The 144179-nt window shown below is 38.7% G+C and overlaps 1 protein-coding gene across 1 annotated transcript; it reads right to left on the reverse strand.

Moving 5' to 3' along the window:
* Positions 1 to 7205: 7205 nt before the first annotated feature.
* Positions 7206 to 101082, reverse strand: MME (membrane metalloendopeptidase). The gene is made up of 22 exons (XM_044915127.1): positions 100926 to 101082; positions 99938 to 99973; positions 72013 to 72174; positions 70974 to 71054; positions 70792 to 70887; positions 70554 to 70672; positions 68799 to 68864; positions 58604 to 58738; positions 56315 to 56416; positions 54363 to 54499; positions 54160 to 54253; positions 52872 to 53000; positions 51809 to 51907; positions 49349 to 49429; positions 47953 to 48056; positions 27969 to 28027; positions 21841 to 21960; positions 20234 to 20367; positions 19358 to 19423; positions 16450 to 16545; positions 16043 to 16119; positions 7206 to 8213 (listed from the first exon to the last, which is right to left on the reverse strand). The coding sequence occupies exons 1-22, from the start codon at positions 101080 to 101082 to the stop codon at positions 8114 to 8116; spliced, it is 2250 nt and encodes a 749-aa protein (XP_044771062.1). The 3' UTR covers positions 7206 to 8113.
* Between the last annotated feature and the right edge of the window lie 43097 nt (positions 101083 to 144179).

Consider the following 144179-nt stretch of genomic DNA (forward strand, 5'->3'; position numbering starts at 1 on the left):
CCTGGATGACCCAGGATAATCTCACCCTCTGAAGGTCAGGTGAGCAACAACCTTAATTCCTCTTGCAACCTTTAATTCCCCTTTGCCCCATACCCTAACATATTCACAGGTTCTGGGAATTAGAATGTGACATCTTTGGGGACAAGAATGCATTTATATTTTTACATTTACTTTGGAGCAAAAAAGTTTCAAAGGAGTTAAATAGCTTCCCCCAAATCTCTGGGCCAATGCCATTTTCTGAGCAAAGTGAAGGTGATTTGCTTAAATTGTTTTCCCCCAAATTATTGTCTCACTCAAATCTTCAATTTTGTTTCGAGTGTGTTCTTTCTTTTGCTCTTTACTTTTGAAGAAATCCTCTGCTATTGAAAGTTTGCAGGTTTGGGCGCCTGGGTGGCTCAGTTGGTTGAGCGACTACCTTCGGCTCAGGTCATGGTCCCGGAGTCCTGGGATCGAGTCCCACATCGGGCTCCCGGCTCAGCGGGGAGCCTGCTTCTCCCTCTGACCCTCTCCCCTCTCATGCTGTTTCTCTCTCTCTCTCTCTCAAATAAATAAATAAACAAAATCTTTAAAAAAAAATAATAAAATAAAGTTTGCAGGTTTTGTGCCTTTTCTGTTTCAAGAATGTCTAGTGAGGAAAATGATTTAAAAGGAATCAAGTAAACGACTCACCTAGAGCAACATGAAAGACAACATGGTAAAAAAGAAAAAACAAAATTTTAGTCTTTTAGCTAAAAACCCTCATGTTTTTAAAGACCTACAGGCTTCATTAGTGTCAAGGAGAAGTCAGAGGTAACCATCAAGGTGTTAAATTTCAGTGCTGCATTTGCTGGCGACCAGTATAGTGACCTTCCCTGAGAGGTGCATGTGGTTATGGCCATTTTGAAGAGGAGGAAATTGAGGCATAGAGGAGCCAAATGCTTGCCATGTAGTCATTTGGCTGGTCTTTGCTTTGACCTTGTGTGTCCCTGGGTCTATCTGACTCTCTCTGGATTCAGATTTTTCCATAACACTGTGCCCTAGTTCCTCTGCATGATGCTATCTTTCATCATCTCCAAGGAGTTCGTTTTGCAAAATATTCCATCTGCCTGCCTTCTGGTTTTGAAAAGGCTTTGATCTTAACTCTGATTTTAACTCTAAGACAATGGAAATGCAGAGAAATCGTTATTTGCTAAATGTAGTGATTTAGTAACAAGATTGGAATAAGAGTAGAATTCCAAGCTTCCAGGAGTGGGAGTAATATCCTTATCACACAAGTTCTAGCAAATGCAAGAAATGCACAGGACTTCGTTCAAAGTGGAGTGATAATGAAGAAACTTTGAAAATAGCATAAGATCTCTGAATAAATAAGGCAAGCTTTTCTTTCAAGAAATGCTTACAAGACATGTCAAAAAGCCAACGGCGAACAATGGATAGCTGTGTCAAAATTCTCAGAGCGAATAGTCCCCTTAGCAAGGGTCTGTCCTTGCTAGTGTTAATGTGGACTTCTTACTCATTTGTTGGCTAATTTTCTATAGGAGATACACTTAGCCAATACACTTCCTTGCCTCCTTCTCCAACTGTCAAAATCCCATCCATATTACCAACTGCAATGTAGGTGTTACTGCTTCTGGAATGCCTGGCATGCTAGGAAAGAAGATTTTTCTGAATTCTCAAAGTTTGTTTTCTTGGATCTCTTGGCACATCACACATTCAGCTGCATTTATTTGTGTACATTTTTGATGTCTCTACTATATTAAAAGGCCAGCTGTCTTCATTTATTTTTCTTTCCTAGTGGCCCAGTAAAAGATAATCTCATAGGCCTTTTTATGTGCGTAAAGGTGCCTGATGTTTCTTTCATCAAGGAAGAAGTGAATGGATGTAGTAAATAAGTGGAGTGCCAGCCAAAGACTATTACTTTGTCTTATTCTTTTCTAATTATTATTTTTGTTTCTAATACAGTACCTTGAAGAGCAGATGTTCTAGAAGTATCTATTGGTATAACTTCAAAATACTTAATGTTCTTTTAAAAATCACAGTGGCTTCTGTAAAGCCATAGAAGTATTGGAGAATACAATATTTTTCATTAGTTTTTCTTAAAGAATGTGTTTTGGGAGTTATTAGCCACAAATGAGTTTATTTTGATGGGCTGAAATGCATTTTATAGTGATACAGAGAGCTTTGATGGTAAATTTATGTAGATTTTGGACTTCAACACACCCTGGTTTGGTCTCTGGCCTTATCGTTTACTACCTGTGTGAAATTGGGCAAATTAGTTAACCTCTATGAAACTCAAATTCACCATCTATAAAACAGGGGTACCAACATTACCTCACAGGTTAGTTATATTAAGTGGAAACTCTATACAAACAACCTATATTATGTGTCTTGCTCACAATAAATATTATTTCTCTTCCTTTTTACCCTTTTATTGACTTTCAGTCTGCTTTTCTAACTAAAATGCATATCTTCATTTTGATTACACAAAATTAAAGTTGACACTTATTCAAAATTTAGTATGTACAATGTAATCCAAACTGAGATATCTTGCAAAGCATTTAAGAAGTATCTAGTGTTACCAGTGTTTTGGATATCTGTTTCTTTTGCTTTCTCTCTTAGGAATGGTGATTTCTTTTCTTTTGGAAAGCTACCCTTCTCTGAGGACATGATAAGGGGATCAATGATCATAGTTTGTACAACCTCACCACTTCCCCATGCCCTTTCCACTGAGGTAGAATGTTTCCAAAATGGGCTTTTTCTCTAGGATTTTCATTGGGTTTTCTCTAGGATATTAAAAGTGGACTGGGGCGCCTGGGTGGCTCAGACGGTTGAGCATCTGCCTTCGGCTCAGGTCATGATCCCAGAGTCCTGGGATCGAGCCCCGCGTCGGGCTCCTGGCTCGGCGGGGAGCCTGCTTCTCCTTCTCCCTCTGCCTCTCTCCCTGCTCATGCTGTCTCTCTCTCTCTGTATCTCTGTGTCTCAAATGAATAAATAAAATCTTAAAAAAAAAAAAAAGTAAAAGTGGACTGTAGTTAGATCCTGTCCTTCCCCTGTGAAGGAAGCAGAGAATCTTTGAGCCTGGGCATGGGTGACCATCATGGCTTTCTTTTGGAGAAAGGCAGTCTGCAACAATAAGGTAGGCACATGGAAAGAAGGACCGATCACTCAGACATACCCCACATTTGGTATCGTGGATCAAGAAAATCTCTAGTTTTGGCTAAACTAGCATGAGTGTGATCTTCATTTATGACCAAAGTAAAAAAGAAACACACATAAGCAGGGAGTTACCTGGGATTCACTGTATCGTGCTGTTTCCTCCCTGTTCAGCCTCTAAATTTTAGCATCTGACCCCCAGGTAAATCATGGTGCCTCCCAGGTAGAGCATTTCGGCCAATCACTGTATAATTTACTGGCTACTGTTTTAGTTATAGGCTGTAACCTTAACCACGGCCAGGATTTGGTAAATGCTAGGGTGTTGTGTGTGGGGAGACCTGGTGGGAGAGAGTGGCAAGATTAGTATCTTCAGGGGGAATAAAGAACAAACGACCTCTGGAGCACAGGGTTTGTTCTCAGCGAGCCACTTTGAGCACAGTCAATGGAAGGTCTGAAAATTCCCCTGCTCTGTGTCAAGCAGTGTGTGTCAAAGCCACCTTGGGAAACAGATCTGGCCTGTTGTGGGGCAAGGGGGTTCCTGACCAAAATCTCCTTCGCTGGATTCCTTGGGTCTAAGTTGCCTGAGCTTGTGAAACTGAATAGCTTCTTAAATAAATGAAAACATCTTAAATTCAAAGGAATTAGGGTTTTTTGGGGGGGCTCAATTTCCCCCATTCCTCTCCCTTCCATCTTCTCTCCCTTATTTCCTACTTTCTTCCAAGTAACATTTTTAGATGACTTTTAAGGTGTAATGTTTTCACCTCATAGAAATATTTAAAATGCAGAGGAAAAAATGAAATAAGAATCACCTATAATACTACCACTCAGAGATATTCCCTACTAATTTCTGGCATATATTCTTCCAACTCTTTTTCTATGCAACAATATTTTAACATAATCATAACGCATATCTATCATTGCAGCCTCTTGATATTTTCTTTGAACAAATCTAAACAGTTTCTCCTATTTCGTTTTTTCCTTCCTATTGCTTTGATATTAAAGGTAGAGCTGCCACGAACATCTTAGCATCGCATCTTTGATGCCATATTTCGGGAGACATAGAGCATCGATAGCATGTGTTTTGAAAGATTTGCACCAAGGTAAACAGATAATCCAAATACTGTACTTGACCCCATTTTTGTCTGATACTTGAAAAAATTATTGTTAGTTTCTGGGTGGAAAGGAAATTCAGAAATATAAAACTTAGTCACAATTGCTAGATTTCTGGTCTTCCCGCACTGTTCAAGCTGAGAGCCCATCATTATTTCTGGCAAGAGTCTATGCTCATTTTTCTGTCAGGTTTTTTTTGCACAACCTAGAGGATCTGCTTTGTTGAACAACAAAATAGAAGCACAGGAGTTTGGCTACAAAGTGGAAAATAACAGTAGTATTTCTCACTGTTTTAGAGGAAATGCAACATTGTTAAAGAAGAGATTAGAATGCAATATACATGTGCCACTTTGACAACAGTCACAGGTGGGTCCTCTCTTCACCTGATTAATCAAGTCAAATCCTTCAGCCCAGGGATGGTGCACAAAGACAACTTTTGTTTCTGCCTAAGCCGTCATCTGGTTATACCTGTGACTCTCTATAACACTTGGCAACCTTTTCACTGAACTTTTGCAAAGAAATCGGATCAGAAAACCATGGTATCTTTGGAAGAATGGGGTGGCATACCCAAGAAAACATTGGTGAAATAGTTTATATCATTCATTTTTAAAAGACCCAATTTGAGGCCAGCAGGAAGTGTAAGACGGCAGGGACGAAAGCTCCATTTGGCCATAACATTTTTCAAGACATAGGGGAGCCTGGAATAGGCAGAAAAGCAGTACTATGAAAAATGTTTGTTTTTATTTTGTATTTTTGAGACTGGAACTGATAAAACTTTCTGATTTTCTATCTTTGACAGGGCAAGTCTCATTTCCAAACTAACAGTTATCTTCTACTTTGAGAATTCCCTCTGAGACAACAGGAATAATAAAGGCTTTAGAGAAAACTAGTAAGAGCAGCATGGACCCTAAGGAGATCAAACTTTAGTCCTTGTCTTTGAACTACAATGTGGTCTAACTGGACTCAGGTATTTACATGAGTTCTGAAATTATCTTATGCAGTGGTTCTTCACTGGGGGACAGATTACAAGCAAAGAAGTATTGGACACATTCTCCTTCTCTTGTTGAGAATACTGATAGAATCTAATTTCTTTTATTTCAGGTGGGAAAAGCAAAGGCCCAAGAGAATGGATCAAAGGCCCAAGGTCACCTTGTCATTAATGGCAGACTAGGACTAGAATAGAGTCTTCTCCCAAGATAGCATTCTTTCCACCTCATGCCCAGAATCCACATGGACTTTGCAGCATGGAGGCAGACTCCTTACCAATGAGAACTTCTTTCTAGTCTCATCCCTGAGTTATATTAGCTCCCAACCCTTAGTGTCTCAGCTTCTAAAGTCTTTCCTTGACCAGGATTCAGCCATAGTGAAATCGGATTTATGCGTGAGATTACAGATAGGCCTTACCTGATGAAACAACTCCAAATGATTGGGACTGGTTGAGAGAGACCCATACAACTCAACAACGATACCATATACAATTAATAATATCCTCACGTGTGAGAGAGGGGGAGGTACTGGTCTTCTCACTTGGGTGTATCCCTCACTCCCAGGAAATCTCATATTTCTAGACACAGGAGATCCAGGCATTAGAAAGGCTTTCCCCCCCACCCCGAAAATGTCACTCAAGTCCTTCCATAAAGATGGGAGTCTGATGTTTTAAAGAGTGGGGAATCTAGTGTCTTTTTGTAATTTGTACTAGTTGCTCTTCAGCTGCTCTGACAGGATGGAAATTAAATGATTCAAAGGTAGTTGTTCTCTTCAGAACTGGGCGCTCCTAATGTTCCAACCACGAATCTTACTTGTAAGTGTTTTCAGTTTATTTAAGGAAATATATCCACAAGTATACTTTGAATTACCTATAATAATGGTGGTAGTGATATAAGAAGAAGAAGAGGAGGATATCCATGGCTAGTTGAAAACTATATTTTCAATATTTATAATAACTTGACGAAATGTTTGTGGAAATGAGCTCATTAAAATCTCAAGTTAAAAAAGATGGGTAATATGCAAGTATGTATACTCATAATTGCACCATTTGTAATAGCCCCAAACTGGAAGCTTCTTCTCACATGCCTATCAACAATGGAATGGATGAATTGTAGTATAATCACACAATAGGATATTATTGAGTAATGACAATGAGAGATCCACAATCGAATGCAACAATATAGATGAATCTCAAAATGTAACATGAGAGAAAGAAGCCAGACACAAAAGAATACATGCTAATCGATTAAAACTAATGTGTGATATTAGGAGTCAGGACAGTGGTCGTCCTTGGAGGAAGGAAGTGGTAGTTGGAAGAAGGGGTTTCTAAGGCACTAGTAATGTTTTGTTTCTTAAAGGTGCTGGTTACAGGGCTGTGTTCAGTTGGAGAAAGTTCACTGAGCTGTACACTTACGTTTAATGAAACTTTTGGGTATACGCTGCATTTTCATAACTTTAAAAAAAAGGTAAATAAATGCATTTTTCAAGAAGCAAGAAAACCAACACTCATATTTTGAATAGAAATTCCCTCATTTTCATTTTGTTAGGAAAAATAAGGAAAACGCCTCTTTTGTAAAATACTAATCAAGTAATGAAGTTAACCAAACTAGCCAAAATGACAGGGAAAGAGAAGAAGATAGAGCCTCAAGAGATGAGTTCCTCGCAGGGACTAGACAGGCCCCTCCCAGAACTCTAGGCGAGTTCGGATTTCAGACGCAGGTCTGTCTGAGGTGGGCAAGCCTCTCATTTATATTCAGAAATGCACTCTCCAGAGCTAGACTGCCGCCACAGCAGGCTCAGTGAGTAACGGGCTCACAATTCCAATTTAGGATCAAAATATTTCCATCAGATGACAAACCTGAAAAGAGAAGGAGATGCAGAGCTACACAGATGCAGTTTTGTCCTTTTCTCATAGCCACCTCAGGGACAGAGTTTATTTTGAAAATTCTGCTTCAGACAACTGTCCAATGGCAATTTTTAACCCAGAGTTTGTGCTTCAAGCTTTTTATCAATATGATTGATAAGCTTAAAAAGTCTCAAATCTTCATCTGTACATCACTTTACAGATCTTGGTCCGTAACTATTTATCTCTGTCGGAAATGTCAATATTCAATGATTACCTATAATAATAATTACTTAGCCATAAATGTAGTTAATAATTAAATATAAAAATTATTATTTATACATTACTACAAATCTCTTAAAAAGATCAAGTTTTGAGAGAGAGAGAGAACAAGAAATTGGTTAGAAAATTGCAGGGACCCTCAAGAATTTCAGTATTGGTGAAAGCAGGTACAATGAAAAACAGTTTCAGACATTCATTTTAGCCCTAAGAGTAGCTTAAAATAAAATGATCTCAGAATGAATAAACTGATGATTGGCAAAATCGGTTTAAAATTACATGAAGTCCCAAGGCCCCAGTATGTATAAGAATTCTTTGGAAGAGTTCTGTAGGAGTGAAAATGTTACAAATAAAAGTAAAAATAAGTAGTTAGGCAATGTGTTTTTAACCCTCATGCCACTGCTGTGCTTTTGGAGCCAACTGTATGCTTCAATCTCTTTAATTTCCCTTTGATTAGCAATCCCAGTCTACATCAAGGGGTTAACATTGTTTTCAAGAGACGACATCAACTGGCAGATCATATGAGGAACAGAAATGAATGGTAATATCTTTAGAGATCAAGCATTATTTACACAGTGAGAAGTGATTGATTTGATAGACACCAGAGACCCCCTCCTCTCTCCACACCTTTTCCAGAATAACCTAACTTCATTTCTAATATGATGCTCTGTCATCCTAGTAATTACAATGACTTCTGTGGACAGAGTTCCCCATTTCTGTGGTGTTGGCAAGTCTAGCCAAGGGCCACATCGCTTTCTCCGAAGATCACCACACTTGGCATTTCTTTTCTGGATTCATGTATGAATTCTTGCGGCAGTAAAAGGCCTCTGAAAACTCAGGGGAGTTCTGCAAAGTCCCAATAATCCTGTGAAACAAACAAAAGTCACATCAGCATTTGATACTTAGGCCCATGCCATGTAGGAGGTTTACAGAATTTCTCGATGTAGGCCTATTGACGGAATTTGGAATTTACAGCCTGAGAGGAAAAAAAAAGTTCTACTCATTAACAGAATTTTTAAATGGACAAGTAACAAAGTATCGGAGCACAGATTTTGAAGACTGTGTGACTTGAATACCGCGTATGAGTTGTATTTATTTCGCTGTCTGTGCTTCAGTTTCCTTTTCTGTAAAATGCATATAATAATAGTACCTGCATCTTATGGTTGTCACGGGGAGTTAACTTATAAACACCCTATGCGTGTTGTAAAATAAATGAATAGTTCATATTCAGAATTGCAGTTATTATAAGAAGAGCTTGGTCAAAAATAAAATCACGATTTTTCATTACATCTTGGAAGGGCTCACACAATTACTTACATATAATAGACTTTAAATAGGTATTTGTTGATTTGATCTAATAAGGAAGATCATTATTTTCGTTTTTCCAAAAGAACTTCATAGATATCAGAAACTGGATTCAGCCTGAGTAACTGGAAAGGGCTGGCAAAAAGTCAATGTCTTCTTATCTCTGACCCCAGTGGGCAAAAACAACACTGTCCGACCCACTGGCGGCACCAAGCAGCATTTGAAGGGAGAGAGAGGTCAGTACAATGATGCAGAGGTGATGCTTTCACACCAACCCCAAACCAGCTCCTTCCTTTCTCTTCCTACTGGGACCATGCCACCACACCCACCTTGGGCTGGGAGGAAGGGCAGGGAGGCAAACAGACGAGGGTGGTGGGAAGATCTCAGGCAAGTGACAGGAGAGTGTGTCCTAATTACTGAGATCTCCATACATGGCAGGTGTGCTGAGTATAAATCTTTGCAGTCTTATCTCCTCTGACCCATTCTCCACACAGCAGAATGACCTTTAAAGTTTAAGTCAAATCCCCTAATTCCCTTCCTTAAAATCTTCCAGGGGCTTGAATGAAATTCAACTCCTCTCCATGGCCTCCAATGTTCTGAGGGCTCCAGCTGACCTTCCCAGCCTCCTCATAGTACGTTTCTCTTCCTGTTTCTCATCAGGTTCAAACTACACAGACCGACTTTCCATTCATCAAACCAGCCAATTTCTTTCCCTCTTTAGGGCCTTCTGCTCCTATGGACCCCACTCGCTTGAAAGTTACTGCCCAGTGACTCCATGATTTACTCCTTCTCAGCTTTCATGCCTCTACTTAAATACCCCTCCTCAGAGTCTTTCTTTAAAGAATGTCCAGATTAGTTCCTCCCACCTGTAGTAGCCCTATTGGTTCACAATGATTTGTTCTTCTTTACTTCGTGACATCACCACTACACTGTAATCTGAGGGCAAAATACTGTGTATCTCTTGCTCCCTGTTGCCCTCCCCACTGCCCTCCCTGCAAAGCCTACCACAGTGCTTTGTACACTGTAGGAGTCAGTACATACTAACTGAATAAATGACCCTGTCAGCTGGTCATGGTGATTACATGTACAGGAGGAATAGGTCATTATAAAGAAAAACACTACTTAGCATTTTTGTGTTTATTTGCAACTATGGACCAACTATGAGAAAAAGCAAGCATTTCTTTTCCTTATCCCCATTCCAGGAAAGACAGATCCATACCTAATTTCTAAAAGTCTGACTTCCTAATGTGTCAACCATTACCACATCAACTATCTCTCCAGCCCCAACATCACAACTCCCCTATCCTTCAGGGAGAATGTAAACTTTTTTGGTTGTGTGTTTTTTCTTAGTACTCCTAGAGGAGTCCTAAAGATTAACAGGAATCTTCCTGGTATGGGGGTGTTGAGGTGGGGTGGGGGCCAGAGCTGGGGAATTTATATCCATTAGTCCACTTGAGATGGAGAAGACTGGCCTCCCCAGTGCTGAGGAGGGGCCCAGTAATTGTGGGTTGTGTGAATGACAAAGACATTCCTCCCGTTGTGAGCAGGGCCCTGAGAGGCCTCTGATAGGATGGCATGTAATGTGGGGGAGCCTGAACATCAAGAGCAGTGGTTCCTGAGGCTGTTGCCCATGACCACCAGAAGGAAATGGAGCCACCTGACTTCAGACGGAGACTCTGAACTGCAGAGATATCAGCAGTGACCATGGCAGGCTGGAGGTGGAGACTAATTCCCTAATTTCTGGGTCTTTGGATTCCTGTACAACCCTAAAAAGGAGTACACTGAAAACTACTGAAATTAAGTTTCTTACCTCCCTGCTTAGGGTGGGAGTTTGGAGATTGAATTAATTTGCTATAATGATGATGATGATGATGTGTCATTTCTTATATCTGAAAGTCCAGGAACAAATTCGCCTGATACTTGGTCAAAAGTGGTCATATATGTAGGAATAAAAAGATTTTATTTTATTTTTAGTAATCTCTATGCCCAACATGGGGCTCAAACTCACAACCCCAAGATCAAGAGTCCCATGCACTACTGAGCCAGTCAGGCGCCCCAAGGAATAAAAAGATTTTAGACATGGAATTTGTATCGGTCTTTAGTCTTTTAAGTTTCTAGGCTCATGAACTCTGAGACAGAGAGAAACTTTGATTCATTTAATTCAATTCCCTTTCCACTTTAGGAAGCCCTATGCGCTAGCTGAGTGGCAGTCATCATGGTGACCTGATTGTTCCTCAAATTGAGCAGCAAGCTCCCTGATGGACAGGGAAAGCATCTGGGATCCTGTGACTAGAAGAGCTGCTCTTTTTTGTTTTCATTTTATTAAACTTTTTTTTTTTTTAAAGGGCTGTATCTTAGATATAATCACATGGGCACAAGTACTTCAGTAAAATGTCCAAACCCATGACTTAATTCTACATTTGTCATAAAAACATGAGGGAAATGAAAAAAAAAAAACACAACAAAAAACCCACACACCTCAAAGAAGGGAAGTCTTCACAAAGCACCAATGGCAGTTAGCCATGTAGCAACACTCAACCTAATGCGCCCTCAGCTCTCCATTTCCATTCCAGCTCTTCTCTTTCCATCCAAAAGCTTCACTTAGATCATTTGGTTCTGAATAATTAGGTCAACCATGTACCAGGACTTCACTTACCTTCCCATGACTCTGATTAATGTCTTATTGTTTATATTAATTCTTTGGATAGATGACATAAATAATCTATTTCAGAAAGTAGATACATTATTAATCAAATGACTCCCTTCTCTTAAGAGTGGGGTCATCTTTCATTAATATTACATAAAGGACTTACATGAATTTCATGCTATATTAAAACTGTGAAATGTTTGTGTTTATGATAACAGAAGATAAATGGCTTTTATTGATTATGTCTTAAAGTGATTTACTTGAAATTTTGACTTTATTATATAAAATGTTTTATTATACTGTTGTTGTTTATTCCCTTGGCAAATAATCACTTGTTTTAAAAACATCTAAGGGATACGGAGTTGAACATCAGGTGACCAAGAAGACTACTCCTGCCTGTGCCTAACTGGATTTTTTAATTACTGAATGAGATTTTTGCAATTAATTGGTCTTCTGACAACCTTTTGTTACTTCTTTTATTATTTATTTATTTAGTAAAAAGACTTTATTTATTTAATTGACACAGAGAGAGAGAGAGAGACAGCGAGAGAGGGAACACAAGCAGGGGGAGTGGGAGAGGGAGAAGCAGGCCTCCGCAGAGCAGGGAGCCGGATGCAGGGCTCGATCCCAGGACCCTGGGATCATGACCTGAGCCGAAGGCAGACGCTTAACCGACTGAGCCACCCAGGCATCCCTTGGTAATTCTTTTAAATGAATGACTTGTTTACAAGATTAACTAGCTTCATTTATAAATAAACTATCCAATCTTTATCGTTAACTGTTGTTCATGGTTTTGTTAAAGGAAGGTCACATTGATCAGCTTATGTTCCACTATAAATTCACAAAGAAATAAATGCCTGAATAGATTCCCAGATGTGGTTTGAAGATTAACAAGTGCTACAAGGTTCACCAAAATCCAAACTGACATTTACAAATTATCAGAAACCAGTGCTAATATTTAAGGCAAATAGAAGAAACATTAGTATTTCAAACAGGATTTAGCATACATATACTAACTCATGGAATAATAGGGAAAAAAATCGCCATATTACCTAAAAATGTCTACATACAATGCTAGAAAGAATATCTTACAAAAAGTACTAGAAATTAAGCTGTGGAAAAAATGTCTTGCTTTATTAGTGGTGTTAGTTCTGTAAAGTGCCCTTTTATTCTGACTGGAAGATAATATCGAGCAATTTAAGCATCTAATGAGCACCTTTACTATTTAGGTAGTATATACATTTGTATCACTTTGTGCCTTTGAACTTGCTTTAAAAAACTTATCAGACCCTTATATATTGTTTAGAAGTATTACATCTGAATAACTTTAGAGACACATCTGTAGATTATATGGCAAATATTAGCATAACAACCATTCCAAGTGATGGGGATGGCTAACAGAAACTGAATTTCCAAAAAGAAGTCATTTAAATTGTGAGTTCAATTTCTAGAACATCAAGGGGAAATGTTTTTATTTTAAATACTAAAGTTTTGGGGGTGCCTGGGTGGCTCAGTCGGTTAAACTTCTGCCTTCTGCTCAGGTCATGATCCCAGGGTCCTGGGATCAAGCCCCACATCAGGCTTCCTGCTCAGCTGGGAGTCTGCTTCTCCCTCTGCCTCTGACACTCCTCCTGTTCATGCTCTCTCTCTCTCTCAAACGAATAAATAAATAAAAAAATTTCTCTCTAAATACTAAAGTTTTAGAAGTTTATAGGGGCACCTGGGTGGCTCAGTCGTTAAGTGTCTGCCTTCGGCTCAGGTCATGATCCCAGTGTCCTGGGATCAAGCCCTTCATCTGGCTCCCTGCTCTGCGGGCAGCCTGCTTCTCCCTCTCCCACTCCCCCTGCTTGGGTTCCCTCTCTCACTGTCTCTCACTCTCTGTGAAAAAAATATAAAATCTTTAAAAAAAAGAAAAGAAAAGAAAAAAAAAGTTTATCTAAAGTACATAAGACTTTAGTTAGGAAGACTAAAACAATTACAGTTCAAACCTAACAAATGGTTTTATAGATGCAGCTTTATATCAAGTATATTTTGCCTTCTGTTTTAATATTGCCGTATTTAAGCATAAGGTTACAAAATCTCTCTCTATTTCAGAAATGTTTCTACACAAACCACTATGCACAATTTCTCAATAACAATTCAATGTCTATTAGTTTTTAAGGCTTTTAAAAAAATATGTTTTACTTTGTACAGCCAGGAAGCAGCCTGTTTCCAAAACTAAATGTAACCTCAACCTTTTGCCGAGGAAATCCCTTTACCTCCAGAGAAAATAATAACTTCCTTGACAAAAGGTTGGCATGCCATTTACCCTTTTTAAAAAACAACACATACTTTTCTTACTAGAAATGAAAAATAGTCAAAGAGGCATCTTTTGCACCAGAACAAAGAAAGTTACAAATAAAGTTGTGAATAATTTACATATTTTATAAAAAAATAATATGTATTTTTACAGATAGCAAATTTTACATGTTTATAATAAAATTGTTTTCAGTTTAAAATTGAGGGTAGAAAACAGTTATGTATTTACCTATATATCATTTAATCAGTGATCAGTTATTGACATTCTGAACTATCCAGACATAAGAAATGAGCAACAAAAAGCCCTTGACTCTCAGGTAATAAAAATGTTGCAAAGTCCATATATTTACCCCTGGGGATTCTTATTTTGTTCACACCTTTCTTATCTAAAAATAATCCTAGCACTAATTTTCAAACACATATATGTAATAGACACTTCTATATTAACATTAATCCTCTTAACAACTCTCAGGATAATTTAATCCTAATTTAAAATATCTAGAAACTGAGACACAAAGGTTAAGTAACAGCTTATAAATGACAGAGCCATGGGTGGAACTCAAGTGTTTCTTCCTTCAAAGCTTACATTCATTTTTTTCACCAATTATAAGGATCTGCTTTCTGAGCTAATCAGAATGAAGGAATGGGATGGCAAAAGGCAGGCAATGTAGTAACAGCCAAGAGAACTAGGGAAGAAAAAAACAGGAAAACCCTAATAAAAAGCCAAAATGAAAAGTCAAAAAAGCATCACCATATCCCCATTGGTGGCTCTTTAGTGTAGGAATAAATAGCTCCCCATACTCTAGCTTTTGAGGATTTCACTAAACTAATAAACACTAAAATGCCAACTAATAGTCATAACAATAGTCTGTGTCATTAAAAAAAAAAAAAAAGCTAGGTTTTGTTCAGGATACTGTGTTTATAAGGCAATAAGGTAGAAAATGTATTTTAAACAGAAATTTTAATCCAGTGGTTAAGATGAAAATGTTAATACTCAAGCGACAAATTTTAGCTATCAAAATCTTTCAATTTGCAAGCCCCATTCTCTGAGGGTATGCCAGATGTACCAGGTACTACAATAATATTACTTAAATTCATTAGGTTTTTATGCACATATGCTTTAGTTCATGGGGATATGGAAGGAAGAGCTTTGACCAATTAGATTGTTATCATGGTTTATGTGAGCTTATAATAATTGCCCTCTATTGTCTTCAGAATTAAATTCTTGTATTTTCACTTCTGAAGACTTCAGTAAGGAAAAAGACAACTTCTAAAAATGAAAACAAAAAGTTACTTGGGTAAACTACAATGGGAATTGATCCAGTGACTTTTGCTGCTCATTATCTAAAAAGAAGTTAATTTGATTATTCTAGCAAGACTGAATTTACCTTGGATTACACACTTAATGGGTATACAATAAACAGTTGCTGAGCAAATGAATTTTGAAAGAACAGTTAAGGCAAATACCAAATGATGGTGATTACGATGATGATACTAGAACAAGCTGAGTAAACTCTTTAATCTGTAAATATGTTATTTCATTGTTTCATAATTGAATGTGGTTTTTCCCCAGGAGTGAATGATCCAGGCAGTATGTTTATATCTATTTTAGGAAGGGCTTTTAAAACTCAGCCCATTAATTCTCTTTTGTTCTCAAGCTGTTTTCCAACCACTCTATGAAATTTTAAGTTTGTTTTTCAGAGTTCCTGCCTGAGAAGTGTTGTTGATCAGTAAATCAGTGATGAAGTGTTATAGTATGTGGGAAGGGGAAGCATTAATAATTTAGTCCTAAACTGGATACATGAGGATCCAGGATTTAACATTGAAACGCTGGTTAGAGTGATTCTTTTTCAATACAATGCTCTCTTAGATTTTCTGATCTCAGAAGGACTTTAGATTTCTTCTAACTCAACCTTCCACTCTACAGAGCATTTCTCTCCAGCATCCTTGATGGGTTGTCCTCTGACCTCTGCTTCAAGGTACTCTCTCCTGGAGTTCTGGGGATAACTATTTTACGTTGGACAACCTCTAATTAAACCACGTTTCTCTTTATGTTGAATGGAAATCTTTCTTTGGAATGGCGACTCATTGGTGCTAGGCCTAAACTTTTCATAGCCTCTTAAAAATGTCTTTGTGCTAGCTTTAAATAGGGACATGATTCTCAGGCAACATCTTTGTTGGAATCCATCAAGCACTAAACACAGGTCACATAAATTCTGAGGATAAGAGCAGTCAAGGCTATGCTTACATAAACATGACATTTATCCTGTTGTGTTCTGTTGATTCTATCCATGACCCTCAAAAGAAAAAACAAAACAAAACAAAACAAAACAAAACAGTGGATTTCCAAATTTTATAGTCAGAGTTAGAAAAGGCCAATTTCCAAATGTGGAAGTAATGGAGTCAATATTGGAGCACCTTGACTGCTGTTCAAACCCACGCACCTGAAATTCCCTGGACTGTGAACATCTGTTTTAATGGAATTGACAGCATACTCTGGCCTGTACGTGCCACACCACACCTAGGGATAGGAAGATAAAGGAAAGTAGTGTGCTTAGGTTCAATCAAAGATTATTTGTATGGGCAGGTCCACTTTCTACTGAAAAATTTAAATTGGAATTCTGCATTTCTCAACCATTTACTCTTCAAATAATGTTCAGTGATAGGCAACCAGGAACATAATTACCATTAATATGAGCTAATAGTCTGTTACAAACAGTGAAAGTCAGTCAAGTCAAATGCTCTGCCACAACTGATTAAAACAAGAAAACTCAGCATGCAATATCTCATTAACTATGAAATTATAACTCAAAATGATTTTCATATCTATCAATCAAGAAAAATACAATACCTGGGCAAAGTTCAAGAAGAATAGTTGTTTGTGATTTAGGTCAAGTCCAGGAAGTAATTTTTCTTCACCATTCTTTTTAACATAATTTTGATAGGCCTAGGCAGTTAATGAGATAGAAACATGATGTTTATAATTTTCTAAATTTATGTATAAATCTGTGCAAAAGACCATGTAATCCAGTAATTAACCTTTTATATCGGGATCACCATAATAATCTATTTACATATGGCAACCTACAACTATTTCATGGATTAGAAAGAAAACCAGAATTCATTTACAAATGTTCTGAAAATGTCATTGGTCAATAAATGTCAGTTGAATGAATGGATGACTTATATAAATGATAAAAAACTTATCTAAATGTTGTTCTATAGATAAATGGATAAGTCTTGCCAGTTGGAAGAATGGATTGCCAAGGGAGTCAGTCTGTAATTGCCATATTTAGCTCAGCTACCACTCTTAGCAAAAAAGATTTACACCAGACTTTGAATGATTCATGCCAAAAGTCAAGGGATTCCTTAAGATCTCTTAAAAACTAGTACCCTACGATTCTAAGAATAAAGATGAGCAATTATTGTGGTACCCAGAAGACAGGGCAAAATAGACTGAACCTCAGTTACATTAGGAAGAAGGAATTTAGGTTACTAGAATGTCAGAAAATGTCCTTAATTCTTAAAATTCTATGAATACCATTGAAAAATGTAGTTTTCCTCTACTAAACATATTTAAGGAATTTACAACAAACTTTCTGAGATGTGTTACTTCCAGCTTAATACAAAGGAAAGTGATCAATTAGATAAGCAGAAGATATATTTCATTTCCTCCTCCTTGCCATTAACACATATTTATTGAGTCTCTATTATGTAAAGATGCTAGGAACATGGGGAAGACTGCTCCCTCCTAGGGAGCTCACAATCTAGTAATAGGACAGAGTATTAGATGCTATGATTCCATGTATCACAAATTATAATCTGCTTCATTATAGTAAGTCTGTACTTGTTTTAGGTGAAGGTCTTCATGGAAGTACCATCAACCCAGATTTTGGTTGCATTTTTACAGCAATGATTTTTAATCTCTCTGAATATTAGAAATAACTGTGGGAGTATTAATGGTGCCAACGCCTTCCACTTCCAGGCAAGATGGAGTCAGAGGGACTGGATTTACCTTCCTGCTGAAACAAACAAATGATGGACAAAATATATGAAACAATGGTGTGCATAACACTGGACATCTGGCAAAAAAGAGAGTGATCCCTCTGAGACGGTAAACAAATAAGGTAAGCCCTATAATTGCCCCAGCTTACTGTCTTAAGCATTTCCAGGTGACAATGTAAAGAAGAGAAACTCAACTGGAGCCCAAGGGACTGCCTTAGTTGAGGAGAAGGACCTGAGAGTTCAAAGACACCAATGACAGGGTCCTAAAGAGGAGAAAGCTATATAGGAGAGGATCTCTAGAAATCAGATGGGCCTTTCAAGATTCACACAGTAGGGTCTTGCCTCAGCAGGGGAGAATAATTGTCCCTAGACTGAGCACTACCTTAGTCCCATCTAAAAAGTTGTAAAAGCAAGGTCCAAAAGGATCAAACCATTTCTGAGGAATTTAATCGTGTCCAAGTATAAAGCTCAAAATATTTGTGGGAAAAAAAAATATCTAGCACCCTCAAGGTAAAATGCACATTGCCTGGCATCTAGTCAAAATATTACCAAGCATTCAAAGGAGCATCAATCTACCATCCCCCAGGATTCTGCTGGGACTCATTCTTTTGTAAACTTTGCAGGCAGCTTAATCTCCCAAACCACACACTTGGATCATCCATGGTCACTGCCAAGACACAGGCCCTCCCAGTCATCTCTCCTACACTGTTCTGAAGCTTCCCCTTTCCTGGCCCAATCACTGAGGCCCTCCCCCTCCCCTCTAACGCATACATTTCTATGGTGGACAAATAATCTTACATCCTCATCCATTGCATAGAATATTACATACATCTTTGTCTTAGAGAAATCTGGTTTTTCCTGGGGCACTTTGTCCCCTGTACCTTCTCAAGCAGTTGCTGCTCATTGTCCCAAATGTCAGCTACCTCAGGGTTGGAAGAAACACTCAAAACTACCCTCACTCCTTTTTGTTGCTTCTAAGACCATCATTCTTCTACTCTTTTGTGAAAAATCTCTACTTTTTTTTTGTGCACATGGCATCAAATAGACCATTCTTTAATCCCTGCTCTAATCATTAAATAATGACACATTTTATGGAGGATTCACAGGTGTGTCTCCAACACTGAGAATAGTGCCAAACACACAGTAAAGTCCTCAACAAGTATTTGTTGAAAGCAAGAATGAATGGAAGGCTAAATGAGATTCTAAGGGATGTTCCATCAATATACTCCTCTGGGTATAATAGTTTGGATGACTACAAGGCCATGTGTTGGAGCTATATCACTTCAGTCTCTCACTGGGGCATTGTAACTGGACTGTGGTTTATGCTGATTATAGTTCCCAAATATTGCTTCACCTGCTGTGAAACTGAGGGTCTTATTTAGTACATTGATCAATGACTAAAATAATCCTTTTGATGACGCACCTTTTCTAAAACATTTATTTCAGAACTTATTTTTTGAAAAATGTTGCTTCCTCTGTGAAACTTGCATGTCTCCTCATTTTTGTTGATATAACATTCCAGGTTTCCTCTTCTCAGCCTCTCAGAAACCTAGACTGTTCAGCTCAATCATAACCATACTGCCCTTTCTGGTTAGGATACTTACCATCCCCTTTTCCCCCATGTATTTTTTACTTTCTATTCATTGTTCGCTGCCTACATTATATGTGCCTTTTGCAAAAGGCTTTAAATGAATGATTAAATATGATAAATATACACTCCAATCACTACGATGGGAAAAAATATTATTACTCACTCTGTATGCTTGGCCAATACCTCCATTATCAGCAATATTTTCGCCCAGTGTATTAATTCCATTGAGCTGTTAAAAAACAAAAGATGCTTAAAGATCCTTACCTGTATTTGGATTGTTAAGAAGGCATCGATAATGCACTTAAGATTGGATATATCTATTCTTCAAAAAGTTAAAAATAGAAATACCATATGATCCAGTAATTTCACTACTGGGTATTTACCCAGGGGAAATGAAAACACTAACTTGAAAAGATATATTTACTTACATTAGCCAAGTCATGTAAGCAACCTAAGTGTCTATGGATAGACGAATGGATAAGGAAGAAGTGAAACATGGCAACACATATACACAATGGAATATTATACAGTCATAAATAAAGAATGAGATAACATGGATGGACCTAGAGGGTATTATGCTAAGTGAAATAAGTCAGACTGAGAAAGACAAATACCATATGGCTCCACTCATAAATGGAATCTAAAAAAAAGTGAATAAACAAACAAAAAGCAGAATCAAAACTATAAATACAGAGAACAAACTGATGGGTGCCAGAGGGGAGAGGGTGGGGGTTTGGGCAAAATGGGTGAAGAGGAGAGGGAGATACAGGTCTCCAGTTATGGAACGTGTAAGTCACAGGAATAAAAGCAGAGCATAAGGAATACAGTCAATGATACTGTAATGGCTGTAATGGGACAGATAGTAACTATACTTGTGAACATAGCACAGTGTATAAACTTGTCAAATCATTAAGTTGTACACCTGAAACTAAGGTAACATTGTGTGTCATCTATACTCAAATAAAATAAAGGCAACAATAAAAACAACAACAACAAAGATTGAATATATCTAAAACCTTTCAAGAGAATGTGAACATACATGCTGTCCACCTGCTAGGTCCCAGGAGAAGTTTCCATACTGGTACACCATGCATTGGGATTGGTCTTTAAAATTATTTGCCGACTGTTGAGTCCACCAGTCAACAAGGTCTCCATCCTTGTTGAAATTTCTGCCTGTAATATAATGATTTAAATAAAAGGGGAACTCATTACATCAAGAATTACAATAAGATATCTTTAATTCAAAAAGCAAGGACTGAAATACCACTGTGTGAGAGAACACTCAATTGGACAGGTAATGAGAGGAATTGCTCCCCTTTCTCATCCCGTGTTGATGAAACATGGACTGTGAGGGCCTGCTTTGCTGATGGGCCTTAGTATTGATCCAGGCTTTGTACCCACGTGGTTCCTGATATCTCAGCCAAGGCCACCAGCTAAGCCACTCCTGAAATCATGCCTTGTTTCTCTTGGATGGTTTTCATATGGATCAAGTCTGTTTAGTTTGATATTTTGAGATTGAAAAACACTATTTTTATTCTGCGTTCATTTCGTATCTCAAAGCCCTCATGAGACACTGAGGACTCAGAGTTTCCCTCTACTTCAAGCACAAAGAAAGAGTCATCCTTCCTCCTGGAGCTTTCCTGCTAAACCTAAGTACCTCGATCTTTCCCTTTTTTGAGCTGTAGTGGCATTTGTTAGATGCCGTGTTTTAACACTTCATTTTATCATCCTTTTAAGTAGTTACTTTATGATGTAGTGAATGAGAAGAGGGCTACAAAGATAAACTACTTGAACTCACATCCTGATTCCACTAATTCCTAGCTTTGTAACTTCGAGCAAGTCTTTCATGTGCCTCTACTTTTTTCTATTAAAAAAAAATGGAAGTGGTATTAGTACCCACCTGAGAAAATTATTATATACTTGAATTGAGTTAATAAACATGTAGTAAGTCCTTTCCAAAACTGTACCCTTTTTTTTGTCACCTTTTCTTTATATTCTAGTTAAGGCTTAATTATTTTCTCCCTATTATTTTCTTCCTATCTTCTCTCCACTTGCAAACCAATTTTTGTCATAGCTTCAACTATCACTTCTCTATGTATCTCATGTCTTTACTTCTATGCCTCTCAAATGTCATCGAAACTCTAAATCTCTTTTTGCCATTTGAGGCAGCATATAAACATTTAAGTGTCCATTATTTGCAAGGTCCTGAATCAGGTAAAGGGTGCCAAAAAAAAAAAAAAAAAGTCCTGTCCATTAGCAGTTTAAAAGTCTTACAGGCACCTTACTTTTTGATTTTACATCTGATTTTAAGACATGAATCCCGTCCTCTAGAAGTCCAGATAGATAATACGTAAACAATCACGAAATAAGACCAAACATTATCATTGGTGTTGACAAACATCACAGTGTTTTCTCAATGTGAATATTTGTGTTATTCTGTCAGAGTGCAAAGCACACATTGCTCATCTTACAACTAGACATTTCTAATCTTCCTAAGCAACAATTTAAAGGGAACGTTAAAAGTATGATTATTAGCCAATGATACCCTGATGATTAAATGTGTTCTTGTATCGATCAAGTATAATAACTCTATTCAGGTTTATTAGGATGTGTCTCAGCCAAAGGAAAGTGTCCGGTGAACTTTACCATTGTCATCGAAGCCATGGGTGATTTCATGTCCTATGACCATGCCGATACCCCCGTAGTTCAATGAGTTAGACTGCTGGGCACTGAAGAAGGGGGGCTGCAGAATGCCAGCTGGGAAGACTACAAGGAAAGAAGATGGTTAAAGGTGATTTGTGGCATTCTTCTTTGATGGCAGGCCTGGGCTGGGCTTTCTGCCTGTTGAGCTACTTTCCAGTTTTGTCAGTTTCACTCACTTGTATACAAAAATCTTCTGTGACGAAACAAATGTAGGTCTTTTATAATTGATGACAACAAAGAGTTCATCCCAAAGCGGCACCATGATCTATGATTTATAATCACAATTCACTTTACAAACTCTGCTAAGATTGTTTTTCTCTATGAGGAGTTTAGAGCTAGGGGAAATTATCATCTTCACTCAGAAGGACTTTTCCCCACTGCAAATATTTGGGAGAAACAGTTACTTAATAACACAAATACTACTTTTTTAAAAAAAATAACACAAGTATCACTTTTAATGTCATCTCTAACATTTTATCCATCTACAATAGCTTGTTAAATAAACAGAACTACTCGATCGGAGGCATCCCCCAACCACATTGCCCTGTGTTATTTTCAACAAGGCATCTATGGCTATTTATTTCCTCATTTTTGGTTGTTTTCGTTCTTATCATCCTCACTTACTCCAGCGCTTCAAATATCAGTCCTTTGAGAGCAGACATTTGTGTGTCTATAGGTATATTTGTTTGTTTATTTGTTGAGTCCATTTGTTTTTTTACTCATTATCTCCAGCACCTAAAACTAGAATGGTGCCTGGAACATAATAGATGCTTAGGAAATATGTTGATAGGTGAATAATCAACGATAAATGAGTGAGCAAATAAATTTACCAGGGTGTCCCAGAGACTACTAAATAAATAAATCACCTATTTTTTATGTCTACCCTGACATCTGCATTAACTTGGCTAGCTTTCTACACTTCGATGTCTCACAAACTTTAAATTTCATGTGTCAAACATCAAACTCATCATTTTCTCTTCTAAGCCATCACTCTCTTGACTTTATGTCTACTAGTGGCATTTGAAGGGTCTCAATCACCTGACATGAACATTTTCTACTTCTCTTACATACCCATTTTTTAATTTTTTAGGCATTTTATTTATTTGTTTTTTACCAGGTCTTACACAGTCTACTTAGGAAAAGACCAGGTCATGTACCTTCCTTCCAGGAGCATCTCTTCTGTTTATTTCCTCCTATCAGTCTTATTGTCATCATCCCACTTCCTATGATCATTCTTTGTCTTAAGAATTACTTGATTTCCTACATGATCCTTCCATTTCCTGTCTCACCCAACTATAACCTATCCTAAATCTAATACACCCTGCAGCCAGATTAAAGTGTAACTTTGGTCATTATCACTCCCCTGCTAAAAAGCCTTCCAAAGAATGGCTTTGATGCTTTCCAACTAAATACAGCATCTTCTTCCTGGCCTTTGGCTCCATGGTCCTCTTCTACTTCATCTCCCTCATGCTCTCTCCTCCCCTCATAATGCTCATAACTTAGCAATTTCATCTTTCATGTTTTAAAATTCTAGTATCTATTGAATTATGTTCTGTAATAAAAAAAAAAAAATCTTTAGCATCAACACCTATTGCATATAAAGCCCTAAGGGATCACTATGTGGGACTCCAAGAACACAAGAGAAGAGCCCTGACCTTAAGAAATCTAAGATCTAGTTCACATAGTAGCAAATGTTGTTTCTTTATCTTTCAGGTGGGGAGAATATGGCTGAGCCTTGCATGGATTTCAAAGATAAATATTAGAGGTTTACAGAAGAGACTTTAAAAATATGCTGGACAATTTAAGTGCTCTTCAGAACTTAAAAAAAAATCTGGGAAGTTGCCATAACATCCAAATGACAAAATAATTAGAAAATAAATACTGCTGTCCTTGGAGGATTCTGATGAAAGTTATACCTCACATGTAGCTGCCTGAGTTATCAACAGTGCCAAGAAATTATTTTTAGCTTAAAGTATTAAAATTATGTGCAGTACTTTATTAACTTAAAGTGAATACTATCTCCCACACTATGTACTTTGATTAAAATCCACTCTTTATATAAAATGTTCTTGTGAAACATGCTATCAGGACTAAACATTAACTGTAAAGATCCTGCAGCTTTAATCATATCCTGATATGTCATTCTTCAGGCAAGTGATAAGACTTTTTTGGCTCATATTAAACACTAGTCTTCAAGTTCAGCTTTGCAAATTATGATTTCTCCTTTTACACTGTCAGCTAAATCTCAGTGATGAGGATTTTCCCCATTAGCCTATTGCCGTTACTAGTAGACTTCATAACTGTTGATAACAACCAACTGCTTAGTTGTACATTTTTTATGTTCACGATTGTCAACAAGTTAGTTAATTAAATAAGTCATTGGTCCATGAAACAAAAAATTATGTTTCTTCCTATCTCCCATGCCCTCACTTCCCTGGTTTAGTTTTTTAAGGCTGCAAACAATTCAATTTTAGAATCTTTGATATAAAGTTAGATGACATCAGGTAAAATCAATTTTGGGTGGAAAAAGTTAAATATTATTTTTTACATTAAATGGATATCAATATGTTTGGAAACATTTGCTCTTGATTTTCAAGTCTGAAAATAAGATTCCTAAGAACAAGTAAAGTAATTTTACAAAATTTAATTATTTCAAGGTAGTCATACACCACCCAGGCTGAATACACTAAATAATCCATAGAAGGTTTCTGAAGCTCTATGGAGCAAATGTATGGGGAATAAGAGACAGTGAATTAAACACTTTCGGTATGCCTTCCTGTCTGGGAAATTGATTTTTTTTTTTTAAATTGATGTGAAGTGGCAGGGGTGCATAAAATTTAGAATATAGTCTATCTGTGTGAGTTATAACAAAAAATGGTTGGAATTGAATTAAAAAGAAGAAATTATTAATATGATTAACTCCTTATATGATAATAAAACAAGTTCTTTTTTGCCAAAACATAGAAAGGCCAATCCCATGAGAAATTGCATGTGATCTAATTTAAGGTATTTGTGTGAGGATGGAAGGGTCACTTGTGAGACATATGTTATTGTTTTTTTAAAGATTTTATTTATTTATTTGAGAGAGAGAGCACAAGCTGGGGGAGAGGCAGAGGGAGAAGTACACTCCTCACCAAGCAGGGAGCCTGATTCGGGGCTCGATCCCTGGACTCCGGGATCACGATCCAAGCCAAAGGCAGATGCTTAACCGACCGAGCCACCCAGGCATCCCGAGACATATGCTATTCTATACCAATTCTAATTCTATAATGCATGATATCAAAATTAAAAGTTGTATGTATGTAAACAGACACACACACACACACACACACACGCACAGCCACAAATTCACTTTTTTTTTTTGAAGGATTTCCTTCTTTTCTAAATTAAAAAAAATTTTTTTAATTGACATATAATGTATTATTTGTTTCAGGGGTACAGGTCTGTGATTCATCAGTCTTACACAATTCACAGCGCTCACCATAGCACACACACTCCCCAATGTCTATCACCCAGACACCCCATCCCTCCCACCCCCCACCACTCCAGCAACCCTCAGTTTGTTTCCTGAGATTAAGAAGAAAGATGGAGGTCTGGATCTTCAATTATTTTTAGTTAAGACAATCTCCACTTTGAAGATTTAAAAGAATTATCAAAGAGAAAATGTACACATGTCAAAGATTTCTCCTCTTGCATGACACTTTCCCTTCTTCTGAACTGCTGTTATTAGCAGATAAGCATATGAAAAGACATTAACAATTTTTCAGATTTCGAATTTCTATCTAATGAATTTATTTGAGAATTTAATGAATTTATTTGAGAGTCTTTAAAAGGTCTTTCTTATTAAGAACGCTTATTGCAGCCAATTCTTGATTATTCAGAGGATAACTATCTATTTTGTGAAATGTTGGGCCACTTTTACCTTCTTTTTCCTTTTGCCATGTGCTTCTTTGGTTTGAGGGTATTAAGTTCAAACTGAGAACATTCCCTGGTCTTCTCTAATCAGGCAATCTCTGAGGTGAACCAATTTTGAGCTGGCTCTTGGGATATGGGGTAATTCAGAGCCAAGCAAGGTACTGTCTTGATCTAAACTGTGTGGATCTGCTCTACAGAGGGGCTGAAGAGATGAACATGCCAGGGTGGTCCTACTGAGGGTCTGTATGGGTCTTCTTGTTGGAATGAATCAGCGTCAGGTCTTATAGGATCCAGGGTCCTTCCTGAGCTGGATTAAAATGAAGCTATATCCCTTAGTCTATCCTAATACAGAACAAAGGCCAGGCTGTCTCACTTTGCCTTGAAATTCCATTAAAAGGTCATTATCCTGTTTAAGTTCAAGTCCAGAATGAACTAGATCTTACACTGACAGAACTACTGAATATCAAAAAGAAGTCTTCAAAGTGGGGGCACCTAGGTGGCTCGGTCGTTTAAGCCTCAGACTCTTGATTTCGGCTCAGGTCATGATCTCAGGGTCATGAGATCAAGCCCCGCTGTGCTGGGTGTGGAGCCTGCTTAAGATTCTTTCTGTCCCTGCCCCCCACTCTCTGCCTCCCACCCCCATACACATGTGTGAACATGCATGCTCTCTCTCTCTTTCTCAAAGAACAAAACAAAAAACAAAGGTAAGCCTCTGCAGAGAGAAAGATGCTTCTAAGAAAGGGTCTGAATGGTTTCTGGGAATACATTGCAAAAGAGACTGCATGGGTTCTGAGTTGATCATTAAACAGGTGCTGGTCTGAGTTTAGGTAATCATTGCACTAGCTAGGAAATGTATTGGCCTAGACTTTGAGCTAATTGGTTTTGACAGGTGCACATGCCTTCCTTATTATTTATACGTTATATAAATAAACTTTTCTGATTATTTTATATAATTCATTTTCATGTCACGAACCAAAATAAATTCCAGATGGATTAAAGATTTACTCCAAAAATAAAGACCATAAAAATACTAGAAGAAAATGTAGGTAGTTTCTTACTTTAACTCTTCCTAGGTTTAAAAGCAATGGGGAAAGCTATAATCAAACTTTAAAATAAAATAAAGGTCATAATTTCTTTTAAAATTTGTATGAAAAATCTAGCAGGATTTTTCATCATTTCTAATCTAATCTAATTAGTAACAGAATTCATGAAAAATGAGGTTCAGGGCAGACTCTGAGATGTTTGTTTTAGAATAATGCTGAAATTATCTTCCCTTTTGATTCCTGACTGCACTTAGAAATGAAGGGCTGAACTAGGTGCACCTGGAGAAGCTGACTGTAGTGTTTTTAGTATACCCTCGGTAGTACTGAATCTGTTGGGTGCCTTTCCACATATTTAAAATCCTTGGGAAAAAATGGGTCTAGCTATGTAATACTTAAGAAAGAATTTAAAGATCTCAAGGTCTTCCCAGGAAGAGAATCAATATATCTTTGTTATAGTAAGCCATTTAGTTATTCATTATATCATTCACTCATGTATTAATTTCTACAGATTCCTATAGTATTACTATTAGTGAGCATTTATTTATTTATTTATTTTGATTAAAAGTAGTTAAGTAAATGCAATCTCACACGGTTCAACCTAATATAACCAACTTTTCAACTTTCTGAGACCTTCTGGAGTTGTCTAGAAAAATGGGTGATACAGATCAGGACCATCTCCACCAGAGCCAGCTTACAGAATTGGCAGGAGAACTGGATCTCTGCAAAGCTGGTTCTTGGAACCTTAAACCCCTTTAAGATTCTGATGCTTAGGGAGTCCTAAAGTCAATATAACTTAATGGAATTATAAGAGATGTTTAAAAAGTATTTAGAAATAAAATAAAAGCACTTAGACATAAGATAAACCACTTAGCCACAAATGAGAACATTGCAAAAGAAAGAAAATCACTTAATGTAATTTATACTAACTTAAAATTTGCTATTATAGTGAAAAGAGGTACATGGATGCATTTACTTTCAAGGAGTATATTCAATAAATCAATAACTCAGCCTCAGCTGTGCTTTTATGGGGAGTGCTATAAATTGGACATGCAATGCACTACCAGTTGGTAACAACAGAGGCATATTAAAGAATTATTTACGAATAGGCCTTACCTATCTGATTTCTGCCTGAAGAATAAAATGCATTGACTACAGCTGCTCCGCTTATCCACCTATGGAAAACATAAGAACTTGTTACAAATTATACTATTAGTGTCTGATTCAATCTGCTCACCACAATAAAAGCATTATTGCTATTCCAAGATGAATCTTAACTTTGTTTTTGAAATAGGATCAACAAATTAATACTAGCTCACTAGGTGAGACATCTCATTTGAAAGTATTTCTACTTCTTGAAAAATCAGAATATATCCAGGTCTGCAATCCGTTACCTCACTTGTAGGAATTTTTGTGGAGGCATCTCATAGTACAAAACCCATTCAGATGTATCTTTTTGGAAATTGCAAATGGATTGACATTATATTGAAATATCTTTACCCTTATGTTCCTAATACTAGGTAAGTATACCAACAATTCTGGAGCAGTTGACAGAATATTGAAATTCAAGCTGTTAAAACTTCAGATTCAAGTATAAATTTTTCTTAATTTCCTAGTTTATTTTGACACTGAGATATCCCCTTGTCAGGTAGTTAGTTTCAGGTAATCTGCCTCTGATTACTGCCATCTTAAATTATTTTTTTTAAATGCAGCATTCCAGCTAATTGAGCAAAGGTATACACTTGTATGATAACTGCAAAATGAAATCCAGGTGGTTCATAAGTAGATTTGTCTGTCTGTCTGGGGGTGCCAACATTCCCATATCTTTCTGCTCAGATGTTGTGACGATGGCATAACAATAGGCATTGTCAGAATATTACTCAGCCTTACAGAAGAATGAGATCATACCACTTGTGACAACATGGATGAACCTAGAGAGTATTATGCTAAGTGAAAGATGTCAAGCAGAGAAAAGCAAATACCACATGATTTCACTTATATGTGGAATCTAAAAAACAAAACAAATGAACAAACAAAAAGCAAAAACAGACCCATAAATACAGAGAACCAACTGGCGATTGCCAGAGAGGAGGGGTGTGGGGGCATGAGCAAAATGGGGGAAGGGGAGTGGGAGGTACAGACTTCCAGTTACGGAATGAATAAGTCACAGGGATGAAACGTACAGCATAGGGAATACAGTCAGTGGTATTGTAATAGGGTTGTATGATGACAGATGGTAGCTACACTTGCAGTGAGCATAGCATAATGCATAGAGTTGCAGAATCATTGTGTTGTACATCTGAAATTAATGTAACATAGTATGTCAACCACACTTCAATAAAATAAAAAACAAAATCATTGTTAAGCACCTTTTTGCAACAGGAGTAATATCCCCATCTTAATAGACCATTACATATATCTCTATACAGTCAATGAAAAATGGACAATTCTTGACTTCAGATAACCTCTTAAATGTCAGCACACATGCATACACTTAAGACAATCTTATATTATTAGCTAATGGGTTCTTTGTAGTTATACCACTTTCAGGACAACAATTAATGGGCAATTATTATCCTACTCATGGAAGGAGTTTACAGTAATCAGTACAATGAGATTAAATCAGAACTGTTTCCAGACCCTGCTTTGCAAGGTAAGCAGTACAAAGTCAGCTGCCCATGTCAGCATTTTAGCTACAATTTCAGTAACTATTGTGGGATGTCAGATGGGAGTCTTATTTTGATCTCTCAAAAAGAACTGAGAGAGGGCCATATATAACAACTGTCTGATAAATTCTAATTAAGTATGGGCTTTATCTCCAATAACATGATGAAGACATTCATATAAAAAATTGGGGAATTAAAAAAAATCCAGATAACATTTCTGTGAATTTTTCTTCAGAAAGAAAATAAGTTTGAAGACAGAGGGGAGATGGTTGATCAATGTGTTTCTTTAGTTTGACGTCACTGTCATTTTAAAAAGAGAAAAATGTTTTCAAACAGGATGGTGTGACTGATACATCAGTTTGTCCCAACTTCATCACAGCTGAGTCATCCGTATCTTAATTTCTTGCAGGTTGAGGATTACAAGCATATAATTGTATTTATTTTAATTCAACTGTACTCGATTTCCACATGATTTGTGACGACTCACAACAAAAACATGCAAACCCGGGGATGGTAAGACTAAAATCAAGAGATCAGGAACTATACAGAACAAGTAGATTTTGTTTGCGTGACCAAAAAGCATTACAAAAGGAAATACTTATATAAGTAAAAATCCTGATCAGGAAAAATGATTTATCAGGACTATGTCTACCTATATTCACATAGTTATTATGACTTAGGTTCAAGTATGGTTCTAAGTTGTCTGGCAGGAGGGACAAAATGGAATATGTGCTCATGCTCTCTGTGAGGAGAAACAGCATTCCTTACAGTGACTCTTTAGAAAGGTATTTCTGATGTGTCCTCAACATTTTGATAGCAAATATGGCAGCAGATTTTATGCATAAATAGCTTAAAATTATTAATTTTAATTGTTATAAAATTGATTTAACATGTTTCCAGATCTCAGTTGTTTTAAGGTTCAGTTTCTCAATTATGAACTGATTTAGTAACAGTATACTCTGCATGGACTTTTACAGCTAATCACAAATAATAGGCAAACTGGTTCTGAACTCAGGCACATGCTAAAAAGGAAAGACAGTGCACCAATCCAAAATGTTTTCTTAAAATAGAGTACAGAGGGAAGGAGTTAGATTTATGAAACTAATGTTTCACACAACAACAGCACTCAAAAGCAGGGCATAGATGAAGTTTATACACCCTTCTCATGTTTATTCCTTTTGTAAAAATAAATGTCATACCTTTGTTTTAGTGCTTTTCTGCTCTTCTCCTATATTACTGTGAGGGGTTTAAGATTGCATTTTGATTCATGTTTATAACTTTCCAGGACGGAGTGTTTTACATATTAAAATGTCCACGGTGAATTATACTTTCAAGAAAATACGAAGCTATTTATGACCACAGAACTCTCAAATAAAATTAGAATTATGGTGGTTAGTTCACGGAGCACTGGTGTGTAGTGTTTGCCTTTTCTTCCTTGAGAACTTTCATGATGCATCATCAGACCACCCCTGGGTGATTACCTGGATTCAAAAGCACAGAGCATACTGTTCCTGGGAATGACAGGAACCTACAGTACTGTGATCGGACCATTACATCTTTTTTTTTTTTAAGATTTATTTATTTATTTGAGAGAGAGAGAGAGAGAGTGCGCATGTGTGTGAGTGAGGGGCGGGGCAGAGGGACAGGGAGAGAATCCTTAAGCAGACTCCCTGCTGATCGGGGAGCCAGGACGCGGGGCTCCATCCCAGGACCCTGAGATCATGACCTGAGCTAAAACCAAGAGTCAGCCACTTAACAGACTGATCCACCCAGGCACCCCTGGATCATTACATCTTAAATAAAATGATAACAGCTCGAGGTTCAATGTCTAATACGTCTGGCCAGTCACGAAATATCTCATTATGTTAAAGTAAAAGCTAAATTAGGGCAAAGAAAATATTTTTCAAGTTAAATCGTGATGTAACAGAAACTATAAGTTATTCTAATTTGGATGTAGCCTCAAAGTTTCGGGAAAAGCTTCCATTTATGGGACACATAAATTTGATGCTGAATAGCAGCACAGAAAAGAGAAAATGCACAACAGAAGAGAAATGGAGGTGATTCTCGCCCTAAAATACTGGAGAGTGCAAGTTACCTGAGAATACCTTTCAAGTCCAGACTGGAGGCCAGACACTAGCAGCCTCCTGGAGTAGGTATTAGACCCAAGAGATGAAGTAGGACCCTGTTCTTTGATTTTTCTTCCAGCCTCCCATGGTCTCTGTGTGTAGGGGTTTGGGTGTGTGTGGTATTCAGTGAGGAATCGGAAAGCAAGAAAGAGGAAAACTTTATTTTTAATTTTGGAGCCATAATTTTGTCAGGTGAACTGATTCTTGTTTGGGGGCATTCAACAGAACAAAGAAGGGCCCCTATAAGTAGCATGGCCCTCAAAGCTGAGCTAACAGTGTGGATGGGAAATACAACTGAAATACACTTGAGAGGGGGACCAGGTGTTTCTCTTCTATCTCTTATTACCCTGAAGAAGCCAGGCGGTGAGGAAATGAAAGCACAAAGACATCATTTTTATAGCAAGGAAGAAAGGCAGAAGTCGACAGCCTGATCCTGCAGCCTTTTGGATGTAATAAACCCACTGGATTGCAAAAGCACCTAGAGTAAAACGCCTCTTTCACCCACTCATGTGTAACTTTCAAACTTAAAACAACAAAATTGTTAATGCCCCTTTCCCTGAAAGTGTTCAGTTTCCCAGCATCTAGTGGTCCCAGAGCAACTCCTTTAAAATCAGCAGAACAAAACAATGGTTTTCTCTATTTTCCTCAAGTACTGGTGGAAAGGAGAATTCTCATTTTGCAACTGCAATAACCACTGTAACCCTTTACATTTATTCATATTCTCTCACCAAGCCTTCAGAGTTTCCTAGATACCATCCATCTTTCAAACCAGTCATGGAAGACAGATGACACCTCCAGTTTTCAGGTATAGAAACTAAGGCACAGCATGCTTTTCTGTCTTTTTCCTCATACACTTACACACGAAGTGATACAATTCAGAAAGGCATATGTAAACTAAGGGGAAAGGGGAGCCTCTCATCTTCCATTCCAGCTCAGTACGATGATGAATGCCATTTCCTTGCCAAACTCTTTAAAAATATAAGTGCTCATTTTTGTTTACTTATCTTCAATATACAAAACTCACTTTTATTTATATACACTGGCAATGAACAATCCAAAAAGGAATTAAGAAAACAATTCCATCTACAGTACTACCAAGAAGAATAAAACATTTAGGCATAAATTTAACAAAAGAAGTGTAAGATGTGTATGCTGAAAAGCTACAAAACACCATTGAAAGAAATTCAGACTTGGATCAGAAAAGTTAATTTTTTTTAAATTGAGGTGTAATTAACATATAACATTATATTAGTTTCAGGTATATAATATAATGCTTCGATATTTGTATACACTGCAAAATGACCATCACAATAGATCCAGTTGCCAGTCATTATACAAAGTTATGAACATTTTTTTTTCCTTTTTCTTGTAATGACTTTTACTCTCTTGGCAACTTTCAAATATACACTACACATCATTGACTATAATCAGCATGCTGTACATTACATCCCTATGACTAATTATTTTATAACTAGAAGTCTGTACCTCTTGATCCCCTTTACCTCTAGTACCCACCCCCAAGCCACCCTCTGCCACCCTGGCAAGCACCATTCTGTTTTATGTATCTATGAGTTTTGTTTGTTCATTTGTTTTTTAGGTTCCACGTATAAGGGAAATCATACAGTATTTGTTTTTCTCTGTCTGCCTCATTTCCCTTAGCATAATACCATCAAATTCCATCCACATTGTCAGAAATGGCAAGATCTCGCTTTTTTATGGCTGAGTAGTATTCCATTGTGTATATGCATGTGTGTGTGTGTGTATGATGTATATGTATAAATATATATATATATATATGCACATATATATATATCACATCTTCTGTATCCATTCATCCATCAGTGGACACTTAGGTTGTTTCCATATCTTAGCTATTGTAAATAATGCTGCAATAGATATAAGGAGAGCATATATCTTTCTAAATTAGTGTTATTATTTTCTTTGAATAAATACCAAGAGTTGGAATTGCTGGATCATATGGTAGAGTTCCATGTGTACTTTTAGGAAATGCTATACTGTTTTCCATAGTGGCTGCACAAATTTATATTTTCACTAATAGTGCACAAGAGTTCTCGTGACAACACTTATTTTTTCTTTTTGGCAATCGTCATTCTAATAGGTGGAGGTAGTATCTCATTGTGATTGATTTGCATTTCCCTGATTAGTAACATTAAGCATCACTTCATGTGCCTGTTAGCCATCTTGTAGGTCTTCTTTGGAAAAATGTTTATTCAGATCCTCTGCCCATTTTTTAATTGGATTGTGGTATATACATACACACACACACACACGTGTGTGTGTGTGTGTGTGTATGTATTTTGGATATTAACCTCTTATTGTATATATGATTTGCAAATATAGTCCCCCATTCAGTAGGTGACTTTTTGTTGAGTTAATGGTTTCCTTTGCAGAAGCTTTTAATTTGATGTAGTCCCACTGTTTATTTTTGCTTTTGTTGTCTTTGCTTTTGGAGTCAGATCCAAGAAAATCATTCCCAAGACCAATGGCAAGGAGCTTACTGCCTAGGTTTTCTTCTAGGAATTTTAAGTGTTTCAGGTCCTACATTCAAGTCTTTAATCTATTTTGAGGTAATTTTTGTGTATGGTATATTTCTCTAGTTTTATTCTTTTGCATGTGGCCATTCAGTTTTCCCAACACAATTTATTGAAGAGATTATCCTTCCCAGTATATTCTTGCCTCTTCTGTCATATATTAACTACCATATATGTGTGGATTTATTTCTGGGCTCCCTGTTGTTCCATTGATCTATGTATCTGTTCTTGGGCCAATACCATACTTTTTTTTTTTATTACTATACCTTTGTAATATAGTTAGATATTAGGGAGCATGATGCCTCCAGCTTTTATCTTCTCTCTCAAGATTGCTTTGGTGATTTGGGATCTTTTGTGTTTTCTATACCAACTTTAGGATCTTGTTCTGTTTCTGTGAAAAATAGCTTTGGAATTTTGATAAGGATTGCATTGAACCTGTAGATTGCTTTGGTAATATGGACATCTTAACATTATTAATTCTTCCAATCCAGGAGTATGGAATATCCTTCCATTTATTTGTGTCTTCTTCAACTTCTGTCATCCATGTTTTTTTGGTGTACAGGTCTTTCACCTCCATTTCTCTCCTGAGTTTGGTGACATCTTTAAGACCATTACTTTTAACTCCTTATCAGATAAGTTAGTTATCTCCATTTCACTATAATTTTTTTCCTGAGGTTTTAACTTGTTCTTTCATTTGGAACATATTCCTCTGATTTCTCACTTTGTTTGACTCTTGCTTGTTTCTATGTATTAGGCAAAAAACTGTTGAAGGAGTGGTCTTGTGTAGGAGAGGAACCTTATCTTTCAACTTTGCCCTAGGTCTTTGTTGCCTCTCAAGCTTTGCGATTGTCAAAGCAACTTGATTTGTTTGTCATAGGTCCCAGTTGTTGATGGTGTGCCAAGACTTGTCAGTGCTCCAAAGGGCAGAATCTCATTTAGTACACAGTTTCAGGTTGATTGGAAGGCCCTCAGGCAGCAATATCTGAAGCGTGCAAGTATATACAGTTTTGAGGGACTACAATCATAAACGCTGCTGGCCTCCAGATCAAGTGATCTGCAAGTGTCTCTGGGTTATAGTTATAAAAATTGGTACTTCAGAAGAGTGTATAAGCTCCTTTTTGGGAGGTACTGGGGAGATGTAGTGAGGCCGAGGGAGAGCACACAGATGGTGTCCCCCAGCCTACATTCTCTGAGAGCACCTCCATAGTCTCTAGATTTGTGGCAAACTTGAAATCTGCCCCTCAGACTGAAGCTCCATGACAAGTAAATAGGTCTTTTTACAGAAATACTGGAGGTGTGTTTCAATCTGCTGTCTGTGTAGTGCCCTGGGGGTGCCTGCCTGCCAAAAACCATCTCTCAAATTGTTACAGTCCTATGGAATCCAGGAACACAAGCCCCTTGGCCACCAGAGCCAGTTAATTAAGGAACACCTCTGTGTTTCCTGCGTGCACTCACTGGTTTCAGCAAGGCAGCAGAATAGCACAGAGTGAGGCACTCTTGCATATGCTATCAAGGTAGAGAGAGCAAAACTAGTACCCACCCCCACCTCTGTCCCCACAGAGTCCCAACAGGCCAATGCCCTCTGACAGATGTGTTAAGATTAGCAAATGAATTTCCTTCACATATAGTCTAGGCCCTTTTCAAACTGCTACTTTTGTACTGGTCTCTGGAGTGAATTGAGTCTGCAGGTGAGCCCTTTAAGAGAGTTATCTCCATTCCCTCCACCCCTTTGCATCTCTTGGATTTGAATCCCATTAGTTTTCACAGGCAACATCTCTCCATTGCAGGTCTCATGGGTTGGGGTGCCTGAGGTGGGGAACAAACTCCTCACTCCTCAGGAGGAAGCTCTGAATTTATGAAATCCCTCCTGATTGTGGGTCACCGTACCAGGGATGGGTTTCTGGCAAGACCACCTATCTGCCTCTCCACCCATCTCAATTTGGGCCTTTTACTGTTTGTCATGAAGAAACTATCCAGCTAGTTTCCAGGTCTTCATCAGAGGGAATTGTTCTATATATAGCTGTAGATTCAGTGTGTCCATGAAAGGAGGTGAGTTCAGGATCTTCCTATGCCTCCATCTTGGACTGCCCCTTTGAAAGTGCTCCTTTTAAAATTGCCTCACAAAAGAGCCTAGATGTCCATCAACAGATGAATGGATAAAGAAAATGTGGTATATGTACACAATGGAATATTATGCAACCATCAAAAATGAAATCTTGCCATTTGCAATGACATGGATGGAACTAGAGGGTATTATGCTAAGCGAAATAAGTCAATCAGAGAAAGACAATTATCATATGATCTCACTGATATGAGGAATTTGAGAAACAAGAGAAAGGACCATAGGGGAAGGGAGGGAAAAATGAAACAAGACAAAACCAGAGAGGGAGACAAACCATAAGAGACTCTTAATCTCAGGAAACAAACTGAGGGTTGCTGAAGTACAGGGGGGTGGGAGGGTTGGGGTGGCTGGGTGACGGACACTGGGGAGGGTATGTACTATGGTGAGCGCTGTTAATTGTGTAAGACTGATGAATCAAAGACCTGTACCCCTGAAACAAATAATACATTATATGTTAATAAATAAATAAATAATAAAATTGCCTCACACTTACGTTTCCCCCTTACCCTAATACGCTTCAGTATGCAATGCCTACACTACATGAAGTCTTTCTAGAAGACCCATCATGACCAGACTAAAACAACAGCTACTATTTAATGAGCACCTAAGTTATATGACAAGCACATTATATGATATATAATACAACAACCCGATAAGGCAAAAATAGACGTTATTTTCCTCAGTTTATAAAGGAATCACTGATGCTCAGAGATATTATGCAGGTTGTCGAAATTTACACAGTAAGTGTCAGAGCAAGAATCTTAACCCAGGGCCACCCACTCTAATTCCCACGTTCCACCATCCTCCCATCCCTAACCTGACTGCAAAGCACAATCTCTTTCCACTGTTCTGTAAAAGGGCAGTATTTTTTACCCAAAGGTAAAAGCACAGTAGGACCAAAGAGTCCCATTAAACTATTCATTGTTGTTGCATAACAGTTGTTAACATAACTGAAGTACTCTGACTCCTATTCTGACATGACAATGGGAGAATCCACTTCTCTTTCAACCAAACGCAACAAAAATCACTAACCTGGTTTTCTTCCTAGAAGTCAACCAATTGCATATGGTTCTAAGTTTGGCAACAAGGCACAATCTTGTACATTTATATGCACGGATGTATGGCACCTTCACTTGTGTGATATACCAAATTCAGAGAAATTCCCAAACTTGGAAATATATGAGTGGGTGGATCACTTCTGTCAGAATTTTCTTTTTTTTTTTTTAAAGATTTTATTTATTTATTTGACAGAGAGAGACACAGCGAGAGAAGGAACACAAGCAGGGAGAGTGGGAGAGGGAGAAGCAGGCTTCCCACTGCGCAGGGAGAGCGATGCAGTGCTCGATCCCAGGACCATGTGACAACGACCCGAGCCGAAGGCAGATGCTTAACGACTGAGCCACCCAGGCACCCCTGTCAGAATTTTCTTTTGGTGACTTTTTTCCTGATTTAGAATAATCTTGGGATCTTTCAGGAAAGAACTGAAACTTCTTCCATCCCATATAACCCTTAGCAATGATATAACTTGACATTATTGTCTGTCTAGCTCATTAGACAGTAAGTTCATGAAGGCAGTGATGTTCTTTTTTTTAAAATTATAGTAAGAACACGTACCAGAAGGTCTATCTTTTTAACACATCTTACCACACTGAAGTATACATTATTGTAAACTGTAGATACAATGCTGTACAGAAGGTCTCTAGAGGTTATTGATCTTGCTTCACTTAAACTTTATACCTGCTGATTAGTAACTGCTCTCTCCTCCAGTCCCTGGTAATCACAATTCCATTCTTTTATTTTATGAATTTGGCTATTTTAGATACCTCATATAAGTGGAATCATGCAGTATTTGTTTTTCTCTGTCTGGCTTATTTCACTTGGCATAATGTCCTCATGTTCATCCATGTTGTTGTATATTGCAGAATCTCCTTCTCTTTAAAAGCTAAATGGTATCCCATTGTTCGCATATACCACCTTTTCTTTATTCATTCATCTGTCAATGGAAACAAGTTGTTTCCACATCTTAGCTGTTATGAATGGTGTAATAAACATAGGAGGGCAAATATCCCTTAGAGATCCTGATTTCAATTCTTTTGGATATATATTTAGAAGGGGGCTTGCTGGGTCATACAGTAGTTCTATTCTAATTTTTTGAGGAAACTCCATACTGTTTTCCATAGCCACTGCACCATTTTGCATTCTTACCAACGGTGTGCAAGGGCTCCAATTTCTCCACATCCTTTACCAATACTTGTCTCTTTTGTTTGTTTTATCATGATCATACTGACAGCAGTGATGTGTTAGCTCACTGTGATTTTGACCTGCCTTTCCCTGATGAGTAGTGATGTTGAGCATCTTTTCATGTGTCTGTTGGCCATTTGTATGTCTTCTCTGGAGAAATGTCTATTCAAGGCCTTAGCCCATTTTTAAATTGGCTTATTGCTTTTTTCGTTATTGAGTTTTAGAAGTTCCCTATATGTTTTGGAGATTAACATCTTACCAGAAATATGATTTGCCCTATTTTCTCCCACTTCATAGGTTGCTTTTTCATTCTGTTCATTATTTCCTTTGCTGTGCAGAAACGCTTTGGTTTGATATAGTCTCACTTGTTTATTTCATGCTGTGTTCTCAATTGTATCTCTAGGGCTTAGAACAGTGTTGGGAACATGAGAGGCACTCAGTGGGTCCTCCAAGAGAGATGACCCTCTCATCCTGGGAAGGCACTAGGCCGAGGTGAAGCACTGCTGCTATGCAGGCTGTAGAGAGCCATGGCCACCAAGAACCATGCACCAACTGAACATCATCCCCTCAAGATGGTGCCCTAGTGTAAAGGTTCCAGAATTCTTTTGCAAAATTCTCCTAGTTTAAAACTTCAATGTTTAAATTATTTAATTGCCCTATTTCCCCTTCCCCTATAAAAACAAAACCAAACCAAACGTTCCTTGGATGCTAATTTAAAAAGCAGAAATGGGGGCACCTGGGTGGCTCAGTTGGTTAAGCGTCTGCCTTCGGCTCAGGTCATGATCCCAGAGTCCTGGGATTGAGACCCGCATCGGGCTCCCTGCTCAGTGGGGAGTCTCCTTTTCCCTCTCCCCCAGCTCATGCTCTCTTTCTCTCTCAAATAAATAAATAAATAAATAAATAAAATCTTTACAAAAAAAAAAGCAGAAATGTTTTACCCCTATCACGATGATCACTATGTACAGAATGGTTGAATCACTATATTGTACAACCTGAAACGAATATAACACTATATGTTAACTATACTGGAATTAAAACAAAAAAACCTAATTTAAAAAAAAAAGCAGGATTGTTTTTACTGCTAAAATGTGTTTTGCTTATGGTCCCAAAACACACTGTAAAAGCACAAAGCCCGTCAGTTTAATGGGAGCATAAAAGATTGGAAATCTAAAATTTTAATCTATTACAACATGTGTAGAACATGAGCATTCCAGGGCTGATACTGCCATGGGGAAGTAGAATGATTTGTCCAAGTTTGCTCTAGCTGTTATTCTGTCTTTCTGGCTCAGTAATACTTGATGAGCCAAATAATCTTTTTTGTAAATCTTCCCCACATATCTATGCTCATGGAGATTCATTTGTGTCTCAAGTCTCCAGCACTCTGCATACCCACCCTGGACAGTTCCTATCAACGCCACCTCTGTACCACCTCATTTACCCAGATATAATTTCCATAATATATATAATGCCCACATACATAATATAATAGCCCTCCATACTGTTTTTCTTTGGATAACCAAGTTCACTGATACAGGACTTCATGAGAAAGAAGACTGACTCTAGAAATAATACAGTGAAGGGGAAGCATCAGAAGGGATATTTTTTTGGTATTATTTATTTATTTATTTGTTTATTTTTTTAAAGATTTTATTTATTTGTGAGAGAGAGAGAGAGCACAAGCAGGGGGAGTGGCAGGCAGAGGGAGAAGAAACAGGCTCTGCATTGAGCAGGGAGTCTGACGTGGGACTCGATCCCAGGACCCCGGGATCATGACCTGAGCCGAAGGCAGACGCTTAACTGACTGAGCCACCCAGGCGCCCCCAGAAGGGATATTTTATAAAGAAGTGAGGTACTTCTCTACCTCTGGAAGGTATGTTCCTTTTCTCTCGAGTCACTTGATGTGTAGAAGCCAAGGAGGAAAACTGTTTGGCTCTTATCAACCTTCACAGTTAGGGCCATAAAATTTTAATGCTGGAAAGAACCTTTGAGATGTTATACAGTCTAAATCAACCCGCTCATGTTATAAATAAGGAAACTACATGACTTTTAAAAGGCCACAGGTAGTAAATGGCAGCACCAGGACACTGAGTGGCAAAACTACAGTGTCACTTCACCGGGTGCCAACCTCCTTGTCGCTTTTGGTGGTGTCGGCCTTTCAGGAAAAACCACGGAGAGCCCCCGCTGTTGGGCTGCCAGCCTCGGGGGGCAGCTGCTTGTTTGGGGGACTGCTGCCACCCAATTAGCTCAGATCAGAAAAACCAGCAGGCTTGAAGAAATAAAGGGGAAGACAAATGAACCAACCATTCTGTTTTGTTTTAATTCTAGAGGCTCCTCTGGTCTCATCCATATTAATTTAAATGTTGACATGTTGGGGCGCCTGGGTGGCTCAGTCGGTTAAGCATCTGCCTTCGGCTCAGGTCCTTGCTCAGCGGGGAGTCTGCTTCTCTCTCTCCCTGTACCCCCTCCCCCTCAGCTCCTGCTCTGTCTCTCGCTTTCTCACTCTCTCAAATAAATAAATAAAATCTTAAAAATAAATAAATAAATAAATGCTGACATGTCGCTTCCAGAGAATGTTTCACTAGTAAGTAAAGGTTTAACTGTCGTTTTAAAAAATGTGCTGTCCTAGGGATGCCTGGGTGGCTCAGTCAGTTAAGCGTCTGCCTTTGGCTCAGGTCATGATCCCAGGGTCCTGGGACCGAGTCCCCCATTGGGCTCCTTGCTCAGCCAGGAGTCTGCTTCTCCCTCTGCTTGTGCTCTCTCTCTGTCTCAAATAAAGATAAAATCTTAAAAAAAAAAAAAAAAAGATGCTGTCCTAGCACTTTGTTTCTTTGTTAATAGCACCAACCAAATTCTGCCTTTTATCAGATTTAATTGTTACTTGCTTCTTGCCCTAGATGGTGAGCTCCTGGATGTAGGGCCACATTTTATTCCTCTGCATCCTTTACAGTGCTTAGCATAGCCGCTCAATAAAATGCTTATTGAACTGGTTCCTGTCAATGTCTCTTTTTATTTTGATGCATAACAGTGGGAAAGATAGAGCAATGAAATAAGTCTTTGTAGTTTACGGTAAGTAACTCCGTGGCTCAGTGGTCATGATTTACAAACACTGCCACATCACAATGATATCACAGAAAGTTCTGTCCCAGAAAACGAACAGAATAACATCAAGTCCAAAAAACAAGAGGGGCGCCTGGGTGGCTCAGCCGTTAAGCGTCTGCCTTCGGCTCAGGTCATGCTCCCAGGGTCCTGGGATCGAGCCCCGCATCGGGCTCCCTGCTCAGCGGGAAGCCTGCTTCTCCCTCTCCCACTCCCCCTCCTTGTGTTCCCTCTCTCGCTGTATCTCTCTCTGTCAAATAAATAAAAATCTTAAAAAAATAATAATAATAAAATAAAAAACAAGAAAAGGAATTCTTTTTTTGTTATTATTCTTGTGCATTTTTTTCTTTTTAGAGTTTTGTTTATTCTATTGACTCTAAGTGAATAATCATGTTACTGGAAGTAAATCATTATAGATCATATCTAAGTAATTTTGCCAATGGATATTATATTCTCAATTTAGCACTATTATTATCTGATAATATGACATATTTGAAATTCTTTACAAACTGGCACCAAAAACCCAGAGAACATAATGTTTGAGATAACTGTGGAAACACTAGGCACTCAGAAACCGCAAGAACCAAGCTTTTTAAATTTAAATCCCTGCCCTTTGCAGTTGTCAGCTGCTCAAATGGGCAGGAGGCCGTTTTAGTGAAATGATTAAATCAGGTATATCACATACAGACTTCCTGACTTTCTTAATTTTTTGAATCTCTTAAACAAGGAGAATAGCAGAGAGCTGTTGCATAACTTCACCAACCATGATGGCGAGATGGCGGGAGGTGATAATCTTTACCTTAGCAGCCAAGTCAACTTCATTAGCATGATCACAAACTGGCTATTGTAACATTTTTGAACCCCGTGAACACTGAGGAAGGGTCTACATTCCGTTCATCAGTGTTCAAGCTCTGGTGACACAAATACATGGTTTTCTGCTTTTAACAAGGGCTAGCGCAGGCACAAGGTGAAGAGAAAAATGCAATGGGGTGTCATGAATGAGGAAGTAACATTCCAGTTGAGTCCAACAATGTATAGGTTTCTGTTAGATGAACAAGAGCAGAAAGGGTGGTCTGAGGGAAGGGACAAGGAGGAAGAACAGATGGAGCAATCACTTAAAATAATTCCTATGGCTGGAGCTTTGGGTAACGGTGGGGGTGGGGATAGGGTGAAGCTAAGGGAATTCTGGAGAGCTCGTGGGAGGAATGCAGAGCTTTGTACCTATTTCATGGGGCAGGCAACATGGATATCCTGAAAGGTTTTCATCAGGATATAACAAGACTCAATCTGTGTCTTTAAAACAAATCTCTAGGCTTGACACAGGACCAGAGCATGTGAACACATCTAGATCTCAGGATGTCAGGCGCAGGGGACCTTCCTAAAGGAAAGCACCAGAAGCATTCCCAAAGGAAACGAACAATGTTCACTGAGTAATAACTGGCAGATCTGGAATTCTTGTTCAGCAAGAACCCCTGCCCCGCTCCCAGCCTTCAGAAAGATCTGAAGTTACATCCCACGGCACCGCAGGTTTGGTTCAAGACTCATAGAGCAAAACTCAAGAAAGTCAAACAACAGCGATTAGCTGGGGTGGAAGTCAAGACCAGCTCTTCCAAGAGAAACATGGATGCACCTCCAGCACCCCCTGATGGTGCCTACCCTGCTTCCCTGGTTTATACAGATCACCCGATACCTTCCTTCCAACTCAGCACATGCTCCAATTTTAAGGCTCTCCCAGACCATTCTGTTGGCCACACAATAGTCCATTTTGGCTACTGCCAAGATCCTAACATTTACTCCCTTTGTCCATTATGGAATCTCAAATTCTTTCCATAAGCATCACTGCTAATTCTTTTGGTTCTTCATCTCCACAAAGAACTTAACAAGAGAAGCTAGACACAAAAGGTCAGATATTATAACGATTTGCAATGATTCCCATACAAGAGACAGATACAAGATCTGCACAACATGGATGCATTTCAAAAATATCTCCGTGGAAGAAAAAAGACACAGAAGTGCCCATGTGGTGAAATTGAGTGGAAAGAGGTGCTAAACAAACATTGGGATGGGGATGTTTCATGTTGTAATTAGGATGGCAGTAACCTGGATGTATAAATTCATCCAAAGACACAGAACTGTAACTCTATTATTATGCACACCACAAAAAACAATCATGTGACAGGATGGAGGTGTTAGCTAATGTCACGGCAGTAATCATTTTGCAATATATAAATGTATCAAATCAACACATTGTACACCTTAAACTTGCACAGTGTTGTGTGACAGCTGTATCTCATTAAAGCTGGAGAAAAAAATTTTAAATTATATCTCAATAAATATATATAATGGGACTACTAAAAAAATAAATAAAAATAAAAAATAAAAAAATCTCTAGGGCCATAGTATAGAGAATAAGCTGAAGGAAAGATGACTGGTGATAAGATTAGGAAAAAATTTGTAATAACTCTGGTGAACAATGAGACATGTCTAAATTTAGTCAGTGACCATGGAGATGATAAGCTGCAGATCCCCTCACAATACCTATATAATATTTAATTAGCAGCTGGTGGGCATAAACTTTTTTTTGTGAATGGGGATTTGAAGTAGATATCACTGTCAAATGTCAGAGATGAGAGAGAGGGATCAGTCTAGAATGATGAGTTCCTGATTTCGGTCTTGATAGCAATAAGATGAAAGTTGATGAAAATATGGGGAAATATGAGGATATAGGGAGAAAGATGATCAATTTTTGCCCAAAATGGCAAATGCTGTGTTTGTAGCGTCAATGGAACACCTACATAGAGGTGTTTCATAGGTAGCTAGACATTTGGGTTTGAAGCTCTGCAAAGAATCTGGGCCAGGTGCAAATATTCAGTGGTCATAACGATGGTAGAAGATGCCAAGAAGCACACGAGTTTGCTCAGTGAGGAAAAAAAAAGGTCCAGAAGTTTATTATTTGGATAATTGACTGAATTAAATTAAATTAATTGCTGTCTTGAAAATTTAATACATCATTTCTCTACAATACCCTACAGTGCAAGCCCTACATAATCAATAGTTTTTCTCATCTCTGTCCCCTCAGTTGTGGGTATGGACACCTCTTTCTCCTGCAAGACCGTGGCAGTGAGGACCTGAGCATCTGAAAATGTAATTCTCTGAGAGGTAACTACAAACAACGAGAACAAAGTAGACATAGTAGATGTTTTCTGCCTGGACAGACACAGTGAGGATTTGAACTTGGTGCTACATAAAAAAGTAAGGAAAACATAGTGACTTTCTTACTATTAACCAGGTACAAAATGGGTCCAAAACCATCAATCACTACAAGAAACCTCAAAAAATACAAGGAACTGTACAGTCCTAATGATTTGATGTGGTAATTGTCAAAAGTGCTTGCAACATTTGGGAAAACAAAAAATAAATTTTAGGGGTGCCTGGGTGGCTCAGTCAGTTAAGCCTCTGCCTTTGGCTCAGGTCATGATCCCAGAGTCCTGGGATCGAGTCCCGCATTGGGCTTCTTGCTCAGTAGGGAGCCTGCTTCTCCCTCTGCCTGCCATTCCCCCTGTTTGTGCTCGCTCTCTCTGTCAAATAAATAAATAAAATCTTTAAAATAATAATAAATAAATTTTAAACCTAAATTGCCAAATTAAAGCTTCACCCTGTAAAAAAAATTTCACAAAATTAACAACGGACAGTATCATTAACAAAAAGGAGCTAACACTAACTCAGGGGTTCTCACCTGAAGTTGGGGGGGTGGTACTGAAAAAGATACCAGTGTCTGGGTCCCCATCCACAGGCAAGTACATCACAAGTGAAGGTGGTGAAGTTGAGGCCTCAGTACTATTTCTATTGCCCCCCAGGTGACTCTGATGTGCAGCCAGAGTTTAGAACCGTTGTACTCAGTACACAGGCAGAAGAGGGAGAAGAAAAAGAAACTAGGCTGGCATGGCACAGAAGACCTTAGAAGACATACTGCACTTGTGATTGACTATCAAGAACCTCATGGGAAGGTCCCAAAAGGTTCTAGTGAGCTATGCATGCTACCGATGAAACATTCATTAAAATATTGTAAGGGCACCTGGGTGGCTCACTTGGTTAAACATCTGCCTTAGGCTCAGGTCATGATCTCCAGGTCCTAGGATCAAGCCCCACATCGGGCTCCCTGCTCAGTGGGGAATCTGCTTCTCCCTCTCCCTCTCCTGCTCCCCCTGCTCGTGCTCTATCTCTCTCTCAAATAAATAAATAAAATCTTTAAAAAAATATTGTACACAGCTTTCACTTGTATTATTATAAGGGAAGAGGACTCAGGAGAAAATCAACACATATGATGAAAGGGAATGAAAAGTGCAAACTGTATTACAAAATGATTACAGAACTTTGGGCTGCATTAACTTCAAAAGAAAACATCAAGTAATAATTCAACAACTATTTTTAAAATTATGAAACAGTCTTCTGGTGTCATATGGGTGCAGGTTATATTAGCTATTTTCAGAAACACCACCTGACAATATTTCTCTGTAGATATTTTACACGGTACTGACAATTATGAATTGTGAGCATATGTATTTTTAAAGAAATGAAAATCTTCAGACTTGTAAGAAACTTCTCAGATTATAAATTTACCCACTGCATATTCTTTTTGGTGACTTTTTGTGGGTTTCTAGAAATAGGTTTTCACAACTGATTATAACACAAACCATATGCACCCATTCTTCTTCCTTCTTTGCTAGCTAGGGTACAACATTCTCCAGCCTTTGCAGCCCTGTTTCTAGCACCAGACAATACAACATTTGCTGCAGTATAAACCGTGAGGTGAGCAAAAGAAATCAGTCTCTCTTTCAGGGTACCTGACGGATTCAAATGTTCTATAGGGATTAAAATGTATTGGCATTGTCATTTAGGAATTTTGTCCAACCTGTACTTGGTTTAACTGGGAACAGAACAGCCTGCCATCAAACAGTCCACTATCACTTTATACCTTTCCTGACACAACATTTCCTTTCTGGTGGTAGAGTTTATTATATCATGTCTTTCTTACCCTCTGATCTTATAATATAATATAATATTACCAAGGTCCACCTTCGATTCTCCTAGTTCCCAGTGACACCTGGACTTAGTGTTCTAGAATAGTAGTTTAGTAAATGAATAAGTGAAAGAATAAATGAGCGCATGAGCGCATTGGTTTCAAGCACCTCACTGGCATTATTTTGTCTGTTACCATGCAAATCAAGGTAGTATGTTTATTTTTCATTTGCTTATTCATTCGTTCATTCATTCGGTTTTAACTGAAAAACCTTCTAGGTGTTCAGCACTGTGCTGAACAGTCAAAAGGAAGGATAGCCCCTGTTCTCCAGGAGTTAAGAGCCTAGCAAGAAAAAGTCAACATAAGCAGCTCTAGGGATCTAAGTGCACAAACGCACGTTGATAAATATATTAGCCACACCCATTTAGTTGAAAACTCAAGACTAAACTAATGTTAATGTTAATATGAAGTACGAATGCTACTAATAAGCAGAGAGGAAGAGCATTTGAAGGCGACTCCCATGATCTATTTGGCTGCCACAAGGTTGACGGTGTTACAAGGAGCAGTCTAGGAAGGGGATGGGGCTGTGGGATGACTGGCCCATGGAAAACAGGTGGGGCTGGGGGTGCAAGACCATTCTCAGTATTGCAGGTGCGGCCTCACAGAAGGCTTGCAGGAGCTCTGGGTTACTTAGGCTAAGGTGTTTTTTTTTTAAGATTTTATTTATTTGACACACAGAGAGAGATCGACAGCCAGAGAGGGAACACAAGCAGGGGGAGTGGGAGAGGGAGAAACAGGCTTCCCACCGAGCAGGGAGCCTGACGCAGAGCTCGACCCTAGGACCCAGGGATCATGACCTGAGCCGAAGGCAGATGCTTAATGACTGAGCCACCCAGGCACCCCAGGCTAGGGTGTTCTTGAGAAACTTGTCCACAAACAGGTAACAGTCTCACAGAAGGCTTGAAAGAGCTCTGGGTTACCTAGGCTAAGGGGTTCTTGAGAAACTTGTCCACAGAGTAGAGGAAATAGGCAGTAAATGAGAGGAAACCAAAGAAATGGGGGTAACCTGAGGACACCTTAATAAAAAAATTTTTAATTTTCTTAAATCTTTGACCCATTTCTACTATGATAGTCTTAGATGCTCTTGGAGGTACTCACTCCATTGACAGACATTGTACTTTTTAAACATTATTTTAAATCGACTTCTTTTTCTTAACCCAACTATGAGGGACAAAGCCCCTTTTCTGAATGAACATATAAGAAACGAATATACATACTCATCCTTGTCCACCTTTTCTCGGAGCTTCTTTAGCTGTTTATTTTGGCTGAACTTCAAGTTTTGAATTATGTTCTCAAAGTATTCATCTTCCTTGTAGTTCAACTATATTACATAAAAGATTTTGGGAAAATTAGGCAAAATTTTTGCTAAAAGCATAGGGGATATGTTCTTAAATTGTATCAGTTAATAAAGTTAACAGAGAGCATTAAAACTTACCAAAGAAGGATTTAATTCTCATTAGCCTAGTTCCATACTACATGTCACTGCTGCTTTAACTGAATCACTACTTTAGCCTATTCTTCTGTAACTAATCAAATGAAACCAAGTGTCAGACAAGCTTTCCTATATTGACATTAACCCTTACATGACAGATGAAACAAGAGTCCATTCTTAATTTAGCACTTACTCTGTACCGGGCACTGTTCTCAGCACTTCATATATTACATGTTTTTAATCCTTATAATATAATATAATCTTATGAAGATGGGCTGTTACCACCATTTTAAAGCTGAAGAAACCACGCAGACAATTAAGTCACTTGCCCAAGTTAGTGAGCGGTGAAGCTGGAATTTGAACCCAAGTACCTGTCTGTGAGTCTTTGCTCTTAGCCACTGGACTCCTGAGACAAGGGCCCCCGGGACTGACATGCTGCAGCCTGTTCATTTACAAGAAATAGTCAAGCTTTTCTACAAATTGGAAGAGAGGAGAGGACACTGTGGTTTGCAAACCCCCACGTGATGCTAGTAATCAATGGATTAGGAATCACTGTCATCCCCAGGTCTGGGCAAGGATCACCTTATTGTCACCAGAGTTTCAAAGTAGTTGCGGGGACCACAAGGTTAGCAACAGGACCCTCAGCTGGGTCTGAAATCAATAGCATAGTGACTTGAATCGATTCTGTTCTCTTTTCATTGTTTCATTACCAGAGGGGAATAAAATCGCTTCTGGTTTTCAAACAGTAGGTTTTTGTTTTGTTTTATTTTTTAAATACAGAGGCATGACCTGGTTTTTATCCAGTGGAGGAATAATTGGAAAGTGGAGGAAAACTGAAGACTTGACTTTTCAGGCCTGTACAAGGTGAGATAAGGAGCCTGAGGGCCGCCTGTTGCTCATCACTCTGATGTCTACCCCTTGATGCACTTTAAAGGACACCAGATTTTCCCACTACTGTTCAATGGACTATATGGAAACCAAAATAACAAAACCCAAATATGAACCAGGCCGGTGAAACAAAAGGCTAAAACTAAAGAGAAGTTTTGGCTTCAGTGTAAAAGGCTTTATATAACGAGATCTTTGGCTTTAGGCTACTTCACATAACTTCTGGCACCCCACAGCTAGAAATGACAATACCACCAGTCCCAGGTATCATTAGCACAGTCTTCATAGAGACTTACCTCGAGGTATTCATTATTCAGTTTATTATCATTTGAAATAATGTCATCAGGATAGCCAATTCTTTCTTTAATGGCTAAGGCCTAGGAAAATTAAAACATTGAATGTAAGGGCAATTACATAACTTCCAAATGCAAACATTATAATTTGCCATGACTAGCAATTGAATAACTTGATCCATATTGCTTACAAAAATAGTATTTGACAACACTTAAATAGAGATCTTTGAAATGGCTTCTCCCTAGGGTTCAAAATAAACAAAAAACAGCTCTGAAATTTTGCTTCTAATACCCTATTCTCATAGGCTCCAGCTTTCCCAAGAAAATCAAAATGAAAACTGACAAGTCATCGTTCCACATGTATTGTACTTCTATGAACTTTTTCTCTGAAAGGCTTTTTTCTTCAATTTTATAGGAGGGGTAATATTTAGAGCTTCCATTCTAGCAGCTTATAATAATTATCTTTCCACTTCACTGAGTTGGCTGAGAAAACAGATATGGGCTTCTAGGTTTAGTGCTAATATTCTTTCTGAATATTGAGTCCTGGAGTTTGTATGTTCTCTTTTGGTCCCCAAAGCCAATGTACCTACCTGCCCACAGTTAAATGAGTGGCATTATTTAAAAAAGTAGAGAACAGGATTTTCCTTGCTATACCAGCTCATATTGACCGCTTGCTTACTATCATTTCTAATTTTTATTTTTATTATTTTAGAATTGTTTACTTTTATTATTTCATTATTACTACTTGTTTCCTATTATGATCTCTATTTCTATTTTTTTATTTCTCTCATTTTTCTCAAAGATATTTGACTTTTGATTCTATCATATTACATTGTTCTTAAATAATTTAATTATGTTACAAATCTGTTTCATAAGCACAGGATTTCCGCAGCGGATCAGACAGGATATGTGTCAATAAGCCAGTTTGGCCCAAGTCTGTTTTCTTGTAGATTTCCACACCATTGCCCATTACAATAGCCTCCTCTTGAAGGTTTTTTATTTTCTAGAAGACACTTCCCCAAAGAGTGTCCTAAGAGGCACAGACTCTATAGAAATGGGTCTACATAAAAAGGATTTATTGTCCAATACTTTGGGTAAATACTGTGACAGAAACATTAAGCAGGCTTCTTTACTGCAGTCTAAAATGTAATGAGTATTAGATATGGTGCCTTAAGCTCATACCCTAGGAGCATGTAACCTAGGGTAAGGTGGGAGCAGGGAAGGCTTCCTACAGGAACCAGTTTCCTAAATTCTTTGAGCAAGGGACCCTTTTTTCATGGAACACTACTTATGGGTCCATTGGCTTGTGATACCACCTTGGGAAATGATGATCAAGCACAATCCAGTTGGCTACATCAAATAGAACCATGTCACAGATAGCTAGAAGAACATGAAAGGAATAAATCCAGCCTGAACTTCTGAGGACCTAGTCAGTGATGGAAAGATAGGTATATTGTAGTGCCTAAATTCTAGACCTAACCTAGCCACAGCTTTGGGATAGCTGAAAAAGATAGTCCTTTCACATGCTTTAATCCTGGAAAAGAACTAGACTACCACTTGGTTTTTGTATTATAATAGGTTCATAAAATCTTTCTGTTTCAGTTTGAAGAATGGTCTGTTCTTGCCACCTTGACTACAGTGGAATTATCAGATTGTATGTGAATACTACTCCCAAAGCATATACAATTTCCACTGGAAATGTTCCTTCTAGTTTTATATAGTTTTCAAGACAAATGATCATAGTGAGTTTAAACCTAAGATCTCCTTAGACATCTGACACCTTTGTTCTTAGGCAAGATATTAGAAGTCCCAATAACAGGTGCACAGAGTGGGGGTAGGTAGGAATAGTTATAAAAAGGCACCCTCAACATCTCTTTAACTGTAAATCACCATGTAATACTTAAGTAATACATCACCTTAACCTTTGCTTGACAGAAATTTAGTATTTTTCTCCCTGGGTCATATAAAAATTTAAATAAGGCATGTTTTAAAATTTGAGCTGGAAATCTGCGGTAAAAATTGAAAGGATATTTTTAGGCTTTGGTAGAGTCCTTTTGGATATGTTTTATAAAAAGAGGAAAAATATGAACCACTGATAGTATCTTTCAAATCTTTATTGTTCATATAGGATTTTCTTCTTATTTTCTGAAGAGTCCTTTAAAAAAAAAAAAAGGAAAATCGGGGATCTTTCAAAATTTTGAATTGAACATGGAGAGTAGGAGTTTTTATTATCTCTTTGTAAAGAGATAATAAAAGGTGAAAATCGTAGAAACAAATCTTTATTCATGAAAACTGTTCCTGGAAACATGACATCTTGAAGGAGATTGCTTTCATTTTATGCAATCCCTGAATTTTTTTTCTGAACTTCTTTTAAAAGTTGATCTTTTCTTGTAAAGAAATTGTTTAATAGTTAGCTCTGCCTTTATTTGTTTGTTTGTTTGTTTGTTTGTTTGTTTATTTTACCTTTTCCTCAGCTTTCTTTTTCGTTTCAGCATCCATCCAAGTGAGGTCATCTAAAGTCTGAATAAACACCTCACGGATTTGAGTAATCAAATCCTCAACCTAAAACCAAAGGAACAGAAGACAAATTTAGGAGATGAATTAATTTTTGGTAACACAGATTTTAAAAAATAGGGCTATAAGCTGTCTTTATAGGCACCCAGGACTCAATAATATGTTAATACATGCAAATTTATAGATAAACTGTGACATAAACAAATGGATATATGTGGATAATTATATTTTTAAAGGAATTTTGCTACCACCAACACTAATGATTAAATAGGTCTTATACATGCGTTAATTAAAAAATCATCTTTAGGGGCGCCTGGGTGGCTCAGTTGGTTAAGCGACTGCCTTCGGCTCAGGTCATGATCCTGGAGTCCCGGGATCGAGTCCCGCATCAGGCTCCCTGCTCGGCGGGGAGTCTGCTTCTCCCTCTGACCCTCCCCACTCTCATGTGCTCTCTTTCATTCTCTCTCTCTCAAATAAATAAATAAAATCTTTAAAAAAAAATCATCTTTAGAATGTAATAGTTTCCACGATTATAAAAGAATTCACATGAAATAGTAACTGTCATCACTGTTAGTAGTTCAATTAAGAAGTAGTATTTTAATTTCACTTTAAGTTCCATTGTCTTCATTTCAATAACAATGAAAAATGGAGTACATTTTTTAAATATTTCAAATAAACTCTGGTTTACTTTCAAAGTTTTTCAGAAAACACTGATTCTTGGTCAAATTGCTAACAGGAGACTTTACAAATGTCTCTATCATCAGAACACATGAGTGGATACTCTGAATACACTGCTTTTGGAAAATGGACAATTGGTTTTGGACTAGACAATCTTAAGATTAGAAACATAACCAGACCCTTGGGGGAAGGAGGGGGAGATTCACTGAGAAATAACAACAAATTATGATTCCAAGATTCTCTGCCAAATAATAAAACTAGCCAAATTATGAACTATTGTAATTGCTAATCGATGCAAACAACTACTGATATAGTATCATGCTGAAAACATTACCACATGTTTACTCTCTCCAGCAAATGCTGCTTCCACGTACAGCCTTCCCACAGCATTTTCCATATTTCCATTGACATAGTTTGCACAACGTCTCCATGTTGCTGTTTCTGATGTTGTGCCATAAAGGGCCTATGGGTAAGAGAAAGGAAAGGGCATCTAAACACAAGTAGATGGCCACAGCAAAGGAGAACACACATTCCACAGAACTCTGTTCTTTATGTCCCTTAAGTTCTTGCAAATGTTCATTGCTTCTCCTCACAAGGCATGTTGTCCTTGCCCGTGACAAAATGTAATCTAATTGGACAGTTTACTTATAAATAGTCTGAAAACAAGGTATATTTTCGGTAGCATGTCCCAATAGAACTTTAGGCTATTACAGGTGAATATCCTTCTAGACAGCTTCAGAAAACAACAACAACAAAATGCCCCCCCATCCAAAACCAAACAAAAAAATAATAGTTCCAACTGCATAAACATAAACATGAAGTAATGTTCAATTTATGTAACCGGGGAGAAATCTGGTATACAAGAAAACACATTCCTGTTTTTTAATGTTTTGGCTGAACTTTGAGTACTTAGAAGAACTGTACGTATATAAATTTAAGTACTAATGAGGGGATTAACTGAAATAAGGGAAATTGAGCAAGATACCATTTTTACATTCTTTAATTTTAAAAATTTGTCTACATTTTCTTTCAAAGGGTACATGCTAAGAATTTCAATTAAACAGTTATTTCCTTTCCATAACACCAACCAGTACATTTGCCAAAATGTCTCCTTCTTCTATCCCTCCTGCCCTCTCCCCTCACCACAGGACTATTGGATGATTGTTTAAATAGTGAAGGTACAGCCTAACAAAAGGCCTTATGGTTGTCCCCAGGTAGGTGTGCTCTCAGTGGATCGTCTATATCAATGCAGTCCATCTGGCTGTGTGTCTAGTGTGCTACAAGCACCTGGAAGTCAAGTTAATTGAGATATATACCCTCGCAATTACTTTCAACACAACAAAAAACCAAGCCAGTACTCTTTCACAAACTGCTCCAATAACCAAATGCATCTCCTCCCAGAGCAATTCAATCATGGTGCCAGAGTAGACAATCACAGGACGGCAAAGCCCATGAAAGCTGGCTTTCCTAGGCAACATAGCCTAAATATGGGCGAAATAACCAATACTTGGCATGTTGACTCTTGGCAAAGTTCACCACATTCTAGCACTGTACATGGCAAGCCTTCATAACCATGTATCTCTTTATGCGTTAAGTCTTAAGAAAAGAGATTTTTTCTTCACCTTGCGGAAAGCATTTCTGGACTCCTTGTAGGTTCGGCTGAGGCTGCTTACAAGATCCATTATGAACCGCCAGGACATTAAATTTTGAAGATCTCTGTATAAAAAAACCCACCACCCAGCAACAGAAAAGATGAGGCTGCAAAGCTTCTAAAGAGTGATATTAAATGTAAATTTTGAGGACATAGACACTCTGACATACCTACCTGGCAGAATATTTGGTAAGAGTGAGCTTAAGTTTGGTTAAATATTCTGGAGCATAAACAACCACATCTTCCTCATTTGGAATACTAATATTCACAGTTGACATGATTTCATTTGTGAAATTTGACCAGCTGAATGGCTGGAAAAAAGCAGGCAGAAAACATTCAGTAATTTTGGATTTCTCTTCTTGGTTCTAAGACTCAATTATGGTTATGGAGTCAGACATGGTTAGGGTGTCATTTGCATCACTATATAATTATCACGATGGTCAGTGTGACATTTGTTTGGAATTTCTCCTCCATTGTTCCAATCAGTTTTTGAATAAAAATTAGTTCTGTAGCATGATTATTCACATAGCAGCATTAAGCCAACCATTTAAGAGCAAAAGCAAAGCTTCTAAGGATAGAGGATATACAGCTAGAAATTTAGCTCAGTGTCATCCATCTTGGTCTAACTCACACACACAAAAAAGAAATCTAGCTTTAAAAATAAAACTTCCTTGGTTTATGCAAAAATTAAAATGGGTATAAAGTGTCTATCTTTTAAAAGTAGATATAACAGGGCGCCTGGGTGGCTCAGTTGGTTAAGCAACTGCCTTCGGCTCAGGTCATGATCCCAGGGTCCTGGGATCGAGTCCCACATCGGGCTCCCAGCTCAGCAGGAAGCCTGCTTCTCCCTCTCCCACTCCCCCTGCTTGTGTTCCTGCTCTCGCTGTCTCTGTCTCTGTCAAATAAATAAATAAAATCTTTAAAAAAAAAAAGTAGATATAACAATCCATTCAAACACCGTAATACACCTCAGTGGAGATCCTGCTATAAATGAAAGCATACTGTTGTCATAGGAGAGGTACAGTAATGTTATAGATACAACACGAATGGTCCAATGAAGCCAAACAACACATTTGAAACTATCAATATTGGGTCTATAGGCGTGCAATTTTTACATTTTGGAGCTGCTAAAAGATGAAATCTTATCTTTTATTCTCTAAAAGGGAATTGTGGTTATTCAACCACCAGTAGATATAAGAAAAAACCCATAGACATGGAGATTATGCAAATCTTGCAGCCATATTTCAGTGTTTGAGAAGTTTATACATTTGTAAGTATATAAATATACTGATCACTTATTAAGTATTAAGTGCTATATGCTTTTCTTGATTCTCTTTGGTAGTTTGGACCATTCTTTCAAAATGGATTTATGAAGCCCTTATTATATTAAACAGTTCTATGTGACAAATTCCGAACAATAGGTCATGCCTTTACAAAGCCCTTTTTTTTTTTTTAACTGTAATTAGGGCCAAAGAGAATTCTATCACTGAATGTGATAGTTTGTAGATTTTCCTATCTTGCTTCACTTCCCGATCATGTGCATCAACTAATACACGAGGATACATACATAGTCCCCAAAAGAGATTACTGCATCCTAGCTAATGAATTACTACTACTTATAATGGAATTTAGGAGACAAATTTTTCTTATTTCTTGTGTTCTATTTCTCCATCATGGCTCTGAACATCTCGATAGATGGCCTTGATGAGAATATGGCAAGTTCTATAAATAAATTATCCTTTTTAGGAGTTAAAAAGAAATCTAGTGATTTTATTATTTGACTGTCCAAATCCAGTGGCTATATAATGGTCTCTCAGAAGGATTTTCCATTTTAATGTTTTCCAAACCCTTTGCTACAACAGTTCCTAGTATCATTGCACAGCTGCTTTGAAAGGAGTTTTACCTTTGAAATTCACTTTAACTAAAGCAAATACAGTGATTTCACATAGGTCTGTGTTTTTTTTTCCAGTCTTATCATGAAGTCAAATGGTTGGTGTCATCTAAATTCATTTTGAAGTTCAATTTATTTCAATAAATAAGTAATCACTGAATTTTACCAAACTGTATTTCATTGGTATAATTTTAGAAACAGCACAATAACAGAGAACACGAAACTTGCTACTTACCTTCCCATCGATCTCTAGTGAAAAGTTATTTTGGATCTGGGCTAATGTCATTTTGTTGTAAAGAAGCATGGGGTCATTTCGATCTTCAGGTTTAGTTGTAGCCTATGGATTTAATTTTTGATCATTATTTTAGAACTAAGAATACTTCAGAAAAATGTAACTCTCTATGAGGGGAAAAAAAATATGGAATAGGCACAATATAATTTAAGTTCTGTTTTGTATACTTGTTTATGGTTAAAATAAATTCATATCAAAAAGAAAATTCAGGAGATTTTAAGTATATTCAGTAACAATCATCAAGATTTGGCTACTGTGTCAAGTATAAGATTCTTCAAAAATCTTCTTATGCTTTGACAACCGCTGAACCCCCTAGGCAGTGTCCACAGTCCTCTTTCCTTCTAAGGGTCATGGTCAGTTCAGTTGTTCTGTGATTGTTTTATATGATAACTTTCTCAAATACAGTCATCTGCAATGTATCTCTCAAATACTCGCTCCCACTTCCTCATTGCCACCATTCAGTATCCCAGTTAAAATCCAGACAAGAAAAAGAAAGAGCCACAATGACTTCTGCAAGAATTTAAAGCAAGAGAAAAAATTCCTAGTAAACAGCACAGTTAATCTGAGGAGAGTGCTAGTACCTTCTACTTTTGTGCTGTCCTCCTATCCTGCCTAACCAGTTTAGTATACTCTATACTCAACAGCATCCAGTTTTTTATTTATTTATTTATTTATTTATTTATTTATTTATTTATTTTTCACGGAATCAAAAAAGAAATGCAGTAACAACTCCCCAACTAGTGGCTGAAATAGGAAAAAGCAAGAGAGATGAAAGGTGGAAATTTAACATGGGAATTATTTCTCAGAGACAATGGCTCCAGTTTCCCCTTTAGGTCACTTATTTATTCACTATTTAAAAAATCATTTATTGAACATCTGAACGGGATAATAAGCTGGATAACGCCAGAGATTCACAGGTGATTCAAAGAAGACTAAGACCTTACCCCAGCCTGAGTCTAAGAGAGGAGAAAAAACATAGACACAAATCATTTTGAGGTAAGATACGATTATCAGAGAGCTAAGGCTGATCAAAGGAGAACATGGTCTGGGAAGGTGCAATGGCAGAAACCCAAGGCAATACACTGTTCTCCTCTAACAATTCCGTTTTCAGCACAGAACCACATGTAACCCATCCAACTGCCATTCATTCAGCTACAGCTCCAAGCAAAGTCTGGTTCTGATTGGCGATTTTGGGTGTCACGTAGCTCCAGGAAACCTAAAATTGCCCTCAAAGATCTTTAGTCTTCAAGATTCTGATGGCAGTGGCAAGCACCTGGGGATTCAGGAGCACAGACTGTTGTTTACAATGTCAGGGAGAGCCCTGTAGATTCTAGACTGAAACTGACAATGGGTTTAATCAGTAACCTTGATGCTGCTTAGACAGAGTTCACTCCTTGAGACTGCAGACTCTGTCAGAGGAATGTCAGACAAGAAAGTGCCAATTCAGACTCTAAGCGTTCATCTGAAACTAGAGGAAACTCAGGAAAACATCCTATGACTTTGCTGATCCCGTCAGATCCTCTGAGCCAGGCTGACAGTCGGAACTCGGTCACACTGAGCCGTCACGTGGCAATGTTCAGGGACTAATATTAAGCAGAGGGATAGTCAATCTCTGTGATCACCTTAAACTTAAAATAAAACAAAGTAAAACTACACACATCAAAACTAAAACAACTTTGCTCAATAGTTAGCAATCACATGTGCCCTGAGTCTCAAGGACATCTCAACAACTGTTTGACTGCAAATAGTTAGGCTTTTGGTATAATCCACTTATAATTGGTAATTAAGTGTATCTGCTTTAATATTTGTCAAACTTAGTTATGTCTCCTTGATGTCAGGAACCCAGTTTACTACAAAATTCTACAGTTTCAAAGGTCTTCTTAAAGTCAATGATTCATTACTGAGCGAGGCATTTTTACCAGTTGTTTAAAAAGTTGCACCTTTTACCTTTGTAATATGATAGAGGAGAAAGAAAGAAAAGAGTGATACACTGGGGCGCTTGGGTGGCTCAGTCAGTTGAGCATCTGCCTTCGGCTCAGGCCATGATCCCAGAGTCCTGGGATCCAGCCCCACGGGGTTCCTGGCTCAGCGGGGAGTCTGCTTCTCCCTCAGCCTCACCCCGCCTCCAGCTTGTGCACTCTCTCACTCACTCTCTCTCTCTCAAGTAAAAAATAAATTCTTAAAAAAAAAAGTGATAACATTATTCAATGAATTAGAGAAAATGTGTTTTACATTGGCAATTTCTTTTTCCAATTCCATAACTCTCTTCATTTCCAAAGAAAGTTGGTTTTCATCGATGGGCAGTCCTCTCTCCTTACGAATCAACCTGGCCACAGAAATCATAAAATCCACATATGCTGTACAAGCCTGGAAGAAAGAAATAGCAATGAATTGCTGGAGAACGTTCTAAATATTTATCATGGTAATTTAACTTAAAATTTATTTATTAATTTTTGGTAACACATAAAGCACAATAAAATAGAAGGCCTTTTCTAAATCCTGAAAGAAAGGCCCTGCACAAATCCTTAGAAAGTCATCAGGTGTTTGAATTAGAGCAGAACAAAAAAGTATCACTTTGAAAGTACTAAGTAATTTATAACCATTTGGTTTGGGAGCTCTGTAATTTTCCATTTTTAATCATTATTTTAAATTGCCTTGCTAAGAATACAGTTGCAAAAACACTTGATAAGCAATAACCTAGTATTTTTTCTTAAATATCATAAATTCCTTTCCCGAATTCCATTTCTCAAGTTTTCTCTGTTTATATATATATCTTATATATCTTTTTAAACTGTTCATGAAGAGATGGCCACAGACTCACATAATATCATCAGGACATCTTTACATCTCTTCTGGCCAAGCAGTTGTTTTTTGTTTGTTTGTGTTTGGGGTTGTTGTGGAATTTTTTGTTTTGTTTTGTTTTATTTTTTGTTTTTTCTGTAAATGAGAGTGTGTTCTCATGAGGTCCACAAACCTGGGGGTTTTAGTTAATTCTACAGCTGGCTCACGTTAATACGCTAATGTAAAATTTCTAGATTTGGATATTGGCTCTTTCCTAAGGACCTAAATTCTTTCCGTTTTATCTTCACATGCATTTTAACTTTGTGAGGTAAGCCATAAACTGGTTACATTATCAACCTTTTACAGAATATATAAGTGCCTTATTCAAATTCAGAGTGGCATCAACAGCAGGAAATTGAATACCACTTCCGTAAATCTCAACCATTGCTAATTATCCATCAGCAATTAAAATAAGTTATGGTCTCACCTTGTTAAAATTTACTCAAAATTCAAGTTCCCAGCACTAGCTTAATGACAGACAGACAACCATGATTGGGGAAATCATGCCACACAAGGGTGGGATTAATGGGCATTTCTATGCTTCTAATACTCATTCCCAGGGCAAATACGAAGGAAGGTTATATAGTGCTTAACACTTTGTAATTTCAAGAGGGTTTTATACCCCCTACTCATTCATTATCAGTGAAAGGGGCACACTTATATTCACTGTGAGTATGAAAGGTACATCTGAATTTACAGCAACTCATCAAGAGGATCAAACATAAAACTTACAGGGAAATAAATATTTTATCAAGCAAGATGTATAGGTATTATCAATTTGAAAATCAAGAGGACAGCTTAAGGTAAGGTTTAGATACTGGCATTCCATGACCTTCAGTAAATGCTAAGTAAACTGTTCCCCGGGGAGAGGGTTTCCCTTTTTACAGATACCCTGTAATGCTAGGGTATCTAGCAAACATCTCCATACATGGATCTGCTACTCAGTTGAACAAACTATTTTCAGCTGTGGGCCTGTATTAAAACCTAATCACTAAGGTAACAGGGATAAAAGGATGTTTGTATGTGTATTCTCACCAAGTCCACTCTTTTCCTATTAAAAGGCAATCAGAATTCTTGTTTCACTTGGAAGTAAACAAATACGTCTGAATTCATATCTCACAGGACCAACTATTCCAAACTATAAGCATGCAGTGTTTTGAATTAACTGTATTTCAAATAATATGAATTCATCTGCATTCAGCAGGGAATTACTACTATGAAGGGAACGGTAATTTGAATTTTCCAATATCAGCCTGCTCAGATTTTTGTTTTTTTATTCTGTGGGACGCTTTTTTTGTTAATGAGGTAAGAAAGCAATAACAAGAATGCTCTCCTGCACTTCCTTGACTCTGCAAACTGGTCCTACTCCAGTATCTTTATCTTTACAGATGCATTTAAAGACTATAGAGCTTGGCAAAAGGCAAGCACAAGAACTTTGGATGGTGCTTCTAGTCTGCCAAGCAGGTGAAGTTTCCCAGAAAACTGGAAGCATAGGATATCAGCAGCGTCTGGGATGCTGGACTCTTTAATACAGCTACATGGAATACGTTACTTCCTCTAATGAGCTCCATTACCTGGCAACTATTCCAATGTGACTGATTAAAACATGTGTCTTAGTATCTTGATTATCTTTCCTGGCTTCCAAATTTATCTAGTAGCTGTCAGAACCCAGGCTTACTCCTGCTGTTAAATCCTTTTTACAAGATATGATTCTCTACCCTGAGGTTTTAATTTTCTTCCTTAAGATATTTTGTAGATATGTAATATGCCAAATGATAGTAATTGTCATGATTTGGGGAGAAAGTAATCAACATATATTTTAGCATTTAAATAGTAGGTTGGCTAGGATATTTTTAAAATTGAAATTTAATTTTTCTATTTTGTCACTGAGAGAGCAATTAGTTACCAGGACAAGGTCAGAGCCAACTATCTTGACAATCATTAGGTAGTTTTTGTTGAAGCCTTCATATGGCAAATCCTTTATGTGAAAAAGAATCCACCTAAATACCTACATAGCCCTTCTTTTAAAAATAAGACATTGTAAATCCCAACTCCTGCAATAGCAGGTTCAAAGATGATCATTGGTTTTACATGGTTTTATGGTAAAATCCATAATAGCAGTTTTGTGAGTTTTTAAATTACACACTATCAACGAGATGATATTTACTAACACCCAAGACCGTGAATTGTCACTCTAAGTAGAACAATCTTCATTTTGCAGGACCAAGCAATGGTATTTATAAATTGGCTCTGTTCAGAAATTGGGCTTCTCCTGCTTAGAAAAAAGCTGGTATTCGTTGGTTGCCAAAGAGAAAGACAGCAATGACATTTGACTATTGTCCTTTAAACTTTAGTATCTTTGTCTATGAATAACAGCAAGACCCAGGGATGAACAGATAGCTTTCCAGTTAGATTGGCTGATATTTGGGTACTTTGGTATGACAACCACCTAAGGATCAGGAGTTTCACTTCCAAAGATTCTGTTCTGGGACACCTAGCTCTTACCAATTTTCTGCCTTCCCTTTCTAGGGAAGGCATATGGAGCATGAAGTGACTGAAAAGTCACAGAACTGTGCTCTTCTTAGCTACCGATGCCCGGGGATTTTTAATAATGTTACACAGAAAGTTTCCTCAAGGAACACACAGGGGACATCAAGCAGGAAAGATAGGTTTCCCATCAAAAAGATCCCCCTCCCCCCCGCAGTTTAAACATCACTGTCAGGGAGCATGCAGCTGCCAGCACATGGAGACTTGCTTCCCAAAAAGGGATGGCAGTTATCAGAATCACACAGCCATTCCTGGGGACCAGAATACAGAAAGAACCCCTGATCTGAGCAGGAGAAACACAGGAACAAGAGGATCCACTGTGGACCAGCATTGGGACTCTTTGGAGCTTTCATCAGATTATTAATGAGGAGAACCTTATTGTGTAACTTCTAAGGTTTATTGCACATTTTGGGGAAGACGCATGTAGTTCCTTTTATAAGCCAGATTCAATCCATCTCAAAAAATTCTCTTGTCAATGTCACACAGCCCAAACGAGTCTTGTCATATTCACTAGGTCTCAAGTTTAAAAGCTCCTTTATGTCTCAGCTTCCTGTGGCAATGATGAAGTAGTGGGCATTCTCTGAGGAGGGGTGCCCTGACTCAGAGATGCTGGGAATCAGGAATTATTGTCTTTCCTCACTCAAATCTGGGATAGAAATCCTTTCCATGCACTCGTGTAACATCTCATCTCTACTGTTGTTCCAGGTAGCTATTGCAGAAAAATGAAATCACTCCAAAACTCAGTGACTTAAAACAAAAATACTTTTTTCTAAACACAATCATTATGAAAAATTAATGAGTATGAACTTATAATTTAATAAATTATATTAAAATATAAAAAAATAAAAGCTCCTTTATGTTTTGTTAAATACAGATACCTGGGCTGGCTAAAACCTCTTATTAGTCACCTGGTGCCCAGAGGGGACAAAATGAGGTCAGCAGGTTCCTTTGTAGGATCTGTGCTATCAAGTCAGCCAAGGAGCAGCCAGAGTGATCTTTTTAAAAACCAAATCAAATTACATCGAAATTATCCACCCACCCCTATCCCTAGTCACTCACCTTATATCATATCACCTTGTTTTGTTTCCTTTATAACACTACTGTCTGCATTCATCTTATTTCCTTAAATTATTTACTTGTTTCTTTGTTTTCTATCTCCTCCCATCAGAACATGAGTTCCAGGTGAACAAGGACTTTTTTTCTGTCTTGTTTCCTCAGTATCTCTACTGCCTAGAAAACTATCTGTCACATAGTAGAAGCTCAATAAATACCTACTGATTAAAAAAATGAAGTTAAATTTTAAGTATATTAAGAAGTAAGTTTCCCTCACTTCCTGTGACATCAGATTCTCAGTCCAAGTCTGGAACAGTTTCTCTCAGCTTGTATTTTGGATAAGTGGGCAAACAAAATCCTCTCTAGGTTTAACACAGTTCCAGCTTGCACCTGCTCATCTAAAGGACTGCAAAGCTCAGCCTGTGCTCCTTCCTTCTTTCCTGCTCTGCATTTTCTCTTATTCAGACATGCAGACTCTGGATCATCTCTTTCTGGCTTCCAACCATCCTGGCCATGTTCCAAGTCCTCTATCCTTAACCCTCAAACACCTCCATTTTTTATAAACCCCCAGTTTTTCCAAGAGGATTCAATTTCTTCCTGACTCTGAACTCCTTCTTCCCTGCCATGCCTCATAACGCTATCTCCTATAGTTCTCATTTCCCATTCCTGTCCCACCTCCTTGGGCTCTCATCCACTAGACCCAGTGGTTCCCTCACTTTTCTTTTAGCCCTGAAATGCTCTGTTCAAATAATTATCTTGTTCGTGTACAAGCAAGTAACATAAATCATGATGGATTGTCTTGGAGTATGTAGACGTAAAGGTGTGGCTCCACGGAGCCCTGCCATTGACACGCAGAGGTCTTAAGTTTGGAAACTGATACTCTGGCTGATTCTACCCTCTCAGGCAAACACAGAGCATATACATATCTATAACCCGGTTACGCTCAAATATTTAGGGTTGCTAACCTACAGATTTCTTTACAAAAGAGGACAAGGTAAGAATTAATCTAGATAATCTAAAGAGAGAAAGAAAGGGAAGCTTTGAAAACAATTCCAATTTATCTCCAAATACAGAGTTCAGAGACTCTTCTGAAAGTAAGTGATTCCTTAAGAAAATTCAGGTTGTCATTTCTTTCAGTGAATCAATCAATATACAAGAGCTTCCTCACATAAGGCTGGGTGCATTGAAAAATTCCGTGGATGGGATGATTATTTTTTACGGGTAGTGTGTATCTTTCATATTGTTTTCCTTGCATGAAATTTATACCCTTGGAAGGGATCGAATTGTTTCAAATCTCACTACTTCTGTCCTTTGACGTAGTAGCGTGTCATTCAAGTTAATCAGAGTAGATTTCTATTGTTTACAATTAATGTTCTTAACTGACACCTGGATCTTTTAATCTGTGAGTTTAAGCAAGTCATTTTACTTCTTTGGGTCTCTGTTTCCTCATTTGTAAGGTAAGGGTTTGGATCAAATCCTCTAATGTCCCATTTAGCTCTTTAAGTCTGTGCATGAGTAACCCTAATTATTAAGAAAATATAGGATCCTGGGGTGCCTGGGTGGTGCAGTCGGTTAAGCATCTGACTCTTGGTTTCGGCTCAGGTCATGATCTCGGGGTCATGAGATCGAGCTCTGTGTCAAGCTCTGTGCTCAGTGTAGTCTGCTTGAGTTTCTCTCTCCCTCTGTTCCTCCCCACTGCTTTCTCTTTCTTTCTCTCGCAAATAAATAAATAAATCTAAAAAAAAAAAAAAAAAGAAAACACACAATCCTGTCATGTAAAAAAAATATAAGAATATATATCTCTGGTTTCTATTGCCCTAGAGCATGTTCCCTCTTTAAGTGAGAGGAAAAGTACAGAAAATGAAAAGGAAAAGAAGTGTTTCAGTTTAGAACAATAACCAGAGAAATACAACATGCATTTTTCAAAATATAACATTTAAAACTGCCAGAATAAAAGCACATAATAAGTTTGAAAGGCAGGAAGGTCTTTTAACAAGAGAAAAACAGGTTTTGTCTTTGAGGAAGAAGGTGAGAAATAGTTCTTGGAAAAAAATGCATCATCTATTTTCATTACTTAGTTATCTAACAGCACAAGGCATTTTACTGTTTTGAATGCCACATAATTATCACAACACAAAAATTCCATTTGGAGGGTATCAAAAGCAAAAAAAAAAAAAACCTAACAAAAAAACCAAAAAACAAAACCCACGCTTCCATGAAGCAGAATGGGCTTAGGAGGTCAAGGAGGACCTGGGGAAATGGGCTTAGGTAATGATTTGATCAACATCTATGATTAGGGTCCTTTTGATCAGAGAGGGTGTGACCCTCCCCCATCCCCAGCCCCTGAAGCATATCTGCAGAACCAGACTCCGCAGTAGAGTTTGAAAATCACTGGCTAGTGTGACAGGCAAAGAAGCCAGGCTTCTCTAGTCAAAGATGGAACACCTTTCGTGGTAAAAAGTTGGTGACCTCACGTTAATCCTCAAAACTTCTCTTGGTTATTTCCAATAAAATAATGTGGAATGCAAAAGTATGGGACCCACTGAATGTGTGAATACATCTCAGGCAAACTGAATGTAGCAGAGAAAGAACTGGAGATTAAAAAGAGGAAAAGGGAGGCACATTTTGTGAGATGTGTGTAAGATGCTTAGGAAATACAGCCTGTCAGCTACTGAGGTTCTAGATCTCACACTTGCCCCAACATCAAGATGAGGAACTAGGAAGGACCTCGAAGGATTGGGTGCTTCTACCTTCCCTTTTCTTTCCTCTCTTCTCTGCCATCTTCCCCTTCAACTATTCATCCACTGATTTATCCCCTGATTCATTTAGTATTCATCTGATAATTCATAAGGGTCAGAATCTGACCTGGATACTGGAAATAAAGCAAAGAATCAGTGAGACATGCCATTGTTCTCACTAATTTTACAGTTTCCTGGGGGGGGGGGGGGGGGGAATGACCTTAAATAAAAAAGTATCCAGAAACCCATGTAATATGGGAACATAAAGGTATCTTCATCTAGTTAAAAGTTCCAGGGAAGGCCGTCATGAGGAAGTACAATTTAAATGTCAATTTAAAAGGTGAGGAGAAAGGAAGGGAGCTGGGCAGGCGGCAGGTGTGTATGGAATGTTCCAGACAAAGGGAACAGCATATATAAAAGCCTATAAGGGAGAAAAATCAATGCAGACCAGTCATACACAGATACAATGATATTAAGACTTCTTCCAGCTTTATGACTTTCCCACTAGCTGTCATTTCGTTAGTTTATCCTTTTCACCATTTTTTTTCATGAAGCAATACAACGCTGAGGAAAAAGTATTTAAGGGGGTTAACTTTTTTCAGAGATAGCAAGGTAGTGGGAAAACTAGAACTTTTACCTGATAGCTGGCTAGGGATGCAGAAGAGAAACTAAGTGAGGGATTACAGGTGGAAGTGCCCATCATCGAAGGGCACCTAACTTGAACCGATGATTTCCAAGCTGTAAATGCCAGTGCTGCTGGGTTTTATCTATCACTTGCTCATTTAAAGAACCCTACTAGTATAAATTAGTATTCTTACGAAGTTGGAATGATGGAATGGAAGGAGCGATGGACAGGGACAAAAGTTCTAGCTCTGGTTCTACTATTGCTTTTCTGAGTGTTCTAGGGCAAACCTCAGAGCCTCAGATTTCTCTCCCATGAACTTTATAAATATATTACTCATTCCAGATTTGATCACCAATGTGTCGTTTGACTATAAATATAGCATTTCCCAGACCAGGAGATGCAAACTGTGGCAGGACTGCTGAATGCCTTTAGTGTCCAAGATCCCCTTCTTCCTTTTAGTAACAGAACTTTCCTCCCCGTCAACCAAATTTTAAAGAGGCACATACGTGACCACCGAGCTGAAGGCTACATTTTCCAGCCTCCTCAATACTTAGTTGTAGCCACATGACAACGTGCTAAGCAATGGAATGCATGCAACTTCTGCATCCCCACTTACATAGAGAGAAATCTCTTCTTTTTCCTGTGGCATGAAATGTGAACAGAGCATTGGTGAACCAAACCTGCCCAAACAGACTAATAACAAACATGAGAAGAGGTTGATGTTCAAGCAATAAGGTGGTCAAGGAAGCTTCCTTCCTCACCTGGACTGCCTGCCTCCTTCTGTACTATCACGGGAGATAGAAATAAGCTTCTCTCTGGTTGGAGCTTCACTATTTTTAGGTCTTTCTGTTACTGTAGCTTCACCAGGATCCAACTAACTTACAAACTCAGGGGCATACAGGGACCAGGAAGTCAATATAAATTAATAGTCATCTAAATAAGGACTGCTCAAACCTAGAGAACAAATGCCCAGTGGAAAGAAGCAAACAGCTCTGTCCATCCGTCGCCACATGGGAATGCAGGCCTAGGGTTTCCAATCCTACTAATTTGTCAAGAAATCTGGATTCTCAAGTAAAATCTTACAAGTTTTAAAAATATTGGCAACTAAAAACTTGGAAAATAAAATGTTTTCTTAACATTTGGTGGCAAAAAAATAAAAAAATAATAAATAAATAAAAATAAAAATAAAAATATTGGCAACTAGTCCCAAATTTAAAAACACGACAAAACTGCAGGTTAAACAAAAATGCCTCTATACAGACTTAAGCCTATGACGGCCAGTGTGTGACCTGTTGTAGATGATGAGATAGCACTGAATATAAAATGCACAAATACACCCTCATCTTAACACACCTTTTTGGGGGGGAAAAATAAACTTTATCACATTAAATGTATACACTGACTGCCAGGTCAGCCTTGATATCAGAGATGTTAAAGTACAAAAAAACCACATATTTTGAGGATTGGAAAAATCTGATGTTTTTAGGGCACAATCTTAAATATGAAAAACAACCCAGTTGATGATGATGACAATGTAATATAATGAGTCAAAAATTCCTCAATCACCCTCAGCTCTGCAATAGGAAGTAGCTCGAAAAGCCTATAATAGCTGCAACCCACACAGTAACTAGATTATCATGAACTCAAATACCCCACCTCCATTTGACTGTCTGTGCTACTGATTGTCGCCTTTTATAATACATCTTTTTCTTCATTTCAATGTTGGGTAGCCACTCAAAAAGATACTGTACAGTGAATTTAGTCCATGTCATTTAAACTTAATAATAAGGCAAAATAAATTTTGGCATAAACATATTTAGCTAATCATTTTCGCTAAGTGTAAGTTCAGCCATAACCAGTACATTGTAACTCATCAGGATCATCAAATGTAAACTTAACTTACTTCTGAGTTACAAAATAATGACGAGGAAAACATTTATAGAACTAACGTCTTTCACGAGTATCTGATAATCCATCCCATGGCTGAGTTTATCTTCTGTTGTTTTTTTTATATCAATAAGCCTAGGCACACGGACATAGTGTGAGCGCAGTAAGGCTCTGAGACAATACGAAACACCCCAGGATGTCCAGCAGTTTTCTGTGGTGTAGGATGCCCCTTGGCTCACTGACCAGTGTTAGAGTCAGGAGGTGGCTGCAAAGGTTTGTCTGAACCCGAAGCTCCTACCTAGGTAGTTCCCTAAGTGTCACATCCAAAAGCTCTGAAAGGGTCCACAGAGTAGGCTGTGTCTTACCACAGACCACTCCCCGATCCTCACGGGCCCCACCCTAGACCATGATTCGTCTGTTCAGTTTTTAAATGACTCAATTTATAGAGGAAATGAAACACTTAAAATTCACTTTTCAAAATGGGTCATCTGACTTCAATAGTAAGAATCGAGACACAAATCAGGACTTCCAAGTTTTCTTATTTCTCAGGAGACTTTCATTCATTCTGCTGAAAATACTCATTCAGTCAAAGGAAGCTCACGATTATGTATAATATTAAGTATCTGTTCTGAGTGAAGAACACAGAGGGTTAAGTTTAAATCTGGCCTTAAGTCTTTTTCATTATTTATAAGTTTACACCAATTGTTCCTGTAGTTTTGTGTTTTTGTTTGTTTACCTCTTCATATACTCCAGTGCATTCATAATAGTCTCTGGAAGGGAGGCCAAGTCGAGGCTGGTCAATCTATAAAAAATATACAAGGAAGAAAATAAACCGTTCAGTTGATGTGGGACAGTTGGACAACATATAAGCATGTTTATCTATGTATGAACAAGATCCTAGTGTTCTTGCTGTTTATAAGGGTGACAATCAGACAATGAGTGAATACAAATTAGGCAATGGTTTCCACACCACTTGGAAGTGTTACACTGTTGGGTAGTTAGGCAATCTGGAAGATTATGCTGCAGGTATTTGAGGAAAACCAAAGAAAACTTGAATGAAAATACACTGGGAAGGATTTTTTAATGCAAAATGGAAGGGGCAGGTGGACAAAAACATGTTAGAATCTAGGACTTGGAAGTTTCTAAATTATACATTTACAGGACATTTGGCTTCCTGAGATCCTAATATGCTCTCCTGGGGGACATTCTCTTCTACTCTCACCCTTAATTGGGATGGAAAAAAACAAAAATTGGAAACCTCTATGGTAACTCTAGAACTGTTTGGCTAGGGGAAATCTTGCCAGAGATTTTTTTTACATCCCCTACCCTAGGGGGATAGAGGAGACTTCTCCTCAGTTCTCTCCCGCTCTGCTCAAATCCTGGCAGCTGGGTGTGTGAAAGAGTAAACAAGGCTCTGCTCTGGTGTGTCTTGTCCACTGTCTTCCAGTGAGAGCCACCTGGACACACTCCGAGCTCTGTGAGATTGCTTCCTATGCACTGCAGGGTTAGATGGGTCCGGGGCAAGTGAGAGCACGGATGGATTAGAGTGAGAAAGCCAGCAGCTGTAAAGAGCCCATGACAATACGAAAGAAACAGAACCCAGAGTACTGGTATGGAAAGAGCCAGAAGGTGTCACCACAGGTAGGGTTCAGCCCCTTTCCAACCTTCCAATTCCCCCTAGGAAATCTCTCCATGGTGATCATGGGGGATGCTGGCACTTAAGAGCCAAAGGAGTGAATTCTGGAAGGAGAAAGGGGTCCACTGTAGAAAAGAGCTGGGTTCAATTTCTTTTATGATTTGATAAAAATGGCCATAAAGATTTATGCAATAGTGACATAAATATGAATCTGTGACTTGCAGCTTTTGGGGTACTTTCTTTTACAGGAAACCAAATAAAAGTTCTGTAAATGTTTTAGTCCATTCCAAACATACTCATTAAGTATTAATCTCATCTTAGGTGGCACCTTAAGTAAACCTAAATGAATGGCTTACATGAGAAAAAAAATCTAATAAATCCATTTTAAAAGAATATTTTATTTACTTTCACCAAAAAAAAAAGTTCAGATATTCTTTAGTAACAACCAAAATTGTATTCAAAAACCCTTTTCTATGTTCTTTTTGGAAGCAATTAGAAATTTTGGTTTCTAGACTTGCATTACTTATGTAAACCAAACCATGCTCTTTTCATGAACACACAGAGAAATTGGGCACTTTTTCTAAATAGGAGGCCCTTTCATTTCTTTATTTTATGAAGAAAGCAGTATCTAGACCAACGGTAGCAGAAGGGAGAGATGAATGTCTAAAATACAGCATTAAGAAAATACTTCCAAAATTGGAAATCCAGGTATTGGGGACAGAGCACAAATTTATTACTATCTTGCTCATGCAATTCAAATGAGAATATGCATTATTTCTAAATACCAATAACAATGTATGTAGACATTTTATCACAATTTAAAGATAACTTTGGCTGTCAGCCACACAAACTTACATGAATTATATGGTTCACAGAGTTCTTATCATCAGTGCCAACAAAAAAATTAAGAATGACCTTTTTCCCATATTTAGAATTCAGTCGTGCAATAGATTTCTCAGCCGTCCAAGAAGTACCTAAAGCAACGAAAGGTGAAGTATACTTTTAGAAGGTTTAGTGCATTAATATGATACTATAATAACACAGATTTTACGTGGAAATTATTTTTTTAAAAAAGAAGAAAAAATTGCCTTACCATATGTTCGCTCCCAGTTTTCTGTTGCTACTGGCCAATCATATATATTTGGTAACAGACTGAGTAGAGGTTTTCCGCCTCTGCTATCAATGGCAGCTTTTGAAAACAATGAAAATAAATTCATTATGAAGTCTTTGCATATTTGGGCACACTGTTAATGAGATAAAATGGAGAGCACTTACATTCATTTATACAAGATCTGTACAATGTTTTTGCTTTCTGCACTGCTACTATATCTTCAGTTTTGGGTTCTTGAAGAACATCTGAAATAGAGCATTTAATAAAACACATCAATAAAATTGCTCTTTTGCAGCTGTAATTAACATTTGCAATGTGGGTTCAGAAAAAAAGCTTGTTTTTGTGTATGTAGGTTCACTCCGTCCTCATTCTAAACTCTATAGGAAAAGCTAAACCCCTTACCTTATTCCTAGTGCAGAACTGGGAGTTGATTTCATTAGCCAAGTTAGATGAAAGTCTTTTCGACGAGATCTTTTTTGTGAACAGTGAGGTGTACTGCTCTGCCATACATAAGTTACTGTTTTTGAAATTGAAATTAAAAAGAAATAATAATGCAGAGGAATATGGAATTTAATATGATAGCCTTCTATCTATGGCTGGAAATAATTATCTTTGTGTGATTGTACTATTCATGATCCAAATAAACTGACTGACTTATTCTACTTGTTTGGAGTTTGAAAATAGCAAAAATTGTGTTTCTACAAAGTAACTTCTAGAAGAGGGGAACAGAAGATGGAGGATAGCAGAAGACTAGACAAGACTTCCTCAGCTTCCCAAGGAGAATGTCTTAGATGGGTTAGAATAAATATACCTGTTCTGGGATGCAAATGTCAGTAACATCTTCAACACAATAACGACTCAATACTGACTTCGACCCAGGACCAGAGTGGAAAAACAATGGAGGTAGTGTTTAGTGGCAATCAATGAATTTCTTCTTATGTGAAATGGCATAAAGATGCCATCTGTAGGAATAACAGCTTTATCGTACGTGTACCCACACATGAAAGCAGGAATGCTGAGATGCCAACATATCCATTTCAGTGTTACCACCCTCAGAGTGACTTAGTGGTGAGCCACAAAACTTGGAGGGATTATCGACTTTAATCTTCTGTGACATTCTCCACAATGGCTAAGAGTTGTATCTTTAAAAAATGGATATATTAAGAGAGAAATCTTTGATGCATAGACACAAACTCCACTAACCTTTCAAAATGACTTCTAGTTCATCTCTTAAAATGTCAAAGTTACTGTAACGGGAGCTGGTCTCAGGAATGACGTTGCGTTTCAACCAGCCTCCACAGGCATATTTAAAAAAGTCTGTACAAGGCTCAGCAGTAGCATCCATGTTCTGGATCAGTCGAGCGGCTGAAAGACCAGAGAAAGAACAAGATAAAACGAAGGGTGTATTTCTTAAGTAGTTTGGAAGGGGGAACAAGAGCCTTGTTGTTTCTCTTTTATGATCAAGTCAACTGGACTGAGGCTCCTTTTTCTTTCTTACGTTACTGTCAATTGAAGAGGAATGATGACTATCTATGTATAGTCCTCCTCTCCTTTATTATAGTTGGTTTGGTGTATTTCTGAGAGGTCTTGGTCCTCCCATCCTACATCTCACCCCCACCTCCAAATAACTGAAGTTCTTGCTAGTTCCTATCTCAGATGAAAAAAAGAATACCAGTCTGCCTTAGCCAGCCTGAGCCTGGGGCTGACACAAGGTGTCTCTTTACTCTAATAACTTTAGCTGCTGACTTTACTCTTCAAGGTGCTGTGACTTTTGAATGTCTCTGAGACTCCAAGGGATGTGGGATTGTTTTTTGCTTTTTGTTTGTTTTTTGTTTTTAAGTAATCCTTACACCCAACGTGTGGCTTGAACTCACAACCCCGAGATCAAAGAGTCGACAGCTCCACCGACTGAGCCAGCTAGGTGCCCCTGTGGGACTGTTCATGGATTTTATCATTTTAGTAAAGATCTGAAGCTGCCGTTATTACTTCTTGGACCTTGCTTACAATATTTTTGCAATTCAAATTGGACATCTGATTTGCATTTGTTTTTGTAGAGTCTGTCATTATAAAATTGGCTGTAAGCTTGTTAGCTTTTCTTATGTCCACTCTTTTATCTTTGAGAACCACGATGAAAATGCAAATGAGCCAACAGGGAGTATTTACAGTGTGCAAAACACTGTGCTAGGTACCGCAGTTGATAGAAGGATGCATAAAATAGGAATTACTGCCTGAGGAGGATATTACGTCCAGGAGGCCCAACGCCCACAGTTTCTAACACCTGGAATAGTTAGAAAACCTTCCCACTGACCTCCCCACGTTCCTTCTCCTACAAGTTGAACTGTTCTGCAGTGAAAACAAAAGAGCAATTGAGAATGCAGCTGTATCGCGAGAGGGTAAGTTCTCAAACAAGCTTTTGAAAATACTTCTCTTTCTGAAAAAATTAATTCATTAATTAAAAACTTCAAACAATTGCTAAGGTGTGCGGACTTTTTTCAACTGGGAATGATGGTTCAGTCTATATTCCAGCTGAATGTCAAGTCCCCGCTTCTCATCACCTTCTGGGTGTGTTTGCTTGGCTGCCCCCTCAAGCTCCATGTCTCTGACGCTTAACTACGGGTCATCTCCAGACCAGTCCTCTTTGGGCTTGTGCACAATGGTGTAGAGCACGGCCCGTATCACGGCCTCCCAGGTTTGAGCCTTGGGTAAAACTCTGTATTTCCCCCTGCCCTTTAGGCTTCTTGGTAACTCTTTTGCCTCTTTTCTGTACTCTTGCCTTGATCAGTTTTTATTCTCACTCCCTTTTAACTAGCAGTCCCCCATCTACTCATCATGCTAGCACCCTCTCCTTCCTTGGATATATCCCACACATCTTTCACAGATGAAACTTCCCCAGATACACTTTTGCTAGTCACTCTCTCACTGGAAAATGTCAGTGGCTTGACACTGCCCAGGTTAAATTACAAAACTCTTTAAGTTGGCCTCTAAATCTTTCCGAGACTAGTCAAAAGTCTCCCTCTGCCTTTTCTCTTTATATCCCGCCTCTGTGTTTTTATACAAACCCTCTGCTCCAACCCGATAGGCTTGCTCCATGTGCCACAAACACTCCTGTGTTTCTCTACCCGGTACTATTTCCTCTCTCTCCCTCACCCCACCCTTCTAACTTCTCTTCCCTTTCTTCCCAAATGCTACCCACTATTCATTGTTCAGCATATGTCCCATCTTTTCCCTGAAGTTCCCATGACTCCACACTTCAGGGACTCTTTCTTTCTCTGAACTCCTGAGAGCTCATGGCCTCACTCGGTCTTGAATGCTCAGATGAGGTTTCTGATTGTGGACACCTACGGTGTCTTCCTGACCATTCTGTTGATGAACTTAGCCTCTTTGTATTCCCATCATCTAGCACCTCATAAAAGGCATATGCACAAATGGTTATGTGTGACCACCGCACTGAGTCATCTGTGAGTCCTACTCTCTCCTCCCACACACCCCCTCCTCTGCTCCTGCAGGTCAGACCAGTTCTCATCTCATGGCCTCCAGTCCATCCCATCCTTGCAATGCCCACTGTTTCTGCTCTGTTTTGGGCCCTCCTTCTCTTAGGCTCTATCTAGGCCCTTTCGCCCAGGTTATGGCCCCAGGCCTCTCCCTACTCCAATCCATCCTGTGTGCCAGCCCGATTATTGCCATAACATTTTCGCATGCCATTTCCACTCTGAGGTTTTCAATATGCTCCGTCTGCATTTATAATAAAATCCAGAAAAATATATAAATAATACAAATATAATAATAAAATCCACACCTGACACTAATATAACACTGCATGTTAATTATACATGAATAAAAAGAAAACAAATAAAATCATGGATGGAATAAATGACTCTAGGAGAAATTTTAAAAAAGAAGAAAAATCCAGATCCCACAGCATATTCTCACTCTGATTTTATCCCGTAAAGCTTCTCTCTCCCCACTTCCTCACATGTGCCATCGGCCCCAGTTTAAATGACTGTGCTCAGTTTCTGCTGTGAATGCCTATAGTTTTCTGCTTTTGTAACTTTGACCATGGTGCATCAACCCCTGTTAAAATATCCTTTTTAATTTTTTCATGTTTAGAGATTTCAGGCATTTCCAAGGCTCAGTTCAAATCCTCCTTCTTTAAGGACTATCCTCACAAAATCCGTATCAGCTGCCATCGTATTCATTTTTGTTGTTGTTGGAAAAACCATGATCTCCTCACCTAGACTGTGTGGTTCCAGTAAAGAAGGGAATGCGCTTTCCAGGTCTCTTACAGAGCCTCATGTTGCACTCAATCAAGATTTGTCAGTAAAAACTCTAACTTGAAACATCAGGTAGAGATGAGGAAATTGATTTCAAAAAGGTAGAAAAAGTAATTCCCTTAAACGTCGAAGGAAATGAAGAGATGATGACAGGGGAAGTGAAAATAAAGACCCTCAACACTTGGAGAATTATCATATAAAAAGTGAGAAACCAGAAAATTGGAGCCTGAAAGAAGTGCTAACCAAAGACGTTCTAAGCATACATTTTTAGCAATTTTATGTAACTCTTGTCTTTTAAAATACTTTTAAGTATTTAAACTGAACGTTGTAGAGGCAACTGCCATTTTCGGAGCACTTCCATTTTCTTCCCCTCCCTGGGGAAATGGATGGTTTATGTCCTAACACCACAAGGAGCAATAAACTCCAAGGAGGGGAGAGCAGTGAACGAGTAATGAGTGAGTAGAATGAACAAGGACACTAATGAGCAAGTCTTACTGCCAGTTTGGAAATATCTTATGCTCTTTTTAACACCTTGAAGAAAAAGGAGGAGCAGTGGAGCAGCTCCATGCTTGTGAGCACAAGTCCGCTGCCATGTGAAATGCCTCTACACTTCTCACATCTCCCACAAAGGAAACAAGTGATCTTTCCCCGATCAGGTTGAATTCGTCCTTGACACCCAGTTAAACGACTTCTATCTGGAAAACAAACCAAAGAAGCAGCGTTCAAACAATTTGTGAGGGCTGTGCAGGCCAGAGATAGGAAGAGGCAACTTTGCCAACTCCTTCCTGTGCCACTTTTTAAAACTTCCCTTTGACCAGAGAGCTCATCTGAGCATGGGCGCTTCCAATCACTTCAAAGAGTGCTCTCTGTTCTGGTGAATATTTTGGGGCCGTGGGCCAAGGCAAGTCATGAGCTAGCACTTTTATGCTGGGTCTTTGATCAAGCTTCCTTTAATCTCTTATCGTGGGTTTGATTCTCGGTTTGCACCTTATCCTCCGGACCTCCTCTGTGCTGACTTTTCTTTGAAGTCAGCGGTAGACCTGTGGGTAGAAGGGCTGTAGGAAACAGACACACAACTGTCAAACTGGTTGTAATTGTTTTTATATTTTGCACTTTGTTTTGAATTACTCAACCTCTCCACAGAGCCACACCTGGGCTCTTCAGATGTTTCCTTATCTGTGTGTTTCTGACTTCTGAGTAAACAAGTGTGGTTTAAAAGCAAATAAAAGTATTCACCTTCATCAGCAGACATAAAAAATGATGTAGGAAAGGCAAACGTATTGACACGGAATGTTGCTGACCAGATATTTGTGAAGTGAAAGAAACAGCACTTACACTTTTTAAAAATCTATATAAAAGCACAGAAAGTCTAAAAGACATTTACAGCAGTTATATCTAGGTTGGTGGATTATGAGTGTGTTTAATTTTGTATTAGTTGCTTATCTTTATTTTCCAATTTGTATTAGATGAACATGCATTGCTTTTGCAATAAAGAAAAAAAAGCATTTTTAATTTAAGAAAATAGTCACATAAAGACAAGAAAAGTAATCTTCTATTAATAATGAGCTTATTTCTTATGAATGACAATTCCAAATGTTCTAGGCTGATAATATATGACACACAATTTTTTCCCTAACTAATCTTCTTGTAACATTCTCCCAAATTCCTTGACTATAGGAATTTGAAAACGAGCTCAACTACCATCTGGGAAGTTACTAATTACTGTATTCATTACCAAGGGTCCATTGTGTGGGTATGGATTAGAAGGTGCTGTATAAGCTGGGAAAATGTTTGGGTTCCTTAAATCAGGCAGACCTGTTTTGAATCCCTGAGCTTCACCACTTGTCAGTTGTACAAGATTAGGTAATTTCCCCAAGATCAAGCAGCTAGTAAATGATGGAGCCCCAGGCCTTGCACTTAGGCTCCCATGGGGGCTCCAAGTTCACCACCCTCTTCCCTCCATATTTTGGGTAGACCAGATGGGGCTGTGTGAGAAGCAGTGATCTGCATTCTCTCTCCTTTTCCACTTCTTCTCAGCTGCCTTTATTTCCCCCTTGCCCTCTACTTCCTCCCCTGCCTGCCACTATGTAAGCGCGGCTGCCCTCCTTCCCTAATGTCAACCTTATCACCAGCAACTAGCCCTGGGTCAAAGGCAGTCTCGAGAAAGCATCAGGACTTGGAAGGTCTGTAGTATCCAGGAAGAAGGAAGAGGTTAAAACAACAACAGATGTTGTTTTAATGATGAATTCTTCACAGCAGGGCAAGCAGGGAGGTGAGTGGCAATGGAGCCGATCTGTACTCAAAGGCACATCCAGAAGTGCACCTTCTTGAAGTGGGCATGTAGCAGGATTCCTGCCTAATCAATCTTTGGATATAATCCACTGGGTTCTGGAGAGTGAAAATTCTCAGGGATATGTTTCAGAGCAGTACTTTTCAACCCTGGTTAACCATGTGAATTACCTTAGAAGCCTTTTAAGCATCCAGACACCCAGAATTCGCCCCGATCAATTAAAGCAGAATCTTCGAGATGGTCCAGGCATTTTTTTAAGGCTTCCCTAGTGGTTCTAATAAGCAGCCAGGGGAAAACCATCAGATTAGAGAACAGAGAACATGGACAATGAGGACAAGAGAATCCAATACCATACTCATACTTAGATGAATCAGGCATATTTCTTCTTGCTTTTCCAGTCTGTGTCAATGGGCTCCCATCATGACAACCTATATTTCTAACTGCATTTCAGTCCCTTATAAATCCCTGGCACAGTATTGCAGGAAGCCACACATGTGTCTCCTGTCTACAAGCCCACTCCCCACCCTGCAGGCCTCCACTCTATTCTATTGCCTTTGGCCTCCACAACCTCTCACCCCAGACCCCACCCATGACCCAGCTCCTGGTGTAGGAACTGTGTGAAACTGCCTTTCTGTCATCTGTCATTGTCCTAGAGGAGTCCCAAAGAGACTCCTGGTGCCTCCAGGTAAATAGCTGACTTACATTTTACCTCCATGCCTCCCTCTCCCAAGAACCACAAGGACAAATAGGCCTGGTTTGGGGGAGACTATAATAACAAAACCTGCACTCCATTCAGAACTATTTCTCTTCTCCGATGGGCAAGGCTTTGTTCAAGGGTCATTTTTGTTAAGCCTGACTTTCTACTCCTCTACGATGAGCTCTCTCTAATCTCAGGAGGCTTCTGGGCCACTCAGGGGACAGACCTGAGGCACAACCACTCCACCAGTGGCCAGACATAATTAGACATGATGAAACGCCAGTTACACTAGAATTCCTCTGCCTGTCAGCTCAAGAAGGGGAGATCCTTGGTCTGTCTTTGAATGCCAATGGCTTCCATGCCACATGATCCCCCTTTCCTACCTGTATACCCTGCTTTTTATAATTTTATTTTATTTATTTATTTATTTATTTATTTGAGAGAGAGAGTGCGCCCGTTCACACAAGAGTGGGGGGGGGGCAGGAAGGGGCAGAGGGAGATGGAGAAACAGGCTCCCCCACTGAACAGGGAACCCAATGTGGGGCTAGATCCCAGGACCCCAGGATCATGACCTGAGCTGAAGGCAGACATTTAACTGACTGAGCCACCCAGGTGCCCCTATACCCTGCTTTCCAACAACATCAATGGTTTGCTAGCTGAAAACAGGATTTTTGGCACCATGCACAAGAAATATTTCAATGTTTATACATGTACATTCCCTAGAGGCTAGTTTTCTGGTCTTGTGTGTGTGTGTGTGTTTAAAGAAATTTCTGCATGTGTCAAGTGCTCCTGGGGAAACTGTCAGTAAAATAAGGGAAATCGGAAATAAATATGATTGCCACAAGCAGCAAATAAATAAACAGGATAACATAAAGCTTTGTGTTGTGGCACTTTATTGTGGACTTAACCTTATTTAAAGTTGGTTCCTACTTAGTAGATCACTGATGCTTTTCCATGAGAATGAATTCATGGGAATTATGAATATGGTCAACTCTTTTTATTTGATGGAGTTTGTTGTAAAGTCACAACTAACACTGAATTAGCAAGTACAGAGTCATCGACCCTTGGGAAAATACAGGGTTAGGTTCTTATGAGCCTCTGATTACACAGCATTTTCATCAACTGATCAATACATAATCTTGTTTTATGTGCGTTTTTATTTAATTGAAAGACATTTTATTTAATATATATCATTGACTCATTAATACTGAACTCACGGCCAATAATGCTATAACTCATGATGGAACAAAGCTTACTAACAGGTTTTTTTCTTTGTAAGGCACAACACAGCTTTCTGGTGCTTAGAAACACTAACAGCCCTTCAGCACTATGTCTGGGAGCCATTTTAAACCAGGAAATAACCAATAAAAAGCACAAAAAATATGAAAAATACGGCATTAAATAGACCAAGAGAAGGACCCTTGCTTACAGTCCTTGCTGGACCTCAGCCGGGGACACAAGTGGAGGGCGACTCACATCTTTCACCAATCTGCTCAGGTCTGCAAATGACCTAAGAGCACCACAAGTATTGATTCTGGGGTTACAAATAAATTTTAGCCAGTAGGTGAGTTAGCACATAGGGAATTCGCAAATAATTAGAATTGACTATACTTTTTCCTTCATTCCTTTGAGGCTTTTGAACTATCCAGGAAATGTACAAAACGGGCAACAATATTAAGGGGGAATGGATTCAAAAAATTTCATCCTCAATTATTACAATTATATGTTAGTGTCAAACATTTTAAATAGGTTAGGCATCTATTTACAATATAAGTGCCACACATCTGATTCTATGAAAAAATTTCTTTTCTGACCCTCTTACTCTGCATGGAGCTAAGGTTTAGGGAATGGTATATGAGCAAAACTGTTTTCAGCTTGTTCTCTCCAAATCAGCCCAAGCCCTTGGCTTTTTGACTCCAGGCCACACATTTTCATTTCATTTCCTTAAAATCACTATAATCAACCTGGCTTATGACTGTTCTGGAAGTGTCTAGAAGAGGTCAGAGAAACGCTGGGGTACCCAGGAACAAATGCTCTTGTAAAGACCTTAGGACACCCATTTCTGACCCAACCTTCTCTTATTAATAGACACTGAGCCTGATATTAGTTACTAGGCAAATTTGACAAGTTAAAAGTCTTCTTTGACAACATTCTGAAAGTATTGTCGACCTCATTCCCCTGCTGCTACCCTCCTCCCACCATCCCCCAGCCAAAACTAAGGCAAAGTCAGAACGTTTTGAAAGAACACAAGGAAAATGCAATGTAATCACAACGGGTCACAAAGGACTCCATTCAAAAGGCAGTAATGTGGAAACTAGAATCTAGGGGGCCATTCCTGAAGGGAAAATGACTGAAAATTAGCAAGCCCACAGACTAATGCTAATAAAAACCAAATGGTTTTCGTGACAAACATTCTGGATTCTTCCACGGTCCACTCCTCACTTTTAAATGAAATTCTTGTCCCCAGATGGCTTTTGTGATACCTTGGTTAGAGAAAGGTTGGGTTTGGGTGGGGGGAGTACCTCATGCTGAATGTAATCTAGGCTGTTAGTTTATCATTTAATCAACCACTGCCTGTCAACCACTAGTTAGGTTCCAGCTAAGCCAAGGTCAAGTCTTACATTAGTCTAAATGATCAGCACCAAGAAAAGCCATCACTATACATTTGTTCAGAAACTGCCTGTGGATTTACACAAGCAGATCTGAGGGAAGCATAGGGAATTGTTCTGTAGAACAACTCTCAAGAAAGGAGACCAACTGGGGCACCTGGCTGGCTCAGCTGATAGAGCACGCAACTCTTGATCTCAGGGTTGTGAATTCAAGCCCCATGTTGGTTGTAGAGATTACTTAAAAAAAATTAAAAAAAAAAAGGAGACCTTTTATTTTGTGTTTTAGCTTGAGCAGTAATTAGTTTCTAACTATTTTATATAAGCATGTGACCCATTTACCTTAAATGTATAGACAAAAACACACACATGCACATGCACACACTTCTAAACGCTTAACCTGGAATCCATCTGCTATCAGATTTACAGATAAACTCAATATCAGGTTCACATATAGAGTGTCAAATATAGGACCTTTTTTCGGGTTCAGCCAAAGATGCTCATGTAATACTACTACTACTATTACTAATAATATTCAGTGGTTGACATGTGTTAGGCACCGAGCACTTACTGCTCGAGAGGCACGTTTCTAAATTCTTTAAAATTTGTTTTTATTAAACTGTATATGGTAACTCTACTTTTGTCCCCAATTCTAGAGCTGTAGAAATTGAGGATGGTTGTTGAGCAACAAGACCAAGGTTTGACCTCAAGCACTGGTGGCCAGAGTCTGAGTTCTTCTGTGATGTTAAATTGCCTCTCTGGCTTTAAACTTTTTTTCCTTATTAATTGCTCCACACAGTAAGACATATTACCTCTATTTTAAGGAAATCTAGGCACAGAGTGGTTACATGTCCAAGATCACCAATATGACTTTAGGTAGAACGTAGGTCTAATTTTAAGTTGACGTTTTTAATACAGTATCATTCTTCCATATCCAAATAACATTAAAGAAATTTCAGAAGCTACACAGAGAGGGTAAGAGATTCCAAATTAAATTATATGGCAACCAGTTTTTTTGGGGGGGGGTAAGGGTTTGATGCCCAATTAAGGTTTTAATTGCTCTATAACATGAATATAGCTACATGAATTCTTTTCACCTCATTTGGCATTGAATTTTAGAATTTGTTGAGATAATCACAGAAATCTCAAGTCTAATGGACCCACAATAATAATCCTTTTTTGGCTCTCCCCAAATTCTTCAGCCTTATCTTACAGCCCATTTAAATGAATGGCTCACAGCAAAGAGAGGACAGTCAATAATTTTCCAATAGGGATTCCTCCAAAATTCACAACCCAAAACATATTCTGTTAATAATTGAAAGCCCTGAAACTGTGTTACTGTTAAGTTAAAGTGCCATATGTCTAAAAATAATTTTTCTTTTCCAGATCCAATTTGCATTTTGAATCCTAAAAGATTCTTTGCTAGCAAAAAGCTATTAGAGATTCTCCTGCAATTTAAATACAATATATCACTTAAAATAAGTTACCGGGGCTGCACGTTGATTATAATGTTAATGAATAAAAATGCTCCTTTTTGAGGAAAGATATTGAAAGTGATGAAAAAGGCTATGATGTTCCCTCAGTCACTCCCGTCAGGTAGACCCCAAGCTCCCCGGATACTGGCAGGTGTGTCTGAAGAGGAAGCAGGGAGCTTACATACCCATGTTTCTCCCATGTAAGCATTTTGTTATTTCAGGTCATGTTATTGAAATAGAGTGATGAGAGCAACTTCAGTAATAGGTAATTACTGAGAATAACTCAAGACATTCTGCCTTTGCATCAATTTTGGTTAGAGAGTGGTGCAAAAAAGATCGCAGCAGGAGGATAAGCTGGGTCATCAATGCTTTTAGAACACTGAAGTCAAAATCAGTTAAGAAGGCTCTTCTCTAGTGAGCACTATTCAATTCAGTACGTATAACAAACTAAGCGCTGAGTTGACATAAGGTTGTGTTTGGCTCCACATGTTTATATTCTGTAATGAATAAATAGCTCTTTTATATTATCGAAAACACAGAGGATTAGGCTCAATCATTTGCCTTCTCCAAAAAATTTTTCTCCTTGCGGAGCATGAAAAGACTTGGAAAATTTTCATTTCATCTTGGCAAATATTTTTGAGTCCCCCTATATATCGAACACCATTCAGAACTAAATACACCACGGTGAATAAACAGGTATAATCTCTGCCCTCAGAGCTTGCAGATTTTCCTCTGAAACAAGACTGCTTCCTTCATAATGTACATGAACTCCTCTAATGTAATTGTATCTAGCCATGCTCAATTCTCACTTTCAAATTGCTAAGCTTACCCAGTATTCAGCAGACGGGTAAAGCTCTTATTTTATATGTAACCTAAGGCAAGGAGTCATGTGCAGTGTGTCTGTGTGCCTGTGGTCGCATCTGTGAGCTGACCGGGAATCTGAATGAGCATGCTGTGAATGAAGCAACCAGGGATAGGGAAAAACAGCAATGCTCAGCTAATTCAGGGCACCCAGGAGAAGGAATGCACAGGGGCTTCATGAGACAAGAGTGGAAATGGGTTATGGAGAAGGGCGGGAGCTCCGAGAGAACTAGAGGCAGACAAGAAGAGCCAGACTAGTGGTAATGTGGGTCCTAGAGAGCCGGAAATGCTTACCTGAGTAGGAAATGAGTTGCAAATTCTCCCTGAAACAGGAAAATAGAGGGAAAGAGAAATACCTCCAGAAATTGTTTCCTTGCCGACCTGATTCGAGCTTAGGAGCGTAGAATTAGCAAGGTAAATGAAACAACTGGGAAGAGAGTGACTGACTTCCCTGCCAGCAGAGGAGACAGATGAGACAGAGGGCTGAACTCAGGACCCTCGACAGAGAAACACAGAGCCAAGAAGTCTGACTTCTGTAAGCAGGACAAAGCCTGAATGAGGACACTTCTTTGTGGCCATATTTGTGTATTGGGTGCCCTGACAAATCACTTTGCCTAGACAGCAGTGGTTCTGTGACCTCAAGATAAGGAACCCAAGAATAAATATAAGAAAATAAATAAATAATTTATTTATTCAACCAGTATGTATGGACAACTTACTCTGGGCCCTGCACCATGCTAGGCCCTGTAAACAGAATGACAAGTAAGATAGAAAAGCCAAAGCTTTTATTGCAGTTGGCAAAACTAGACATTGGACAACTAACTACAAGTGAGATGTGAGTTATGGGTGTACAAGGAGCTCTGGGAGTGAAGGAAGAATTAGCTGGGCAAAGGTGGAGAGGAGCATTTCATTCATTCATTCATTGGTCATTCAACGAATATTTGAGTAAGGTACCAAGCTGTTTTCCAGGTTGAGAAGGTGGGTGATGGCCTTGACATATGAGGACTGCAGTGTAAGAGGCTATGGGTGTGGAAAGGTAGGCCCACCTCTGAAGGAAGGATGCAGGATGGATAAAGGATGAAGAGCTACATTCCCAAAGATTCAGCACCCCGGAAGGAGCCCTACCTCTCTGTGACTAGTGGAAACAGACAGGTGGGAACTAATAAGCAGGGGTTTGGCCTTTGTCACCTTGTCCAGTGAAGGGGAGGGATTTGATCATGGGAAAGAGCATTTACTCTTGTGGAGGCTGCAGGAAACAGCCAGCCTTGTCCTGTAAGTCCTCATCATGGGCATGCCATGGAGACAGCTTTTCTTTTATTTTCTGTCTCCATGGCTGGTCACGAGGTTCTAAAGCATCTCTTGGACACATGCCCTGCCAAATCGGCTTATGATTTTCTGAGCCCTCGCTTGGATGGATCTTCTCCATGAATCCAGAGATCTGGTGGACCACAGACGTTAAGCTGCCGGCTGACCTCCTCTATGTTTCACACATCACGGCACCATTTGTATGACCACATGGTGAGGTGAAAGGTGGAGCCTCAGATCATCAACGATGACAAGAGTTACCAGTATGAGATGTGCAATTCCTGAGAGATAACTCAAAGTATATTCCACAGAATATAAAAGCAATAATAATTGTAGGTACACTCCCCACCCAGAGCAAGGAATCTAATCCCAATACTTTGCACAACTAGTCGATAATGGACATTCCAAAAGAATCCTTCCTTCTCAGTTAACTCAAGTCTTTTCATAGTAAATTATAACCATCTGTTATTTAAAAGCTTTGAAAAGCACACATGTACTCTATCAGCATCTTAAAACATTTTGATATGACTTCTTTTTTCTGTTACTAAGCTTGAAGTAAAAATGACTTTTATTGTTCATTTAAAGTCAGATAGGCAATATCTGAAAAAATTTTAACTTTCCACACATAAATTAGATTTTTTTGTATTAAATAAAACAAGACAAAAACCTGATTCTTCCAAGATTTTAAAATTAATAGGTGTGGTAGTTGATGGCTTAGGGAAAAGCAGGATCCTTGGCTTTCTGTGTTGACATACAAGATTAGTGAGCTGTTCCTCCCTCAGTAAATGAAGAAACATTTGGGCTCAGGTGGAAGTAGTCTGAGCCAGTCCAGTGAGACTGAATCCTATTTTAGATAGACTATAAGGGTCAGCAACAGAAGAAGTTCCCAGCTAAGAGCAATGGAGGGATGAAAACCCACAACCAGTTGTGACAAAGGAGCTGTAACCAGCAGTGTGCTGATCCAAGGAAGTTCTGCAAGTTCTGGCAAAAGGCAATGAGGTTAAGAGCTAAGCTACATTTCAGGCCCAGAAGACAGGGAAGGAAAAACTGAAACTGTTTCCAAAGGTGGGGAATGAACCAGAAGTGAGGTCCCAAGGGACAAGGTAAGAACCCCCGTAACTGGAGCTGGGGGTCTGCGGCAGCTCAGGAGGCATGAGACTGAGCAAATTTGGAGTCAGAGCCACTGACCGTGGTCTGAGTGAGTGCCTGGGCCAGAAATGGGTCTGACCCTGCCCCACGGGCCCTGCATGGAACCCAACCAATTTGTAAACTTTGCAAATCTTCTCACTTCTTTTCTTGGTTTTAAGTTTACTACCATAGTTAAAATACATCATGTCAAGTTTCATAGTGTCTATTTCTACTATCTTATAATCCCTTTGCAAAGATTCATATTTGCATGGATATGAGTTTATGGGGGCTTTCAAGGTATCACTCGTGCCATTTCTTCTAGACATATTGTTATATCCTTGCTACTGGATAATATAGATAGTGCTATGAGAAATTTTCAGTTCGGTTAATGACTTTTTATATATTGCTTCCTTTACTTGATCCACTCAAATATAATTAAATTATTTCTCTGAACAAACACAATAAATATTTTGCTTCTTGGCTTATAAGTTAGTGAAATCATTAATTGCTATATACATATGCTTGGGGATAATGAATTCATCTGGTCTCAGACTAGCAGAGGTATCAAAACATCCTAATTTCACTCAGGTAATTTCATTATACCAGAAAATTAAGCCCATGGATTTAACAAAAGCTTTCTTTTCTGGAAGTATTTTTAAGTAACTACTGGATCCTCAAGCACATCTTATTATAAGCCTTTAATGATTTGGGAGTTCTTTAAATAAGAATTTCTTTGAAGTTCAGGAAAGCCTTGATTAACCAAAAAAACTATTTAAAGATATGGCTTGGGCCGTATCCATCATTTTTTAGTTGACTTGCTTGTTTCTGCTTTAAGCATCAAGCACAGAGAAACAGACGCAGGGCTGGCTATTGGTTGCTTGTTAATTGATTCCAATTTGACTGCCCAATGATCTAGTCTGTGCGGTGGACTGAACCCCCTTTTTTAGCTTCACAGCTAAGGTCCTACTACTGTTAGACTCCTCTGGACTGAAGGTTTTTAAAAAGATATTTTGGGGTGCTTGGCTGGCTCATTTGGTAGCGAATGTGACTCTTGATCTTGGGGTTGTAAGTCTAAGCCCCACGTTGGGTGTAGAGATTACTTAAATATGAAATATTTAAATAAATACATACATACATACATACATAAATTAGGGGCACTTGGGTGGCTCAGTCAGTTAAGGGTCTGCCTTTGGCTCAGGTCATGATCTCAGGGTCCTGGGATGGAGCTCAGCATGGGACTCCCTGCTCAGCAGGGAGTCTGCTTCTCCTTCTTCCTCTGCCCCTCCCCCTGCTTGTGCTCTCTCTCTCAAATACATAAATAAAATCTTGAAAAACAAAATAAAATTAAATGAATAAATAAAAATTTTAAAAGATATTTGGATTTCTAAAATGTAACAAATCTGTTTTGGGTTGTTTTCTTTTTTTTTTTAATTTTGAAGGAAGATTGTGCCTCTGAGAAACGTTTAAACAAACATTTTGTTTTAAGATAAGAACTCACGGATTCACTTTGAGTGAAAAGATAAGTAAAAATGAATTCATTAGTAATTCTCTCAAGTGGAGCTCAACAACAGTATGCCAGACAGGTGGCCCTCCACCATTTCCCCTCGCTGGTTGCTATTTACCCACTTGAATTATATTCGGTTACATATGACAATGCGTGAGCCAAAAGCCCTAACCTGTGTGAACTCATTTCTAGATCAGGTGGCACATCCTAAGACTCTAGAATCTTAACTCTTGTCAGCAAACATTTACCTCCATTCAGAAGGAAATCTCCTGCAAACTTTTCTCTGGAGTAGGAAAGATATGGGTCTGGGATGTGAGAGGAAACAGGATTAAAGGAGCATTTTAAGTGTTTAAGTAATAAATAAGTATTAAATTAAGTATTTACGTATTAAGCGCTCAGCCTGCTCACTCAGTGCTGCCATCAGCTCTCTGCTTTAACCAAAACCCCTCCTCATGAAGCTCCCGGGCCCTCTAGCATTTCAAGACACTGAAAGGCACAACTAGCCTTCTATTATCACTCCAAGTAGCATCCAAATCATCACTCGCCACAGGGCCTATTTAGGCTTCTGCCAGTCGACCATTCCAGCCTCCACTACCTTATTTCTTTAACTTTCTAGACATTCATCGCTGTTTATTAGAGACGGACACCTCACTCAGTCATCCCCTCCATGAAAGTTCCGCCACCTTCCCAGGTAATATCAGGGACTGTGGAGACCACCTCTGCTCCTCTTCAGCTATAGAATTTCTTAACCTTCTGACCTGTCATGACCTTCCCCTCCACTGCACATCAGTACATGCATTTTTTATGGTAACATCCTGATGTTGCCATAACCCAGAATAGTTCTACCTTTGAAATCTTCAACTTGAGTAACCTATCCTCTGACCTTCTGATCCTTAGAAGTGTTTCTCTTTCTTTATTCCCTCTATACCTGCCCTTGAACTTCACTGGGAACTCTCACCCTACGCCCACTCTGTTTTCCCTTTGCCTTTATCTTCTATCCAGACTACAACCTGTAGTGCCATCATTTAAACCATCACCTCATCAAAGTATTTCCTTCCCTTGCCCCCTGCAAGTAAGCCTACCCTGAATCTATCCAGCTGCCCTCCTTTCTCCTCCAACTCTAGGCTGAGATATTTAATATGCATTTTATATATTGATTGATTGACTGTCTCCTTTTTTATTGTGAGCTTCTTGCGAACAGGGACTTTGTGTTATTCGCTTCTCCATCCTCAGCAACTAGAGCAGTGCTCAATAAATATCTGTAGAAGATACTATCAGTGATGCTGGGAAAACCCTGTAACTGCCTGGTTTAATGCCATTTCAAATAATGGCCTTCAGCTTCAACAGGATTATCAATCCTGTGCACAGCCTTCCTACATACTTGGCCCTGTTTAGCCTTCCCTTCCCCTCTATACACTGCCCCTTTCCAGCCTTCGATACTCCTGCTTTCTTTGCCAGGTTTTGCTTCTTACTTCACAGCGAAAAGTGAAGTAACTGGATGATGAGTGACACACCTTCTTATCCTTCCCAGCCTCCAAACGTATTTGCATTCAGACCACCATTGCCTCTTTCCTCCTGGTAAGAGAGGAAGAGGGGGCCCTCCTCTGTCAAAGAGGAGTCCTGCCATCTTTCCCCTGGATATATTCTCTTATGTCCCCAGGAACAAGACTTAGCAATTTTCCCACCTTCCTCCTGAAACTTCAACTTCTTCCTTTCTGCTTTCATTTCTCATCAACCTCTCGGCTGCACTTAACTCCAGCGATCTAATTTTTAACATACTATCTTCTTTTTGCTTTGGTGATTTTACACTTCACTCCTTTTTCTTCTACCTCCCCAACTCCTCCTCCTTCGTCCCTTTTGGAAATCTTCATTTCTTTCCTGGTAAATCTCAATCACATCATGCATATGCTGATGGTTCCTGAATCCTTATACCCAACCCTAACTTTGCCACATGGAAGACTTACTAGTATCTCAAGTCTATACTGTCTCAAAAGGAGGGACCTTTTACTGCATGTTAAAATCTGTCCATTCTCTCCACCCTGTTACCATTCAAACCCAGGCAACCATTAGTTCTCATCCAGATAAGTGGGCAGGGGCCTAATTTCCTGCCCACAGACATTCCTTAGTTATAGTCAGTAATCCTTCCCAACAGTTCTGATCAAGTCACGCTTCATTTAAAACCCTTCCTTCTGTAATTTCTCAGTGCTATTAGTAGAAGGTCCAAACACTTTAACATGCACTACAAAATCCGACACCTGCTTATCTCCGTGCCAACGTTCAACACTTCCCTGGCTCTTCCCCACTTTCACATCCTCATACACACCCTCTATGACTTAGCCCTACAGCTATCCCTTCAGTTCCCCAATCTTGCCAGGCTCCCCCTCACACTTGGGACACAGAAATGCTATTCCCTTGTATGGGTAAGTCTTTGCCTCCACTTTACCAGGTGTGAGCTAGACAGCAGGCAAGCTTGATATCCCTGTAAGATATTTCTTTATTTTCTATAGACTTTGGGAGGAATTACAAGCTATGCAGTACATGATCAAGCCCCCATTTACTTTTCCAGTACCATAACTTGCTAGCCTGGAGCATCCTTCCAGCCATCATGAACCATATGCAGGTCCTAAGCTCACCAAGCCTTCACTGGCACGTTGCATCTAGCGCCATGTACGTGCTGCTCTCTGCTCCACTAGCCGGGCAATCTCTGACTATCCTTCAGAACTTAGTGGGTGACGTTTCCTCTTGAGAATGCTTTCCCGGCCCATTACAATCACTCTAGCTGCCCACCCCCATGACTGATCTGGTTCAGCTGCTCCTTTCTCAGAGGGCCTAGAGCACATTCTGCTTGTCTCTGTCATAGCACTTATCCAAACCATGTGGTCATTTTGTTTCTTGGTCTGTTATGCTGACTGGACTACCACTTTCCTAAGGTCAAGGGGTTATCTGGGTTCATGTTCCTGGGTGTCTAGAAAAGTATCCAACATTTAGAAGGTGCTCGCTTAATGTTTTTAGAAAAAAAAAAACCATTAAATGAATGGAGAGATGAAGGAATAAATGAATGAACGGATGAGGAAAGAAGTGGTTCTGAAGTCTCTATGAAAACATTCCTGCCCACATTATTCCAGGGACATTCAAGAGGATGTGCCAGGTTGAACTTCTCCACTACTAGCAGACAAACTGGCCCAGTGCCTCACCCACTCTAACTTACTTTACACAGGTAGCACAGCCTGAAATTGCACCTGTTAAAGCAATTCATTGGTTAACATACACTTTCTTTTAAAAATGCAAATATCCGCATAATTCTTACGTACCTTAATGTCAGTTGATTTAGTTAAAATGTTTTTCTTCCTGACACCTAACAGAGACCACTCCATTGAAGGAACACGAACTTTTGTGTGTCAGAGATGGTTTGGCATGGGTATATTTTAAAAGCTTCCCCAATTATCCTAATAAGCACCCGGAGTTGAGAATCACTATTCTTCAGCACTTTTCAGACTTTATTGTGCACACTATTCTCCTGGGGACTATACTAAAATTGCAGCTGCAGATTCAGTAGGTCTGAGGTGGGGCCCGAGAATGCACACTTTTGCAAGTTTCCCAGCTGATGCCGATGCTGACGCTGTTGTCCTATGGACCAGACTTTGAACAGCAAGGATCCGGTTATTCTCTTATTGCAGCAGGTCTCTGGCTTATTTACTTTCAAGGGGCCAATCAGTGGCAAGGGAAGGGCTAACGGTGAGAGTGTGCAAGGGTGAGCATAGGGTAATTACGCATTCAAATCAGTGTGCCTGTGGGTAGGTTTTCCTTTATAGGAAACATAGATCTAAGCGCCTGTTCCTGAATCCGCTCATTTTAACTTCTTCACAGGCTGACCTCTCATCCCCTGTGCTAAGATAGAGCACAGAAGTCAAGGAAAATGTTAATAAGGGATGACAAATTTCACCCGAGAATATATAGAATGTACTACTTTCTCTCCGTCCCCCTCCCCTTCCCTCTCTTTTTTTTTTTTTGAGATTTTATTTATTTATTTGACAGAGAGAGAGACAGCGAGAGAGGGAACACAAGCAGGGGGAGTGGGAGAGGGAGAAGCAGGCTTCCCGCCGAGCAGGGAGCCCGATGCGGGGCTCGATCCCAGGACCCTGGGATCATGACCTGAGCCGAAGGCAGACAACGACTGAGCCACCCACGCGCCCCTTTCCCTCTCTCTTTTGACCACGCTTTCGTCTTTAAAAATATATTGACTGCTTTTTGATTCTCCATAAGTAGCTTTAAACAGTGCATCTGTAACTTGCATGAAAAAAACACATAAAATGGAATATATCTGTGCATTATACCTACGGGGCACCTCCCTGAAGGATGTGAAATGTGAAATGGGCTGTCATTAGTCTTCAGTGTTTCTCTGTAAAATGAGATACTATAAATCCAATTTTGTAGATAAGGAAAATAAAACACAGAAAGCTAAGCCGACTTAATTAAGATCACATGCTAACAACACAGGATGTGGCCAAAACTTGCATCCTACTTCCCCCATGCTACGTTGGCTTAGTGGGAAAAGAAGCCACAATCTTTCAAAAGACTGTGCCTTAATTATTCATAATACTTCTATCTCTTTGAAATAAAGCTTACTATTTAACAGCCTTTCTTCTACCCATATCTACTGCTGGAATTTGTCTATATCCTATTCATCCAATGATTAACCTATTGAAATGAATCCAAAGTGGCCTTACAAGGCAACATAAACTAACTCCTATACAACGGATGAGAAAGAAAAAGGAGGATAAGAATAATGCTAATGGGGCGCCTGGGTGGCTCAGTCAGTTAAGCATCTGCCTTTGGCTCAGGTCATGATCCCAGGGTCCTGGGATCCAGCCCTGCATTGGGCCCCCTGCTCCGCAGGAAGCCTGCTTCTCCCTCTCCCACTCCCCCTGCTTGTGTTCCCTCTCTCGCTGTGTCTCTCTCTGTCAAATAAATAAAATCTTTAAAAAAAATAAGAATAATGCAAATGAATCAAATGGCATACAAAGAGGTCCTACGATTACAGGGTAAAACAAATTTGACTCTTACTAGCAGTCCAGGTGAAAATGGAAATATTTCACCGAACCCATATATGAAACCAACACATTTTTCCCAAAGCAGGACTATCCATGGTAACTGCTCTGCGGTAGACCCCGTATTCTGACCTTTTTTCAGAAATGGCTGGTTCACCTAGCCTTCCGATACCACACGCATCTCTGACTCCCTCTGAAAGTGAAACCCCAGCTCATGCAAACAATGCGTCCCATGTCCGATTCTGATGTAATTTTAACTTCCTACTTGATTTTCTGTTTTCAGAGACTTTCGTCAACATTACCCTCATAAAATCCAAGAATAGATACTAGCTCAAATGGAGAAGCTTGAGTTAGGTTATTTAGTGAAGATTTGGTAGGCACTGAAAACAACACATACTCATTTTGAATTGCAGAAATGGGACTCAACATATAATAGCAATCAGAGGATCAAAATATAATTATTTACAGATGGACATTGGGGAGATGAAAGAAAGGGATGAGGGTGGTTTTGTTTTGTTTCTTAATGGTTGTATTGAGTTACAGTTTGCATACCATAAACTTCAACCAAGACTTTTTAGTAAATTTATACAGTTGTACAAAACCATCACCACAATCCAACTTTAGAACACTTCCACCACCCAAAAGGCTCCCTTGTACCCATTTGCAACAACCCTGCCCCACTCCCAGCTCCAGGCAATAGCTGTCCTGCCTTGTGCTTCTTTTGTAATTTTACCTTCTCTGGAAATTTAATGGAATTGTATAATAGGCCAGTTTCTGTGTCTGACTTATTTCACTTAACATAATGTCTCTGAGGTTCACACATACTGTTGTATGTGTCAACTTTTTATCATTGTGTGGTATTCCCATTTATGGCTATACCATATTTTGTTTATTCACCTGTTGATAGACATTTCCATGTTTCCATGTTTGGGCTATTATGAATAATGCCATAATGAGCAATCACATAAAAGTTCTTGTGAGGACATGTGTTTTCATTTCTCTTAAGTAAACACCTAGGTGTGGAATTGCTGGGTCGTATGCAAAGAGTGTGTTTAACTTTTTATGAAAATCGCCAAATGTTTTCCAAAATGATTTTTACATATTCAGCTGGGATGTACTGAGGTGTTTTCCATTCCAACAATGTATGATGGCTCCAGTCTCCACATCCTCACTAACACTTAGTACTTTTTTTTTTTATTACAGCCTTTCTAGTGGGTATGAGGTGTGGTTGTGTTGAATAGAGAGAATATATTCTAGTTTTCAGTCAGTCAGAAATAGGATCAAAAGTAGTCTCCCCCACTCCACCACTACACTGTTGTTATCTCCTTTCCTAAATGATTGGAGGGAATGAAATCTTTCAGGATTCAAGGGCTTGGGAATTTCCCCCTTATGATTTTTTAATTCTCTATTTTTAAATTTCCCTTAAATAATCTATTAATATTATCAACTTGATCTTCATATTATATCAGAGGGTTACTGGAAAGCACCTTGCTAGCCCACGGATTTGGTGATGAACAGAACAAAGCAAGACCCTTGAGCCACAGAGGCGTCTTCCCCATACCTCTCATTCTACAATGGTAAGTGTAAAGCTAGGGTCCTCATCCCAGCCTAAGCTACAGTTTATAGCCACTCTCCTTCCTATACAGGTAATTTTCACAGCTGTAAAACAAACCTTAGGATTCCAAATAAGCTTACCAGGCATTGCTAATTTTCTTCCCCTGTAGTCATTTCATTCAACTTATCTATGTTTTCCATGCCTTGGCCATGCATTTAGGGGGAAAAAAATGACAGTGCACTACTGCTTAAATTCTACCCAGCAGGTAAGAAAAATATGTTACATATGTTTGTATTTATCACATAATTGATTCCCTTCTTGGAAAGGATTTGATTGACAGATGCTAATTTTAACTGGAGAATTTTTAAAGCAAGGATTGCTCCACAATTGTCAGGAGAATGGCACCAGGAAAGCTGCCCAAAGCAAACTGTCACATGCCACATTTAAATTAACAAAGGTGTGCTTCAGCCGGCTTCCACTAAGATACCTGCTGTGGATACCTGCTGCGTTCTTATTGCCTGGAGGATTTTTTCCATCTTAATTACATAATGAAATAGCCTCATCTCCTACTCTGAAAGGCTGGCCCGTGCCTGGTAGCCCTCCAGAGTCGTCTGCAGTCATTCCTGGACTGATCTAGTTGTGCCATTTTTCTTCATGGAGACTTCTGGGCTGTTAACAGGCAAGAAAGGAGAGACCAGGGCCAATAGTGAGCCAGAGAGTCCTTGCTGCTTCCAGGAAAAGGCCAGCTGGTGCCAAGATACCTCACCTAGGGCATTACCAGAATCTGACCCTTGCAAAAATGATCAGGAATTTGTAGGTTCATATTCAGAATATGAATACATTATCTCACCATGCTGAATCTATCCTTCAAGTGAACAGAATGTCTCTTTTCTTTCTATTAATAATTAAATACTCATCAAAAGTTTGCTTGGTAGAAAAAAAAAGTTTGCCTTGGTGAGTAGAAAATTAAAGAGGAAAGGAAATGAACAGTTCTGAGAGGTTTCATCCAGGTCTCGATGCTCCGTGAACCAGTCTCTCGGGGCTACCATAATTATGCAATATATAACCTGCACAATTATACAGGCAGTCTTTCTCTCTCTCTTGTGCATTGTATTGCTCATGTATCTAAACTTGGCTTCTCTATCCCCTGGACAGTCTAAGACAACACTGCTAATATTTGCTTCTTTAGACCCCTCAATTCCAGGTTGTATCTGATGTACTAAAATCACTGATGAAGATGCTCAATGTTCTCAGTAAAATAGCTGGTTTTTGGATTGAAGAGAGATTTATTTATTCTCCTCCTTCTCAGTGTAGATTTAATTATTTCAACTCTCAGAGAGTCTTCTTATGCCTCTGAGCATTAGGTTCTAGCAGGAGGGGAGGCAATCTGCTTTCATATGTACAGACATAGGGTACTAAAAGTTGGATAGACTCTAGTCTCCTTTGAGGCAACATGGAGAAGTGGTCATGAGTATAAGTTCCAGAACCAGACTGCCTGGGTTGGAATCCTAGCCCAAGTTTGATCATCTGTAAAAATAAGATATAAAGGTACCTACCTCACAGGGTCATTATAAGAATCAAATGTGTTAATACATATAAACTTTTTACAGTAGTGCTGGACACATAAATATTCACTGTTAGCTATTATTATTTTATTGTATTATATTCTATTATTATTCACCTGTATTCTATTATTATACTCCTCTACAAATCTATTTAACATTCCTTCCCTATATCTCTGTATTACACCCCTCAATTTAGTAATGAAGGGGCAGCTTGATGGGAAACACGTGTGTGTATGTGTGTGCATGTTTGAATTCTTCAGAGAGAGCCTTAAAATAAGTAAGTATGGAGGGTGTCTTAGGTCCCTCTCACTGCTCTAACAAATTACTACAAACTTACTGGCTTAAAACAGCAGAAATTTACTATCATAGAGCTCTAAAAAAGTTATCAATGCTGCATTCGTTCTGGATGCTACAATGGAGAACCATTCCTTCCCCTTTCCAGCTTCTCGAGGCTGCACACATCCCTTGGCTTGTGGCTGCCTCACTCCAACCTCTGCTTCCTGCTCTTCTGTGGTTGTATTTCCTTCTCTGTTTCTAACCCTCCTGCTCCCTTCCCCTTAAAAGAATGCTTGTGATTACATAAGGCCGCCCAAATAATTCAGGATGATCTCCCCATTTCAAGATCCTAAATCAGATTTGCAAAGTCCCCTTTTTCCAAATAAGGTAACATATTCACAGGATCTGGGGATAGGAAGTGGGTATCTTTAGGGAGGCATTATTCCACTACAACAATGGGAAAGGCACTGGATGTTCTCTTGAGATCATTCAAGCCAGTGGTACCTAGTTGGAGGTGATTCTACTGTCCCAAGGGGACCATAGCAATGTCCGGAGACATTTTTTGGTTGTCTTGAGTTGGGAGGGGAATGGTACTAGACATCTAGTGGGTAAAAGGCCAGGGATGCCACTAAACATCCTATAATGCACGGGACAGCCCCCTCCCCCAACAAAGAATTATCCGGGCCAAAATGTCAACAGTGATGAAGTTGAGAAGCCCTGATTTAAAGCATGTGATTCCTTGAAATCTTCTGAGTTAGTAAGGTTGCAATGCACAGGAAGCCAGTTTCAGGATTTAGATTTACATGGAGAAGTTTGAGGAATCACAAGCAAGCTCTATAACTCCATATTTTTGACAATCTTGTAGGGTAAATAAGAGATGAATAATATTACTCATGCTTTAATAGTAGGGTTTTGAAGCCTTAACTTGTTATTTGTTAAGTAGTGTTTGTTTTATTTTAGGTTTGGTGTAATCTTTCAAACTGATACATTTCATACACAGGCAAATTAAGTATGTATTGTAAACATCATTTGTGTATATTATAAATATTTAAATTTACAGATGCTCAGATTTAAAGTACCTAACACCAAATACATTTCAAGATGCTCCACAGCCTTCTACAACATTTCATTTTTGCTTCAGTATGACTTGACTTCTATCACTTGACTTCAAAGAATCAAAGAGTTTTTGGTTTTGTTTTCCCCTGGCTTGTAATTTATTTATTTATTTATTAAGCTAACTCTACCCCCAATGTGGAGCTCTAACTCACAACCCCAAGATCAAGAGTCACATGCTCTACCGACTGAGCCAGCCAGGCAGCCCCTCGTTTGTAATTTAAATGTGTCCGGTGATCCTTCTGAGTGGCCCAGAGAGCAGGAGGCACATAGACTGTCTATATGTGAGCTCTTGTGGTGATTTCCCATCAGGTCATTCATATTCAGTTTACAGGGCTGGTTAGGCTGCTAGGAATCTTGTAAGCAAGGTATCAGGCTGTTTTTTCAAGAGCTTTATTGGCTCCATAAAGTCAACTTTAGCTCCTTACAGATGTATGGTCATACCTGAGTCTATGCATGTTTCTCTCAAATGTGACATTTCAGTCAAAACCTGGGTGTCATGACCAATGTTTCCAATTATGTCCACGTCAGCCCTTTGCGGGCAGCTGGGTCTCTAGGAGCCTGTGCAGCTCAATGATCACTTGCCATGACATCCTTATCCACCCAGAGAAAGATTTAAGTTAGAACCAACTTTCACTGAAAATAAGCACCTTGTCTAGCAATACCTATTTTCCAATTCTCAAGGATTTCTGTGCTTAGATTTGAATTCCCCCAGTCTTTTAAAGTCATCTAGAATTGTCAGTAGGAGACTTCATATTCTTTTCAACATCCTTTTTTCCCGTCTTTCTCTTCCTTTCCATCTACTGGACTCTGCTCATTCCCTTTCTTTCATACTTTCTTCTGCCCAACAATTCCCCTAGAATTTTGTTAATTTGCAGCAACTTCTAAAAACAGTAGTTGTATCTTTTATAGCAGAAAAAGTTTACTAACCAGCAGGGGACTGTGGGTGTGTGAACAGGCACGAGTGTGAATACTGTATCCATGAGAGTGAGTTTCATCTTTATTTTTTCTCCCAGGAAGAGTAGTAAACATGAAAGTATTCTAGCAGCTTGTAAACAAACAGAGCTGAATAAAAACAGAGTTATTCAGCAACTTTGTTTACCACTGACACTATTTCTATAGTATACATTTCTCTGCCAAGAAAGAGTTTTTCAAGTGTTTTACATTTGGTATGATTTCTAACCTACAATTAAAGGATACATGTCAAACATGTCTTAATGAATTGAGATTTGCCAAACACTATTAAAAAAGGCCAGAGCCCCACCCCTAAGCAGTAAGTCACATCTGAGACTCCAGATTCCAGATATCACATTGCTAATTGGGGTAGCTACCACTAGAGGAACCTACCTAGATCTCTATGCCTAACTAGGGAAAGGATTCCGTTTCTTCAAAAACAAAATAAAAAAGAAAGAGAAGAACGGAGTGAGAAAGAAAGTGCGAGAGAGAATCTATAGACTAAGAGACTTAAAAAACATGTTAAGTGTATTAAGGACAGAGAAACTTGGAGACAATTAGAGGTTGATATGTAAGCAGGAGTTTCTTGAAACAGGATAGGTCATGAGCATATAATAAGAGCAGCAGGTAGAGAGAAAAGTGGGGCAGGGTTTGGGGGAGGAGCAAATGGTAACTGACAACTTGGGCCTATACCGATTCTGGCACAGTGACCCTGGACATCTCCCAGCCAGGATATCTGTGCAGCCATTTCCTGGGGAATAAAGAAACTGCTCTTGTTCTGGGAAAGCCGTTGGATGGGCAAGTCCCTGTTAGTATGTTGAGCAGCCAATGGCTGATGTCCCAATCAGGCCTCCCTTCAGCCACCCATATCATGTCTTAGGTGTCCTGCCAGTGCATGAGATCCAGAATGACTATAGCAATGAAAATATCAAAAAACAATACAGAAAAACAAAGGGCAAACATTCAGATCATGAATATCACCTAAAATCCCGAGATATTTTCTTATCATTATTTTGCAAAGGTCAATGAATAGCAAAAGCCCAGATAAAACCATCTAAATGGTTCAAATGGGTCAAAATCATTTGGGACAGGTTATTTCTTGGAAGAAATGTAAACATTAGGAAGGAGGTTTAGAATCTCCTGCCAAAGGAGACAAGATATAAATACCGTATTCATATCCCAGGGTGTTGTGCTCAGCTGCGAACTTTCTTCTTGTCAAAATGTTCTCTTTTGCACCACACTCTAATTGATGTGACATCTTATAACTCCACACACTTTCTCTGTTCCTTTCTCTGACTTTTCTTTTCCTTCCACTCTAATTCTCAGTGTCTTCTTAAGTTTGGCCCTTATAGCTCATCTCCATTTTGGGAACTCAAATACCCCCAAGGCTTCACCTATCACCCCTGGACAGATCCTAAATGCACTGCATGAGAGATCTTCTTACACTCCATCTCTACTTTTCTGCTGTCTCTCCCCACTTGCATGTAACCCCTGGCTCAGACCCCACATGTCCAAATCCATATTAATCACATCTCTCCCTAAAACAAACTTACCTCCTAACTTCTCTATTTCTGTGCACATTGCCACCATTCTCCTGAGTCCTTAGGTTTTCAAATTTGGCTTCATTTTCAAATCCTTCATGTCCTTCATTGAGTAAGTCCATTCCACTGAGCCATCCCATTCTCTCTTCATGTTGTCACATAGCTCTCTCATCCCACCGCAGGCTGGCTCTTCAATGCACATCTGCATTACAGCGGCCCCCACCGGCCCACCCTCTCTGGCTCACGGCTTCGCACTCAACCCACCCAACCCCGCAGTCCTGGAATCATTGTTCAGCTTTTGCCTTAGTGAGTGATCTGTTCTGTAAAATAGCCATTTCTCCTTCACTACAACATCAAGGCTAACACATGGATATTCAAAGCTCTCCACAATGTGTCCCTATTTATCAAGCCTACACATTCACTGCTTCTCAACAACATGACTTACTCCTGTTGTTCTTTCTCGCTGTATGGCATCCCCTCTTCTGTACCTCCACTTGCAAACCCTAGCCCTGTTTCAAGGCCTCTCCCAAATCTTCACTTCTCCATCTAGCTTTGCAGACTACATTTCACTCCCTCCTTAGTTCTTACCCCTCTCATGACCTGCATCGAGAAAGTAACATAATGATACGATGCTCACCATTTCAGTGTGTTGATTTTCTTTCTCCAACTATATGGCAAGCTCCATAAAGCTAGAGATATAGTTCTCTATCACCCTACTAAACACTCCAGGTATGAAAAGACTGAATTCTTTTTTAGAATAAACTAGCTAATTAATCTACTACTTTAATACATTTAGATTTTCCTCTACTGTAAATAAATGAGGTATAAGGAATAAAAGTATAAACAAAGAAAATGTAGGGATGGTTGCCTATTAGCATTTGATTTTTAAATGTTATGCATTACTTGTAAAACTATTAAATTTAAAAACCATCTTCTTACCTGATTTTATGCAGTCTGACGACTTACAAATACCATCTAGAAAAAGAAGGGTATATGTGTAAATATTTGCAGTACAGTCTTCTAATTTCTCCCTATCTTTTGTTCTTTTAAAAACTGCCAAGTAGGGGCGCCTGGGTGGCTCAGTTGGTTGAGCGACTGCCTTCGGCTCAGGTCATGATCCTGGAGTCCCGGGATCGAGTCCCGCATCGGGGTCCCTGCTCGGTGGGGAGTCTGCTTCTCCCTCTGACCCTCCTCCCTCTCATGCTCTCTGTCTCTCATTCTCTCTGTCTCAAATAAATAAATAAAATAAAATAAAATAAAAAAAAAAAGAAGATAAAAACTGCCAAGTAAATAATCAATTCCTTAAAGGAAGAGCTAAAATCTGAGTATTTTATATCATTGTCAATAGCTAGAAAAAAAATACAGAAATAAAATAGGCAAATCCTAAATTTAAATTTTTTCTTACGAAGAAAGCAGTGCATTCAGCAGTATCATTTCTACACACTAAGGTCTATTAAATTGAAATAATCAGTCATTTTAGTCTGGTAATCTTTTTTTTCCTGTTAAGGAACCAATCTTTTCTAATCCTTATTGTGAAAAACTTCCAAGACTTAAATTAGACCTCTTAGATTCCTGTGAAGCCTTTTAGAATTTCAATGACACAACAAATTTCACGAATTGAGGTTGGCCATAAAATTGTGTACACTTTAATCAAATAAAATTATACATTAGAATCCTAATAAAATAAGCATGAGTGCACTAAATACGCTTGGCAATTAATAACTTAGCTGAAACATAAAAGACATTGTACTTTAGTCAGAGTTAATTGTTTCGACATATTGATGTTACATTTTATAAAGGAATCTTTATGCCACCATCCTTAAGTGTCCCTCTCCTTAACACATTCGTTTGGCAGATGAAAAAAGCATAAGATGAAGATTCCACTCTCTTGTGCATGGATGTGTGCACAGGTGTGGGAGTAACTCACCATCATAGGTTGCATAGAGTGCGATCATCGTCACAGCGATGATGGTAAGGAGCAGGACAAGGACGGAGAGACTGATCTCCAGTGGGGTCCATCGTTGTTTCTTTGGCCTTGGAGTGCTGATATCAGTTATATCCATCTGACTTTCTGATCTGCCCATTACCTAAAATCTGTAAAAAAAAATTTTTTTAAATCTTTAAATACTAATAATAACAAATTAATAAATAGAGGAAAAAGAAGAGGAAAAGTATGTACAATTTTCCAAATGCTTAATGCAGCTAAATAAAAGTAACAGGTTAATTCATTTTAAATAGAAATAAATTGTAGTTGTTGTTGTTGAAAGTCGGAATTTTGATTCTGAAAACAAAGAGTATAGAGCCACTGAATCTGACATGACAAGTCACAACCTTTATTTCTTCCTCCTTTTCTTTCTTTGTCTCTCTCTCTCTTTCTTCCTTTCTTTCTTCCCTTCTTTTTTGATATATCACTGAAGACCCAAACAAAATTAGACAAGAAGACTCGGGTAATACTCACATAGGATTCCTTCGGCAGTTCATAAGCAAATAATTGCTGCACCATCATACAGCAAAGTTTTAAACTCACCCTTCTGAACTTTGGACAACGTCAAAGGTGAATTTTATATCTTGTACCAGTGGCTTCCTTTATAAGCATGGAAATCAATGACTAATGCTTTGAGGTTTTGACTAAGCGATAATTTGAAACACGAATACAGATAAAAACAAAAAGGAACAAACACTTGTGATAGTTAATTTTTAGTCTTAAAAACAACTTTTATTTTTACAGTTCAAAATTACAGCTACTGCTGATGTGGGTATATATTAACTGGTTAGACAACATTCTGAAAATGGTCACTCACTAAGTCAAAAGTCAGTGGTTTACACCCAGGGACGAAAGATATTAACCTTAATCAATGTTTCTTGTGCAACTGAAGAAGGAAAAAAACATATGATTAAAAAAAATTCTACCTTGCAGGTCAGGGTAACTATTGTTAAGATACTTATTTAATTTGTATTTAAATTAATATTAATACTTCTACTAATACTAGCTGATATTTATTGAGTACGTCCCATGTGTTAGTCACTAGTTCTTAGTGCTTTACACGTACTAATTGATTTAATCTTTGTAAGGTGGGCATTAATATTCCAATTCTGTACTTTAGGAAACTGGAGCACAGAAAATTCAGGTAATTTGCCCAACTACACAACTAGTAAATGTCCTTTAAAAAGAACACATTTGGTCACTGCTAGAAATAAAAATATATCATCACACAATAAAAGCTATTTTAGATCTTATTGCAAAAGTTTTGGGGAGGGGAAGGGAAATCGAGGGGATGTAAGCTTAAATATTAAATTTCATTATGTTTCTTTTAGAGGCCTCATGATTTTTTATCGACCATCCACCAAAACTCAGACTTCAATTTTTCTGCTTGACTGTAGAAAAGAGCATCGTAAACTAACAGACTAGCTGTTTATAGCTTGATACAAATTAAGCGTATAATTTAGTTCCTAGATGAAGCGACCACTCAGAAATACTCTTAAAGATCTTTGTTGAATACCCACAATTCCCTGAGAGTGTGTTTTGTGGAAACTGAGGCACAGGATAAAGTCGAAATAGAGTCTATATTTGAAGTGTGGCCTGATCCCGCTGATAACTAGGAATTTAATCTCCCCAGTGAGTTATTAATAAGTGAACAACAACTGGACTTTAGAGTTCTGGATACAAAATCTTAAGCATGCTGTTCTCTTGATTACACGAGGCTATAACCAAGGACAGACTATCAAATAAAAATATTTTATTAGACCATGAAAACTGTGTCCGCTCAATAAAAGTGGAATGTAATGTACCTGAATGTTAAAATGTCTTACTTAATGGTTATGTAACTCATGTTGGCTTAGTCTCACAGCCCCTGAGGTTATGATATAGAATTGCATTGATCGTGGTCCTTGGAGTTTTAATAGGGATGGTGATTGGGGAAAGAAAAGATGGAACCGAATTTAGTACTTGGACACTGTATTTTCCCAGTTTCCCCAGAAGAATTCAAGAGTGACCTAAAGAGCATCTGAATATTAATCACATTTCCCTTTCTGGAGCATTTGTCCTCCTGCTCTAATGTTTCAGAAGACAATCTAGAGAAAAGCATTTCTGAAATAATATGACCCACTTCTCTTTTTAGTTCTTAGAAACAACAATCATTTTGTCTAGAGCTAGGAATCAGGGCAGCCACAGGGTTAAATTAAAGGTGCTCTTTGGCACCACCAGGCTTCCAACTAGCAAGAAAACTAGTAGGCAGGCATGTCTTTCTTTCTCCCTGCTGGGTGACTTTTTCCTCACTTCTCTTCCTTGCCCTTGAGATGGGGGTACAGAGGCAGCTGGGCTCTCAATAGCTGTGCACCTAAGCCTGCAGAAACTGTTATAGGGAAATAAAGGCAGCGACTAAAGCTGTTAGTTCTTGTACTGGCATCAAAAGGATATCATCTTTGAATCACCTGCAAACTCCCCATCTGCCCCTCTTGTAAATGCTCTGCAAAATTTTAGTCTTTTGCTCCTAAGTAGCACTTTTGAACCACACTGAGCAAAAACAGAAATGATGCCAGTGTAACTTCCTAGTTAACTTTGTCACTCATGTCCAGATACCTGTGGTAGATTCACTGTTTTCTTGTAAGAAAACAGGGGTCAGAATCTCGAACATCAGGATGGAACATATCACCAACTCCCAGCCACTGGAATATCCACTTCAACCACACCCAAACCCATTTTAGGGAAGGCAGGGAAGGGAGAAATTACACAAAAGAATACAAAATAAATTATGAAGTTGGTACTTACAGTTCCATATAAGGTAAAACGCCATTAAAAAAATGCCTAACACGTTTAAAATACTGCATCTCAATTTAGAGATATGGTCAGAAAAGCTTAAACCAAAAAGTAGACACTTCCACAGGAGAGGACAGAGTTCTAGAAGCTCTAACCCAACAAGAAATCTGTGAACTTCAGCTTAACAACATCACCAAAAGAATAAATGATTATTTTGCTTAAGTAGAAACTGCATTTCAAAGCAATATAACGCAGCAATTCTTACACCAGTTGAGAATAGGCATCACTTCACGATAGAGTCAAATCAAAGACCCTACAGGATAACCGTTTTGTTACAGGGAAGTCTATAAACCAAAGCGATTTTCATCTTCGCAGCACTTGACCACTTTAGCATTTCTGCAAGCTCCTGAGGGTACACTACTGAAACAGTTTGTATTAGGGAAACTGAGGCACAGGAAGCAGGAGAAACAGGTTCCATATTTAGGCTGTGGCTGCAGAAGCTGAGGAGGCAGGTATTCAAGAGAAATCATCTCCCTTTTTTTGCCAGGACATTCATTTGTAGGTGTTCCCCGGGCCTGGGATACGGAGTTCTGGACACAAACTACCAAGCACATTACTCCCATAGGCAGTGTAGCTATTCAATAAAAGTCACAGCATCGAGTTCAAGAAAGTATCGGACAAATTTCTGTATGTGCTGGAACCCAGAAATAATGCAAGAGAGTGAAGACGCTGCAAGCCTTCAAAGCCGATCTGCCGATTAGCAGGTTCTAAATGCTGACATTGCAAGTCAGGTACTACTTTTCAGTTTAATAAAATTACCGTCTGCATCACCTATGGGGGAGGAACAGACTCAATCAAGTGGCTAAAGAGGAATGTTTGGTTGCAATTACCCTTGTTTCCAAATAATACAAATAGAATGAGACCGATTAGGTAAGGAAACTCATCTACAAAGGAACTCCCCTCTACTCCCGCCAACCAACCCTCCGTGATTCAAGCACGCTCTCAGCATAAATTATATAATAGGAAACTAAGGTTAAGGCAAGATGAAGAGGTGGGATAACGAAAGGATCTTCAGGTTAGGAAAAGTAAAAATAGAAAAGTGAGTTACAAATGAGGAGAGAATCCGATAGAGACCAAAATGAAAACAAACCTTGCTTTAAAGAGGAAAAAAAAAATCAGTGTCTGTGCAGCGGATTGGCAAATTCCCAGCCCCCAAATCAGTCCCCCTGCAATCCGGTAGCGCTGATGTCGGCAACCAAACCTAACTCCCCGAGGCAGAGGCTGCAGGGAGCTGTGGCAAGGAACCTGAGGAGTCGACCCGACATCACTCGCAGAGCCCTCCTCCCAGGTCACCCTCTTTGCCCCTTTCCCTCACTCTTCAGGTTCTAGTTGCGCCTCCTTCCTAGGGCACGCCTCCCTCGCCCACGGCCGCAGGGTCCCGGGCGCTCGGTCGCGCAGGACCCGCGCCGCCGTCCCTGCTCCGCGCGCCTCCCGGGCAGCCGCTCCCCTCGGTCGGCTGTGCCCGCCCCGTGCCCGTCCCATCGGCTCCCACAGCCCGCGCTCTCGCGCTCTCGCGCTCTCGCGCCCTTCGGACCCTTCTCCCCAGCTCCCAGGTGCTGGCTCGCTCTCCCAGGACTCACCAGTGGGATTCGGGAGAAGTTGGAGGCTGCTGAGCAGACACATCCCGACCAATGAGCGTGCGGGGCCGGGCGTGGGGAGCCCCGCCGAGCGCCGGTCGGTCCGTGCGTCCGCCCCAGCGCGCCCCGAGCGGCGCGGGCTCCGGGCTGCGGGCGGCGGCGCCGAGCCAAGGCGGGACTCCGGGGACGTTCCGGGCCCCGCGGCGGCCGGGGCCCGGCGGGGAGCGAGGGGGACCCGGGCATCCCTCGGACCCGCACCCGGAGAGACTCACCGTGGCCTCTCAGCAGATCCCGCTCCGGTAGTTGGGCGGCTGCTCCCGCCTGCGCTCGGTCAAGCTTCGCCACTTGCACATCTCCGCGCCCCGCGCGTCTCGGCGCCCTCACCCCCCCCCCCCCCCCCCCCCCCGCCCCCCCCGCCCGCCCCCGCCGGCCCCCCCCCCCGCGCCTCACCGCCGCAGGACGAGCGAGAGGAGCAGTTCCCCGGGTGACCTGAAGGTTTCCTCTAGGTCTCCCGAACCCTGTCACATCTTGTGTGGGGGCCGGGTGTGCGAGTGTGCGAGAAGGCACCCACCCCCCCTCTCCACCTCACCCTTCCCAAAAGGGCTTTGCCAAATATTCTTGGAATTGCTTAGCTTCGGGGCTTTCAAGAAAACAGTACATTGCCTCTACGAGATTGTATAGTGCTGATGAAGGTTCCGTTGTTCTCCCTAGTCAACCTGAGACAAAAATGATTCTCTTCTCACATTCTTCTTTCGCTCTCTTTCTCGCTCCTTTTCCTCCCTCCCTCCAAGCTTCCTTCCTTTCTCATTGTTTAGGTTCTCTCCCTTCCCCTTTTTTGTTTTCTTTCTGTCTTTCTTTTCCTTCATTACCCCCTCTCCCCCTTTTCGTTCTTCCTGTCTTTCTCCTCCTCTCTTTGCTTTCCCTCTCTTCCTTTCTTTTTCTTGGTCAGACCACAATGATGTCAAGAGCTATATTCTGTACTGAAACTCCCCACTCCCACCTCTTGACTCTTGGGAATCTAGTGATGTGTATATCTGAAGGCTTGGGGATGGGGAGTGAGAGAGTCACAGGAAAAATAGGCTAAGGTGTGTCTGCTCTACCTACTAAATAAAATTAGTGATGTGTCTGGACCCTTGTCATTTTAATGGAGCCAAGCAGCACACCATTTTCATATAAGACGTGCGATTCCTTCTCAAGGAAGTTTTAAGAAAAAGAAAATACTTTTTGTACAGAGGCGATTCCTTTATAAAAGCTGCCTTTGGCAGCTGTAAGTGTCAAGGAGCTCAGAAGAACTAGACCTTCCCTATTGGTTTTGTTGTTGTTGTTTTGCTTACATGATTTTTAGTTCAGTTATTCGATGCCAAGCACATATGAGTAGCTTTAACAGTGATCCCTTTCCTTTTTCGAATCATGTCTAATTGCAAACACAGAGACACGCACACACACCCCCTGGGGAAGTCATATTGAAATACAAGTGACTTTTCCTGAACTTGTAATTACCTGTTTTTAACATCAAGCGACTGACAGATTTTACATTCTTTACATGGTAGAGCTGAAAGGCAAGGAGAAAAAGTGATACTTGCTAATGAAATAGTAAATGGAATACAATGGAGAGACGTTTTTTAAAAGTTAAAGCAATCATTAAATAACTGGATTAATATAGATAAATCTAATATAAAGCCTTCAAGAGTACTCTCTCCATATCCCTATGCTTTACTCTTTCTTGGTGCATGTGGTAGACGCCACTTAATCCTCACGCAACCCTAAAATACAGACATAATTGCCCTACAAATGAGCATAAGGAGCTTGGCTAAGTTAAAACCATCCGGAACTGTTTCAACTGGTATGTGAACTGTTGAACCCAGTTCATTCTCTCTCTTTTTTTAAGATTTTATTTTTAAGTAATCTCTATACCCAACGTGGGGCTTGAACTTACAAACCCCAAGATCAAGAGTCCTGTGCTCTACCGACTGAGCCAGCCAGGTGCCCCTGAACCTTGTTTATTTTGATTCAAATGCTGAGTTACTGGTATCCTCATTTTACAGAAAGGACTGAAGCATACATAGGTGATCTAAAATTCATTGTGTGAAAAACCTAGATCTTCTAACACTCCAGTGCTGAATTTTTATTACTGTTCAGCTAAATTACCAAAATGTTATTTCAACCTTACACAATCAACAGTGAACTAAAAGGAATTAGAAAAGTCCTTTCTTTTTTTTCCCCATGTAGCCAGTCCTCAGTTTCTTCATAGCGAGTCCCATGTATTAAAAATGTAATACATTTATTCTCATTAACATAATAATGAATGTTGGGGGGGTGCCATGGCCAGAATAATCCCCAAATTTGCATATCAACAGGAAATGCAAGTCAAACTTACGCCTGATCTTAACATTTCTATTTAAACTTTTCAAGCTACATTTTGTTTTCCAATTTGCACAAAAATTTTAAACAGGAAAAGTTCTTTTGGAAGGTAATAGAATATCCTTGCAGTTCATGAATATCTTATTACCAGTAGAAAATAAGGCAGTCTGGTTGGTGTATAGTGCCTCTAAACTTATAGCTGAAAGTTGAAAATAAAGGTGATTCATTTAAATTCTTTTGAAAATTAAAGATTTGTTAATGAGAATTTTTTAGACTATTCTGTTATAAGCATATATCATAGTTTTAGTCCTGTCTTGTTGCTGGAAGAAAAACCCTACAGGAAGCCAATTCAAAGATCCACTCTTGATAAAGGTACTTTACAGGAAAAAAAGAGTGGATATATAGTGTACAGCAAAAGAAAAATGGCATGGTTAGTTATCTGTAGACTGTCTTTCAGCTGATAGTCAAGTATGTTTCCCACAAGAAATCTAATCTCATTAAAGTTTACCAGAAATTTAAGGGTTTTATCAAATATGCTAAATCCCTTCCCAGAAGGAGGTTATGCCAGTTTGAGAAGATTTCTCTTTTGAGGGATCTAATAAAGAGCCCCTACATGATGAAACTCAGAAAACTGAGATTTACAGAGGTTGTCCAAGGTCATGCAATTTGGGGAGTTATAGAAATGGAGGAAAAAGTAGTCCTCCTGGCTACCATGCTTAAGTTATTAAGAATGGAATGCATTGGTTCTGGGGAGTTGCAGAATAGATCCTTAAAAGCTGTCCTTTTATGCAACACTTATAAATGCTTGATAACTTGATAAAAGTCTTTTTTTTTAAAGGCCCTTTAAATGCACCACTGAGCCAGCAAGAAAGTGAAGGAAAAGCCAAAATCGTAAAGAGCCAGGAATTCAGACAGCCTTGTAAGTATTGAAGGTGGCGCTGCCCTGGGGGCATCTCCCTATCTCTGTAGGCCTCACCAAACCTAGAGCTGCAATTTTAACAGGACTTAGAAGTGCCAGGGACAACTAACAGAGCAAGGTGAAAAGTCAGGTCACAGACTCCTACATAAAGCTGAGGCCACCGAAAAGAAACATCTGTAGTGCAAAGGTGAACTAAAAAAAAGAAAAAACAAAACTCAAACCCTATTCCCACCCCCTCCCTCGCCTGCCCACCCAAACATAAATATGTTTGCTTTTTTCAGCTTTACTCAGGTAAGTATATTTATGCCAAAAACTTCTGGTGAAAATTCATAATCAGGCCAGACTTCAGATGGACAGTAGGGCTAGGATTTATACTAATTATGTGACTTGAGAATTCCCAAGTTAAAAATCTATAATAAAGTGGTTCCAGCTAGACTATGCCAGACAAAAATTGAGAGAATTATTACTACTTAACTCTCACTAAAGGAACTTACTGAGGATGAATTTATAAAACAAAATGATACTGAAGTAGGGAAGCTGAAGGCACTCCGTTTTAGAAAGGCTCCGTCTCTGCTGTTTGTCTGCTAGGCCCCATTTACTCAAGTTCCACATTTTGCCTCTGAATAAGTCAAAGAAGGTATGTTCCCACTTCAAGGGGAAGCAAGAAAATGAATTGTTCTCTGAATTTTGTCCTAGGCCCCAAACACCTGATAACACCTAAAACGAGCCAGATCCCAAACATTTTCCAGGACATTAGCTTCAAACAAATCTCAGCTGACGCCTGGTGGCATCAATACCGCTATGTTCCGTAATTTATGGAATAACACCTATTGTTCACCTGACACTCACCTTTGATTGGACCCAACCATGGATTCCTGAAGAAACACATACCCTAGACCCTTTTCCAATATAAACGCCTAGCCCCAAGCAATGATGAGACTCATTCTCCTCTCCTTTCCGAGTCTCCCAGATGCTCCATCTGCTGCTATTCTCTGTCAGTCACCCTATTCAATAAACTGTTTTCACTTTCTCCAGCTCACATTTGATTTCTATCCTGTGTGAAGCCAAGGACCCTCTTGATAGGTCCTGTGGGACCCTCCCCTGGGTTGCTGGAGTCAGCCTGCCTGAGTTAGTACTAGATAGATCAGATATTAAGGAAGGAGTGGTAAGCAAAGAACATAGTAACAACATAGGTAAATCTAAGCAAACATTGACTAAAAAAAAAAGTCTGGGCATACAGATGGCCAACAGACATATGAAAAGATGCTCAGCATCACTCATCATCAGGGAAATACAAATCAAAACTACAATGAGATAAATACCCAGTAGTGCAATTGCTGGGTCATAAGGGAGCTCTATTTTCAACTTTTTGAGAACCTCCATACTGTTTTCCAGAGGGGCTGCACCAGCTTGCATTCCCACCAAAGAAGGTAGGAGGGTTCCCTCTCTGGGTATTTACCCCAAAGATACAAATGTAGTGCTCCGAAGGGGCACCTGCCAATGTTTATAGCAACAATGTCCACAACAGCCAAACTATGGCAAGAGCCCAGATGTCCATCGACAGATGAATGAATAAAGAAGAGGTGGTATACAATGGAATATTATGCAGCCATCAAAAAATGAAATCTTGCCAATTGCAATGACATGGACGGAACTAGAGGGTATTATGCTAAGTGAAATAAGTCAGTCAGAGAAAGACAATTATCATATGATCTCACTGATATGTGGAATTTGAGAAACAAGGCATAGGATTATAGGGGAAGAGAGAAAAAAATGAAACAAGATGAAACCAGAGAGGGAGACAAACCATAAGATACTCTTAATCCTAGGAAACAAACGGAGGGTTGCTGGAGTGGAGGGGAGTGGGGGGATGGGATAACTGGGTGATGGACATTGGGGAGGGGATGTGTTGTAATAAGCACTGGGTATTATATAATAAGACTGATGAATCACAGACCTGTACCACCCCTGAAACAAATAATACATTATATGTTAAGTAATTGAATTTAAATTTTAAAAATTGAAAAAAAGGGGCGCCTGGGTGGCTCAGTCGGTTAAGCAACTGCCTTCGGCTCAGGTCATGATCCTGGAGTCCCTGGATCGAGTCCCGCATCGGGCTCCCTGCTCAGCAGGGAGTCTGCTTCTCCCTCTGACCCTCCCCCCTCTCATGCTCGCTCTATCTCATTCTCTCTCTCAAATAAATAAATAAAATCTTAAAAAAAAAATTTTTTTTTAAATGAAAAAAAAAAAAGAACTACAGTGAGATATCACCTGTCAGAATGGCTAAAATCAACAACACAAGAAACAACAGGTGTTGGTGAGGATGTGGAGAAAAAGGAACACTGGTGCTCTGTTGGGGGAATGAAAACTGGTGCAGAGTCATCCTCTGGAAAAAAGTATGGAGTTTCCTCAAAAAGTTAAAAATAGAACTACCCTCTAATCCAGCAATTGCACTACTAGGTATTTACCCAAAGACTACAAAAATACTAATTCAAAGGGATTTATGCACCCCAATGTTTGTAGCAGCATTATCACAATACGGAAAGAGCCCAAATGTCCATCAACTGATGAGTGGATAAAGAAGATGTGATATATGTATACAGTGGAAGATTACTCAGCCATCAAAAAGAAAGAAATCTTGCCATTTGCAGTGACCTGGATGGAGCTGGAGTATAGTGCTAATCGAAATAAGTCAGTCAGAGAAAGACAAATATCATAAGATTTCACTCCTATGTGGAATTTAAAAAACAAAACAAACAAGCAGGGGTTGGGAAAAAGAGAGAGGCAAACCAAGAAGTAGACTCTTAACTAAAGAGAACAAATTGAGGGTTACCAGAAGGAAGGTGGGTGGGGGGATGAGTTAAATAGGTGATGGGGATTAAGGAGGGCACTTGTTGTGATGAGCATCAGGTATATGGAGATGTTGAATCACTATATTGTACATCTGAAACTAATATTACACTGCATGTTAATTGGAACTTAAATAAAAACTAATAAAGGGATAAAAAAGATCAACTGGAATACTAGACAATAATGGTGTATAACTTGAGAGTTTAATTAGAGTTAAAGCACTTTACAGCACTCACTTAGGTTGTTAGAAAGAAGGATAATGATATTGATTAATTTTAGACTTTATTAAATTAATTATACATGCAAAAATTACTAGTGTAACTACTCAGTGAGGAGAAATAGAGTGCATAAGTTCAAATGTTGCAGAGAGAAAAAAACTAGAATTAATAAAAGGCAACCTAAAGGAAAATAAGGAAAGAGAAAAAAATGAAATATTAGAAAAGACATACAGAAAGCACAAAAATAAGATGGTGGAAATAAATCCAAATATATCAATTACAATAAATATAATTGGACTTAATTCTCCAGTTACAGGACTAAGATTGTAACATAATAAATAAACAAAAATGCAGCTAGCTATCTTCTATTTAAGAAACCAACCTAAAGCATAAGACTATAAAATGGTTGAAAGCAAAACAATGGATAAAGATACATCAAACAAATATTAACCAAAAGAGAACTGGTGTAGAAATACTGTAATCAGACAAAATAGACTTAAATTTGACCCCAAAAAAGACAGTAATCAGTTCAGCAGGGTAATACAATTCTAAACTTGATTATATCTGGGAGCATACATTTTAAATATGACAAAAAATGGCAGAAGAACTACAGAAGAAAATTAATAATTCACCACAATAGGATGATTTTAACAAACTTTTCTTAATATTTGATAAATCACGTGCACAAATCAGTAAGGACATAGAAGATCTGAATAACGATACTAACACCGTATCTAATAGAAACATACTGAACATTTCACCCAAGAATTGGAGAATACACACTTGTCCTTGATAATTAATCTTATGGAAGCTGTGGGCTAGATTTTGGGTAAGGGAGCTTCTATAGTAGTTTATATCTTAAAGCTTCTTTCCTTTTTTTTTTTCCTATCTGTTGAGAATTACCTCCCTGAAGTTTGCATTTCAAGAAGATGGCCTAGATAAGAAGATAAGAGTTAGTTTGGCTTAGGGGAGAAGACCAAAAAATCCTATCAGGTTCTGAATATCAACTTCTAGTTTGACCAACAATTTAAAAAAATCCTTTTAAATATCCTTCAGTTTCAGCTGGGAAACAGTAAATATTTCTGGCAATACTAAACAGCACCTTGGACTTAAGAGACATCCACAAATTGGGGCGCCTGGGTGGCTCAGTGGTTAAGCGTCTGCTTTCAGCTCAGGTCATGATCCCAGGGTCCTGGGATTGAGCCCCACATCAGGCTCCCCGCTCAGCGGTGAGTCTGCTTCTCCCTCTCCCACTCCCCCCTGCTTGTGTTCCCTCTCTCACTGTCTCTCTCTGTCATATAAATAAATAAAATCTTAAAAAAAAAAAGAGACACCCACAAATTCAGTGCAAAAGCTATTTTATTTTTCTCTCTTTATCAGGTGCTACACACAGAGATCTGAAGAGCTAACTCTGGTGAGAATCCTCACCCTTAGCTGGCTTCTGCCAGTTTTCCTAGGATTTCATCCGCAGGCTACATGTAGGGTTTAAAGCAGAGGGTGTAACTCTGGTATCTACCAGAATTTGGCAAGGTTTTCACTAATTTTAATTTTAGTTTCCCTTAGCTGTTTAAGGGGATAACGTAGAAGTTTACTGGATAATTCTCAAGAGTCTCATCAACTCTGGGAGGAGTCCATATGGAGGTCGTCCTTTGACAGTAGATACAGGGGTATCCGTGAGACCTCTGACTTGATGAACTTTTGTTTATAGTATTATAGTCTCTTCAGAGTGGAAGGACAATTTAGACAGAGGATAAATGATGGAATGAGTGCTAAAAGGAGGAAGGAGTGGGGCTATAGGAGTTAGGTCCATCTTTCGTTTTAGGTACTTCTTGTGTCATTTTTGTGTGGGTGATTTTTTTTCAACACAGTTATTTTGGAACCTTGAAGCCTTTTGAAGCCTTCTGCATACCAATTAAAATAGGTATCTCATTCTGTTTGTTTAATTTGGGAACACTATTTTTAAGTGCACTTCTTAAATGATCTTATCTAATTGGAACAGTCCTCATAATGGCCATTGTAAATTCCCTCCCTGAGGGCTGGCAGAAATTTTGTAGGACCCTAACCACAAATGGAATCCAACCCAAATTTCTGTCCAGCCATATTTTGGAAACCCCAACCTGAGAGTTATAAGTTCTCAGGAGACAAAAGGTTTTTTGGCAAGATTTTGTCATTATTGTAGATATTTATAAGTTCCAGGACCATAGCAATTAGACATCAAATAAGTAGGTGTGCTGGAAGGTGGTACACTTACCTCCTTAGAACAAGGATCCCATTCTTCTTCAGCTAACCCTTTGGGTCTCTTGGAGCCAAACTAATACTAATGAAGATGTGCTACTGGGTTGGAGATTGTGTGGTGTTTTAGAGTGAACCTCATCGCCCAGAGATTTTCTTAAGGTTGGCAGGTGAGCTAATGTCAATTTAACCTATTCTGGGACCAACTTATCCTAACCTGGGAGTCTTTAGAGTTAGGTGGCAAACACTCTAACAGCTTTTAAGTGCTCACCCCATGCCCATCAAGTTTTGTGGTTTTTTATCTTCCAAGATTCCCATATCTAGCCTTTACTTAGAGGACCCAGTCCAGCTTAAGCTGGACCCAGTCTGATCCCTGATCCAGTCCAGTTCTTAAGTTGGATCCAGTATGATCATGGACCCAGCCCAGTTTTTAAGTTGAACCCAGTCCAGCTACCAGCATTGCCCAATGTGGAATCTAAGGGTTGGGGAGACGACTGAACCAATGGACCCCAAAGAATGGGGACTGCAGACTCATTGCAAACAAATGGGGAAATCCAGCTGCCACTAGCAGTTCCCAACATGGAATCTGGAGAAGGATTCCAAACAAATGTGGAACTGCCAACTAAGTCACCAGCAGTTCCCAATGTAAAAATCTGGGGACAGAACCAAGGGCTGGGGTTTCTAATCAAATAGGGAACTGACTGGAAAGTCAATTAGATCTGGAGCTTGACATAAAGAGAGTGGAGCCCAGAATTGAGAGGAACTTACCCACAGCCCTCGGAAACGGCAATGGCAATGGCGAGAAGGACTGAACTCAAAGGGTTCTCAGGTTACCACTCCTGTTTTTCTTGTCCTCTCTGAAGCTATCAGGAGTTTGCATCTGATGTTTGCCCCTGCTGCCACCAAATCTGTTTAAAAAAAGTCAACTGTGGAAAGTTGAAGATCTAATTGGCTTTATTCAATGACTCATGAATCAGGCAGCATCCCAGCTAGCAAAGAGAGAGGAGCTTCAAAGAGCTGTACAAAATGGGAGATTTTTATAGGCAAAGGGGTCAGGGACAATGGAAGAGTGGGTTATGTCATCTTCCTCTGGGGACTGAAAGGGGTCTATCAGGCAGATTACTTCTCTACTGCTTAAACCAGATTGACTGGTTTAAGATCACATTCCAGGGAGAGGTTGAAATTGCAATTGCATTAGGTATTAAGTCTTGGTTTGCTGAAGTGGGGCTTAGCACAAGTGACTCGATCTGGGACTTATTTCTTCTTTTTTTAGCAATATATATAAGAGAATGTCTTTATGACCTTGCAATAAGGAATGATTTCAAGGCCCAAAAGGTTTAAAACATAAAGAGTTGGATAAATTTAATTACAAATTAAATTCTATTTGCTTGCCAAAAAACTTTGTAAAGAAAATAAAAAGCAGTGCACTTAGGAAAGATCTACAACATATTAAATGGAAAATTATTGGAATATATAAATGACTGCAAATTAAAGCCAGATAATCCCCCCAAATGGATAAAACACAGACATTAAAACAAAGGCTAAGTAAAAATGACCATAGCATATAAGAAGATATACAATCTTATTAATAGGTAAATGCCAATTAAAACTCCAACATAAACCCAAGTTTTATTCAAGCTGACTTCTTACACATCACTGGGAAGAGTATTTGTACAATCTGCCAGAAGAGGGAAAAAAAAAAAAAGCTGTCCTTGGGGCTCCTGGGTGGCACAGTTGGTTAAGCATCTGACTCTTGGTTTCATTCAGCTCAGGTCATGATCTCAGGGTCCTGGGATCCAGACCCGCATTGGGCTCCACACTGAGCTTGGAGTCTCCTTAAGATTTACTCTCTCCCTCTCCTTCTGCCCCTTCCTCCCGTGCTCTTCCTCTCTCTCTCTCTAAAATAAAATCTTAAAAAATAAAAAGTTGTCCTTATAAAGGGCAAATGATATTATTGGCTGTCTTTTCAATGGAATTTGGGGCATTGGCTAGCGCAGGAGTAGGAAAACTTGCTCTGTAAAGGGCCAGATAGTTAATGTTTTAGACTTTGTCCACATATATTTCTGTTGCATACCTTTTTTTTTTTCCTTTTAAAACTCCTTAAAAATATTTTAAAAAGTACCTTAGTTTGTGGGCTCTATACAAGCAGGCTACTGACCACTACTGGATTTGTCCAGCCAGCTACAGTTTGCAGATCCCTGGCTAACAGATCCCCCAGGATAATCTGACTTTATTGGGATGTATACCTTGGGTGGCTTTCTATTGACCAAGTTATTTTGCAACTATAAAAAGGTAGCCTTTAGTGGAAACCAATAGTAATGCAAATGCATTTGTTTGGGAATTTGTAGGAAAATGAGAGCAATGGAAATGGTTCTTGTTTAAAACAATGCCAATAAATCTTTTCTGGCAAAGACAGTAATGATTTCCATTGAAAAGACAGCCCCAAACATTACATTTCATTGTCCTAGGCCAATAAAAGTTTGACAGACCAATATAGATTTGGGAAAAACCACACTTTAGCAAACCATTTTGGAAAACATTTGCATTATCTGGAAAGTTGAAAAAGCACATGATTTACAATCCAGCAATTCTACCTGCAGATACATATTCTAGAAAAAAGCCTGCACATGTGCACCTGGAGATATGAGCAAGACTTCATCACAGCATCATCTATAATAATAATAATAATAATAATAATAATAATAACTGGAAACAACACAAAAGTCCATTGATGGGAGAGTGGGTAAGATATTGTAATACATTCACAAAATGGAATACTAGACTATTACTCAGAATGCAAAATAAGTAACTGCAGCCAAACAAATCAGGATGAATCGTTCAGAAAAATAAAGTTGAGTGAAAAAGCAAGCAAATCCTGTGCAGGATTGTATAGATACAAAGAAAACAAAAGATATGATGATTTCGTAATCAAGGAAGCCATAGATTAGTGGGTAAGAGAAATGCAAACAAGCATTTACAATAGAACATGGTAATTTTCATAATTGAGTTATATACAAAGTTCATTTGATATGTGACAGGCAACTTTTTACCACCGGGCATATCAGAATACTTCATCACTTAACACATTTTTTATTCGATTTGAGGAATTTGCTAGATAGAGGAGAGGAAAACACATTCAAGACAGAGAGAACATAGAGAACATTCTCTCTGCCTTGAATATTATATGAGAGATACATTGTAATATTTTGATGACTTCAAATGGTTTAGTATTGCTGAAACACAAAAGGCATGGGGAGGGAGAACAGATGGGGAGCAGTGTCTTGAGGGAAGACTGAAGAGGTAGGGACCAGATAATGAAGGAATTTTTACAAACCCTGTATATTTTGTTGCAGGCGATAGAAAATCAGGTGGAATTTGATCAAGGGAGCAGGAAGCTCAGAGTGTACATGAGAACGACCAGGAGGCATTGCTAGTCATGGAAAGCATGGACAGAGGAAACAAAAATGTAGGCAGAGACGTCTGTTAAAAAGCTAGTGCAGTGATTCTTATAAGAAATGTTTTTGAGGGCGCCTGGCTGGCTCAGTCAGTTAAGCATCTGCCTTCGGCTCAGGTCATGATCCCAGGGTCCTGGGATCGAGCCCAGCATCGGGCTCCCTGCTCAGCCGGGAGTCTGCTCTTCCCTCTCCCACTCCCCGCTTGTGATCTCTCTCTCTCTCTCTCAGATAAATAAATAAAATCTTAAAATAACAAACAAAAAAAAGAAATGTTTTTGAAATAACTGAATGATCTAAGGCGGTTAAAGATTTTCGAGGTGGAATCCAGAGGATTTGTGTTTTTTTAATATTGAAGGTAAAGAAGCAGCAGGAATCTAGAGTGACTCCTGCAGTTTGGGACAACGAGGTGAATCTGCCACTTCACTGAGATAGGGAACATTTGGCGGTGAGCCGTGGATAGGATGTTGGACATCTTGTTGAAATTGTAGCATTTCTGTCATGTGATAGAATATAACAATGGGATGTTTGTTGCTTCCGGCAGGTCAGCAAAACGTCTACATTATTTGTTATGGGCCAAACACAATTATTAACTGTGACGATGGGACAAGTAAGACTCAGAAACATTGTAACTTCAAGTTTCAGTCACCAAGTAGTTTTCTGATTGACCATAACTGACGGATCGAAAATTAAATTTCAAAACATGGAATTGAGCCTATTCTCCAGCTAAACTGTTCCATGTGGTCTGATATTGCAGGGCAGCAAAGTCCCAACGGGGACATGCTGCACTTTCCCCTCACATGAGGACGTGACTAAGCTCAATTACAGAGCTGTGTTCATCCCCCCACATTCCCGAGCAGCTCTGAAATTCCTTTATTGACAACGAAAAGAGAAAGGGGAAGAGTGGGGACTCTGCAGCACAGCTTCTGTGGACACTTGGCATTCACAAGCCTGGAACCAATTCTAGCTCGGAGGGAGGGCTGTCTGTGGCAGGCACTTTGAGGATGCCCATCACCACATACTAAGGAACATGTGCATCTGATTCCCTCCCGTTAGACCTCTCTGATGCATTTCCTGTGGACATCTGCGGCAAGAGCTGGGGGTTGAGTACTACACCACAGCAGCGACAGGAAGAACCGAGATTGGGGACAGCTGTTCAGCCTTGGCACAGCCTACCTTTAAATCTCTGGTTCTTTCTGACTCTGACCTTCAACGGAGGTGCTGATTATAAATAGTCGAAACTAGGACAGGCAAGATAAAGAAAAGGAATGTGGCTTCTAAGCAACCTCTGAGTGGGAAAGTTTGCATCTTACCTTGATATAATCACATGGTAAATGTAATCAATTCCCAATTTCTCTTGGATCCGTAGTTTCCAGGAAAAGTGCCAAATGAAATAGAAGTATCTTGATTTTCGACTCTGACGGTTTCTACTTTATGCCCCGGAGCAATTCATTTGCAAAGATAAAGCTTATCTTTAACCCCAACATTCTTAATCCTTTCCACCAGTCAGTCAGTCATTCTTACCAGTTCTGATTATTGCATTTACCTACATTCTTTACGTCTAAATGAAAAGTCTTGAAAATTCACCCTGATCTGTACATGCAGATGTATGCACATAGAGGCTTTTAGTGTATATTTTTAGTATAACGTTTAAAATATCTGAATGCCAAATCCTAAGCAAAACTCACTGCTGTAACTAATTGTTATAAAATCTTTTCCAGTATAGTGATTTGGGAATATTCTTTCACAAGTTTGTTCAGTATGCATTAATACACCATATCTTTTAAAATTAGGCCAGAAAAATTAAAGAAATGAAAGAATTAGTAGGATCCATTTGACTAGGGCAAAATTTATGTAATTGAAAGCTCCAAAAATATTAAACAATGTGCTCTGTCTTGTTTGAGCTCCTAGCAAACTAACTGTATTATCATAGAAGAGTTATTGTCTGTCCCCCAGCCCACCTGTGATATCTATGGTTATTGGCAGAGGAGGCAATTACATTCCTAAGGGAAACTAATCTCTTCCTGTTCCCTCTGGTTATGCCCATTTCCCTGCTTCTGGAGCTGGGGAGGGAGGCAGATCCCAATAAGGTATTTCTGCTGGGGTTGTCGGACATCACAAAGATAAGGGATAGGTTTAGTCACATTCTTGCTAAATTGAGCGAGTATCAGGGTATTAAAATAGCTAAAGGTAATGGAGCCTAGCCCTAGTCTGTTAAACTGACAGTATTGCTTTTTACTCATTTGAAACTCAGTGAGTTTCTTTCTGCTAAGGAATTCAGGGTCAGATTAATTTCTCCAATAACACTTCAAAGTAGGTGTTAATAAAATTAAAAAAGGTTTCTCAGTAAAGTACAATTTTTCTCCCCCTCTAATATCTCCAATAAATTGCTAAGACACAATTTCACATTCTAGCAGGGAGTGATTAATATTACTCTAAAGTCTCAAAGAAAAAGGGTCAGGTTAGTATTCTTCTACGACAAGGATGCTCATCTGCCATCCAAATCAGTCACTTGCGGGCTCAGCCTTACCCTGGGCCTGGACAAACCTCTCAACTCTGAGTTGTCCCGCTCTGACTAATCCTCTCCCCTTGTTATGGAAAACCTTCTTGAATTTTCTCCATTATTTCTAGCCCTGTGATTTTTTTAAAGTCTTTAATACATGTATTTCCTGAATTTTTCACTTCTCAGTTCCAGAGCACGGTGCTAACTCTGGTCTATCCCATCCTTTTTTCCTCCGTGTGTCCACTGAACAAAGCATCTTTTCTCCTCCTTTCATCTCCCTACCCTTTCTTCCTTGATTGTGCTTACCCATCCTTCTTTATAATTTCATGAGGCTTCTGGTCTCATGGCACACTACTAACTAACCTTCATCAATTAGTCCAGCGCCTTTCCTGAGTGGCAGACCTCCTTTTTCCTCCAGTTGTGGGACACTTCACATGCTCACGCTCCTGTGACCCAGCAAATTTCACAGAATCAGCATTGCCCAAGTTCAGCTAGGTTTGCCACATCAAGTGGTCTTTAATGACTTCTTTTTTACTGCCCATATAGTAAGTTCCCACATCCTAACATTTTTATCTCTATTCTTCCCTACATTCCGTTCTCAAAGCCAACATTAGCCAGCATGAGTTCTTTTCTCTTACTTTTCCAGGATTATTATATCAATATTTTAACTATTATCCTTACAAAAAACCCCACAACTTCGTCTTTTCTTTATCTCAATTCATTGTTTACTGTAGTCCCTGGTTGATCACTAGATGAAACAAGGAAGAATTCTCCCCTACAAGTTTAAAAGAAGCGTGGCCTTCCTAACACCTTGCTTTTGGACTTCTAGCCTGGAGCCATGAGACAAGACATTTCTGTTGTTTTAAGGCACCAGTGGTGGTGTTTTGTTAAAGCAGCCCTAGGAAACTAACGCTGACATCTAGGAGCTCATTAAGTAGATTGAGGGGGGAAATCTTCCAGGTATAGGTCACAGTATGTTCAAAGGCATAGAGAAGTGGAGAAGTACCCAGAGGAATCCTATCAAAGCAATTGCGTTGCTTAAATTCAACAGGATCTGTGTAGTTCAATGAATAATAAATACACAAACAGTGTGTGCTGTTCCTTATTATTCCACACAATGAGTATGTGCCTGAGAGTGAACAAATAAATGAAACACAAAGCTTGCCTCTTTTTTACTTTTCCTGAGCCTGTCTGTTGTGCCTCTCCTGAGTATTTTGCCAATTGGAGCATTAATACAGTTGTGAAATATACTTTTAAAAAAAAACAACATGGCCTCTAAACATGAACTGAACACTTTATTTGGTTCTCAACTAAACAAACAGGTATCTATTTCAATATGGACAAAACATCGGACATATTTTAATTACTGAGGTCTTTTACAGGTTTCCAATTTGACACCTTCCCAATGTGTTTTCAAGGGTAATTTTGGCTCTACATAATTTTTGTCTACCTGTTGATTTGAGTTTCTAACTCCTTAGTAAGATTCAACTTTATTGTAAAAGGTTATGTGATGCCCAGTTTTATGTTTCTAAAAGTCCTCAAATGTTGGTCACTCATCATCAGGGAAATGCATACCAAAACTACAATGAGATATCACCCCATACCTGTCAGAATGACTAAAATAAAAACACAAGAAACAACAAGTGTTGGCAAGGATGTGGAGAAAAAGGAACCCTCTTGCACTGTTGTGGGAATGCAATCTGGTGCAGCCAGAGTAGAAAACAGTATGGAAGTTTCTCAAAAAAATTAAAAATAGAACTACTCTACGATCCAGCAATCACATTATTGGGTATTTACCCTCAAAATACAAAAACACTAATTCAAATGGATACATGCACCCCTATATTTATTGCAGCATTATTTACAATAGCCAAATTATGGAAGCAGCCCAGGTATCCATCGATAGATGAATGGATAAAGAAAGGGTGGTATATATATATACAATGGAATATTATTCAGCCATATAAATTAATGAAATCTTGCCATTCATTTGCAACAATATGGATGGAACAGAGTATAATGCTAAGTGAAAAAGAATTAGAGAAAGACAAATACGATATGATTTGACTCATATGTAGAATTTAAGAAACAAAACAAATGAGCAAAGGGGAAAAAAGAGAGAGCGGGAGAGAGAGACAAACCAGACTCTTAACTATAGAGAACAAATTGCTGGTTACCAAGAGGGGAGGTGGGTGGGGGATGGGTGAAATAGGTGATGTGGATTAAGAAGTGTACTTGCTGTGATGAGCACTGGGTGATGTATGGAATTTAAAAAAAAAAAAGACCTCAAAGTTGGAGGGTAGGGTCATCAATAGACCGGCAATTTTTATTTTTTTACCCGGCCAGTGAAATTCTGAGATAGCTTAACAGAGCTTTTTTTTTTTTTTTTTACAGTTTATTCATGTATGGTACTTTTAAGTATAAAAAGAACTGCCACATATATTAAATAGCTACATATCATATAACACGTATGTGTGTGTGTGCATATGTGTGTGTGTGTGTATACCTACAGTGGGGGAACTGAGATGAGGAAAAATCAAGGAATTCTCTGAAGTTATGGAACTAATAAAGGGAAAACCCAGGATATGAATTTATATATTCTAACTTCAAATTTAGCATTTTTCCAACTTGAGTATGATGACTGTCCTATATATATATGTGATTTTCCAGCAACAGAGGTTCTCCACAGGGAGAATTTTGCTTTTCAGGCAACATTTGACAATGTCTGAAGACATTTTATTTGAGGGGATACTGTGGCATCTGGTGGACAGAGGCCAAGATCTGAACATCTTACAATATATAGGACATCCCCTCAGAAAAAGAGTTATCTAATCCAAAATGTCAGTAGAACCAGGGTTAGAAAACTGTGATCAAGCATAATGACTAATAATGAACATGATTATTACCATATGCTAAGAAATAACTATTCCTAAGCAATGCTTTCTTTATCCTTGAAATATCCCTGATTAAGTACATAGTATTCTCATTTTACAAATGAGGAAACTAAAATGGAGAGATTAATTTGCCTTAGCCAGTGACGGGGCTAAACCTCAAACACAGGTATTTTTGTTGCTAAAGGATATATTTTACAGTGTATTCAGTACATTCTAACTATCTCACTGACAGGAAGGTCATCATATGATAAAATGTGATTCTAAATAACTTTCTGTTCAGGATTATTTTATGCTTTGGTTGCCTTTGCCTGACAATAACTGTTGTATCCTTTATAAGACAATGATGTGGTATAAAATTTGCTGAGATCAATTTTAGTTGGCAGAACAAAATCAATCACATAATGAACACAGGATCATGTTATCCTGCCCGGAAAATAAATGTTTCTGCCTGATTTATACCTGGGAGAACTAGAAATGTAATTTTAAAATTCTTTTACCTCTTTTAAGATAAAATTTATCTTATCAGTGATCTGTGATTCTGTGATCACTCAGCAGCTTTTATCCACCTATATCATTATTGAGAATTTTTTTTTTTTAAATGACTGAGAGACCGTAGGAGTTTGAATTAAAAAGTGACCATCAATAGGAGCAGGCTGTGTAATTCAGAACAAAATTCCCACTGTGAACAACAGAAAAACAAAGGAAGAGAATATGATAAAATAGTGAAGAACCATGGGGCCAAGATCCAGGAGAAAGAGGTAACGTAGAAAGCGAGCCTTCAATTTGGGGCACTTTTCCCCTAAGATCACGTATCAATTCTTGATGAGGTTTGAGAGCCTGAGATGGGCAGTGTTTCGACAATTTTGTACAGCAAGAAAGGAACAGTGGAGGCCAGAGCCTACCAAAAGAAGGAAACTAGTAAATCCCTCAGTGCTTTGGGTTGAAACCCCAAAAGGATACACCTTAAGGAGTATGTTGTACTGAAGATAATCTGTCCCTTCTAGGATACTTTTTATTTATATAGCTGTTTTTCACCTCAGCACATCTTTTTCACATGTTATATGCAAAGCTATGCTTTTATAAGGCATATCTCAGACAAAGTTGTGAAAGATTTGGAGTTTGTCTTTAACTCTCCCTGTGTCAGGCCCCCTCCCCAACCCGCCACCATTTTGCTCCTATTGTCGTCAGGACCCTAGGACTTCCCCTCCAGTACAGCCATTGGTGCTCGCTCTCTGGGAAGGATCTGAGGACTCTAGAATCATGGAACGTTAGAGCTGGAAAAAAATCTTAGATTATCTTGTTCAAACCCCCTCATTTTATAAACAAGTAAACTAAGGACCAGAGAGGCCAACATACTTGCCCTAAATCACCTGCACTAAATAGGGTAGAAATGCCTGTTGAAATTTAGTAAACCGTCATAACCGTAAGTATTTCACTTAACACAGCAAAAGGAAAGGACCTTTAATAATGGGATTTAGCTTTCAGCCAGCCCAAAGGGACATTTGCAGATCAAAGAGGATGTCTCACATAGATGAAATTATATAATTTTGCTGCAACTTCTCAGAATATCATTTTTGTCCCTAGCCTCCCAAAGGGCAGGTATAAAGGTCTGTTCTTGGAGTCAGGAACCTATGATCTCATGGCCCAGTGTAATTTTAGGTGACACATAAAGTATCTGTGGTCACATTCTACCCTTACCCTTATCACTCAAGAGAGCAATCAACAGATTAACGACTTTTGCTTTGAGACTCCCGGGTCTCGTCTCCCCGGGGTCCAAATCTATTCAATGACCTTTTTATTGAATTCTTATATTATTCATTTTTTTTTTCATTTTATTTTCTTGTGTTTACTATACTGGCTGTGAATAATGAGAATTTTTTCTTCTTTCTTACATATATATATAACATGATTTATTTTGTTTTTTTAATTGAATTTACTGCATATAAATTTTCACTTACCTAGAATTTAAGAATTGCATAGTTTTTACACTATTGATCTAGCTTTGATTTTTTTTAATAAATCCTACATTTTATCATTTAACACACTAGTAATTTATCTCAGGTGGTGGCATCTTCATTCATAAATGAGGTAAGGCCTGTAGTTTCTGTTCTCTATGGGAAGCAGACAAGGTAATGGTCAATAGCTTGTCTTCTAGAACCAAGTCACTTGGGTTCCAGCTCAGTACCACCATTTACTAATCATGGGATCTTGGGGAAGTTACTTAACCTCTCTGTGTGTAAGTTTTCTTATCTGTAAAAGGTGATAATAATAGTATCTATTTCATAAGCATTTTTTGAGAATTAAATGAATGTATATTCTTAGAATACTTGCAGTTGTGCTTGTTATACAAAAAGCTCTTCATAAGCATTAGCTATTTTAATGTCATTCTGGCCAAGTTTTGGTATCAATATGCTAACCTCATAAAATACACTTGGAAGTGATCCTTCTTTTTCTATGATCTGGAAACACTTAAAAGGCAGAATAATTATTTATTCCTTGAGGATTTGAAATAACTCAGTTATGAAATCACCTGAAACCTGTATCCTTTGGCAGGAGGCAGGGATAGCTCTTTGATAAGTCCACGTTTTCTTTATCTGCTTGGAATAGTTTTGGATGTGGTGGTTTACTGGAAAATTACCCTAATATTTGAAAAATATTAAGATTTTTCAAATGTATCAATATAAATTGTTGCTTTTAATCTTCTCCTAATGAGGCTTAAAATGTATTTGTTCATTTGTGGCCTTTTAAAGAGTCAGGTTATGGTTTTGTTTATCAACTTATTCTTTATTTGTCCTTTTTTCCCATTTAATTCTGGTGTAATCCTTTAAAATTATTTTCTCTTCTTGGGTTTTTCTCACTTACATTAAACGCTTTAGTTTGCTCTTTGGTACAATGCTGTCAAACTGCTTTAAAAGTGTGAAGAGATAGTTAAAAGATGTTTCTTCTCTTTCTCTTTGTCTAACGTGAGCATACTAATATGTTATTTGTTGTGATTACATTATCATTAATTAATTAATTTATTCATTCACAAATGTTTATTTAGAACTAGACATTGTCCAGGGTGCTGGCAGGGGGCATAGGGCAGTGAAGAGTAAACAAAATGGGCATTGCCTTCAAGAAGAAAAAATGTAGTGGCTAAATGTGCTTGGACGAGAGGGAGATGTTCTTCTTTCTTGGATCTGAGCTGATAGAATTCTACTGCCTAACACTTGGGGTCAATTCTGATCAGGAGTCTTTATTAAAAATTTTGACAATTTTAACTTAACTGTACCCATGTATTATTATCATTGTTATTATTAATAGGGATTTATACAAGTTTGTTTTAATCAACTACCTACTGATGCATCTTAGAATATATGATAGCTAAGTAAGCTGATATCTTCTTTTTTTCTTTTGTAAAGATTTTATTTATTCATTTGAGACACAGAGATACAGAGAGAGAGAGAGAGAGCACGAGCAGGGGGAGAGGCAGAGGGAGAAGCAGCTCCCTGCTGAGCCAGGAGCCGGACACGGGGCTCGATCCCAGGACCCTAGGATCATGACCTGAGCTGAAGGCAGATGCTTAACCATCTGAGCCACCCAGGCGCCCCAAGCTGACATCTTCTTTTGTTAAGTAAACTTGGCCTAGGCTTTCTGGAGCAAGATGGCAAAAAAAAAAGTCATATCCTATACCCTTCCTTCTCTAAAAATTAAAAAATTTAAAAAATTAAAAACAAGTTTAAAACAGCAACTGCAAATATGCATGATGAAAGAACATTTCAGTATGGCAGCAGGAATCAAACAAATAGATATATAACCAAGCCAGAGAAAGAGAGGTAGAATGTAACAGGCATTGTGAGGATTCCTTCTTCCATCCATCCCCTAAGCCGCAGGGGAAAAGAAGATGAATTATATACTAAAAAATATCACTGATCTTCACCCTCTCACTCCTTTCTTCCCCTCCCACACAGTCATTATAATTTGAAGAAAAATGAATGAATAAAGATGTCAGCTTGGGGAAAAATCCTTTGAGAGTCTGAAATATAAACCACTATCTACCATCACATGAGAGGTAGGCAAGTCCACTAGGGCTCACCCCCTGGGAGGTGAGCTGAATAGAGAAGTCCAAAAAATTATAATAATCATCCAAACTAACTGGTCTCTCAAAAGTGTTTAGGGACCTAGTATAAAGGATGCTGAATGAGAAAGTAAGATAAAATCATCTGAGGGAAGAGACACTTGGAGAACTGTAGGTTAAAGCCAATCAATTTTCTTTTCTATGAACCAATGTCTTACAGTTAAAAACAAACAAAAAAAACCTGAGTGGGAGGAGATTGTGAATTACAGCTAGTAAAATATAGTAAGGGAATTAAAGATCTGGGATTCTCTATTTGAAGTTGATGAATGGGGAAGAATGAGCTATATCTAAGAGTAGTTCCATGTTAAAAAAGAAAAAAAGCAGCAAAAAACAAAACCCCCCAACTCTGTGGCCTGATTAGAAGGAGTGAACTAAGGTCCTGAACTCTTAAAAAAAAAATAAAAGCAAACCAACTTTTCTTATATTTTTTGTATAACATACATTTAGAAAAATACGTAAGTCGTAAGTGTGCATCTCAACAAATTTTCACAAAGTTAAGACAACTGCACAATTGCATCAAGAAGTAGAATGTTGCTAGTGCCTCTGAGGTCCCCCAGGGGCCCGCTTCTAGTCATGTCCTACCCGTCCCAGAAGCACCCATTATTCTAATTTTGAATCCCGTAGATCAGTTTTGCCTGTTTTTGAACTTTATATAAATGGAGAATTCACATAAGAGATTCTGTATTAGTCTGTTTGGGCAGCCAGGGGGGAAAAAAGTACAATAGACTTGCTGGCTTAAACAACAGAAATGTACTTTCTCACAGTTCTGGAGGCTGGCAGTCCTAGATCAAGGTTCCAGCCAATTCAGTTTCTGGGGGAAGCTCTCTTCCTGGCTTGCAGATGGCTGTCTTTTTGCTGGGCTCTCACATAGCAGAGAAAGCAAGTTCTCTGGTGTGTCCTCTTATAAGGACACAGATCCTATCAGGTTGTGGCCCCACACTTATAACCTCTTCTAATGTTAATTGACTCCTAATGCAGTCACAATGGGGGTTAGGGCTTCAACATATGAATTTTGGGTGGACACATTTAGTCCATAACAGATTCTCTCTTTTTTGCTCAACATTGTTTGTAGTTTTGGTTTGTTCATTCTTATTATTATATGGTTTCATTGTGAGAGCATATCACATTTTTTCCCATTTTATAGTTGAGGTATTTGAAGAGTTTCCACTTTGGAAGTGCTATGAGCATATTTTGTATGTCTTTTAGAGAACACCTGAATACATTTGGAGAGCTCATGAATATAATACCCATGCTGGGTATATATCTAGAAGTTGAATTTCTGGGTCATGGAGTATACATGTGATTCAGGTTTAGTAGATGGATACTGTCAAGTGGCAGTTGGCCAGATGGTTATGTTAGCAATTTATGAAATTTCTGATTATTTTAGATCCTTGCCAACTCAGTCATTTTTATTTTAGCCATATGTTTATCAGCCAAAAGATAGTCATTAAAGTCTTTAGCCCATTTTCATGTATAGTGAATTTCTAACCGTGATATAAGAGAGCACATAGGCAAGGTCACCTATCTGAGATTGTTCATAGCCAGATTTAATTCTTCCCAATCATGCACAATGAGGGAACCAAAGCTCTATGGAATAAAAAATTTGGTCTCAGTAACATGGAAGGAAGACAAGAAGAACAAACCAAAATTATTTGGGACCAAAAGAAGGTTTTGACAAAAAATTCAAATGAATAACAATGAAGGCAAAAAGAAACGGCATGAAAGCTACATAAAAGCATTATAATAATAATCATTAAAAGGAATTAGTATAAAAAATTCCAACAGATGAAATATATCATTAAAAAAACCAAGGTCTGGGCGCCTGGGTGGCTCAGTTGGTTGGGCGACTGCCTTCGGCTCAGGTCATGATCCTGGAGTCCCGGGATCGAGTCCCGCATCGGGCTCCCTGCTCGGCGGGGAGTCTGCTTCTCCCTCTGACCCTCCTCCCTCTCATGCTCTCTGTCTCTCATTCTCTCTCTCTCAAATAAATAAAAAAAGAAAAAAAAAAAAAAAAAAAAACCAAGGTCAAAGAGATAACGGTAAATTGCACACCACATCAGGGCTATCCTAGGGCTGCCATAACAAAGTACTGCAAACTGGGCAACTTGAAACAACAGAAATTTATTCTCTCATGGTTCTGGAGGATAGCTTCTGGTGATTGCTGGCAATCCTTGGCCATCTTCTCTATCTGTGAACCTATGAAACTAGACAACACGTTACCAGCTTTCAAAATATAATGGTAGGTCAAACATGGGATAGATATTACCATTCCCAAGGGAGAAATTGGAAGGAAAAAAATGGGCCAATGGTCCCAAGAAAGTCTGAAACCCAGCAAGGCAAATTCCATTAGATTCAAGGCCTGGGAATAATTATCTAAGGCTTGATGCTCTGTCTTCTGGGCCTGTAGCAGTGGCCTTACACTCTCTGGCCTCTGTCTTTGTATCTGTAGCTCTGCTCTTGGAACCATTCTGTTTCCTTGAAGATTAGCACATATTTGCAGCCAAACTGTTTATCAGCTTTTTTTTTTTCCTGGTAGAATTGCAGAAATCTGACGGCCTGCCTTCCTTTTGTCCCACCTCTGTCCTTTTTAGTCAAGTCTGGTAGTGTTTCTGCAGGTATAACATTCTCAGAAGCCTGCTAGTCTCCCATGTAATTTACAGCAGTCTGTGTCATCACACAAGAAAGTCCTCCAGAGATCTTTCCTGGTTTTGGTTGGGATGGTTGCTTGGATCCAGGAATTACATACCTAATCTATTCAGCAAAAGGTTTTCCAGAATCCTTGGTCCTGCCTCTAGAGCATACTATCTAGGTAGGCTGAGAATTTTCCAAATAATCAAATTCTGGTTCCTTTTTGCTGAGTAGTTCTTTTCTTGGTTTACCTCTTTCCTTTCACATTTGACTATCAGCTTGAGCAAGGAGACACTAGGTTGAACCTAACACAATCTGCTTAGAAATATCCTCAGCTAAATATCCCAGTTAATCACTTATAAATTCTACTTTTACCAAGCTATAGAACACAACTCAGCCAAAGTTTCTGGTCCTTCATAACAAGTATCATCTTTCTCCCACTTGACAATAACATATCCCTCACTTCCTCCTGGGACCTCACCAGAAGCAACTCTGATGTTCAGGTTTCTACCCAATATTGTGTTCATGACAATAGATGTATTCTCTAAGATGATAAAAGCTTTGTCTACTGTGTTCTTCACCTCCATCTGAGACTTCACCTGAATTGCCTTTAACATTCATATTTTTGCCAACTATCTCTTCAAGGTATCTAGATTTTTCTTTTTTTAATTTTTAATAATATTTCATTTATCTATCTATCTATCTATTTGAGAGGGAGAGAGAGAGAGCAGGGGGGAAAGGGAGAGAGAATCTGAAGCAGACTCCATGCTGAGGGCATAGCTCAATGCAGAGCTCGATCTCATGACTGCAAGATCATGACCTGAGTCGAAACCAAGAGTCGGACGCTCAACCGACTGAGCCACCCAGGCACCCCAAGGCATCTAGATTTTTCTATGAAAATTCTTCCAGACTCTACCCACTTCCCAATTCCAAGGCCACTTCCCAATTCCAAGGCCACTTCCACATTTTTAGATATTTGTTACTGCAGCATCTCACTTTCCAGTACCAAAATTGGTATTTTGGGTAGTTTCCTAGTGCTGCCATAACAGATTAATATAAACTGGTGGCTTTGAAAAAACAAAGGACACAATTCAACCCACTGCACACACCATGAGAGATCTGACCAGAAAAGAATTAGGAAGAACATGATTTCAGAAAAAAAAGAAAAAAAATACAAAATAAAATAGTGGCATAATAGAAAGATGAAATGGGAGATTTCAGAGCTAAGGAAATAAGCAGAGTACTTAATACAGAAATAATGAACAAATTGGAATTAGTAAGGATTAGAATAGGCATGTCAAAAACAGAGTTTCTGAAATGAAGGAAAGGTTTGGGATCATCACAGTGATTTCATATAAAAGCAACAAAGATTAAAGCAGTTAGAGGGCAGGTCATAGATGTGGAGAACAAAAGTCAACCCCACATGAAGATCTTCAGTATATGTGAATAAGATAAACTAAACACTACAATAGAAAAAAGTATTCCAAGATAGAATACTGAGTATTTTTATAAGAAAAAGGAAAAACTGAAACTATGGATTAAAAAGCTTGATACCCAATGTGGGGCTTGAACTCCCAACCCTGAGGTCAAGAATCATATGCTCTACCGACTGAGCCAGCCAGGAGCCACTAAGGCAAAGGTTATCTTTAAACAAATGCAAAAATCTCAAGAAATAATCTCACTATAGGCCATCTCTCTCACCAATCACAATGAAAAAACTCTGAACAACAAATGAACAAAAACTCAATTGCTCGAGGACTCAGAAAAGAAAGAAAAGCAGATATATGGTAAAAGAGCAAAAACTGAGTGAAATGGGCCACGTGGGGTGAGTTTCTCACTTATTTATGAATTTATCTTTCCTCTGTGGCCCTGCTCTAAGAGTAGGCCCCACAGAAATCAGGGGAAGGGGCCACCACAAGCTGAAGAGAGTGTGTGTGAAGGCAAGTCCTGGAATGGAAGGACGTAGAGAAGGGGATTTCTACACGGGTACACAATCCTACACGAGTCTCAGCCTAGCTCCTGATCTCTGTGTGCACTGGTCAACCAGCCCATAGCAAGGCCTTCAAGAATGGAGCTGAGCTTTGAGCCATATGCACAAGTTTCAGCTTCGCCCTGGAATAATGCCTCCCTGGAACAATGCTTACACAGGAAAGAGCCAAACAAAGGCCTAAAAAGATCTGATCTGAAAACTGGACTACTCGAAAAATTCTCATACCAACTCATGAATGCGTGGGCCAGACCTGAAAGAGATCAGTGAAATCTCAAAATACTGAACTGAGATTGGAATTCCCACTCAGAGAAATTAGACTGATCTTACTGTTTCAGTCATATTAGTTTCTCCAGAGGATTACAACAGGACCTATAGTCTACACAACATAACTTTTGCAATATCCAGGATGCAATAGAAAATTACTCTATACACACAGAACCAAGAATATGTGTCTAACTCCTGAGAAAAAAAAAGAACAAACAGCTGTCATCCCTGTGATATACCTAGGTAGTGGAACACTCAGGGACTTTCATGCAACTATTATATATTATAACTATGCAATGTGATACAGAGAAAACACTCCTAAAAAGAATGAAATGAGAGGAAGTCTCATCAGATAAGTAGAGTCTATAGAAAGGAAATAAAAAGGAAATTTAAAATGATAAATATAATCAATAAATTAAAAAGGAAACTTACTGGTAGACTCACAAGTTGAACTGAGATGACAGAGGAACAAGTCAGTAAACTTCAAGATAAGTCAATAGCAATTACCCAACCTGAAGAATAGAGAGAAAAAAGATTGGGAACGGAAACAAAAACAAAAACAAAACAAAACAAAAAAACACTTCAGCTCTCAGGGACTAGTGAGACAATATCAAGAGGTCTAGCACATAAGTAGAGTCCCAGAGAATCAGTGCAAGAGATATAGAGGCACGAAAAAGTGAGGAAAAAATGGCTGAAACTTCTCAAATGCATTGAAAGTCATAAATTTATAGATTCAAGATCAGCAAACCGTAAACAGGATAAACTCAAAGAATACCATGGAAAATAAGGGAAATAAGAAAATACTGTAGACTGAATTATACTTAAAACACAACAAAGCAGAATTTATGAGATAAAGCTGTGCTAAGAAGGAAATGTACACCTTTAAATGCTTGATATTAGAAAGAAGAAATCTAGAATCAATGCCTAACATTCCACATTAAGAAGCTAAAGAAAGAGCAAAATAGATCCAAAGTCAGTAGAAGAGAGGAAATAATAAAGAAAATTAACAAAGTCAAAAGTTGATTCATTGAAAAGACCAACAAAATGGACACACTTTTAGGTAAAGTGATCAAGAAAAAGGAAAAAGAAGATAAATTGTCATGATCAGGAATGAAAAAGAGGTGCGCCTGGTTGGTTCAGTTGTTTAAACGTCTGCCTTCAGTTCAGGTCTTGATCTCAGGGTCCTGGGATCAAGCCTGCTCACTGAGGAGTCTGCTTCTCCATCTGCCCCTCACTCAGCTCATGCTCTCTCTCTCTCTCTCAAATAAATAGATAATAAATACTTCTTGACCTGTTGAGGTTGATCCCAAGAATGCAAAAATGTTTACACATTAGAAAATTAATTAATATAATTACTCATAATACTGGCCTAAAAAGAGGAAAACTGATTATTGTATAATCAGTTTTACCCTATTCAAACAAAGATACTTGACAAACACCCAGCATAACAAAAGTACTTAATGGAGAAACTCTATAAACATTTAAAATAAAATCAGGATGAAGGCAAGGATTCCCAAGGTTAACAATATTATTAATATTGTTCAGGAAGTAATAGTGAATACAAATTAAACAAGAGAAAGAAATAAGAAACATAAACACTGGAAGGAAAAAAAGGAAAAACAAAGAAAAAAACTATCATTTGCAGGAGAGATGAATGTCTACCTTGCAAATTTAAAAGAACCACACACGGGGCGGCTGGATGGCTCAGTCGTAAGTGTCTGCTTCGGCTCAGGTCATGATCCCAGGGTCCTGGGATTGAGCCCCGTGTCAGGGTCCTGGCTCCGCGAGAAGCCTGCTTCTCCCTCTCCCACTCCCCCTGCTTCTGTTCCCTCTCTCACTGTGTCTCTCTCTGTCAAATAAATAAATAAAAGAACCACACACAAGGGGCACCTGGGTGGCTCAGATGGTTGACTGTCTGCCTTTGGCTCAGGTCATGATCTCCAGGTCCTGGGATCGAGTCCTGCATTGGGCTCCCTGCTCATCGGGGAGTCCGCTTCTCCCTCTCGCTCTGTCTCTCCCCATGCTTGTGCTCTCTCTGTCTCTCTCTCTCTCAAATGAATAAATAAAAAATCTTAAAAAAAAAAAAAGAACCACACACAAAACAATCTTCTTACAACTAATAAAATAAATTTTAGCAAGATGTTTGGTTTAAATTAATATACAAAAGTCAGAACCTTTTCTAACAGTAAACAATAACATGGATAAAAAGGAAGAAAAAATCCCATTCACAATGGTTATAAAAAGATAAATACTTAATGAGAAATGCATAGAATTTGTAAGACTTTTATGACTACATTTTTGAAACTATTGAGATTAGTAAAGGAAATGATACCTCATTTAGGGGTAGATAAGAAAAATGATCAATTAATGCTAATTTACTTACTAATTTAAGTCATTCAATCTTATTAAAACACAAAAAGGTGGGGGGCTGGGTGAGATAGACAAAATGTTACCAGAGCAAATTTGTGAAAGTAAACGTATGAATATAAGAAAGAACAATCCTGAAAAAGAAAAATAATAAGAGAAAACTGGTCTACCAGATAATAAAATGTGTAATCAAGTTAAAATAACTAAAAGAGCTTAGTACCAGCAAGAAATACACCTGGGAAACATAAAGGATCCAGTGACTGGTGCAACTATTTATGGGAAATTAGCATATTATGAAGGTGCCATATCAAATCAGTGGGGAAAAAAAAGATTCATAAATAACATTGGAAAAATTTGCTAACCATTTGGGAAAAATAATATGAGTAAATTTGGAATAAATAAATATACCTGGAATAAATAATATATAATGTGAATATCAAAATAGTTTCTAAATACATCAAAGATTAAAAATAAAATAATAAAATTACTAAAAGAAAAGTTGGGTAAATTTATATACAATCTTGTTATGGAGAAGCTCTCCAGGCAGGACACCAAACACCAAAGCCATAAAAGTTAAAAAATTATACTTGCAAGAAGATGCTAAGCATAATTTTGTAAAAAAAAAAAAAAATTAAAAAGACTAACTTGGAAAAGTATTTGTAACAGATAAAGGGTACAAATGGCGATTTTTCTAAATTTCCAAATGGCTTATGCAAATGACCACGTAAAAGAAAATGAATGCAGAAAAACATGCAAATATATGTAGAAAAACATGCAAAGGTGATAAATACTTAATGGAAAAAGAAATGTAAATAGCCAAAAACATGAAAACATACTCGCTTTCCTTCCTAATTAAAGTCAACAAAAGCAAAAAATGGTGATCTTTTTCACCTTTCAGACTAACAAAATTAAAAAAGGTTTGCTATCCAATGCTGGGGAGGGTATGGAGAAATAGACACATTCCTACACTACTGGTAGGAAAAAAAAATATACCACTTCTTTGAAAGGTAATTTGGCAACTGTTATTCAAATGGAAAAAATGTGAAGATTCAAACTCTCTTTGTTATATAATGTAATTTGTGTAAAATATTAAACACATATGTGCTTAAATTTGTGTGTGTCTGTATCTTTCCCCTTCTCCCTGAAGGATCCATAAGAAACTGTTCTCATTAGTTACCTTTGGAGAGAAGGACTAGGCATGAAATGGGAAGAGAGACATTTTCTTTTCATCATATACGGATTTCTTTACACGTTTTTCCCTTTCTTTTTAAACCATAGCTCTATATCTTTTAAAAATTTTTTTATTTAGGGGCATCTGGGTGGCTCAGTCGGTTAAGCGGCTGCCTTCGGCCCAGGTCGTGATTCCGGGGTCCTGGGATCAAGTCCCACATCGGGCTCCCTGCTGAGTGGGGAGCCTGCTTCTCCCTTTCCCTCTACCTGCCGCTCCCCCTGCTTGTACTCTCTCTCTCTAATAAAAACTAAAAAATCTTTAAAAAAATAAAAATTTTTAATTTAAATTCAACTTAATTAACATACAGTGCATTATTAGTTTCAGAGGTAGAATTTAGTGAGTCATCTGTTGCTTATAACACCCAGTGCTCGTTCTATCAAGTGCCCTCGTCGATGCCCATCACCCAATTACCCCTTTCCCCCTACTCACTTCTGCTCCAGCAACCTTCAGTTTGTCTATATCTTAAAATAAAAAGAAATTAGCCAGACCCCTACTCCTCACACCCTCACAAAAGATGACCAGGCTGATGGAAGGAATTCCATTACAGGAATTCTCAGCAGCTAGTCTGCATCCTTTTTTTCTGAACTTCTCTGACCGAAGCATTTGAATGAGCAGTTGGGAAAAGCTCTTCGTTCCTGAGTGTCTGTGCACATTATCTCGGTGAAGATGGAAGCCAGCGTGGTCATTAAGACAGCCAACTCCATTTGACTAATTTCTCTAAACTCCTGAATTGAAATACTCTTTTGTTAAAATAATCTTTCAGAGCTAAGTAGAGTTCTTGTAAAATGGCAAAATTCAATTTCAAGAAGATTAAAAGAAGTGGTTCAATAAAAGTTTAGAAACATTTAGAGTGTTTATCTCTTTCCTCATCCCAGATTGAGACAGTATGACGCTACTGACGATCTTTTTTTCTCTCTGACTCTAAATGACCATACCTTTTAGTAACTTGATACATAGCATTTAAGATAAAGTACTTGAGAATTTTTTTTTCATTTTCATTTCCTTTCTTTTCATCTCTAGCTCTTTGTTTTCTATTAAAATTGAACTCCCTCTCCATTCTTTTCATTAATTTCTTTAAGACACCACACCATGCACTTCTATTTAAATGGGGGCCCTGGAGTTTGAAGACAATTTCCAAAAGTGCTTTGGGTAGGTTGATATGCCTTAAATACTCTGCAAGATGATGTGAACCACCATCTCAAAGATAAAAGTGACAGTTGCTTGTCTTGATTGCTTTTCCTTATTAGCTTTATCTCATGGCAAAATCCTTCTTTTCTCTGAAAACTAAATTTATGGCTCTTTTTAAAGATATAAAACAGTTTTGTAATATAATAAGTGCAACATAGCCTTCTGCTACCCTTCCATGTAATCCCTTCTGAAAATTCACTGCAAGAGAAATAGTCAAGAAACCAAAGAAACTGACTTTTGTAGGTGTTTAGCTTTTGTATGATCTTTACTTTGGAATCAAGTTTAAGGACTTGACTGCCACTATATTCAATACCACCTGCCTGTGCATTTTGTATCACATTGCCTACTTTTAAACTGTTATATTACTTATGACTGTCTGGAAATATTTTTTGGTATAATTGTATGTTATCTGTCTTGTTCATAGATTGGAGGCCAATTTTCCATGAGGTCAATGAAGTTTAAGCTTCAGGGCCCCTGTCTTACCTGGAGCCCCTGTGAATGCAGGGAATTTCTGTAAGCTAAGGCGTATTCAGGGTAAAGAGGGGGAAGCAGGCTGCCATCTGGAAGCCTTAGCATGTAGGCATGTCTAGTAATTTGATTACGGGTATCTCAGAAGAAAGGGGCCTGAATTTCCAATGCCCAGGAAGTGGTTGAAATTTTTCCTCTTACTCCAAATAAGTATTGACTATTGTATCTAATTTTGCTTCCATGAATTATAGGTTGTTTTTTTTAGAGAGAGCCTGCTAAATTATGTTCACTTAAGGTTCTACAAATCCTGAGTCTGTCACTGACTCGAAGGTAAGCCTGTGAAAAGGCCATATCTGCTGCTTTCATTATTGTAACCCCCCAAGGCCTACAACAGTGTCTGGCACATAGGAGATGCTTCATAAATCTTTGCTGAAAAAATATTGAGATGAGAGAGATCCAGGAGAAGAGCAGTCCAAGACTGCTGATCTGGGAACAGATATGGCTTATTTCAGGAACTGTAGAAGGTTTAGTGTGGTTGGAGCATGTGGAATGATAGGGAAGAGAGAGATATTTTGGAGGCATATGCAAGGCCCAGAAAATTCTAGATGCATTGGAATATTTTAAATATTTATTTATTTATTTATTTACTTATTTTTAAGATTTTTAAAATTTATTTATTTGACAGAGAGAGAGACAGCAATAGAGGGAACACAAGCAGGGGGAGTGGGAGAGGGAGAAGCAGGCTTCCAGCAGAGCGGGGAGCCTGTTGCAGGGCTCGATCCCAGGACCCTGGGATCATGACTCGAGCCAAAGGCAGTTGTTTAACTGACTGAGCCACCCAGGCGCCCCTATTTTATTTTTTTAATGACACGACCATCTTTTTTTCTTTTCCAGTTCCAGTGTAGTTAACATACAGTGCTATCTTTAGACATGACTGACTTTCAGTAGATGCCCTTGGTTGCTGCATCGAAAATGGATTGGAGGGAGAAGAATAGTGCGAGCAGGTCTGCAGGGGAGCGATGGTAGGGACATGGACCAGAGTGACAATCAGAGAGGAAGACTGAGGTAAGGGATTCAGGATGGATTTGGGAGATCAAAGCAACAGCATTTTCTGATGGACTAAATGTGGAAAGGGAGTGAGAAGAAGCAACAATGGTTCATGGAATTTTGTGTTGACTAAGATGTTTTTTCTTACGTTGCACAGTGCAGGGGAAAATGCAAATATAGAGAGGGTCTACGTAACACCTAGTGTAGCCATGTTCTTTCTTTATAATAAAAATTTACATCTCAATGGCAGCTTTCTCTAAGGCTTTGAGACACAGATTCAAAATAAACTAGCATCAGCCTTGCCTTGACTTTTTTCTCAAACATGAATCCTAAACAGTTACTCAAAATTTCTAAATTGTGATGTTATAAGACTATATGGAGGAATCAAAATAAAATAAAAAATTTTAGTAATTTTTCAAGTGTATTTCATTTCAAATACAGATCTTAAAATAGTTGGCCAGTCTTTTTCTTTTTTTGAGGTAATTTTGAACTTACAGGAAAGTTGCGAGAATACTATAAAGAAATCTTAGATATTTTTTACCCAGATTCTCCCAAAGTATTAACATTTGCTGTATTTGCTCTAATCTGTCTCTCTCTGTCTGTCTTGCTCTTACTCTCCCTGTCTGTCTGTCTCTCTAAGTATATATGCATATATACATAATATATATTGTGTTTATATACATATATGTATGTATGTTTATGTATACTTAATTTTGTACTTATACATTATTCTTTTTTAGAACCACTTGAGAGTACATTGCAGACATGATGTCCCTTTCCCCCCAAATAACTTCACTGTGGATTTTCTAAAAACAAGCAATTCTCCTCCACAACCACTATAAAATGATCAAAATCAGGAAATTATCTTTAATACCATACTATAATCAGTCAACTTTATAGAAATTCCTTTGGCCATTATTTTTAAATTCAAAGATCTAGCTTAGTATCTTTTCCCAACAATGTTATTGGACTACAAGTGGGCATTTAAAAAATGAGAGGTACTTACTCAGTATCAACGGACTGAGTCTCATTTTAAATTTATGATCATTACCCTCAAGTGGGCCCCTGGTGCTACCACCTGGTGATTCTACTGTATCTCCCTGATCTATTTAATTCTCACTCTCCTAATTGACATCTTTTCTATTTTTGTTGCATTGCTGCTACTTTCTTGCTTCTCTTATTCTCAGCTGATGATCTAGCTTTTTATTTCACTGAGAAAAGAACAGCCACCAGAAGAGGACTTTCACACGTTCTCACCACAAAGCCTATCAAACCACTGTACCCCTTGTATACACATCCTCTGCCTTATTTTCCTGCCACTATTTTCCTCCAACCTACAGCCCACACCCTTCCTCTTGGCACTGGGTCTGGTCCCCATTCTCAAGTGCCTCCTCCCGCATTTGGGTTCTGTGGTTTTCTCTCTCCACTTTTGAGTCATCAATATATTCTTCATTAGATCATCCACTTGACCACGCAAACCTGACTTCATCTCTCCCTACCACCATCACTCCCAGCTACCACCCATTCCCCTTACAATAAACACTGCTAAAGAGTTGTATACACTCACTGTCTCCACTTCCTCTCCTCCCATCATCCTTTGAACCCACTCCAGTTGGGCTAATTATTCTCCCCTACAGTTCCACCACAATCAGACCTATGTTGCCAGATTCAATGATCATTTCCCAATGCTCACCTCATTTGATCTATTTGACACAGCTGATCACTCCCTCCTTCTTGAGACACTTTCTTCCCTTGGCTTATAGGTTACTCTTTTCTTGTGGTTTTCCTCTCTCACTCACTGCTTCTTTTCACTCTCCTTTCCTGGTTCTTCCTCATCTTTCTGATGAGTTGGAAATTTGTTTTGTTTCCTCTATCTTTAGCACCTGGAATGATGCATTCAATAAATGCTTATTAACTTATTAGTCGTATATAACATATAATTTACATTATTTTTATATTTATATATGCTTAATGCATAAATATCTTAAACATTAAATATACTTATATGTAATATATAAATTATAATGTTATTAATATTAATAAGCACACAAATATTTATTGAATGAATGAATGGATTTACTCTTGAGGCATTATACACACATACACATTTTATACTTTCTCCCTTCTTGCTATGGAAGTTTTATTTTTCCTCCATCATAATTTCCTGAAACAATCATCTGTCTCCATTGTTGCTTGAATGTCTTCATCAGAGTCAGCAAATGCTTAGAAGTGCTGTCACAGTCCCTCTCAGAGTCTACCGTAAACATAAATAATCCATTCTGGTTTCTTCAGCACTATTATGACCAGTGTGTTTTGCCATTCTGATCAACGCAAAACTGCAAGCAGCCACCTCTAATTGATTGGATTTGGCAGGAAATGTGAAACCTGTTTGTTATCCTACATGTAAATTCAAACTTTCTTTGGTTGTTGTTTTAGGCTTGATTTCCAAACTGATCAAGAGACACGGACCCATGGGGTAAAATGGAAACTACATGCTCTTTAAAGTTCTTCCATCTTTGCTGGGTAGGACCAAAAAGGCAGAGAGTACCTTAAATAATAACTACTGCATATGTTATTAAGACTCTAGGGCATTGGTTTCAAAATAAAACTCCCAGTTCTCCTTTATCTGTGCCTTAACAAAAATCTCAATTTAATTGAATCATATTCCTTCATAGCCTCCTAAAGTCTAATCAATCACAGATCTCAAAGGCAAGTACAGAAAACCCTACAAATTGTTGACTTCCTTGTAAATAATGGGAGCCCTTTATGAGCCCCCCTCTGTACCTCTGTACCTCTTCTGAAGTACCTCCTGGACTCCAGGAGGCCAGGGAAACATTGTTTCCCCTCTCTTGCTCCTAAAATCAAACTGATAACTGTGGTCCTTGTTTCTAATGAGGTTTTTGAATGTAAAGTAAGATACTCATTATTACCAAGGGATTCCCACCAGGACAGGAAAAGCAAATCTGAAAGGAAAAATAGATTTTCTGCCATGTGTCTGGAAATCAGGAATTTACTGGTGACAAGTTTCTCTGATGGTTGGGGAACATACTGGCCCAAATCCTTCTTCTCTTCCTTTTTATGATCTCTGTCATGACCCTCTGGTACTTGCTAGACAGGTAAAGTGTTCCTATTTTAACTCCTCTCCAAAGACCAGTTCCTCAAAACGTGAATCTTACTTGTTAAGTTGAGAGGAAGATGTGTTTCTTAGACAGGATTTTGGAGGTCATCTTTCTCCTTGTGGACATTCTAAAAATCTGAAGCCTGATTCTTTAAAGCAACTGGCCAAGTTTTCTATATATATTAATTGAGGTACTACTCTAATGTTGATGTTGATATCTTTGGTTTAAGGAATTTATTCCAATGTAGGTATAATCAAATTGCATATTACCTCAAAATCATTCTGGCCCAAGGGAAGAAAGTTGCATGGGATTTTTATTAACATTTTAATTAGCCTTTTGGTGGTTACTGACCTCTTATAGATCAATTTTTTTTAACAGAACAAACTTAAACTTTAACAAACAAACTAAGTCTTATTTTTGAAATGCTCATAGTTGCTTCATGGCAGCATTTTCTTATTTGTTTAATCTGCTATTTCAACCTTGAACAATGGATAGAATGTTTTAACATCAATAGGAAAATGTTAGGAGATAAATGTTGGAGAGATAAATGTTGCCTTTTAATGTTGTAATTGTCTGTTATTTTATCTTTAAACTTTAGAAAAAGGTTCAAATAGTCTATATCCTCATCTAATCATGAGTTTTAGTTTTATTGGTATTTATGTCAATAAGTATTTTAGTGTGATCTATTAGAATTCCATTATAATGAAGCTTGTTTTTACCACAGTTTGAATAAATAATTTTTTTTGGAAATATATTAATTTGCAAACAAGAAAAAGCTTCATATAATAGACTTAGCCTCAATGGTGGACAATATTGTTTATTCTGACATCAACCATATGTTAAGAGCGTCTACTATACTTGCTGCTTATCATGTTCACAGTGGGTTAGTGAGAGACAGTAAAGAGACAATGATATCTAATGATCGTTTGGCTTAAGCTTGATTTTTGATCCTGCTCTTTCGAGACAGTCAATTCATTTTGAATAATTGTACCTTCCATTTCCACTTGTTTCCCTTTCTATAAAATGTAGATAGCCTTCTTTCAAGGATGTAATCAGGTATTAGGTTGAAACACGGAAAGCAGATAGTATAGTATCTGGCCCACAGTACAGTTCCCTTGCTAATAATGTGCCAGCCACACTTGTTTCCTTGTTTCTCCTCATTCCTGTCTTTAGACTGCTCTCCTATCCCCTCTACCTCCAGATCTTTCCATGGCTGGCTCCTTTTCAACATTCTCAGCTGGTGAGGGAAGTAACCACCTAGTCTAACCCCCATCCCTAATTAGTTCCAATATTACACATCACCCCATTTCATGATTCTCATAGCCCTTAACAACAGACACAGTTACCTTATTTTTCTGTTTACTTGTTTATTTTCTTTCTCTTCTTTATAGAATTGAAGCTCTTGGAGAGTAGGGATATTGTCTGTTTTTCTTTTCCCCAAATCCCCAGAGCCTAGAATAGGGAGTGACACATAACAGACAATCAAATGAATGAATAAATGGTGGTTGTCACCCCTTTCCTTTAGCTGAGTCCACTGACATCCCAAAAGAGAGGCAGAAGCAACTTTTTAGTGTGTCATTGACCCATGCATAAATAGATTGCTAGAAATTAATAAACAGATAACTGGAAACAAGGCAAGGAAGTACATCTCCCTTTATCTGCTTGTACTGATGAGAAGTAAAAATATACTGTAGGTAAAAGATTCATTTTATTCATTCACTCAGTAAACCTGTTATGTGAGCATCTAGTATGTGCTAAGGATTGGGCTAGTTACTGAGGTTAAATGCTTAAGAAGAGAGTTCATATTTAAAAAGCCCCTAATCTAATTGGCACAGTAAATCATTTTGTTGCCTTTAAGTGAACTATATCTTTATGCTACTAAAATGCTAAAATGCTAGATAAGCCCGGGCCAAGGGAGTTTGTGGGAGATAGCCTAAGGCAAAGAAATCTTTACAGCAGTGACATTTGAGCTGGACCTTAAAGACTGAGTGGAGGTTTTCAGGGTAGAGAAAGAAGGAAGGGCATTCAGAGAATGCAACTAGCAAAAGCAAACCCCCAGAAGGGTCCTTCTTCTCCTGTGCTGTGGGGATAGGGAGGTAGTGGGGAGGGATCAGCCAGTGGCCTCAAAGGCTAAAGTGCAGGGGGGTATGGCAAGACTGGAAAGGCAAATTGAAACTACGAAGAACCATAAATACCTTGCCCGGGGCTTAGACTTTAAACTGTAGGCAACAGAAAGTATGAGCTGATCAGATCTGCATTTTAGAAAGGTCATCACGATGACTATGCTGAAGAGGAGAGGGTTGCTAGAAGAGAGGAAAGACACCAGAGGCAGTGAGGGGCTAGAGTAGGAATCCTGTCTCAGAGCCCAGGCAGGAAGCCCTGAATCAGGGAAGTTCAGTAGTGAGCTTTGAAGAGAGAGATGGATTTGAGGGAAATTCAGCAAGGTAGCACTGCTAAACCAAAGATGATTCTGGAAATGGCTAAATATATTGACAAATAGTAGAAATACAAAGAGAATACAAAGAGAAGACTTAAATTTCTGGAACATTGACAGTGAGGGGCTTGCACGGTATCGAGGCTTACAGATCTACTGGGAAGCTTAATATTTGAATGAACCTTTGTTAAAGTTCAAATTATGGTCTGAGTGGTCAGATGGACAGAATAGTGTCTGTTGTGAACTTGTTTCATTGGAGACATAAAGGAGGAAAGAGGTAGGAAGCATCGCCAACGTGCCCTTGGACATACGTGTTTATGTAATTTTATTTATCAAGCATCACACCCAGACACTGAGTAATGAATTCGATTGTTACTTAAGAGGCTTACTTTTCCCATGGGGAAGCAGGAGTCTGATTCTGTCGTTGCCCTTGAGCACAGTGATGATAACAACAGTTTTGATACTCAAATAAGAATCATTTGTTGATTGCTGACTGTAATCAGGAA

Source organism: Neomonachus schauinslandi, chromosome 1 (assembly GCF_002201575.2).
Source record: "Neomonachus schauinslandi chromosome 1, ASM220157v2, whole genome shotgun sequence".
Taxonomy (NCBI): Eukaryota; Metazoa; Chordata; class Mammalia; order Carnivora; family Phocidae; genus Neomonachus; species Neomonachus schauinslandi.

Excerpts from the sequence above, each read along its gene's own strand:
- MME (XM_044915127.1), bottom strand. The coding sequence starts at position 101,082 with ATGGGCAGATCAGAAAGTCAGATGGATATAACTGATATCAGCACTCCA. Across the intron at positions 72,175-99,937 it reads GTCAGACTGCATAAAATCAG|CCGCTCGACTGATCCAGAAC; the intron begins GTAAGAAGATGG and ends CTGGTCTTTCAG. Across the intron at positions 54,254-54,362 it reads CTTACCAAATATTCTGCCAG|AGATCTTCAAAATTTAATGT; the intron begins GTAGGTATGTCA and ends TTTTTTATACAG.